The sequence below is a fragment of the Salvia splendens genome, chromosome 1, assembly GCF_004379255.2.
Source record: "Salvia splendens isolate huo1 chromosome 1, SspV2, whole genome shotgun sequence".
NCBI lineage: Eukaryota > Viridiplantae > Streptophyta > Magnoliopsida > Lamiales > Lamiaceae > Salvia > Salvia splendens.
This window is the reverse complement of record NC_056032.1, coordinates 4,216,895-4,346,563: the sequence shown is the minus strand read 5'-3', so window position 1 is coordinate 4,346,563 and position 129,669 is coordinate 4,216,895. Positions and strand designations below refer to the sequence as shown.

The window sequence follows — 129,669 nt, the reverse complement described above, 5'->3', positions numbered from 1 at the left end:
AACAAATCAAACTTTAATAACTAATTTAATACAATCACTATAACTTATTTTGTAACAAATCAAACTTTAATAACTAATTTAATGCAATCACCATAATTTGATAAACAACTATTTATAAAATTAACCCCAAATCTCCATGCATTCCTTAACCAATGATGCACACCACATTTTTATTTTATATTGATTTTCTATTACAATTCTAATTAATTTTAAAGGTGAATAGTTGTCTAGCAAGCTCTCGCGTGGTGGAGTGTTGCTAATCCACCCACAACGCATCCATTCAATACAACATTATGGCTAAACGGGTAGAATGACATTTGTTGCATACGTTCTTATAAATGTAAATTTGATTTTTGTATTTTAAATTAAAATATTTATACAAGCTATTTTGTAGGTAACTAGAAGTAAGGATACTTTATAACAAAAAATATTTAGAAATACATGGAATATAAAAGAAAAGAGTAGAATATTATAGAAAAAAGGAAATAGATTGGAAGTTCTATAACATCTACATATATGTGTGCTATAATGCGAATTAAATGGAAAACTAAAATTTAGTTGAAATCACCAATATTTTATCTTATAACATAGCCATATAAAAACTAGTAGTATTTAGTTTGAGCAATTAGAAATAAAATAGTTTAGTTTATTTCTGAAACAAAAATGCATAGTATCAAATTTAATTTTGTTCAAAAATACTGTATTGAATAATCATTGGCCTAAAAAAGTAACATTTCATTTTGCAAGGCGTCCGCACTCGAAGGCTTATGATGATAAATGATGATGGTAAACCTGGAATTGCATCTCAACAATGAGTTGGAGATGTTCCGTAGCATAACTTGTGTTTGCCGATGGCATTTTCGGAGTTGAAGATGCAGCCGTGAACCTTGGCCTTCCTCCTTGTCGCTTCACGAGCGATTACAGAGTTATCATTTGTCGGCTGGCGGCGAAACAACCTTTATCTTTTTGTGGCCGGTTGTGTAGTCACCCAATGCTTGGTGGGAATTATACAACATATTTTGTATTCAAACACGCCTCTAGCCCACGCTTTCTTTTCCTTGTTGGTGGAGGTGCATGACTCCTCCGGCTCTGGACCCACCACTACGTTCGCTAGCTGCATGAGGCACGTGGCGAGGAGGATCAACCAACCCCGCTTTCTCCCTCGATCAATCGTTGTTGTGCCTAAGGAAGGATTTCCATGGTAGAAACTCTTTGTCGTAGTTTATGTAGCTCTTGATGCGACTAAAGCAATTAGGGTTAGTTCTCATTTGATTCATTTTCTTGTAATTGTTGCTAGTGTTGTTCCGGTTGCTGCCAGTTTTCTTGTCACAATCATCGTCGCCGATGCCAATGATTATGGGAGAGAGTTAGTAGCTAGTTCTCAACTAATACTTGTTACCGTTGCTACACTTGTTTTTGAGTTCCAATGAGTTCCACAATATTTTTTTACTGCATTTCTTACTTAAGATACAATACAACAAACATATGTTAGTTTCATAAATGGTTATCAAGTCATGATATTTGAATCAAAGTATTTACTAAACTTTGATCTGTTCAAAATTAAATTCTACACTTTATATTATCTGTGGTTTTTTTATTCTACATAACCGCAAAAATGCTACATAACCTTTTGTATTTAAGTTATTTTCATAGAATATTTACAAAATCGTTTTTTATGCTCTCCCGATATATATGCTACTATTATAAGGCTGAAATAAAATTTGTTTAGATGTAAATATGATACTGGAGTACTATTATTATTGTTGGACTAGTTTTGTTATAAAATTTGATTGAACTCTATTATAACTTTTGTAATGGGCTTATCTCCAGGAATAAACGTCCATTAAAATCATGGGCTTGTGGTGTAGAATTAGGCTGAAGTTACAAGAAGTCCTCAATAACCAACACAAAAATGGTTGATTAATTGCTAGTTCATCTAAATTCAAGTTAGTTAACATGCTTTAAAAAATTGACAAAATTATCAACACATCACCCTATTTGTATATATTCCCTCCGTCCGCTATTAGGAGTCTCATTTCTTGGCGGCACGAGTTTTAAGAAATGTTAAGAAAAGTGAGTAGAAAAAAGTAGGGATGTCAATGTAGTCCGTAACCCGTGGGTTGGCCCAAATAGCCCGCCAAATTTATAGGGTTAGGGTTGAAAATTTCTAGCCCGATAAAATAAAACCCGATTAGCCCGCACTCGATTAACCCGCAACCCATTAGGGCCAGACCCGAAAACTCGATAAAATTTCTATTATTCTATTTTTTACTCCTAATTCGACATTTCATTGATTAATTTTAACTAAAAAAATAACTTTCAATTTTATATTAAATATACAAATTATATATTGAATTTTTATTAATATAATAATTGATAAATAAATTAAAAACTTCAAATTCACAAAAAAATATTTAAATTTCTAAAACATGCATTAAAATTCTACAAAATATCTCAAATATTAGTATTTGATCATGTTTATGATTGAGTTTAAGCATATATCTCAAATATATCATAATTAAATGTTTACATTGTATGAATATTAATAATTTTAATAATTATTTATTGGATTGATCGCATGGTAATATTATCGGTAGCAACCCGATTAACCCGCTGGGCTAGCCCGAAACCCGAGCTTTTAGGGTTAGGGCTGAGCTTTTATAACCCGAAAGAAATCATAACCCGATTAGCCCGCACCCGATTGACCCGCAACCCGAGTAGGGTTGGCCCGAAATCCGACGGCCCGGCCCGATTGACATCCCTAGACAAAAAATTTGTTGAATATGAGTCTCACTTGTATATATTAGTTTTAAGACTAAAGGCCCATTTTGGTCCTTAACATATTGCGATTTTACGATTTTGGTCCAAAACATTAACTTTTGAATTATTCGGTCTCTCACAAATAAAAATGGGTCACATTTGGTCCGAATTTGACGAAACTGTTAAATATTAACAGTCAACGAATTTTAATTACATTTTGACCGGATTAAGTTAATAAATATGTTATATTAATGTCTAATATTTAATTAACCCAACCTCACTCACCACCTCCGCCACGGCGTCCACCTTCCATGTGTTGGAGAAAAGCAAATTGAAGGGATCGTCGGCGAACGACGAGAACCTGCGTTCCGGCGTCGCAGAGGAAGGCCCTTGCTAATAGTCTGACCTATTAACTATCGGAGCACCATCTATCGTCGTCTTCCGGTGGAGCCACACCCAAACGTGGGGCTGGACATGGTCATTCTTGTTCTTCCTGCTGCTTCTGCCGCCACCGCTCTTGTAGCTGAGCCAGCGAATCGTAGTCCAGCGACAGCGTTGCGGCCTCCTTTGTTTTTCCTCCTTCCATCTACATCACCACCGTCCGAAACCTCAAAATCGGAGACGAAAAAGAAATCACGAAATCTAAAACCCATCAATGCGGAAGAGAATGAAAAAGCACAAAATTGGTTCCGCCCCGTCACCCTCGCTCTCCACTCCCTCTCTATGGTGCTCCTCTCCGCCACCATCTTCGTTGGGATCCTCTCTCCTCCGCCGGCGAGATCCGCAACAAGCGTCGGTGCTCCCGCTCCCTTACCACCCCCTTTGAGTGGCTCTTCTACTTCACCCTCGCCACGCACCCCTCTGGCCGCGTCCTCTGGTCCTATATCTACTACCTCTCGCGTTTCCTCCACGCGCTCCGCACCTTTATCACCATCTTCCAATACCGTCGCCCTCTCCTTCTCTGGCTTGAATTCTTCCAGAGATCTTCCAATACCGTCGTCACCGTCTCATCCCTCAGCCTCACCCCCTCCTTACATCATCTCCCTCACCACCTCCGCCACGACGTCCACCTTCTTCGCCTCGCTCAAATCAGCAATCAATCCCTCGTAGCTGTCGCAATCGGGGACGCATCCCGCCCTCCCCATCCCTTTCAACACCTCCACCGCTTCCCCAAATTGACCGATTTCGAAAGAGTCAGAAATAGGTAATTGAAGGTGCCGCAAATGGGGGTGTATCAGATCGATTTCATCTCCGACAAAATTAGCGACAACGACGCCTTCCGGTGTTGCCGCAACCACAATTTGAGAGGAGGAGGTAGAACTGCGGCGGGGAGAGGCAGGCGTAGCGGAGGGTATCTGGACGACGGCGAGGGCGAGGGGGAGGTGGTCGAGGGTGAGGGAGAGGGAGAGGAGGCGAGACGACGAGAGAAGGACATGAGATAGAGATAGAAAGAGGGAGGAGGAGGACTAAAGGGATGGTACGGCGGAGCTTGGCGGCGGAGATGCATAATATAAAAGTTTTTTATTTATAATTATTATTATCATTTTTGAATTAATTAAAAATACTAATCGGGTCAAAATCGAGTAAATCCACGTTGACTGTTAATATTTAACAGTTCCGTCAAATTCGGACCAAATGTGACCCGTTTTTATTTGTGAGAGACCGAATAATTCAAAAGATAATGTTTTGGACCAAAATCGTAAAATCACAATATGTTAAGGACCAAAATGGACCTTTAGTCTAGTTTTAAATGAAATATGAGTTAAATGAGTTAGTGAAATGTGAGCCGCTATAAGTATATATATGCATAATGTATGTGATTTTTTTTATTCAAGCGTTGGTGAATGTTTCCTACATGACAACAATATGTTTTCAAACATGAAAGAAGACAAAAGTTTGGAAGTTTACACTAATTTTAGGTGAATATATTGTTTATTCCTACATTGTACTCAAAGTGTGACAAGCTGAGATGTCCGATGATTAAACAAAGAATGTAATTATTAAGAGTGCTTAAACATTGAATAATATGATGCCATGATGGGATGGAGACAGAGTTGAGGGTGACAATTGATTTCCTTGTTATAAGCAAATCTTAATTATTTTACCTACATCTCAATAATTGGATTTGTTGTTAAGAATTCGAAAAGCAATATAAAAACAAAATTTCCTCAATCACATAATAATGCACTCCTATTATTTTGTTTTATTAAAGATATACTTGTAATCTATTTTTCGGCTCGATTTGTCTTCTATCGTTCAGGGATATGTTTTCTCTAATTAGTTATGCTTTACCATAATTAAACTTTCCAATCTCAACAATTATTGAAAGGCTCTAGCTTGATTAGAAATTAGTAGCAAAACAAACACTTGCACATCTAATCTGTGTCATGAGCAAGTACATTACCCAAAAAGTATAGTAATTGCAACTTATACATTTTAAATTTGTAAAAAATAACAAATTTAAATAAAAATAGGAGTAGTATTATCATTTTCTCAGGAAGTAACATATTGAATGTGCGTCCAAATAGATGTCAGATTGCAAGTTGTCAAAGAAAAGATAAATGTAGAAAGGCAATGAGACAAATTACTAAAAGGAATCAAGTAAATATTCCCTTAGTCTAAAGGTGAATATTTTTTTGACACAAGATATCGTGTAGTGCTATTATTGTGCATTCTAATAATTTATGAGTAGAGAGTATATTATTTTTATTTTTAAAAATATGCCACATTAAGTGCAAATCTTAGATATTCAAAAAGAAAAAAAAATTTATTAATTTAAGTGTGGAAAGGTATAATCATCCATGTCACGGAAATCACCTTTAATCACACTATTATTTGTCACTACAAAAGGCAATGATAATTTGCTTTTTAGTTTTTACGCCGCAATTATTTTACAAACCAATGAGTTGTATGGATTCGCCTGAAATCCAATTTATTCTTGTGAATTAAAATTCTACGCTCATTTATTTAGGTGTGAGCATTAGAATGTATTTTTGCTAGATTAGAATCGATTCGAAATTTAAACTTTTTAGACGGATATTTATAAATTCGAACTCTAGATAATCTAAATGCCCCACTCTCATTTTCTCAAGAATTAACATATTGATTGTGCATCCATAAAAAATAAAAGTGATCCTCAAAATATTACTAATTTACTTAACATGCAATTGAAATAGTTTCAATATTATTTGTAAAATTTCTTTAGCTCATTCTTTTTTTTTCCTGCTTTCTTCCATAATTATTGAGGTCACCTTTCAATTAACTAATGCCCCAATCAATGTCTCATTTTGGTTTAACACTGAATTCAAAAATTGTATATAAAAAAAGGAAACTGTGAAATGAATGTGAATATTACTCGTATGTAGGAAAATTTCACGAGTATGCAACTAAAAAAATGGCCAATTATATTACTCCACAATTATAAGTAGAACACATTTTTTTGATACCAGTACAATTAAATAGAGAGAAAATAAAATAACTTGAGTATGTGAGTGGATTAACTATATATACTCATTCATGTCACGAAAATCACCTTTTATTATTATTTTTCGGTATAAAGAGCATAATATTTGTTTTTTTTTCCGCTGCAATTATTTTACAAACCAATAGATTTCTATAGATTTGCCTAAAGTCCACGTTATTTTTGTGAATTAAAATTCCACACTCATTTACTTAGGTGTAAGCATTCTAACTTTGGAATATAACTTTTAGACAACAAATTCAAAATTCTGGATAATAAAATTTTTATAACTAGATTGGAACCGATCCAAAATCCAAAAAATCATAGTTATACAATAAATTAAATAAAATTCAATTTTCATAGTACAAGAAAACCCATCGGATCCGAAAATCAAAGCCATATTTTATATGCAATTTGGTCAGATATGAAACATTATAACTAATCAAGACCCAGGAAAAAAAATTGATTTTCCATTATATATATAAATTTCTATACATTTTGGCATCGAGAAAAAAATGAAAATCAGAGGAAAAGACGATGATCATTATCACTATTATTATTATTAATATTATTATTAAATCTCTGCTTAGATTTAATCTCAATCGCACACCTCAAAGTTCTCTCAATCTGATAGCCTCCTCCGCTGCTCACTTCTCTCTCTAGATGGCTGCAATAGCTCTCATAAACACTCACATTCACGTGCAGTTTGAACTTCATCATAAACAGAAATTCAACCTCCAATTTATTCATTTGCTCCGTTGTTAATCCACCAACCCTAGCAAAGTATGAATTTCTATAATTCCTGCACAAACATTTATTAGTTAATTAGAAAAAAAAATCACAAAAAAATGTGGTTAATTTGATGAAGATTGATTGACTTACTTATCCTCGACGTATTTGGATGCGAGCATGACGGTGGTGATGAGGAGGCGGTGCACATTGGCGGGGCCGAGGCGGAAGTCTGGGTGGAGGTGGCAGAATCGGTCGATGTAGATGTAGGCCACCACGTAAACGGAGGGGCCCGCCTTGGTGTAACGGAATATTCTCTCGAGATAGGATTGCACGGTCATGTCTGGCGCTTCAATGCAATCGAAAACAATGGTTTTGGTTTTGGTTTTGGTTTTGGTTTTGACTCTGGCGTTCCTGGCTAGGGTTCTCTCGATTAACGAGGTGAGGACGGAGATGACTGATGGGGTTTTTGAGTCTTCTTGGTAGGAGTATGAGTAGAGATCGTGTCTCAATGTTCTTGGTGATATGAGGGCCATGGTTTTAAGTGGTGGAATGAATGTGTGAGGTTTTGGTTAAGAGGGGTTTATTTATATGTACATTTGATAGGGAAAGGGACAAGTAGTTTCTTGTTTTTGTGAATTAAACAGTGATTTAATTGGGAGATGGGGTTATTTTGGAAGGTGGGAGGAAAGGGAGGGGAATATCAAATTGTAAGATATTTTGCCTCCTAATTGTGCAGACACAACAGCTGTGCTTCTTGATTTAAATAAATGCTCCATCATTTTATAGTATGATAGAAATTATTTAATTGATTTATGTAATATCTAGATGCATCCAGGGACGGTACAGTGAATTAATTAGCACTGTGCAGGGGTGAAGGCGGGAATTGATGTGAGAAGAGGCAAAAATATATTATTAACAAAATTTGAAATATTGAGAAGGGGCATTTAAGAGAAAAAAATCATAAGTAAATTGGTAAATTTAAAAAAATTAGCATTGATATATATTTTTTGAGGAGGGGCAATTGCCCCACTAATACACTACATAGATCCGCCGCTGGTGCTGTGTCCGTGTTGTGGGGATTTGTAAATTGTTGTATTCATTTATGATAGATTTTCTCTTTCGAGCTAGAATATTACCACTTTGGATCTTCACATTATTACGTTTGTTATGTTAAATGAAAATAATTATGCGGATTGACATTCTTAAATTAGTGAAAATTTCAAAAATGATAGTATGTGTTAATTAATTATGAAATTTGATGGCATTTCTTTATGTTTAATAAAAGAGTGAGAGGATAGCATGATCCACATTCTCTTGCACCAAGTCAAAAGAAAATCAATTATTTCAGAATAAAATAAAAAATGTACTTTTCCCACTTTATGAATTCACAATACCCTTTATAAGTGACAAACTCGTTTTAGAACACATAAACCTCGTGAGTCTTCTGACTTACAAGTGAATGAAAAAAATAATATTTCCTCTGTCCCATAAAAGATATTTCACTTTCCTTTTTAGTTTGTCTAACTAAAGATATCACATTTTCATTTTTAGAAAAAGTCCCCCCTCACAATAATATAAATATTTTAATAAAATTATGTACCAACAATTGATGTAGTTAAGTTGACTCTCACATGGGAGAATATAATTAGTAGGCTTAATTAATTAAGCACTAGTTTCCCTAATAAGAAAGTATAGTTAATGGCCGCCGACAGTGGGCAGAAGGTAAGAGTTTGTGCAAAAAAATTGAAAATGATAGTATAGTACTTATACTGTTATAATAAGTGAGAGAGTTAGGTCATAGATTGGGTCTACGGAACATCTAAAATAAAGTAGACTTATGTCTTGAGATTCGTGTCAAATTTAATTTCAACAGGTGCAGTACAATATTACACGTGCAATAGCTTACCCAAATTTTCACCCATCAATATTTGATGCATTGTCAATTTAGATGAAAAATGAGCTTCGCAAAAGATATTAGCAATTTAAATTATATACTCCATCCGTTTTTTTAAAATAGCAACTATTTCCATTTTAGATCGTTCCTTAAAAATAAAAACTTTAAAATCTTTCTATTTTAGGACATTGACCCCACAATCCACTAACTCTACTTTCACTACTTTTTTCTTCTTCTATCTTATTTTACTCATTTTTCATTTCATCTCTCTTACTTTACCAATTCTTCTAATTTATTTTAATAATTGTGCATTAAAACTTATACGGTTTCAAATGTTTCTATTTTTTGAATACGGAGGGAGTAGTAATTAATAAACCTTACTATTTGTTATTGATGCATTGTAAATTTACATGTAAACAAAAGTTTGCTTCTAAAAATTAGTGAGCTTACGACTAATTTTGTAGATTTTTGAATCATTACTATAGTAATTTTGTGATGCTCTTATCTACATTATTTAATTCGTGCACAACTGATTACTATGCTAATCATGATAAATGAATGGTGGTAACAATTAGAAATGATAATATTATAATTAACATTTCACTCAAATAAAATCAGAAATGGTAATGGTACATGAGAATCGACAACTATATAATAGAAATGAATAATTTAAGATCTGATATTCAATCAAGTACGATTTTGTACAATATCATGAGCACCAGCACAATGTAGACATGAAACTATAGGCCCCATATACATATTATATAATAGTATAATCATCAATATATATAAAGCCTGTGTCTGTGTGTGTTTACTTTTAATTTTGGCCCCTACATTTAATTTCATTTCCCAGTCAACAAATTTTATTCAATAGGAACCCTTACACAATTATTGAATTTGAGAGAGATTTGAAACAAATAGTTTTACATATTATATTTTCATCCAACATTCATTGCACTTGCACGTACGCACACTCTAGAGTGTCGGTTATGGATTATTCTTTCCAAATTGATAGTAATATTGTGTCCTTTGATATAAATATAATCGTCATGGATGATATGAGAGTTGTCTCTACAAACATTTATCCTCGAGGAATCTACGATGGATATTTATAAAAATATTTATCATGTTGTTTATTTATACATATTAATATTTACTATTATGGCATTGGCAACTGTAATTATAAAAATATCCTATAGTACTATATGTAATTTTACACATATATATTTGTGATGTTGTTTATTTATATATATCATACTATGATAAAAAAAATTTAACTAAATCCTAATGCATAATCAATTATACAGAGATTATTTTTTTATAACACGGATGTTATTTTTAGAGCGTTTTAGTTCATACGAATATGAAGGTCATTTAAAAATGGTTTTAGTTCATGGGATCTTAAGCCTCTTGTGTGAATTATAACTAACTAAAAATAACTAGTGTGATATCTAAAAATGGCCTCAATATGATTTAGTAATGCATAATATTTATATTTTTGGCAAATATCTAGTGGGTACAAAACATTTTACATCAGTGAATAAATAATTTTTAAGTGTTACTCCATTTTATTAGTATTAGACTTTTTGGGGAAGTGCTTACAAACAAAATTACGAAGGCTTAATTCAGAGTGATGATATCATATTAATGTGGAGTTCGAGTAAGCATCAATGAACCGATAGTATTTAGAGCAAGTATTGATCCATTGTTAGAGCATCCATAATGGTCGCCCTAGTGGGCGGACTAGTGGTTGCCACATCAGCATTTCTTAGTCCGACCCTTCCTTCTGCAGTGGTTCCGCTCTTGTGTCCGTCCTATTAATTATCCATTTTTTATTTAATTTTTAATATTATTATTTTTTATGTTTTCACATATTATAAATAGCAAAATTAAATATTACAGTAAATTAAAGAACAAGCAAAACATTTTGGAAGAGTGAGTGAGTGAGAGAGATTTGGGAGATGTTGTGTGAGAGTTGTGTGAGAAATGAGTGAAAATGAGGTGTATTTATAGATTGAAAAATTTTTAAATAACAAAAAAAATGAAAACGTGTAGCTCGTCATCATCCGTGTTGGCGGACGACGCGACGGGCGCCGTGCCGTCCGCGACCGAAATTTCGGTCGTGTCGCTCGTCCGGACGACTGCAATGGTAGGACGAGGACAAGCGAGACGCCTCGTACGGACGAAATCCGCACCATTGCAGATGCTCTTATGCACATTCCCCCATTGATTCTGTATGGCCAGTCTTGTGGTCTTGGTTTGATGAATAAGTATTATCCCAATTCCAAAGCCTTTTGGGGAAAGTACCCAAAAAAATGTGAGGATTTGATCCAAAATAATGTATAAAAACGATAACATTGGAGTTTGATTTGATTAGCTAGTTAATGAGATGAATAAAAAAAATGACTATAATTGGGCCGTAATAATGTATAAAAATGACTATAGTTCAAAATGAATAAAAAAAAAGTATATTTGTCAACAAAATAGTTGTTCTCAGAATATCTATAATTAAAATCAATCGATACTGGGTCATCTTTTTGGGCCGTAATAAAATCGGGTTAGGCCCACTTGACTTTCAATCCAGTGAAGTTGCCCGGTTGTCGTTACACGTCTCTATATGAATGTTACATTATAAATTGTTAAATGCTGAATGAGTCATTCTGTGTTAGAAAGGAAAATATGTAAGTAAGGAAAATAGGTAAGCAAGGAAAAAAAATTAATTAGGGAATGAGTATTATGGCAAATCTTTCTAATTTTATGTAACCCTTGGGCTATTTAAAGGAGGCATACCTATTGTAATTCTCTGAACAAGTTGAATGAATAATACTCATATCTTTCAACATGGTATCAGAGCAAAGGCTCATAACAAAATCATCATAGCCTAATACCTTTCCCGACCAAGAAGGCGGTTATTTTCAACCTGCAACATGTCAGACGATGAAGAGAAACTAAATATGGAGGAGACACGATTAAAGATGAGTAAGAATGTTACTCTAGCCGTTAAACTCAACGGGATGAATTATCCCCTATGGAAACGACTGATAAGAGTAGCCATCGTGGGAAGACGAGCAAACAGGTATATCACCGGTACACCGCAGCCGCCGGAACCTGGAATGAAGGGGTACACAGAATGGGAGGAAGCCGATATGACAGTGTTCTCATGGATAATTGACAACGTCGAAACAGAAATTGTTGTCGACTTTGCACATCACCAAACCGCGCAAGCTCTGTGGGAGAGCCTACAAACTACATTCGAAAGTACTGCAGATCCATATCTGTTGTACGATCTAGAGGAAAAGGCAGGCCGAATCGTGCAAGGGGAACATGGGCTAGAAACATATTGGCGACATCTCCACGGAATCTGGGTCGAAATTGACCGATGCCAACATCAACCTGTGGATTGCTGCGACAAGGGGATTAGCCAACTTCGAACGTATGTAGCAACAAGACGGCTGTTCAAATTCCTAACAGGCTTGAATGCAAGATATGACGGGATCCGAAGGGATATTCTCAAGGAAACCCCGTTGCCCTCAGCCGAGACCGCATACGGTCTGGTAAAACGATAAGCTACGCGGTTGAAAATCATACCGGCAGCAGACATCGATCTCCAGACCGGCGCAATCAACGATGGATCATCATCGGGCCAAGTCGGACACGGGTTCGCTGTCAGAAAACAGCCACCACCGCGACCAAAACAGCCACCACCACGAACCGCCGCGCAACAGCCCAATCGCCAAGGCGGTTTCAAACCCGACAAATCAAAATTTTGGTGCTCTCATTGCGGAAAACAAAGACATACTCGAGATACATGTTTCCTCCTCGTTGGATTTCCGGAATGGTGGGATGAAAATCAAAAGGCTAAAGCTCGATTAGCCATCGGAGTCGAAGATGGAGGCGGATTATTTCTGCAAGGAGCAGGGAATAGGGAGATGACTAACACCCGTGGGAGAGCAGGAGATACCGGTCCTCAACCGGGTGGAGGCGGCAGGCCCGGCGAGGCAGCCTTCGCGGAGAAGAAAGGAGGCGGGTCATATGGAGGTAACGGATTAGGGTTGAGAAACCCCGATCCCCAATTTGATTTTCAGAATAAACCCCAAAGCATGAGTAATTTAATTTCTGGTCCTTATAGTTCAGAATATATGCAATATGACCCGGGAAAATTACAGTTAGGACCCCAGAAAAACTATATTCCACGTTTGACCCCAAAACTGTCTGAAAGTTCCGTCTTAAGCCCAAATCGTTTTGCACCCTTGGAAAATATACCTATTGCATGCATTGCCCAAAGTAAAATTGACCTAAGGAGAGTGAGTGGATTTTTGATTGTGGGGCAACTGATACTATGACCTACGATCTAAAAGATTTTTGTGAATTTAATGGGGCAACTAAAAGCCAAATTCAAACTGCCGATGGAGAGTTGACCACTGTGAGTGGGAGTGGAACCATTGAAATATCCCCAACCCTGAAGCTTACAAATTGCCTCTATGTGCCCAAATTATCTCATAAACTTATGTCTATCAGCCACGTGACGAAAGAATTAAACTGTACGTTACTAATGCATCCAAATTTCTGTGTATTACAGGATATCAGGACGAGGAGGATAATTGGGCGTGGCACTGAGCGTCAAGGTCTTTATTATGTGGATGAGATTACTCAACAAGGTGGCACCGCGATGCTTGCTCACGGATCTGCAAATCGGGAAGCTTGGTTGTGGCACCGCAGATTGGGGCATCCATCCTCGGGGTATTTAAAATTGCTTTTTCCAAAGTTTTCCCATTTTAAGGATATTACTTGCGAATCTTGTGTTTTGGCAAAAAACCACAGACAATCCTTTAGATCAAGTGATACTCGTGTTAAGACTATTTTTTCTCTAGTGCATGCCGATGTTTGGGGTCCAGCTCCTATTGTTGGTGATCATGGTTTTAAATATTTTCTCATTTTTGTGGATGACTACACTAGATTGACTTGGGTATATTTTTTGAAGCATAAATCTGACGTTTTTGAAAAATTTACCCGTTTCTTTACAATGATCCAGACACAATTCCAAACCACGATCAAAATTTTTAGATCCGATAATGGTAGGGAATTTGTTAACAAAGACATGACTGATTTTTTTAAAGAAAAGGGGTTAGTTCATCAAACTACTTGTCCTTACACTCCTGAACAAAATGGTGTAGCTGAACGAAAGAATAGGATAATCCTAGAGGTCACGAGAGCCCTATTTTTTGACTCAAATGTTCCTAAATTTTTATGGCCCGAAGCTGTTGCCACTGCTGTCTACCTGATTAATCGTTTGCCTACAAAAATTTTGGGTATGAAAACTCCTTTGCAGACTCTCGCATCCCTTACTGATATTCCCCCACCTCTCATACTTCCGCTCAAAATCTTTGGTTGTTCCGTTTATGTGCATGTACCGAAACACGAAAGAGGAAAATTTTCTGCATGTGCAATAAAATGTGTTTTTTTGGGGTATGGGGTAAATCAGAAGGGCTATCGATGCTATCACCCGGGGTCTAGGAAGGTTATAACAACCATGAATTGTAATTTTCTAGAAAGTGAATACTTCTATCACACCCAACCTCGGGGTCGGGGGGGAGTGCTGTTCAGGGGGAGTGTGATAAAATTGGACCCCTCAGTTTTCCGATGCCACATCTATGTATCTCGAACGTGGAACCAACAGAACAAGCTAGTGTCACTGCCGAGTCAGTCACATCTGCTGTAGAGCCTCCTCAACCGCCTACGCCTGAATCGAGTCCTCCTCCAGTGATATCCGAGGTAATTTCTGAAACTAGCTCAGATAATACAGTTATTACTCCTGACACTTTTGGTGTAGACGATAATGAGAATGCAGCAATTGATGGTGATACCGGCCGCTATATACTCCCCAACAGAACTACTCGTGGGGTCCCGGCTAAGAGATACAATCCTGAGAGGATTATAGAAGCCGATATTCTATGGCGAATCTGGCTAAAGCAAATCTAACAGAGATGGCTAGGGCGTTTGAAGCAGCACTTTACGAAGAAGAAGAAATCCCATATACGGCCGAGGAGGCTATGAAAATTGCTCACTGGCTAGAAGCAATGCTAGTAGAAATGCGGGCTCTGATAAAGAACAATACATGGGAAGTATGTCTTAAACCTGATGGAGTTCGAACTGTGGGATGCAGATGGGTCTTCACTATCAAACGGAGGCCAGATGGGTCGATTAAAAGGTATAAGGCGAGACTTGTGGCCAAAGGATACACTCAGACTTATGGAGTTGATTATGCTGAAACATTCTCACCGGTAGCAAAAATGAGTACTATTCGAATGCTCTTCTCAATAGCGGCAGTCAGGGAATGGCCACTACATCAGTTCAACGTGACAAATGCATTCTTACATGGGGAACTGAAGAAGCCCATTTACATGGAGCCACCACCTGGATTTGTTGGAGATTTCGAAGGAGGAAAGATTTGCAAACTAAAACGAACACTATATGGGCTAAAGCAGTCACCTAGAGCTTGGTTTGGGAGATTCTCTGAGGCAATGAAGAAGTATGGGTATGAACAAAGCAACTCTGATCATACATTATTCTTGAAGAAAAGAGAAGGAAAGATTACATGCCTCATCATCTATGTAGATGACATGATTCTCATGGGAGATGATGAAGAGGAAATAAGCAAGCTAAGGAAGAATTTGTTTGCAGAGTTTGAAATGAAGGACTTGGGATCACTAAAGTACTTTCTGGGTATAGAAGTGCTAAGGTCAAAGAAGGGGATCTTCATCAGTCAGAGGAAATATGTACTTGACTTGTTAACCGAGACAGGACTACTGGACTGTAAGCCAGCAGATACTCCTATGGTTCAGAATCATGGTCTGCGGATAGTTGAAGGAGCTGAAGCCACTCACCGCACGAGATATCAACGTTTAGTTGGGAAATTGATATACCTATCCCACACTAGACCCGACATAGCTTATGCAGTTGGAGTAGTTAGTCAGTTTATTCATGCACCTCAAGTAGCTCACTGGGAAGCAACACTGAGGATTGTTCGATATCTGAAAGGGACAGCGAACCATGGGATTCTATTCGAGAATCATGGACATTTAGAGATTCATGGTTTCACGGATGCTGATTGGGCAGGGAACCCAAATGACAGAAAATCAACTGCTGGATATTTTACCTTTGTGGGAGGAAATCTTGTCACGTGGAGAAGCAAAAAACAGAAAGTGGTAGCCTTGTTAAGTGCAGCAGCTGAATTTCGAGGGATTAAGAGTGGGTTGACTGAGATTCTGTGGCTGAGGAAATTGATGACTGAGTTGAACTTAAACTCACAGAAGTCATGTAAGTTGTTCTGTGATAATAAGGCGGCAATCAGTATATCTGAAAATCCAGTTCAGCATGATCGGACAAAACATGTCGAGGTGGATCGACATTTCATCAAGGACAATATAGAGGCCAAGACGGTAGAACTTCCTTTTGTGAGATCTGAAGATCAGTTAGCGGATATACTCACGAAAGCGTTCGATGCAAGAAGCTTCCATGAGGTATTGGGCAAGTTAAGTATCGGTAATCCCATTACTTAACTTGAGGGGGAGTGTTAGAAAGGAAAATATGTAAGTAAGGAAAATAGGTAAGCAAGGAAAAAAAAATTAATTAGGGAATGAGTATTATGGCAAATCTTGCCAATTTTATGTAACCCTTGGCCTATTTAAAGGAGGCGTACCTATTGTAATTCTCTGAACAAGTTGAATGAATAATACTCATATCTTTCAACAAACGCTAAACACAACTTTGTTTTTGCTCTGTTTTAAAATGAATTCTCTCCATAAAGTGCTCGTTATAAATATGTGAGAATAAACTTCTAATCAATTTTATTTTGTTCAGGGAAGATCCTTGATATTTTTGTTTTACCACGTTTAATGTTTTTCAATTATATAATACTAGGAAAATATATTTGTTTTGGAAAATTAAAGTAATGTAAATATTGCGATGCACTCGTAATAGCATCGGTTACAGACTTACAGCATTATCATTAACAACAAATTTATTTGACGGAATACAATAATTAATAGGCATTAATATGTTATGTATTCTTTTCAAAATAAGTCAAGATTACATTTTATATTTAGAAATTTAAAGCATACTACCTCCGTCCACCTAAAATAGACATAATTGTGTATGACATGGATTTTAATATGCAATTGGTCAAGTAAGTGAGATCATGAAAAAATAAGGAAGAAGTAGTATTAGTGGATTGTGAGGTCAATATTATAGGTACTTTAATATTTTAATATTAAAACTTTCAATATTTAGAAATTGGTCTAATTTCGGTGGATGACTCAAAATGGTAAAATTATTCTATTTTTTTTGGAAGGGTTAGTAAAACTAAATCGTAGTCTATAATTCAAAATTTTAAGTTAATAAAAAAGATTTAATTACATGGAAATACTTATGGAAATAGGATATTGACTCCTATAAAGTACTGATGCATGTATTACAAATTTATCAAACAACATTACAAATCAACAAAGAAACATGTCAAATGTATACGTGTGGTGTTGCTTCTTGTGGGCTCTTGGCTCTTACCACTACCTCTTCCTTCTTTCGTGACATAGAAGGTAACGAGCTTAAATTTTAACACTGTTAATTATAAAACGCTTCAATTTTTTTCATTGCAACATCTAGGGTTGGAACGGTACGGTATACTGCGCCGAAATGGTCATACCGCATACCGTAACATACCGTGCGGTATGACAAAAAACCATACATTTACCGTACCGCTTTTATCGGTATACCGCAATTGCGATATACCGAAAAGTCGGTATACCAAAATTTAGATATCGTTACAGTACCGCTTTTATCGGTATACCGTACCGTGATTTCGGTATATCGCGGTATACCGTGATTTCCGGTATATACCGCAATTCGTATTTGCGGTATACCATGTTATTTGCGGTATATACCGCAATTGCGGTATGGTGCGGTATAACGCGGTATACCGCGGTATATACAAAATTCATACCTTTACCGTACCTAAAACTGTCGGTACGGTATCATACCGTACCGAAAAGTACGGTATACAGAAAATTCGGTATTTTCGGTATTTTTTCGGTACGGTAAGTGCGGTATTTCGGTATATTTTCCCAGCCCTAGCAACATCACCATTTACTCTATATTTGCAATTACAACATTTTCTAAATTAATGGAGTCATTTTGATACTCCACATTTTATGGTAGTAGAGTCGTTTTCATTTTTAGTAAAAGTCTACACATTTAATTTCTTCTCATTTACTTTACTTTATTCTCTCTTTATCTCTCTACCTTTTTCATTTCCTACTTTATTCTTCATTTACTTAACTCACTTAACACATTTTTTTCTTAAATAATGTGCCGAACCACTACCGTGGAACGTAGGGGGTATGAAATTTATAACTAAAGCGGTGTCATTTTAGTAATGCAAAATTGAAATGCTATAATTATAAAGATTCAAAGATGCTAGGAATGTCTTTATAATTTTTTTAAAAAAAACGTGCACATTTACAAACGCAATAAAAATATTCTTTCCTGGTTTGTTTTTTTGGAGTTGATACCATAATAATTAATATTTGCATATACCCCAAAAAGGATGATACCGATTTGATGGTACAAGTTGCAATAGCAGCCAAATAAATTATTGGAAAATGAAGGAAACGCTTGGTTTTGTATACTACCACATATTTCTATTGAAAATGTAACCTCTATGTTCATTTTCGGATTTCTTTTTTCATCTAGATCCTTTTTCTCAGATGGATTCTTTCACTTAGAATATTTATTCATGAGATATTCGATTTTAATTAAATCTGAAATTACATCAAAGTTAATCAGTCAGTGGTTGGGAACAGAACAACTGTTGAGCGACTAACTGATTTGGGAACAATTTCTTTTTTTTCTGCCAAAATTAAGCATATTTATTTCCCATGATATATTTTGAGAAAATAAAAATTGGCAATCAAAATAAAGTTTGAAACACCATCACTTCACAATATAATATAATAATGAGATATTTTGGAAACAAAACTAAACAAACAAATATATATATATTAAAAAAGGCACCATCACAGTAAAATATAATAGTAGTACTATTAATTAAATCATGAGATCTTACGGAATTACATAATTCTAATCACTTGTGTCCCAATTTCATTGATACCTTAGAAATTTAGGGTGGTCGCGAGAATGAGATGGTGAATTGGCGATGAAATAGATTAGGCATTAGTTTACTTTTTTTAATAAAATAATTAAACTAGTTTTTTTTGTTGAAAAACTTAATCTCGTGGAGAATGATAAATAACAATAGTAATACTATATAAATAATAATAGTAATAGAGTAATAAGTAGTAGTAATAATAATAATAATACTCCCTCCGTCACAGATAATTTGTCTCACTTTGACCGGGCACGGGTTTTAAGAAATGTAATAAAAAGTGAGTTGAAAAAGTTAGTGGAATGTGGATCATACTTTTATATACTCCCTATGTCCCATTAAATATGAAACGTTTGCTTTTTCACTCATGTTTTGAAAAATGATAATAAATAATTAAAGTGGATAAAAAATAAAGTAAAAAAGAAAACAATGTAAAGATGACTCTCCTTTACATTATTCTCTCTCTTACTTTATTTTTTCACCACTTTAATTATTTATTATAATTTTTTCCAAAATAAGTGCGCAACAACAAATGTTGCATATTTAATGGGACAGAGGAAGTATTAGTTTTATAATAAAATGTGAGTATGAACGAGTTAGTGGAATACGAGGTCTACTACCAAAAATAGTAAAAAGTTAAATGAGACAAATTATATGGGACGGACCAAAATGAGACAAATTATCTGGGGACGGGTGAGAAATATACTAGTAGAAATTATTATTTATTGCATAAGAGATACTGACAATAATATCAAGAGAAAGTTGTCATGTCAGAGTATATGTGAAACAAATCATACTCCGTCCATCATAAAATGTATTACATATTTTGCCAAAAATGGGTATCCACATTTATTTCATTTTTTGTATTTTCATAAGTGACTCACACATTCATTTAACTTATTTCTATTTTTTATAATAAACTAAAATATAAAAATAAAAATTTGCATTCTGTAACGATCAGGACTCTAATATACATAGAATAAAAGAAGTAAATAAGTATTATTATATTAAATGGACATTGAAATTGAGTCACATTCGCTGAATTCCAGGTCTAGAAAAAAGAATAAAAGAACTATTCTACTATATAATATACATAGTGGAGTAACACGAAAAAGCTCCAATTAATGGAGAACGTAAAATTATGCAGTAATCAGAGGACAAATTAATCCCTGAAACGCATACATGAAATTATCAAAACTATATATAGTTCTCTTTAATAAAACCCAAGTTTTTAATTTTTTGAACCAGGTAACTGTTGCTGCAATTGCTGGTACATAGCTGCCACCCTACTATAAGCATCCATAGTCATTGGCTGCATACAAAATAAAATCAAACATTACACATACATTCATAATAATAATAATAATAATAATAATAATAATAATTTCCAAAACTGTTCGAATAATGGATGTTGTGAAAGCGCAATTATTTGTTCGAAGTAAATATACAAAACTGTTCTAATCAAGATATGTGTCTATATTATTTAAATTTTCAACTTATTTAATTTTACATTTGTAATAGTCTAATATAGTGTTATTGTATGGAGTACATTTTTTTTATATTTAAAGTCCACGTAATAATATTATTTTCATTATTTCTCATTTGTGTTTGAGTTAGTGATAATATGTAATCAGCACAGGAAAATTATTTGATTTGTGCATCGCAAGGGTGATAACGCTAGTTTATTATAAAACCCAAATAATACTCACTTGATTTTGGCATGCAAGAAGTGCTGCTAAAGGATCCGGCATGACGGAGGAGGCGGCCGCGGTCGGCTGAGGCGGTGCCGAACAATCCCCTCCATTGTCCCATGGCACCGGGGGGCGGGGGATGGTATTCATGTCCATGACCCCCATGCCCATGCATCCCATCATCGACATTTGAAGCTGCTGCTGCTGCAAAGCTAGTGGCAACATCATGGAAGGCATGTTCATGTTCATCCTACTCATCATGTGCACTTGAGCTTGCAATTGCTTCAAGTACTCTATCACCTCATCCAACATTGATGCTTTGTCATTCTGAAACAAATGAATTAATTTATTTAATTGAAAATTTAATTAAATTGATTGGCATCCACATGAGTGATCGACAGCAGCAGACAGGCATATGAATGTGGGTAGATATGTGTTGGAAGTAATTTTCCAGAAGTCCCTACATAGACAGAGTCTGTCAAGTTGTCTGAGGATGAAGATTTGTTTGTGGACTATATTCTTCTCATAGTTATTGTAAAATTGACATTCCTGTCAAATTATTGGACCACTTTTAATTATTGATTGATTTCACCATTTAGTATATCATCTAATCATTGATTGGTTTCTCACACACTTATATTTCTAATTACATTTCATATGACACAGATTGAGAAACGAAATATCAAAACACATTAAATATACTAAGAATTGTGGTAATTAGCTGTACTATTAAAATTGCAGGAAGATATCAAATATTTTTACATATATTAGTATTAGTATTAGTATAAATGCATGTATGGTTGTATTTCTGCTTTAATTAAGTGGTACAAGCAGATGGGGCCTATTGGGTCAAATATATTTATTGTATGTTGGGCAAAATTAATTCAATAATTGTTTACTTTAGGGTTTTAAATGCGCGTTATTGCGACTAGTATTCAATCAATGCCCTCATTTCTCATCTAAGGATTTCTTCCATTTATTTATTATTATTATTATTATTATTATTATTATTATTATTCAACAATGGTCACACTGAATAAATACTGAATGCGTTCCTTCGGGGTATCATTCATAAAAAAAATACCCAAAATGCACCAATTCTTAGTACCGGTCAAACTACACAAAATCCTTATTCATAAAGAAATACACAAAATGTACCAATTCGTAATACCGGTCAAACTACAGAAAATCAAAAGATAATTTTTAATGTTCAAAATGAACCAATTCTTAATACTCACTTCGTTATATAATAAGAGTCTCATTTGACTTGTTACGACTTTTAAGAAATATAATATAAAAGAGGATTGAAAATATTAGCAAAATATAAGCCTCACTTTTATATAGGTGTAAAAATTTATAATAAAATATAAATAAATTAAATTAATAAAATATGGTACTCTATACTACCTAATTATCATTTACAACAAAAATGAAAAAAAAAAGTTATTCATTATGGGACGAGCCAAAATAAAAGGAAATACTTACTATTATAAAACAAAGAAAGTATGAATTTTCCCCAATAATTGCATGTACTGATAATTTAAATGATTGATCGTCCCTTTTTTAGTCATGTGAATGACATGAATAGTCATATTCTTTATACCAACAACATTAATTAATGAATTTGAATATCAGCATACCTTGCTGGAATGTGGGACCATTTTTTGCAACGTCTTCATTTTTTGGTTGATTTTGTCTCTTCGTTTCTGAGGTGCCAAAAAGATTGATAAAATAAATCTTATATGGAGAAATGAAGGCTAAGTTTTGAATGTCGCGTGCCGATATAATAATCTATAACTCAACCATACTTGTGTAGTTGTGTTGATTCAGTATATCAACTTTTCATCTTCTTTTGTAAATAAAGGGTTATAGGAAAATTGTTTTGTGTGAGAAGGGAAACGTACCCGTTCGGATTGGTTATGAATTGCGGCCGCCCTATTCCTTTTTGTGCAAACTGAAGAAGACTTTCCACTGTCTCTTCTTCTGCCCTCTTCCTCATTTCTCTGCACAAAATATATATATATGTATGCTTTTCACTTAGTACCAATTCTTGGTTATTACAAACAATAACATTCTTGCGTACACTATCATTAGTCTTAATTAATAGTGAAGAAACGAGCTTTATTGCAATATTAAAATTATAGAGACAAACAGGAAATATGGTTGTAGACTTGTAGTATAGTTAGTGGAGAATGTGATCCACCTATTAAATAGAAAAATTTACTATAAATGGAATGAAACTAATTTTGCAAAATGGAAAAATATGAAAACATAACTTGAACATCAAGGTTTTTAGTGTGATGCAAAACAAGATTGATTATATATGTAGTCTAAACATGTCCATTTTCTTTGTTGGGAAAAAGGAAATGTTTATTGCAAGTGAGGTGTTTTCCTTTTTTCGGATGTTCCCAAGGAAAACTAGTCAGCTCCTCTTTTAGCAAAAATCAGTTTTAATTTAATTAGAAGTAATTTCCAAGAAAAAAGGAAAGAGAGAGAAAAGTATTCTGACCTGAGAGCTGCTGTGAAGGGGAACGCAGCCGCGGTCATCGCCGGATGTCTTCATGTACTCTCCGCCGGAGATAGTGTTTCCCGGCGAAATCATCGGCGCCGTCGGTGACGTGAACCCGGGCCCACCGAATTCCCTCTCCCATGTGTCAATCGACATCCCGCCGCACGTGGCACTCTTGCCCACGCGCACAACGCGGCGGGAGCCCGTGGACGAGCACCCGGCCCTGCTGGCATCCCCACGGACGCCGTTGGGGCACGGCACCATTGCGTCTGTGGTTCTGGCTCCAGGGTTGGGCTGGCGCTCGGACCACGGCGCCGGGTCCTTGGCGTCGGCTGTGGGATTTGGCGGCGGCGGGTAGAAGCTGGCTTGGCTGACGATGGACTCGAGCGTGCCGCCCGCGCGCGGCACGCCGAGGCCATGCATGGCTAGTTGCCCATTTTCCCATGTTAGCTCCGCCACTTCATAATCTAATCTGCAATAATTAATTGATTATTTTTTATATTATATTTGTTGTTGTCGTTGTTATTCATTGATTAAAAAAATATACGAAGCTTACGAAGGGACGCCTTGAGATGCATTGATCTTGGTACTATCATCGAGATCCCAACCCGGAACACATTGGTTCATTGCTAAGATGAGTTTTCTTGAAAAATAATAATTTAAATAGTGTTGTGGTGAGGTGAGTTGGAGGAAAATATAAGAAAGGGAGAGAAGGGGAGTGATGCTATAGAGAAAAAAGGCAAAAGCTTTTTTTTGGGGTTGCAATATATGTGGGTGAGGGCTATTTGAGAAGGGATCTAAATACTATTCATAAAGATAAGAACAAAGCGCAACTTGAGAGGGAAAGAGTGTGTGAATGGTCCTTGATCAATGGGATGAAAATTATGGTATAAATTGAAATGTGAAAGAAATCTTTTGTGGCTACTTCAAAGGTAGCTAGTTGAAGTTATTCTGGGGATAAAAGGTGAGAATGGGATGAATACATAAGCAATCATTTGCATTGTACATGAACACGGTTACACGGTGATAGATATTTATGGACTAACTACATGCACCTAAATGGCTCTAGTGATTTTGGCTGCTGAATATAGAAAGAAGCAGTTTCATTCTCATTTCATCAACTAATTTGTTTGTATCATATAGCATACGCAGCGGTGCTCTTAACTAAGAGCATTCGCCGTGCCGTCGGCGCGGCAAGTACCCTGCTCGCCGCTGTGCTCTTGCCGATGGCACGGCCCTGTTCGTTAGCAAGAGCACCGCCGTACCGAAGAGCACGCATATGTGGCTCCTCCTGATTCGCCAACGGAATTCGTTGGAATTTCAAATTTTTTTAAATCGAAAATAATCCCAAAAATTAAAAAATATTTTCGGATTCCCAAAAATATAGCCGTTTTATTATCATTTTATTGAAATTTTTATTTTTAAAAATTTTTTAAATCCCAAAATCATCTATAAATACACACATTTATCATCAATTTTTACATCAAATTATCTCTCAATCATACTTCTCTCATATTTTTTCATACAATTCACCTACATCTTCCTCTTTCTCACTCAAACATTCTCTAAATTCCAAAATGGATCCAAACGAGATCATTGCGGAAGCGGAGCGCGAAGAACAAGAATATTATCAACAATATTATGCTGCCTATGTGGCCACTGCTGCCCCCGCCCCTCCTCTTCGACCAACGAGATCAAATCGCCGCTATATCCCTCGTGACTGGGAGGGAGCACACGAAAGGCTTGTTCGCGGCTATTTTTCCGACGAGCTGTGATTTCCAGCAGATTACTTCCGGCGCCGTTTCCGCATGTAAAAACGCTTGTTTTTTAGTATTGTCAACACATTGTACGCTCATGTTGAATTAAGTTTTTTCAATTACAACGTATGCACACATCCATGATAATTGGAACTTCTTTTTAATTACAAGTCATGTACTATATCTTATATTCTCTGCTGATGATTAAAAACCTCTAATCGTACTAGTTACTACTACTAATTTGTGTTTAGCTAAGTCTCTTTTCTTGTTTCTGTGCGCGAGTTAAGGATGTGTTTGTTTGATTGATGACATGGGGACATGTTATGAGAGATATGAATAATTATGCGGGTGTGTTGTGTGGGCAAAAGATAAATATAGTAGTTTATTTTTTATATTAAATGATTTATTAATTTATAAATAAATATAAATTTATAGAAGTGCTTCTAGATATTTTTATAAAATTTACAACTTATAATTTTTTCGAGTTTAATCGAACAAATATTCTAAAACAATACACGTTATAAATATATAACAAGATCGTTATACATTCATAACATGTGTTGTATATATATTGGTTAAGATTTGTACAGACGCAACCGGTCGGCAAAGTCTCTCGGAGTTGTAGAAGTGTACTTGTGTCCTCCGACAACTTGCTATCGGGCAAACGGCTGATATGTTGGACGAGTATTTACACGGGGGAGTCAACTGGAATCCTATGCCTAAAAATTTTTTGCGCCGGCGTTAGTTTTGCTTTCGCTAAGGAATTCCTTCGGGCACCCACCACCGAATATTGTCAACAGCCGCTTCATCTTCACGAAACAGTCCACGGATTTCCTGGTATGCTTGGCAGTATTGATTGCATGCATTGGAGGTGGAAGAATTGTCCAAATGCTTGGAGGGGGCAACACTTAAGCCGCCACAAAGGCGGTGGCCCAACGTTCATCCTTGAAGCGGTCGCCGACTACCGCCTATGGATTTTGCATGCAAATTTCGGTGCGGCCAGATCCAACAGCGACTTGAACGTGCTCTATTCTTCACCCCTCTTCAGTGATCTTTTGAATGGTGTAGCACTAGTGATCGACTTCACCATCAACGAAAATCCATACCACATGGGGCACTATCTCGCTGATGGCATCTACCCAAGGTGGCCGACTTTCATGAAGACGCTCAACATGCCGCAAGACCCGAAACAGGTTCTTTATGCGCAGCGTCAAGAGGCTGCTCGGAGAGACGTCGAAAGAGCTTTTGGGGTCCTTCAAGCCCGATTCAACATTGTGAAGACCCTGTCTCGGCTGTGATACACGAAAAATATTGCCGACATCATGTACACGTGTATTATCTTGCACAACATGATTATAGCTGATGAAGGACCGAGGGTGGCTAACTTTTCCGACGAGAATGAAGCCGGAAGCTGATCCGCAAGGTCTCCCTCATGCCGAGGTGTGAATACGACGGTGCGCGAGAGGACCGAAAGAAGATTGACAATGCGCGATACCAAAGCCCACATTGAGCTACAAGAAGATCTAATCAAACACATTTGAGCGAAATTCGGCCACGAGTAGTGGTTTTTTAAATTTTATGAATTTAATTATGTAATTTTTAATTTTAGGATTTTGATTATGTAATTTTAAATTTTTAGGATTTTAATTATGTAGTAATTTTTAATTTTTTAGTAATTTGTAATAGTATTTCATGTATTTTTAATGCATTTTAATATTGTGGAAATGTTTTTAGTAATTGAAGTATTTAAATTGAATAATAGAATGGTGAGATCCTTGAGCATGCTCTTGCGGAAGAACATGGATGTATGTGTTGTGCTCTTGCGGAAGAGCATGGAGTAAAAAATGAATAAAAGTGAGCATGGATGATGCTCTTAGTAATAGTATTTTATTTTAATTTTACAAATCTTAACCAATATATATACAACACATGTTATGAATGTATAACGATCTTGTTATATATTTATAATGTGTATTGTTTTAGAACATTTGTTCGATTAAACTCGAAAAAATTATAAGTTGTAAATTTTATAAAAATATCTAGAAGCACTTCTATAAATTTAGATTTATTTATAAATTAATAAATATTTTAATATAAAAATAAATAAACTATTATATTTATCTTTTGCCCACACAACACATCCACATAACTATTCATATCTCTCATAACATGTCCCCATGTCATCAATCAAACAAACACATCCTTAACTCGCGCACAGAAACAAGAAAAGAGACTTAGCTAAACACAAATTAGTAGTAGTAACCAGTACGATTAGAGGTTTTTAATCATCAGCAAAGAATATAAGATATAGTACATGACTTGTAATTAAAAAGAAGTTCCAGTTATCATGGATGTTTAAAGGGTGCATAAGGTGTAATTGAAAAAACTCAATTATCATATTAAGGTTGCTCAAAGCACATATTGTCATATATTTATTGGGAATTTAACTAAAAGGAGTAATATTAAGATCAATGGATTTATAATCCCATATATTCAAGTTGGTCATAGAGGTCGATTGAGCTCATAGTCCACTTACAAAAGTCAAAAATATTCATCAGATCGATATATAAATTTTTAAGCTGTTGTCAGTTCTATTGTGCAACAGATCTGCCACAATTCTTCAGGATTTGTGTTCATTTTTGTTCTTCTTTCATTGTCATCCATTATCTGCAACGACGGTTGAGTGTATGCAATATGACCTTTCTAGATGTAAGAAGTTAAATGACCTTGGCATAATTATGTCATGCATGGCGTAATCCGCGAGAAACGGACAAAATTGGAAGAATCAGCATTTAACTTTTTTTCGGAGTAATAGGTAATTACGATAAAAGAAAATAAGTAAAATAATCAATCAATAACTGCTTACAAAATCAATCCCACTGAGACACGTGAATTCGAGATTATGGTAGCACGTGCCAGCGGTTGAGTCGGATTGCGCGTCGGGAATCCAAACTTTGTACAGGAGCACGTGGTGCAACCACGGCGACACGCGTCGAGGCGCTCGAGCCGCTGTAGACACGGATATGGTGGGAGGTCCGCTGAAGCAGTTTAGTCACGCTCAGGAATATTTGGTGCATTTTATTGGATTTTAATCTTTATAAGTGCTTCATCTTATCTCCATAAAATATTAGTTGTACTCCATCCATCACAAGAAAGTTGAGACAAAACTTTTACGCACGGAGATTAAGAATTTATATTAATAAATAGAAGAGATGAAAAAAAGTAGGAAAGATAAAAGAGTAAAGTAAATGATGAAATAAATTAACAATGATTAGATGTTTTGTCTTTTGTTAAAAAGGGAAATGACTCAACTTTGTTGGGATGGACTAAAAAGAAATACGACTCAACTTTTTTAAAACGGAGGGAATAATACATTTGGAATTCCACATCTTACACTTTGATTTAATGATTTACGAAATTTTTATCTTATCTGATCTTGGTGACTTGGTTCAGTGGTTTGTGCCAATAATGTGCTGATTACCATTTTGACGAAATTTGTAGAGACGTTAAGATATGGGTGACTAAGAAATCTCCTTCGTCCCTTAGACTATCCATAAGGCGGACGTTCCCAATAGCCCGTCCTCTTTTTTATCCACAGCCTCAATTTTTTTGTCCGCTCCAAAAAAAAGGTTTCCACACCACTATAGGCGGACACTGCCAATAGCCCTGAAATTTTATAACCAATTTTCATTTTAATTTTTTCCTTTAGTTTTAAAATCATCGGAATTTAAATAATTATAAAACGAGGTAATTGAGACCGAATATTCGCTGTATTGACAACGGTAAAATTATACAACGAACATTTAAAACAAAATACAAATAAAAACACCGCCACCGTCTAATCGGTGGCGGAGTCGGATTCATCCTCTGCTTCTCCATCTTCCTCGCTGCCGCCGGCCGCCGCTGCCCCAGGAGCCTCATCAGCAAAGCGTAGACGGCGCTGGATCCAACGTATGAGGTTCAAGTATATATCCTTGATGACGGAGATTACAGACCCAACTCCATGGCTGGGACGGAGAGCCGCCATATCCCGACGGCTGGGAAGGATTGCCGCCATATCCCGATTCGTGCGAGCCGAGTGATTCGTCGTCTCCACCGTGCATTTTTAGATAGTGAAAGTGTAGATAGTGAATGAATGGAGAGTGTGTGAAAATGGTGTAAATGGGTGGTGGAGAAGTGGTATTTATAGGGTTAATTTTTGGAATTTTTTTTTGAAGGGGGCGACCGGTGCGCTGATCGCCGGAGCACTATAGGCCGGCGTGCCTATAGGCGCGACGATGGGCGACCGCCGCGTCCTCGCACATATCTCGCCGCTCGCCCTTCCGCCCCGTTTTTTTTTTCCGCTTCGGGGCGGATGTCGCCCCCACAATAAGCCTCCCCGCGATCGCATCCTCCGGGGCTATAGCCGCGGCTATACTATAGTGGATACCCTTAACATAGGTCCTATTTTGACTCGACATACATTTATTAAAAAAATTTAAAAAGTTAGCTTAGCTTATATTTTTATATATTAATTTATAAAGAGAGAATTAAGTTAGTGGAAATGCATACTAAAAATAATAGTTGTAAAATTGAAATAAGACAATTAACAAGATCAAAATAGAAAACCACAACATGTAATGGAAGACGGAGGAGTAAGAAGTGAGAACCATGTATGCGCAAAAAATTGATTAAAAATATATTGTTCAAATATATTGTTATGTGATGTATTTAGGCAATTATAATTATGCAAACTGAAAGAAATTGGAGATTTAAAAGCCATAGAGAAGTTAAGTACTTAAATTTAGTGATCCATCTAGAAAGGATACTTTTACAATTAAAATTGACTAGGAAAAACATGTAGCGACGAATATTTGAACCATCATTTTTTTTTGTTATGTTTTACGTTTCTTTCCAATTTTAGTATTTTGTGTTTTTTTCATTCTATTTGTGGATATTTCATTCATTAATTATCACACACAAAATTATCTAAGTTGTCGTTCGATTGTCATGACTAATTATCATACTATAATTATCCATTAGGAGTGAGATAAAATTATTTTAGTTGAAGAAAAGTGATTATAAATAATTATCATATGATTATTTAACTAAAATTAAATTATGAAATTTAATCTCACAACACATGGGCAGTGTTATATTGCTAACTCAATACTTAATTGCTAACTACAACTAAATAATAGCCATCAGATATTCAAATTAAGAGTCTAGATCATCAGGCTCGGAATATCAATACTATAAAAAAAGGCAATAAGGGTATTAAGGTCAATTTACAACAAATTAGTTGTAACTAACTTTTAAAAAATGTTCCATAACTTTAAAACGCAAATAATTCTCTATTTGAATTATTTTTTCGCACAACATATATCAAATTAATGATAATTTCATAAGGATTCTAACGAGATCTCACTTGCATATGTACCGATGTCAAAATTTAAAAAAAAATTAAAAATTTTTCAATTTTTTCGTACAACAACAAATGTCTACATGATATATAAAATATGTCAGTATAATACATGTAGAATATCAATATAAGCAATGTGTTAATATTCTCAAAGCATTGTGTTGACATTCTCAAAGCATTGTGTTGATATTTTTGAAACGCTATATTGACATTTTCATCCAAAACCCTAATTTGGTAGTTTTTTTTATCTTTTTTATTTAATTAATAAAAATAAAAATTATACGTGGCAAATTGTAGACCACAAGTTTTCTAAAATCCTATGGTCTTATATTAGTTGTAGTTAGCAATTCAGTATCGAAGCCTCTGTCTGTGAAGTTGGGAAGACGATTTTATGGTCCTTTTACAATTACAGAGAAGATCGGGCAGGTGGCCTATAGATTGGAGCTTCCGTCGGAGGCACGCATCCACGATGTTTTCCATGTGAGCTTGCTTCGCCCTTTTGTTGAGGGTGCGAGTCCGGGGGTAGTGGCGGAGTTACCTAAGGAATTCGTAGGGGTTGAATCCGTCGTGAAACCCGTTGGTATATTAGATCAACGGATGGCTCTACATGAAGGGAAGGCCGTTGAGCAGGCTTTGGTGCAGTAGTCGACGGATGGGAGCTATCAGCTTACTTGGGAACCCATTTCGGTGATCGCCCAGCATTTTCCTTCCCTCCTTGAGGACAAGGAGTCTGTTATGGGAGAAGGAGTTGATACGGAGACAGTGCTAACGCCTCCAACACCGGTAGCCGAGAGGGATGAACCGATAGAGACGCTGAGGACAGGGGATGAAGAGAAGGAAGAAGAAGCAAGAGTAAACAGAGAAGTAACGAAGAAGGATAAACCGAAGAAGCAATCAAAGAAGCCCATGAAGTTTATGGACTATGTGTCTCATTAGTTATTAATTTGAGCATTTTATTAGTATTTTATTTATATTTTTGCTTAGAACTAATTATTCGAATTATTTGGGTGTGGCATACTATAAGCTCCGTTTCGGGTTTTCTTGTTGGTTCTTTTCCGGAATGATCAAGTCGAACCAAACCTAGGGTCCTTAGATAATATAAATAGGCATTCTGGGAATTGAGAAAATCAATGAATAATATTAGAATTTTCCTACTTCTCGTATCTTTCCTTTCTGCAATTTTATTCTCCTCCGCCAAACCCTAGTTGGCGGCGTTTATCTTGGTTGCTCGACGGAGTTTCTCCGCGAACGGACCGACTACTTCACGTCGAGCACTCGCTGAACTACCCGATACGGAGTATCTCCTTATCATCTGGTGCTTTCTGGTGTCTCATCCTCCTATACTGGTTTTCCATGTTGACTTCTGGGTCCGGCGTTGGCCGCACAGAACCCATTGGTGCGACGTTGGCAGAGACGCAATCTATGTCCTCTCTCGCCCCTTCGGTTTCGACCTTATCTTCCCAACTGGTTCACCTCACAGCAATGGTGAGCGATTTGCAATCTCGTTTGGATGTTCCGGAACGTCGCCCAATCGAGACGTTTGCTGCAGTTGGCCGCCACCAGTGCCGCCTTTTAGTGTTCCTCTCATTGTCCCATCCACCGTGACCATGCCATATTTCACTTACACTCCGACGACGACTGTGTGTTCTCCGTTTCGGTCACAGTTTGTTTCCCAACCCCTAGTCACTCAACAAAATGGTGCGTTCCAAAATGTGGGACCATTATCAACTACCACCACTCCATATTTCCTTCCACCATTTGGATTCTTGGATACTTCGACTGTGGTCACTTCAGTTGGCAGAGCACAGCAGCTACTTCATCAGTCATGGCAGCAGGAGCACACAAATCCCAGATCGGGCATACCTTTGCAGCGCCCACATTTGGTGAGTCTTTCGTCTTGCTAGGGCGCGCCGCATCAACGCCCTACCTTTGGGGCGCAAATTCCAGGATGAAGTGGAAGGCGCCACGATTTGACGGCACTGAGGTAAACAACTGGATCCGAGGCATTCAGTTTTTTTCGATCATATGGGCATCCCAGAGGCACAGCGCCTCCACTATGTTATTGTGCTCTTCGAACCGGCAGTTGCTGAATGGATTTGGAATTATTGTTTGAGCCACAAATATGTGACGTGGTTTAAATTTTTGGATGACGTACGGAGGCGCTTTGACCCTCAATGTTACACCAGCCACGTGGGACTTCTCAAGAAAATGCAAAAAACAGGTACCGTTTCTTATTATCAATTGGCTTTTGAAAATTACAAACTAAAGCCGTAGGTGTTCCTGACCACGTTTCACTTGATTTGTATGAGGTGGGGCTAAAACAACCAATCCAAGATGAGGTCCTCCTACACCGTCCAGCCACTCTGGCCGCTGCCTTTGCCGTGGCAATCCAGATTGCTTCATGTCGCCCAGAACTGAATCTGCCACCCTCTGGGTTTCAGCGCCGTGCGTGGCAGCCTAGGGACAACAGGTCTTCCACACCAGCGGTGCACCAGAGTTCGGCCAGCCAGGCATCGCCAGCTGCCGGCCCAAAGTCTATTCAGGCACCCACACGCGGTCCGGACACCTCAAAGACGCCTATAATCCACCTTTCAGCAGCGAAGAAAGCGGAGCGAGCTAGATAGGGCCTTTGTTACTACTGCCCCGAGAAGTGGGTAATGGGCCATGTATGTAAGCATCGTTTCCTAGCTTATATGGGGGCCATTTCAGCTGACCTTTCTCACTTGCATGCCATGGATGGCCGCCGCCACTCTAAATCTTTAATGCTAGATGGTACGATAGAGTCGGAACCTGTTTCCGTGTTGGTTGACTCGGGAAGCTCCCATGATTTCTTACACCCTCGGATAGCAGAGAACCTTCACCTTCCTTTGACAGCAGTGAAGCCTTTCAGAGTCTATGTTGGCAACGGAGCGTCCCTCATCTACTCCCATATTAGCAAGGGGACACGGTTGATTACGCAAGGCACGCTATTTTCTATCGACCTATATATATTACTGGTCCACGGTCCTGACATTGTATTGGGGATGGATTGGTTGGAGTCTCTGGGTCGGGTCACCATCGATTTTGTCGAGAAATCTATGGACTTTGTTCGGGGCAATGATTTGATTATCCTCACTGGAGAGAACCAGCCTCCCAGACGTATCTCGTTGTAGTCCCTAGCTTCGTTAGTCTCGCATAGCTCTTTATTTGAGCTATACGAGTTACTGCCCACTGTGCCGGACTCGATTACAACCGCGGCAGAGGTCACCTTTCCGCTATATCTGCCTCCCGTAATCGTCGCGGCACTTCAGGCACATTCTGCCATTTTTCAACTCCCGGTTGGTCTTCCACCAGTGAAGCAGTTCGACCACCGCATCCACCTCCTCCCTAATTTGAAGCCGGTGAATGTTCGTCCCTACAGATACCCTTATTTCCAAAAGAACGAAATTGAGAAGCAAGTAAGGGAAATGTTGGAACAAGGAGTGATTCAGCGCAGCCACAGTCCTTTTTCGTCGCCTGTACTCCTAGTCATTAAGAAAGATGGTACATTCAGATTTTGTATTGATTACCGTGCACTGAACAAGGCCACGATCCTGGACAACTTTCCAATTCCTACAACGGACGAGTTGTTCGATGATATGGGTGCTGCTCGTTTTTTCACTAAGCTTGACCTCCGTTCGGGTTACCACCAGATCCGAATGCATGAACAAGACACCTTTAAGACGACCTTCTGCACTCGTGATGGCCACTATGAGTTTTTGATGATGCCATTTGGGTTAACAAACGCACCGTCCATCTTCCAATCGACCATGAATTGTATTTTCCAGCCATTGTCGGTTATTGTTTTTTTTATGATATATTAATCTACAGTCCTTCCTTGGAAACACATGGGACCCATCTGGCTCAAGTTCTCGCGATATTGGAGAAGAATTCTTTTTTTGTTAAGTTGCCTAAGTGCTCTTTCTGTAGCACAACGGTCGACTACTTGGGTCATTTGATCACAGAGGGTCAACTTAAGGCGGATCCTGGTAGGATCGAAGCAATGGTAGCGTGGCCTATTCCGACGACCATCAAACAGCTACGAAATTTTCCCGGCCTCATGGGTTATTATCGTCGATTTATAGTTCGCTATGCAGTTATTGCCGCTCCTCTTACAGACCTTCTAAAAAAGAACTCCTTCTTGTGGTCAGCAGCAGCGAGAGAGAGCTTTGAGGCTCTGAAAAGGCAATGACAGCAACGGCCGCACTTCGCCTGCTGGACTTCTCGCATACATTCTATTTGGAGACAGACGCTTGTGATTTTGGCGTCGGTGCAGTTCTCATGCAAGAGGGGCATCCAGTGGCCTTTTTCAGTAAGAAGTTGGGCCCGAGGCGCAGGAGCGCGTCCACATACCATAAGGAACTCTACGCGATTGTTGAAGCGGTGCAGAAATGACGGCAGTATTTGCGGGGTCGCGAGTTTGTTATCCAGACCGACCAGAAAAGCCTGCGGGAACTGCTACAGCAAGTGATTCAGACGCCTGAACAACACCTTTATGTCAGGAAACTGATGAGCTATGAATTCACCATCGAATATAAGGCGGGAGCCGCGAATAGAGTGGTTAATGCTCTATCGAGGCGTGATGAGGACGTTTCTGCCGACGCCAAGTTATTCACCACGGTGCCGCAGTCGATTCTAGACATAATGGCGATGTTACGGGAGGAAGTGGACAGCGCGTCTAATCTTCGTGAGCTTCGTCGCCAGATTGAAGCAGGGAAAGCAGATCCGAAGTTCTCATATTGTGATGGGTTAATTTACTGTGGTCGTCGCATATTAGTAGGCAAGGATTCCCCTCTGCGAGAGGCATTTTTATATGAGCACCATAGCACTCCTCAAGCGGGCCACCCGGGGTTCGAAAGGACGGTGCGGCGTATCACTGCTCACTTTTACTGGCCACATATGCGCCGTGACGTGAAGAGGTTTATTGCTTCGTGCGTAGTGTGCCAAACGACGAAGTACTCTACTCAGAAGCCTGCAGGATTGCTGTAGCCCCTACCCATTCCGTCCCAAGTTTGGGAGGATGTCTCCATGGATTTCGTGCTAGGATTGCCGCTGTCTAGGGGGTACACGACCATCATGGTCGCGGTAGATCGTTTGTCCAAATATACACATTTTGCTCCTTTGTCGGCGCGTTTTGATGCGATGCGTGTAGGACGATTGTTCATTGACATAGTGGTTAAACATCATGGGTTCCCTAAGACATTGGTGTCGGACCGTGATCCTATTTTCCTTAGCGACGTGTGGGATGATATGCTGACTCTTAGTGGTACGAAACTACATTATTCCACAGCCTATCATCCGCAATCGGATGGCCAATCGGAGGTCCGCAATCGGGGACTTGAACAATATCTGCGCCCCTTTGTCGCGGACCGCCCCACCAAATGAGCGAACTTCCTTCCGTGGGCGGAGCTAGCGCTCAACTGTTTCCACCATGAGGGTCTAGGGACGTCACCTTTCCGTGCACTTTATGGTCGTGATCCACCTCCACTTGTTGCGACGCAGCCTTTGGCTGGGAGGATCAGGCATGAGCCTACTGTGGCTGCATTAATTGAGCAGCGAGGCATCTTGTTAGTGGAATTAAGGTGGAATATGGAGCGCGCACAACAGTGGATGCGGAGTACGGCAAACAAGCACAGGCGGGACGTGCATTTTGAGGTAGGTGACAAGGTTCTGTTGAAATTGCAGCAATATAGACAACATTCAGTATTGAAGCCTCTATCTGTGAAGTTGGGAAGACGATTTTATGGTCCTTTTACAATTACAGAGAAGATCGGACAGGTGGCCTATAGATTGGAGCTTCCGTCGGAGGCACGCATCCACGATGTTTTCCATGTGAGCTTGCTTCGCCCTTTTGTTGAGGGTGCGAGTCCGGGGGTAGTGACGAAGTTACCTAAGGAATTCGTAGGGGTTCGATCCGTCGTGAAACCCGTTGGTATATTAGATCAGCGGATGGCTCTACATGAAGGGAAGGTCGTTGAGCAGGCTTTGGTGCAGTGGTCGACGGATGGGAGCTATCAGCCTACTTGGGACCCATTTCGGTAATCGCCCAACGTTTTCCTTCCCTCCTTGAGGACAAGGAGCCTATTGTGGGAGAGGGAGTTGATACAGAGATAGTGCTAACGCCTCCAACACCGGTAGGTGAGAGGGATGAACCGATAGAGACGCTAAGGGCAAGGGATGAAGAGAAGGAAAAAGAAGCAAGAGTGAACAGAAAAGTAATGAAGAAGGATAAACCGAAGAGGCAATCAAAGAAGCCCATGAAGTTTATGGACAATGTGTCTCGTTAGTTATTAATTTGAGCATTTTATTAGTATTTTATTTATATTTTTGCTTAGAACTAATTATTCGAATTATTTGGATCGAGCATACTAAAAGCTCCGTTTCAGGTTTTCTTGTTATTCTTTCTCGGAATGAGAACCAAACCTGAGGTGTTTAGATAATATAAATAGTGATCTTGTGAATTGAGAAAATCAATCAATAATATCAGAATTTTCCTAACTTCTCGTATCTTTCCTTGGGAGAGGATCCCCTGCTGTGGAGGAATCACAGCCGGGTCCTGCTGCCCCTCACATTCAATTTTTTTATTAAATTTTTTTATATTATTTGTTATCATTAAAAAGTTGGCATGTGAATGGCAGCAGGGCCTGCTGTGATTCCTCAGAGCAGGGATCCTCTCCCTCTTTCCTTTCTGCAATTTTATTCTCCTCCGCCAAACCCTACTTGGCGGCGTTTATCTTGGTTGCTCGACGGAGTTTCTCCGCGAACTGACCGACTACTTTTCGGCGAGCACTAGCTGAACTACCCGATACGGACCTCCGTATCAGTAACCCTAACCGTCGCAAATGTCGTCTCTGCCCGATCACAACGCGGTGTTTGACCCAAACAATCCGGGCAGGAAGCGGCATTACAGCTGGCCCGAGCAATTATCCGGCTAGAGGTTCGACCAGAACGACGTATTGAAGCACGTGATCCTTAAACTGCACCTCCGCTCTGTCTCCCACTCCGGCTCCACCACGCCTCAACCCGAGTCGGAGCCTGACTCCGAATCGCTGAATTCGAGCCCGCTCTCCGCCGCGCCGGATTGCTCCAGAGCCTTGTCTGATGAGCTGTTGCTGAATGTTCTTAGTAGAATTACGGACAGGAAACATCACTTGTCGAATTCGCTAGTGTGCAAGGCGTGGTGCGTGATTTCTGGAAGGATTATTCAGTCGATTAAGGTATTGGACTGGGAGTTTTTGGAGTCCGGGAGGTTGAGTTTACGGTTTCCGAATTTGTTTGATGTTAATATTGTGCCTGCTAGTATTAATTTCGAGACGAATTCGGCGATTTTGTTGAGTTGTAAATTGTTGGATGTTTACCTGAATTCGGATGTGTTGGGAAATAATGGTCTTTTTGTTAGGAGAGATGATATTTTGGATAGTGAGAGGATTGATAGATTTGTGAAAACGTTGGCTAAGAGTTGTAGAAACTTGAGAAGAATAGTTTTGATGAATGCTAGTGAGGAGGGGTTAGGCTGCTTGGCCAATGAGTGTGAATTACTTCAGGAAATGGAGTTGCATTACTGTGGTGATTTATCACTTAAGGGGGTTTGTAAGTTCAGAAATTTGCAGATATTGAAATTGATTGGGAGAATGGGGGGATTTATGATTCAGTGGTTTCAGATATTGGAATGACCATATTGGCACAGGGGTGTGGTCGATTGGTGAAGCTCGAATTGGTAGGATGTGAGGGTAGTTATGATGGGATCAAAGCTAGGAATGTGCTGTCAGATGTTAGAGGAGTTGACACTCTGCAACCATAGGATGGAATGAGGGTGGATAGCGGCCTTGTCGTATTGTGGGAACTTGAAAACCTTGAGTATCCAGTCGTGTAAGTATATTGATGAAAGTCCAGGACCGGATGAGCATTTAGGGTCGTGCCCAATTCTCGAGGAGTTACATTTGAGGCGATGTCATACGAGGGACAAACATGGTGTTAGGGCGTTGTTTCTGGTGTGTCGGAATATCAGGGTCCTAGAAATAGAAGACTGTTGGGGATTGGATGACAGCACATTTGCTGCTGCAACAAATTTTAGGTATAAACTGTAGTTTCTTTTTGTTCCATAAGGTTGTGCAATGCTGTAGGACCTATAGATTATAGTATTGCTTGATTTGCATGGTGAGGTTTTAATGAGTGTTGAGCTGGTGTTTATTCATGTCATTTCTACTTCCGCGGGAAGAGTTAAAACCCATATTTAGATGCATGAGATAAGGAGATAGTTGTGAAATTAACTGTTCACATAAGGTCTAATCTTTGTGCATAGTTTAGTTGAATGCTGTTTTTCATTTATGAACTATCATAGACATACTAGTTTGCTAAATCTCCCCTGAAGTATACTTTCTTAGGCGAATATTGGGTAATCTCTTTTGCACAAATTAAGACAAATGATAGAATTGGTGAACCTTTTGTTGCGATGATCCTACATCAAAGATTGCTTGTCAGTAAGAAATTGGTTTTCAAGACATTTAAAGTTGCATCAAGGTTTATATAGTAGCAACAAAATCTCCATGGTCTCTGTTGTTGATCAAGACTTATTGATTGCTTATTTTGCTTGTAGGTCCATAAGATCTCTCTCACTAGAAGGTTGCTCATTACTGACGACTGAAGGATTAGAATCAGTAGTTCTTTCTTGGATAGAAACTGATAGGCTTAAAGTAATTTCATGTAGCAATGTGAAGGACAGTGAAATAACTCCAGAGTTAGCGACCTTATTTTCTGATCTCAAAGAATTGAAATGGAGGCCTGATTCCCGGTCGCTACTATCAGCAAGCCTCACAGGGACAGGTGTCGGAGAAAAAGGTGGTAAATCTTTGAGTAGCAAGTGAGGCAGGGATCAGAATTGATATTGTATGAAGCAGTTCGAGATAGCAGTTGTGCCGGAGAGTAGCAAGGTACTAATCTTGCTCGGAAATGCGCACAGGAATAATTTTAGCTTATCAAAACCCTTTCATTCTGTATAAATGTGATTATCCATTTTCCTTTGGTAGAGTTGGCTTGGCTGCTGTATTTTACAGGTGCAGTAGTTTACCTTGTCTGTTTAGGATAGATAATGCATGAGAAGTGTAGTAGGAGTATTTACTATTTTAGGAATAAAAGTTGATATATGGAGTATCTTAATATATCTATCATTCCAGTGTAATTGACTAGAGGATTTCGCAATTTATGAGCTACATATTGATGGATTTTAGTGTGGCATCTGTCAATATGAAACTTGAAAGTTGTTCATAATTTTCACAGGCATATAATGTTTTGATTAGATGTAAGAGTTAAAAGTAAAGTAGTTTAACCATAGTATAGAGTATTTTTAGTGAGTTTTTGATTGTTGGCTTTTGAGACCTGAGTTTTTGGCAAATGTACATCAGAGCGAAAATTAGTGTTTCTTCTAAAGTGAGTGAGAAGTTTTTTGGTGTTTGATACGTGGCAGAATATGATTGGTTGTGCGTATGTGTATGCCAATTTACGTTCTTTTGCATTAAGAGCATCTCCAATGGCGGCGAGCGGACAGGCTAGCTGATTCCCGGCGCTGGCCGGTCCGCTCGCCTAACCATTGGAACCGGTGAGCGCCATTTCGAAGGGGGTACCTCACGATGAAGTCGGACGCCTCAAGACACATGCCGACATGCGCCAAGTGGATGCTCATATTCGACTCCAAAATGATTTAATTGAAGAGTTGTGGTCGCGGATGACTGCACGTCGCTAGATTTTTTTTAATTAATGTACTTTTTTTTAAATTTAAATATTATTATTGAATTTTCTCGTATCTGTGTCGTAAATTTAATTTCATAATTTGTGTGATTGTTAATTATTTATTTTTTATAATTTTGTTTATTGTGGCTAGCCTATTGCTTGTCCAGTTGCTTGTCCTGATGAAGCGGCAGGAGGAGTTTTTAGTGGTGGTGATGTGGTAGGAGGAGTTTGTGGCTAGCCTATGGCTGACCTATTACCATTGAAGATGCTCTAAATATCAAATTAATTTTAACTATCTAAATCAAACTCAAACTAAAAAACACATTTTAACCATTTTTTATACTTTTAAATTATATCTATATATTTTATCTAAATTATAAGTACATTAATCTCATAAACACTGACTATTATAACGATATTTTTTATTATTATATTTACATTATTAAATATTTTTCAATATTATTATAAAAAAATCAATACTAATACAATGATATTCAGCACGGAACAGTAATCAATAATGATGTATATAAAATCAAAAGTAAATGTCAAAATTGGTCCTGAACATATGACAATTTTACGATTTTAGTCCTAAACTTTATCTTTTGAATTTTTGCATCTTGAATATTTCAAATAGGATCACAATTGGTCCTCCGTTTATAATTCTGTTAAAAACTAACGGTCAACGGGTTTAATCCCGATTTTGACCAAATTAGACTTTTAATTCTGATTTTTTACTCCCTAATTAATTCCCTAATTATTTTAGTAAATATTCACTTAAAATCAAAAATATATAATAGATTAGGGTTCTTATTTCATCTTCCTCACATCGCGTTTACTGTTTTTCTTTCATCTTCTTCCTTCCTCTCATCTTTCATCTTCTTCCTTCCTCTTCCTCTCAAACCCTAGTTATGGAGCGTTTAACTTTCAGCAAAGGGTCCGGCGAGAGTGGCGGTGGTCGATTTGACCTGCGATTCCGGTACGAGTCTTGCAATTGCAAGAAACTTGCTTCACTTCGTATCGTCAAAAGCCATGACAAACCTACAAGGGGAAGTTCTACTTTGTTTGTGAGAAAAAAATAGTACACTTTTTTCAAGTGGTGCTCACCAATCGAACCAATTGAAGAAGACGATGGTGTGGAATCATTGCCGAAGGGTTAGTCAAGTACAAGGCTTCGTTGAGAACTACTCTAATCCCTCGTCTAGGAATGGGATTTGCCGGCGATCGAAGTGAGCGAGAGGGAGATGGAGGGTTAAACGTCGCGGGGAGGCAGAAGGGAGAGGGAGAACAGATTCATTTTCTGGCAAAGTGTTAGAGAAAGAATTTATTTTAATTTCAATTTGTTATTTTAATTTCAATTTGTTTGAAGACGATTCATTTTTAAAATATATTTGTTTTGTTTTATTATATTTCAGTTAGAAGACGATTCAGTTTCAAAATATATTTCAATTTGTTGTGTTAGAGAAATTGTATATTTATTGTTAATATATTTATTTTGTTTTATTAGGAGTAATAAATAGAATAATAATTAAGGATATAATTAGTGACTTAAAAATCATAATTAAGAGTTTTAATCGGAGGACCAATTGTGATCTGATTTAAAATGTTCAGGATGCAAAAATTCAAAAGATAAAATTTAGGACCAAAATCATAAAATGATCATATGTTCAGGATCAGTTTTGGACTCTAAAATCAATTTACATCATTTTGTCTAGGGGTGTCGAAACGGGTAGCGGGTAACGGGTAATCCCGAACCCGACCCGTTACCTGCCGGGTATCGGGTACCCGTTACCCAACGGAATCGGGAAACGGGGCGGGGTCGGGTATAATAATTTTGGGTTTTGCAGGTATCGGGTATCCCGATACCCGACCGGGTAATCCCGATAGTCCCGAAAATACCCGATATACATATTAATATTTTATAATTTTTTGTTTTTTATTTTAATACTTGCTCTTCATGATGTAATTTTTTTAAGATTTTAATATTTTAAAAATCATAATATAATTTTTTATTAGTAATATATTATAAAATGTATTTTTTAAGTTTTGAAGAATGATTGGTGAAACCGTGTGAAACTTTTATTACTTTAGACTTTTGGTTGAAGTTATTTACTTATTTTATATTTAGACTTTTGATTAAAGTAAGACATTGTTGCTTACTTTGTTAATTGTTTTCATATTTAGATTTTTGAATGGTAATTTGGAGTTTGGATTTTTGGCATTGTAATTGAATTTGGATTACATATTTACTTTGCAGGTGGTATTTGTGCAGCTCATATGATTATTTAAAGTAGATATTTCAAAGATTACATGGCTTGATCTCAATTCTCAACAAAATTAAATAATAATAAAAAGTTTCAAGTGAGACTATTACATTCATCAAGTAGTATTTTTTAAAAAAGCATCTAAAATATACAAATAATATTTTTAAAAAGAAGATTTCAAAAAAAAAATGTTTCGGGTCGGGTACCCGCGGTGTCGGGTGCGGGATACCCGACTCGGGTATCGGGTAATACCCGACTAAATGCGGGACGGGTATTGGGACTAACTTTTCGGCCAAAATCGGGTGCGGGTACCCGCGAGTACCCGTTTCGACACCCCTATTTCTGTCTTCTCCTCAATTAAGCCCAAGCCCAAAAAAATATTATAAAGAAATAAACAACATGCAAACACAGTACTAAATCAGTCTTGCGCCGCGGTTTTTCTCCTTCAGCTCTGCTGTTCTTCTTCTTCTCTTCCGGTATGTTTATTTCTTTCCTTCCGCTTCTCTATTTTGGCTAATTTACAATGATTTGGAACTTGAATTCAATGATATAAAGTTAATCTCGATTATAGATCTATAGTATTTCTAAGAGGAATGAGATTTCAATCGGTACTCGGCGATATTGTTTCTTTTAGTTGTTTCTTTGACCTTTTGGTCTATAAACGATATTGTTTTGATTGGACGCACTGTATCCGACAATTTATCTCTCAGATGATCTATTTTTTCCGTTTGTTATGCATAAAATTTACCTGATTATTGCTTATAACGTTTTGTAAGATTCAATTTTTCCGTTTTGTAAGATTGGAACTTGGAATCTTCCTCTTTGTTAAGTTGTGCTTCGAGTAATTTAGGGGATTTTAGGGCAGCGATGCTTGAAAACATTTGATTTACTCTGCCTACTATGACTATTTATTAAACTGCAATGCGCTTGAGATGAGTAAATGTGTTGATAAGGTTGTAGAATAATCTGTGAATCGATGTTGATAGAAAATATAGAGTGATGTGCCGATTTGAGCATGGAGTGACATATATATTGGCCTAAAAGACATGATCTGTGCTCCTCAGTCATCTATGCTCAGTCTTGATGCCGTAGAGATTAGTCTGATATTGGTTTGCAATTTTGTATATAGATGTCTCAAGTAGATATATTATCCTAAAAGACATGATCTGTGCTTGTTTCCTCAATCATCTATGTTTTACTTGCTCATTTTTGTGCTGTAGAGATTAGTCTGTCACTGCATCAGCACCTTATTTGTGATATTGGTTTGTAATTTTATACATAGATTTCTTCAAGTAGGCTTTTGATGTGCTCGTATTAGGTCTTTTGACGTAAAGCTCATACTCTTATCCTCTCCCCATGAAATGGCTAGTTGTAGATTTAATATTCCGTATAAAATATAGTTGGCATAGCTGATCAAGATATAGAGTACCTCTATTGAAGCAGAAATGGCAACCGGTGGAGCCCCTCCCCAGAGGGGAACTGCAGCAGCTGCAGCAGCTAACCTCCGTCGGAGGAAAACAGCTGGTGGAGGGGCCGGTGGTGGAGCAGGTGGAACTATGCTACAATTCTACACGGATGATGCTCCTGGACTTAAGATCTCCCCAAATGTTGTGCTTGTAATGAGCATCGGTTTCATAGCTTTTGTTGCAGTCCTTCATGTCATGGGCAAACTTTACTTTGTTCGCAAGGAGTAGAAACACACTGCCCTCTTGTTTCAGTTGTACTAGAATTCTGGGAAGTTTCGGTTCCACAAACGAACTTCTTGTTTTAATTTTATGAGTGAACTAAAATAATCTCACTTTTGCCTTACTTTTTATTGATCAATTCTTGCTAGTCTTTTTCCCCTTGATTCATTTTATTCGCTCAACTGGAGTGATGAAGCAGTTAAATTTTAATGATCAATTTTGTTTTAATTCCTTTTGCGAAAGTCGCCACAGCCATACAGCTATAATCCTGCAGGAAAAATATGAAGACTAACAAGGTAGATTAAGGTTGCTTTATTTCAATAACAAGATTAAAAGCATTCGATTCTCAGTTAAAAGACCGAACTAAAAATCGTTCGATTTCTAGTTAACCAATAATCATTCAACCTCAACCATTTATAAAGTTAAATTTTATCGACCATTAAAATTTTAATAGCTTATCATTTTCTTGATCTTAAATTGATTAAATGGTAATGTCAAGAATCAGAAACTACCAAATACTAACATACTGTAATATTTTTGAACCAAAACCATAAAACAATAATATATATATTGGCATAAGAGTATTTTAGACAATTACATCCTAGTGACAATTACTAAACCACGATTTAAATAGACGAATTCTCAACTCTCGATGCATATTACTCCTAAAGAAGGAACATTTACTAGTACATTTGTAGAGAGTTACATATAAATAAAGAATCCATACTCTAACAAGAGGTTGGTTTAATGAAGATTGTCGGGTATCCCGGCGGATACAAGACTGTCATCAACAGGTTTGGGGCCTCCAAATGACCTCGATACTGATTCGAACAACTTTTCGATCTCAGAGGCACACCTCGTAAACGACCTACTCCAGAAGCTGTACCTCGGATTCTGCAAAGCACCAAAGGGCTTAGGAAACCATCCAAAACCCCTCCCTAAGAAAATTTTAATCACGCTTTTACCTTTATCAGCTCAATAAAGGTAATCAGAAGACCCCATGGATGAGGCCTATTAACAATCAAACGTTCTAATAATACTCTGGTAATCTGCTCCTGGATCGTTTCCTGCATCAAATGATAACCATATAGACAACAAATGTTGAGATTTTGATTGAGGGGAATTTCTCCGAAGCTAAGGGGAGAGCATTGCGCACCTGGTTTGATTCATGAAACAGATAAAGAAGAATGAAGGAGAAGTAATGGGTGTGGTTGTTTGGATAACGCAATTGGTTGGCAACAGCATTAAGGAAGAGGTATCGGCCCTCTGTATCAAGATCCATTATCAACGTCTGAAAAATATCCAGAGCAGCACTCACTAAGAATGCACTTATATTAGCCATGGTTTGAGCATGACCCGCTTGCAGTTGCTGAGCCTGAACAAAATTTCGGAATGATATTTGACTTAGATCAGAGTAAAAGGAGTAAATTTTCAAAAAAGAGTAGCTGATTGAGTTAATACGAATTAGGAACAGAAACTTGGAAAGACGGACCTGCATCCCAACATAAAGAACAAGGGAATTAATTAGAGGAACATTGTAATGAGTCCCAGCGCGTTCAACATCATTTGGAGAGAGAAGAAGCTTCTGTTTCAACTCAGTGAGAAATGCAGATCCTTGTTGCCTAGTCTGCATAGGAAATTGCTTATAACATGAGATCCACAGAATAAAGCTTTAAAACTACAGATTAATCGTTATATTAACTTTCTTGTCTTTACCTTAAGATACTCATCCACTTCGTTCTTGATCTGCTTTGCTTTAAGGGCGGCATCAACCTCCGAAAGAATTCTCGGTGATTGAGTAATCTCAGGCAGAAGGTCAATCTACAGCATCACATAATGTGATATTCAGAAACAATCTTCCAGTCCAAGCAATAGATAATATTAATTTCAGATATGGACCTTTAAGTTAGGAGTAGAAGGATCAGGAAGCCTCATATTGCGAGGAAATGCACTAAGGATTATATTCCGCATTTGTATGCAGCTGGGGGGTATGACATCACAAAAGCTGAAATGATAATCACAAAGGAACTCTGGAAAATCATGGAGTAGCACCAACAACACTCGGAGTGTCCCTTTGTATAGAAAATGCACCTGGAGATATACAGGATTAAGTTGCGTCAGCATCAACACACAACAGCGGTCGAGAACATGGAAATAGTCTAAGAATTGTATACAAACCGGTTCCCCAAGTTGAACTTTCCTCAGGAATGGCTCCATGAACTGGAACAAGTCCACCAGTAATCTCTGGAAATATGGCCATCCTTTTTGTGCATTTGCAGTGAGCAACTTTGGCATAAAACTTCTATGACTTACCAACTCAAGCCATGCAAAGCTGAAAGCAGCTAGACAAGTTAGTCTCATACAAAATTGAGCAGCTTCAATGTAAACAATATGAATATCGATATCATCCCTCAAAATTGGTGAGCCAACCATAATTTCAATATGATACGCACAAACAAAAAAAATTCAGACCATATCATATCAACTATTGGTTTGTCAGGCAAATTCATGGAAAAATAATAAAGAATTAGGACCGATGAAGATGACCCCTTCCTTGGGTGGCACGGGTTTTTTTTGCAGTTTTACTTTGTGTGTTAGGTGGAGAGAATAAAGTAAGATAGAGGAAATAAAGTAAAAATAAAGAAGTTTCTATTTTTAGTAATGGTTCATCTTGGAGGGGACAAACTAAAAGGGAAAGCGGGTCATCTTCGGTGGGACGGAGGGAGTAATATAATAATACTGGATATCCTGGCTCAACCATAATCAAATCATTGAAGCTAAGGAAAGCTACTCAATCAATATGCAGATCGTATTTGCAAACAATTAAAGCTGAACTCTTATAAATAAAGCAGACAATAATTTAAATTCATCCTATTAGCTTGTGGATGTACAGTATTTCTGTGAACAAAATATGTCTGGGATGGTTCACTTTGTATATTGATACTCTCCCTTAGATTAATAGGTGAGCATTAGACAAGTATAAGCACAAACCTGAACCCTGGGACCTTTAGAGGCTGAATTGCATGGAAGGCATTTGCCAGACCAGTCAATACCTGAAAAGGTTTGATGACAATTTATATTTAAAAAGTAGTAGCTGTACGATTCGAAAAGCCTACTTGAAAAGAAACCTGGACCAGAAACTAAATCTTGGAATATAGTCATTATCTTTTATGGGAGAAAGGTAACAATCTTATGAACCCATAGCTGAACTAAATGCCAAAATATGGTACCTGAAAATTTGCACCATCAAATACTGGATCCAAGGAACACAAATCAAGCAGCCAATTAACAAACAACCTAAAGTAGGGCCTTGGATTAAATGACGCCTTTCTCTCCTCAGCATCTTTTAGAATAAATTTAACCGTAACAGCAAGAACCTAAAGCAACCATAGTAGAGTACATTAGAAACCCAGACACATCATCACAAAAAACAATCAATCTCTATTCTGAAACTCATACCTTGGGCAGAAGTGAAAGTTTACTGGAACCCTGATCCGCAGGGAAAAACTGGAAGGATTGAAAGAGTTAATGCAGACAGTATGGAGGACTGAGATTATAGAGATTGTAAATACATTTAATTGCCAAAAGTACTTATGAGATGCCCACCTTCAGAACCGAGAAAACCAACTTCGCATACATATCGATAGCGAGAAATGAAAGTGACTCCGATGATAAACAATGTGAAACAGAGAGTTCCTGGTTTTGAACCATAATTAACATAAAATATCCATTATAACTGAACTATATTGTTAATTATAATAAGATTGGGATAGGACCCTCACCATAATCCTGCGGAAAAACCGGTCCGTCATCTCATCTCCTTTAAGAAGCCCTCTCTGTTGCAAGAGTGAAACATGGCGAGCACAAGCTGCATCATTTGCTCCGGGCAGTTCGCATATTTGGTACCATTCAGCAAATAACGCGGATACCTGTGTCGGTATCAAATTCAAAGGTCAGAACATATGATTATAAAACATGGAATCCATGCCTACAAAAAGTAAGATCTAATTTCTATTTAAGAAAAAAAGATGTTCCGACATCCTTTAACAGATAATTACAAGAGAACTATATGACAAATTGCTGGTACTGCAGTGCAAGCTAAGGCAGTGAAAAGTTTCAAAGCATTCATTTGGATCCAGATGACAAAATTGAGAAAAAGCACGAATCACATCCTACTTCTATGAATAACAAAAACGTTAGTTATACAGTGCAATAGAAAAAATAATCACAAAAACGTGGAAAAGGAAGAGGAGTTGGAGATTTCAATCCAAACCTAGTATTTTATTAAACAAGATGTCAGACCATATGTGTAGCCTTAAGGAGAGTATAAGCATGCATAAAACCATCAAACATCTTCCAAACCATCATTGTACTACTACATACAGATTTATAAAATGATAAGCAGATCCAATATTTAGTACCTGTTCAGAGAAACCAGCAGGATCAAAATCCACCAATTCTGTCACATTGAATTCTTCCCTGCTTGTTCCAGGAACAGTGGTCTGTTCCAGCAACTAAAAAAAATCAGATGTTGAGTAAATTATCAAGAGATCAAAGACTAAAAGTGTGTAAGAGAAGAAATATCTGAGGACCTTTTTATCCCTAGGGGTTCGTGCAATTTCTTCTTTGCCAACAGCCAAAGGAGACAAATTTCCAGCATTAGCTGGGTTCTTAGCTATTTCAATCAGCTGTTGTAATGACTCCGGGGATCCAGGTCTTGCAGCAAGCTGAAAATTAGGAAAATAGTTAGGAACTCCAGAAATAATACATAACATCGCAGGCATCAATGAAAGCAAACATGCCTTTGCCAGAGCATCTACAAGATTGTGAAGCTCCGATATCACTTTAGAATCGTTCATAACCAAAGTTTGTATGAGAGAAATGGCAAATTCAGTTGCAGCCTCTGCACAATGGACACAGTAATCTCTATTAATATCTCCAATTCATCATGGTAGACATACAATTTTCTATACATACTGTTTCTCCCAGCATCAAGAAGCTTTGCCATGTGAACATTATACTCCCCAAGGTTTAACAACTCGCTGCGAATAAGACCTATGGTGATATCTCTATTGAACTTCCTATCCTCCTCAGAGTATAAAACCTGTCATAATTGAGATTTGAGACAATAAACAGTTATATGTTAATAAATGCAATAAACACACTCCCAGCCGGACTTGAAAAGAATAATATTGAATTGGACATACCCAGCTAGTGAGCTCCTTAACCACAAGCTTGCTGACATCACGTATAGCCGCCAGGATTGCCAGGTGAGCATCAACATGAGCACAATTTGATGCATTTTCATACAAGCCCTTGAAAGCCTAAAGGAACAAAGTAATCCTAAGTAAGATGATTTCCAGGACAGCAGTAAATATGAACCAGAATAATGGCCAACCTTCTGGGCGACAGCCAAGGCTGCCTCATCTCGGCTGATGCACCTAAGGATGACTGCAGGAACTTCGGCAATAACTGCCTGTAAAGACCATACTGACAGTCAGATATACACGTAACAGAAATCTAAGATATAGGTAGAAATGGAAAGCACGTAATGAGATGAATGTGATATCGCCTTTTTTTACCTGAATCTCAACCTCTTTCGCTTCATTAGCCAACTGATTTTCTAGCTGAAATGGGTTTTGATGAGTATGTTAAAAGCCAAAACAAAGTAAACCAAACTCAAGATGCTGATTCCAAGGACTAAACTCTCAACAAATTAGTTAAATCCATATAATAAGAAGGGCATATAGTACGTATACCTTCTCTGAGATAGTCTGGTACTTTTCCAATGCATCCCCAGTGGTCATCAAAGGCTCTGTGACATTAGTTCCAGGACGCTCGGAAGACAGAGTTGCATTAGTAGGCTGTGCAGCATTTCCAAGTTCCTGCATTAATGAATTCATAAGGTAAAAAAGTGCACACAAAAAAAGACGGATATTTACACCGAATGTACTTACTTTTGCAGAGTTAGAAGGTTCCACCACTTGCACATCAGTAGTCGAGGTAGGAGGCAATGAAGGAATGGTGTCATTTTCAGGAGTTTGAGGACCATCACCAACTGAAATATGTGTTGAAGGAAGACTGCAATATAATCGCCACAATCATATATACTTGGTTCCTTTTTGTTTTTGTTTGGGTTTACTCATAGTAAAAAAAATTAATGAATGACAGTACTATAAAATCAAAACAAAACCCTAAACTAAACAAACCTTGTAGGAACCTGGGATCCAAAAGGTTCTATCTCATCAGAGCCCATTTCCAATGTCTGGGGTACAGCACCTATTCCAGTGCTAATAAGGCCGGGCGAGTATATGCTGCCACTGATTTGGCCAGATGTAGATGCAAATTGCCTGGACAAACCACCACCTCCTGATGAAGCAGAGAGGCCAACTGGAGCAGTATTTGAGCTCTGGGTGGACCGATTCTGTCCAGGAAACCGAGCAAAATCCTGCAAACAAAATGAGAGAAAGTGAAATCAGAAACAAAATTATCACAGACAGGTGTCCTGGTTTAAAACGAAGAGGTTTCCAAGAATTTGTCAAACAATCACCTCATAAACTCGCTGCTGTGAGTGTGACAGCTGGCCTGGTTTAGGACGAAGGGCTTCCGGTAAAATGCTCATTTGACCCGGTGCATAAAGACTAGCATCAAAAAAACTGGCACCAACACTATCTCTATGCTTCCTCCTGATAGAAAGTTGTTGAGCTATGTCCCCATCAATGCTCTGAACAGCCTGTATTGAAAATGAGGTTAAAACTGGAAATAAGGACAAAATACAAAAAATTTGATTATAAACCCAAAGTTAGTAAATAAAAATAACACAAGACTTTACCAAAATTTTTATTTCAGTTCTTTGCTAATAGTAGTACTGTTCTATTCAGTAAAGCCCCACGATCACAAAAAAGAAATACTCCCTCCACTAATGAAACAATGACTCATTTTGCCAATTTGGGACATCCACGATTTAAAGGCCCATTTACTTTTTTCCATTTTTTGTAAGTGGACCTCATACTCCACTAAATCATTACACTCGCATTCCATCAAAAATTAATACTCCTATATAAAAGCGGGAACCACATTCCACTAACTCTTTCAACCCACTTCCTTCCCTCCACGGCGCCAAACAATTTCTTAAAACTTGAGGGAGTATCAACAGACCCTCAAGTTCACAAATTGTAACTCTCTGCACACCCACACACACTAGCTCACAGGATACCACCATTACGATTTAGGATCCATTTCATATACAGTAAACGGGGCTTTATCATCCACTTGAGTTAACATCAAGTATGTTTTTCAGACATGATATGCATCAACGCTTACATGAGATGGAAACATGCATGACTTGAGTGTAACATAGCTGTATAAGGAAACATGACAGAGTACTTCAATCTTTAAAATGAAACATGAGCATTACCAGAAAAATAGAAGTCACAAAACACCTTAAATTAACTTTTTGTCGATAAACAGACCAGAGGGGGTGGCCAATATAAAGAAATACACTTCAGAAAAAAACCAATGTTTAGTTCTTATTGCTAGCACTTGTTCAGAAGGACCGTGTCACTTTCACATGTTATTAAAATATTTTTAAAATAGGCATTCAAAGAAAGAGAATATGAAAAGTGGAGAACCCTCCTTCGACAGCTCAACAAGAAATGTCAAGAATGTTTTAACAATATAGCATTACATCTCATAACACACAAAATATAGCTACATACCACAGGTATTTACAATTTGAATATTACAGATACTACTTGCTTTCTCAACTCCACTCAATTTTAAATACTCCCTCTGTCCCGTGCTACTTGCAAATTTCATAGTCGACGGTCCCAAACGATTTGCACAATTTCTATTTTAAGTAAAAATTATGGTATTTAATCAAGATATTAGAGTTAATTAAGTGTTCCCTTATTAAGTGTTGACTTATTACACTTCAAATTCTAATCTATTTACGCTGTCAAAATGAAAAGTGCTAGTAGCATGGGACGGAGGGAGTATTTATCAGTACTGGTTTTCAAGACCCAATTGTCATAATCAGTATGAAGCAACAGATAATTTATAATAATTTCAATTTACCTTATCAGTTGCAGCTTGTTCAATCAACACACAGCCTAGGTCAAGATTATCATTAGTCACCAGTTGAACTGCTTGTTCTGATAGATCAGTTGATATGTTAAAGCCCTGAAGTGAGTTTCTGAGCTGGGTTGATATTGAACCACGTAAAGGTTCCTAAAAATGATGACAAAGCCTCTTTAATCACATGAGTATTAAAGTCATATTCTGACAATTCAGAAGATCGTCAACATTTACCACTAGCAAGTAATAAAACAAAGGTTCATCTGTACCTTGCAGGTTACATGAGCAAGACTTCCCGCCAACCTTGCCACCATCAAATGTGCCGCATTTCGTGTAAGGGTCTCATCGGGCTCCATGGCATAATCCTGCCATTAAAAAAATACAAATTCTTTAGGAAACAATTTGTTTGCCTTGTAACATGCACTACTAATACAAAGACCCTTCAAAATCAACGAATTGGAATTAAATATACCTTCAAGACAAGTTCCTTAGTTGTCTGAGTCGCAATAGAAACACTACGTTGCACGATACTGGACACTATTTCTTTAACAGCTCTATCCATGGCAATTGGAAGTACACTGAAGGAAATGAAACACTGATATAGCTGAAACGATTGATGGATATAATTGTTAAATAAAATTGAACAGTTACAGTTACTAACTCAGACCTCTGGAAATGCAAGTGTAAGCCATAAGCCTGAAGCTTTTTATTGACAACAACTTGTTGTTCAATATTAGCTGCTGGTACAGGAACCTGCAACATAACAAAAAATAACAGATCATCAGTCGGTATTTAAATAAAACATCATCGGAAGCAAATATAATTGGAACTCTGGAAAGACCTGATTAACTGCATATTGTGTCTGTCCTTGTAGAAGGCCTTGAGCAGAAGGCAGCTGGTCAGAAAACCCCAAGCTAACTAGCTTCTCATCCTCCGTTAAAGTTCCAGATGAATGATGGAGCGGAGCAGCATACTGCTATTGTGATCACAAAATCAACCTCCAATCATGCTAATAGATCAAAGAGAACAATTGAAGCACTAACCTGAGACATTATACGAGAGTGTCCACCAGGAAGGGGAGAGGCAGCAACATCAAGGGGCATCTCAACATGGTTTAATGTCGAAATTATTCCAGGTTTCGCCTCATTCATTATTGGTGGTTGTGAATATCCGACATCCTTATTAGAGAAATCAGGATTACCTTCAACTTCTCGGACTTTTTCCTTCAGAAGAGAAGTAGGTGTAACATCCTTAAGGTCGACACTTAAATGCTTAAACAGGACCTGAAACCAAAGAGATCTCAATTAAGAAAATCCTCTCAAATCCAAGTGATCCCCTCGAGCAAAGAATAGCCAGAATTACCTCAATCTCAAATTTAAGATTCATCTTCAAATTTGGCATTGCATAAATCTCAGCAAGCAATCCAAGAATCGCCATTGTCCAAGGGTTGGGAGGCTGATATGCAATACTGTTCGAACAGGGTTCCAGAATCTAAAACAAGCACATTAAGTCAATAAACTTGGATTTGCAAGTACATATAAAATAAACCAGAGATCATACCTTTGAGGTAAAAGGAATAACAGCTATCATGAGTCCCTTTTCATATGCCTGCAAAAGCACACAACAAATAATACATTTCCACATGTCGGAAAAACCAAATCAACAAGATGGGATCATCATGCTACATGAAGCTCTCAGACAATCCAACTCCAACTTTATTAAGTCAACTCAACAACAAAATAGAAGAAAAGAAACCTCTATAATCAAAGATTTTGGATCTATCTCCCGTGCCCTTAGAACTTGATTTTTGCCGATTGTAATCTTCCCAAGCCAGCTTCCTAAATTTTTCAGCAGTGATCGTTCTTCCACACTAGACTTTATAAGGTCTGATCCGACAAGAACCTGAACATACAAATATCAAGAATAAACACCACTTTTTTTAAAGGAAATCAATTAAATAGACGAAATCAGACCTTGCAGTTTTCATAAGTGGCCTGTACAATCTCTCTGAACAAAGGTTTCAAATTTACTTTATCAAGAAACTTCAAGTACAAATCATGAAAATTTGTTTCAATGCTTGCCCTGCCCAAAAAAATGACAAAAGGGTCAAGATGTCATTTTATATTATTTAAAATCAAGACAGTAAGAATAACCCCAAAGTAATACATCCATAGAACTGTTTCAGATAAGGTATGCATTGGGAAGCAACATTTACCTCTTCATAACCATATACTGTGCGAACCACGGATAGAATTGAGGATTTAGAATTTCACTAAACTCTTTAGCTTTAGCCTCAACATTTGCAGCAGACAAGTTATTTATAATAAAAGATATCTTGTCCTGAGCTTCTGATGCTGGAACCTGTTCCATAGATCAATGAAACAGTCAGATACTGATAGAGATTAAACAATAACAGCAGATTAGACAAACATCACAGGTGATGGACTAGAAGGCCAGAATATACACCGCACATAATTCATATACAACCAAGACATAGTCTGATAATCTCTTAGCAGAACATACAGAAAATAAAACTCCGCATTATCTGAGAAAATGCTATATAAATCAGCTTTACAGTCCAGCCAGGGTCGAAGACTGTAACTAATTCTCAAGCATATAAACAGTTTTTACCATTGTAGATATATGCATAATTCTTTAATCACCATATGATACCAGAAAGCACAGAAGCCTGGAGTGCTACCATGTACCAGCATTTATGCAAGCACCTGCCGTGCTGTGCTAGATATTTGAAGTACCGGTACACGATAGGGATGGCAGAATAAACATAGCATCAAAGATAATATGTCGAGAAAATTGGTCTAACTTGAGTTTTATACTCTGCAGATCATCGTAATATTCAATTGGCACAGTCTTCAAATGAGTTCTAACTTCTAAGGAATGTCTCAGTTACACAATAAACCATTGACTAGTTGAAAATCTATTAAGTACATCTTTAGATACTTCATTTTAAGAATGTATGTAGGATCTACATGTCTGATTTCGCATTTAGACCTTTCTTTGCAGTTCCAAACAATAAGGTTACATGTACATGGTGCGTCATCTCTAAGTCATCAAAACTGTACAAGTATCTTGATGAACATGGATAATGATTGATAAGTCAAGTAGCAGATTTATTTGACAATATAAACATTTCTGGTATCTATGCTTGAGAATGCTAAGTTAGCAAAGAGGTAACCAAAAAGACTGATCGAAACTACAAGTCATTCAAGAAAGGAGTCCATAAACAATGAATAAAAGTCAAAATCACAGGAAAAAAAACAAAAAGGATCAGGATCAAGAATAAACAGAGACCAAAAAAGTATAAAAAAACTATAACCAAACACCTCTACGGGAGTTTCTCTTCTCTCAGCAGCAGCAACGAGGGTCTCAATGTTTAAAGCAGAGCCAAATCCTGAAACGACAGTCCCCAATGTTAATGTAATCCACAACCCATAAGCACACTGAGAGGAAGTAGCAAAGAGTATTTTTTTGTTGGGGGAAGGGTGCTAGGAAAATACAGAGAGCAGTTATAAAACCATTAAAAATGAGAATTACTTGCTGAGGTTGATCTAGAAGACCGTGGAAAGCCCGGTGAAGCAGATTGTACTGACAGAACAGCACCGCTGTGTGACTGTATTGTGGGTTTGCGTAGATTAGCTCTCGTAATATACAGGCAAAATAAGGTAAAAAAAGAAAATATATCAAGTGAATTACATCAAAGTTGATTAAGTATTTATTACTTGCCTTCTGAACGGTAGGCATTTCGCTTGAAGGAGCAGTAACAGGTTGCGCAGAAGACGATTGTGATTGCTTCATGTGATTAAAGATAGTCGTAGAGGGTTTCCTTTCATCAAGAGAACTCGGTGGTCTCTGTGGTAGTGGGATTGAAGGTGAAACAGGCAATACAGACTGTGTGCTGCCTGGTCCAATTAGAGAAAATGGCGAGCCTGCAGCCTGAAAACAAAACGACACAATTTCAGTGAACACAAATTCACGTAAATCACCTGGAGTATAAGTATTATCCACAACAACAAACAGGGAAAAATCCAATAATCATGAGGCACTTTAACATTGTAATTTTTTCTATGAAATCATTCAACTGTTTCTTTTATGTAGGTTCAGCTACTTAACAGTTAACAAGAAGATAACATTTCGAGGTCTAATACCTCCATAGTTGGAGCAGAAGATGGAACGAGACCATGATGGTGATCATTAGTTGTACTATGGCCAACATCAGGTTCACTATGAGCAGCTGAGATCCTGTTAAGTGCCCTCTCTATGAATTCTACAAGGTCTGAATGAGCAGCCCGCAAATGAGATATTTGCAGGATATGATTGCAGTACTGTGGCCACTCAATGAGACGGTCCACAAACTGCTCCAATGCCCTGGTCCCAAAGGAGAACATCTGATTATCAAAAGGTCAAGGTCAAGGTCAAGGTCAAGGTCAGGCTGAGATTCAAAATAATGACATTAATTGACAACATGGGAAGGAACAAACTTTTGAATCTGCAGGCTTCCTTAAAGCATCTAAAACAGCTCGTAAAGCAATGCCCAGCGTAAGGTGAGTCACTAGTTGATGCTTGATGAGTGATCCTGAAGCAGAAGCATTCACAAAGATTAAACTACCAAGCTGAGTAAATTAGAAGTAAAATAGGAAGGTTCAGAATATTTAACAATGCTAATTATCTGTGTTCATGTTCACCCAGTGACCACCAAGAATTTGTTGTATCAACATAATCATCAATGGACTAGTTAGCAGGTAACCAACTCAAATGCAGTAGATTATGCATAATAGTAATACTACTTAAATATATACGGAGTACTAAAAGAGATGTCAAGAGTGAAATTAAATTGTTGAGAACTTGACCAAACAGACCAATTCAACACAATAACTCTTGTCGTCAAGTATGCAGAAATCTGATAGTGTAGATTCCGGGCATTGTAATTTAGATTATTTACTATAAGAACACTTTGCAAAATAAAAGGTCACTCATGAAACTTCTCCACACGAGCAACCTAAGCCCCAATATGTGTGTCCAATCATTAATTACATATTCCTACGTGAATCTACATGATTCTTGCAGTCACCCTGATATAGAAGTGGCAAAACACAGCAGTTCAATTGCCAGCTTTGCAAAAATATTAAAATCATTAGAAAGATGAGGAAGTGGAGAAAAGGGGGCGGTGGAATATAATGGAACTTCCAAAAAGAATTAACTGTCTTATTTAATAGTTTAGTCATATATAAAACTGTAGTTGAAATAATGTACTCCCGCCCATCCGCGAATAGGAGTCTCATTTCTGTGCGGCATGGGTTTTAGAAATGTTAGGAAAGATGAGTGGAAAACAGTTAGTGGTGTATGGGTTTTAAATGAAATGTGAGTGGAATGAGTTAGTTGAATGCGAGGCAAATTACTATTTATAGTAAAAAGTGAACCGGGACTCTTATTTGCGGACGGACTGACTGAAATGGAAAATCAGGACTCCTATTCATGGACAGAGGAAGCACTTAATAAATACAAAATCAACATTCACCTGAGATAATGTTACAGGCTTCTGAAAGTGCTCACATATGACACATCTTATATAATATCCCTTTGTCCCTAAAATTAGTCTATTTTGCCATTTTGGTCGGTCCCAGAAAATTGGTCCACTTCAATTTTTGGAAAAACTTTCACCACACATTACACTATTAATGATGCGAGTCTCACTATCCACCAATACTACTTCAATTATTTTTCTCTCTCTCTCCTACTTCACTAATTTCGCATTAAAACATGTGCCATCCCCAAAGTCTATATTTTTAGAGGTCAGAGGGAGTAGCATAATCCAACAGTTATCATTTCAATACAAGGAAAGTGACTTCAAAATACAAACCAGCTACTTGGTAACTAAATCAATCCAACAACATGAATAAAATAATATGACAAACTAAGAGGTAAAAGGTGTCACAGTATATAAAATTTTGGCTGAACATCCTGACATATCCAGCAATCAAATTAGCCTGTGGGTTCAATAATTTCATGCACAGATCATACGACAAAACACCTCCCACCATTTCAAACAGCAAAAATAGTTTGTGTATATTAGAACAGTCAGTATAAGATCTCACCAAAAAGTACTGCTGCAATCCTCAGCTGCCTTTCAGGGTACTTCGAGAAAAAATTGTATTCCTCAAATAGATTAGCAATCATGCACCCGTATATCGACTTTTTCCTGTTAAAAATTGTATTCTCAAATAGATTAGCAATCACGCATTTACTAATGATAGCAGTACTCTCCATTTCAGCATCAACGAATGAAGCAGCAAAATTTATGTGACCATAAAATTCACCATGTAGAAGTCATGCTATTTGATTGAAATAGCGACCACTTAAAAGGAAGAATTTTCAAGGATCTGCTAATAAATAATCCTAACAAGATACTATATTTTTAGATATATGAATTTGATCAAAATAAAACTTGGCAAGGTAGAGTAATAGATCCCAATATCCCAATAATTTACTTAGAATAATAACTCGAGAGGAACAATATGATTAACAAAGTGAATGCCTGCCTTAGTGGTATCAGCATATGCATAAATAATAACATCACTTAGGAGTCTATAATCGGAAGTTGCATGAACCTTTTCAAACAACATACCAAAGGAATCATCTTGTAATTTGAAGGGGAGAAAATACCTTTCTTCTGGAGATTCCTTGAAGCGGGTAAGCATTTGAATCATAGCATCGATAGATAGATTACCAGAGAACATTTGATGGAAGTATGCATTTGCTTCTGTTTCAATGTCATCAGCATAACTATCAGCAGCAGCATCAGAACCCCCAGCACTTCTCATTCTTGAATTAGAACGCATATGAGAGACATCCAATTTTTCAATTTCCTCAGACAAGTGATTAGATGAAAGCACACCAGAATGAGACTGAAGTGCCTGTATAACAATTTTCGGAAAGGTCACGTACTAGTAATCTCAAGCTGGCTGAGATAAAATGTATGTCAGAATATTACCTTTAAGACAGTGGGGCAAGCTTCCAAGTACATATTCAAAAGAGAACCAGAAGGGTGCAAGTGATTGGGAGAGATGTCCTGATCTCCAATCTGAACATCCTTCAGAAACTTGATGCATTCCTGGAGGAGAGTATTTAATTTTTTAACATAGCAATATATTTATTACAGTTAAAACGCAATTATTATTTTGTAATGCTACAAAAAGATTTTTCGAGTTTTGATTCTTCCAAATAAAACATGGTAGTATCAATATATCGTCCAAATTAAATGGTAAGATAACTAATTAAGTCAAAAAGGAAAAAAAAAAGTAAAGTAATATTTTGCTTCTACGTATTTGAATATAAATGGAATGTAATGAGCTGTCTATGTAGAAGGAGGATTTTTGGTATATGTCCATTACCAATAATGTCAATTTCAGAATCAATTATTTCAATGAAAAAAAGCAAAGAGAATTTGATGTTACAAGACAAACACAATAACACATGTCAGAAGGAACTCATAAATCAGATTTTGGAATTACAATCATTAGAGACCACGAGATGGCAGATACCAGTTCTAAAATTAGTCATGGCAAATATTGTCTTGGTGAATGATTTCAATTCGCAATAAACGATGGCTTTTTTTTCTTTACATCCCTAAGATCTTAATAGAAAGGGATCAAGAAGAGAGAAAACACAAACCTCATAGAAAGCATCTTTACTGGACACTAATCGAGCACTCAACCAGCTATCAAGGTCCATGATTTCTCTATTAGATGCAAGTACAGCCAAGTGAATGCCAAGGTAAAAAGGAAACATATCTAGTACTTGTGGAAGAACCTGTAAACACATTTAGCACATATGTTCAGATGCCAAGATTTGCCTCTCAATGGGGTATATATAAAAAAACAAACATAGCATATTTATGATTTTTAATAAGTCAAGACCTTTATTTCCTGGCAAGCATCAAAAATCCTATTGACACTGTCTGGATCAACATTCACGGAATCTATAAGTCCACGTAGCAACAAGTTTCGATTAACATGCCACAGAGTGTACAATAAACCACTTGCAGAAGCCTTTTTAAGAGCCATTGGGAGCACAGCGGATGCGACCTCATTTTGGATAAGATTATACGCAGTCTGCCAGACATAGTTCACTTAATAAGCAATAAACCATATAAAAAGCAGAACACAAAATCAAGATGATTTCTGATATCACCTACATTAACATGGGCCATTCCAAGAAGCAGTACTTCTGGGAAGTTATTAAGAGGAGATTCAAGGACATATCTCACTAAACTTGCATGACCCATCTCAGATAGCTGACACAGAACCACCAGCAGGTCATGACATGACCAAGCACAATTAGGCCCAGACTGCAATGTATGTCCAGGCACAGCATCATCATAGGACTGCAAAAAGCATTATAAACACATTTCAGATGGCATAGGTTAATTGGAAACAACTTAACAATCATAGCAAGCATACCAGCTGCCTTTCGGAATGAGCAAACGTAAAGACTTCAGGTGGTGCAGAGACTGCATATTTTAGAAAAGATAGCTGACCCTCAACATTCTTCCAAACAGATCCACAAATAGCATGGAGAGGGAATGGTTCCTGAAAAATTAAATGTGCAAAAGACAAAATGAGAGTAACAGATTAGGTATATTGCTTGACTCTTTACATTCCGAAACTAATAGATGAAGGACAGATAGATTATATATCAAGTTCTACCTGGCATGCATGCTTGTAGACAGACATGAAAAATGAAAAAGCAGCCTCATTGGGGATATAAAATCCCTCATGATCCAGATTCTCCATGACATTAATCCAGTTAGTTCCCAGAGCCTGAAACCAAAAAAATCAAAAATCTAAATAATGGGGCACTTTTATTATTGGAAAGGTAGATATCATGTTACAAAATAAATTCATAAACTACATGCATGGAACTTACAAGTTGCTTGATTGAATCCACAAGGACGTCAACATTCCAAGAATTCAAAGATGGCATATCTAGGACACTGTTACCACCAAGGGCAGAGCGGAATGTAGCAAAGACATTTTGGCTGTCATCAAGACCTACATAAGTTCTGGCAACCATTCCAAGAATCTTTGCAACTGTGGCATCAGTGAGCGGTAAGAAAAGCGACAACATTTCTTTGCACAGAGCCACATTGGCAGTACACCCATATCCTAGCTCACACATTACATCAGCCATGCTAATTTCTTTCTCCATTTCTGCTAGAATGGCATCAAAATCCTCTTCACCCCCCTCATTCAACAACTCTGAGTTTCTGCAGCATATGCACAAGCATAAAGGTAATAATGGTTTCCAGAATGTATACTAGTCTATTTATGCACTAGAAACTGACAGGGAAAGCACCTGAAGAAGTTATCTTCAAGTAGTTCATCATGAAGAAAAGGTATGATGACAAACTGGGCCACGTCCTTCGGTTGCACAAGAAATAACATTTGCATGAATGAATCTACGTGCTTAGAGAGGCCATCAGACCGACTGAGAAACACAAGAATATGGTGAATTAACTTAGAAGACTCAAATGCAACAGGATTTGCACACAACTCTGTGATCTGACTCATGCAGAAATTCTTTCCTGCATACAACCAAGAAAAGGGCTACAATTTTAGTGGAACAAGTAGAAGAACTCCACAAAGATAAAACAATAAACTGCTGTATGTATTCAACCTCCTACATAATAAATATATATACATGTGTGTGTGCGTAATTGTGTGTATAAGGATGAGAATAACTAACCGCACATCCTGGTATCATGATCTTCAGAATTAGACAAAGCAAGCCCTACTCCAATTTTCTCAGGTACCGACAAGTGTAAAGCATCAGAAAGATTCAGAAGTAGTTCTTCATTGATGGCTTTAGACCGCAGTGACTCACTTAATATTGAACTAAAGTTAGGTTTATCCAATAAATATTTGAATATTGAAGCAAATATCGGTTGCAGCTTCATATCCTTCAAATCCCTGGAATAAATATCGATGTGGTCGAAACAGGCTTGCAGAAGTAATATGCTCGCCTCCATTCCATGCATTGCATACTGTCAGAGAAACAAAATACAAACAAAAACATTATTTAAGTAATAACAGAAAATCTATTCCAATGTCAGAAACAGGAATTAACAAACACAAATGCAACAAATTTCGCATAATTCTGAGTTTCATCAATTAGTAATTTTCAAAATGCACTGCAGATAAACCAATTGATTGTTCTAGGCATTCCTTTCATTCGTCATCTAAAAACATATTGTGTTTAACCCTTTTTTGCAACACTAAAATATCAAAAGAATTTACACTAATTGTTTTGCACTACTAGTAAACAAGGTGAGGGAGGTCAAAAGTTTTCACAAAAATCTAAACACTAAGTATAGTTCAGCCAATGGCTACTTTGGGTCCAAAATCAAGACAAAATAGGATGCCAAAGCAGAAAACATCTCATATTTTTCATGGGGAAAGAAAAAACCTAGAGTTGTTGCCCCAGTAACATTTCAATTAAAAACGAGCAAGGTTTTATGAAGTTATTAACACCACTCATCAAATTGCTTTTCAAATTAAACATGGATGTTACAAGATAAAACTCAGAAAATGCATACAGATCAACCAGCTAGGATTAAGACTGCAGTCAAGACTTCATGATAATAAACACATTCTTATCAATACTGCAATTTTTATGAGTTCTATAAATTCTCAAAACAAAACTAAATCAGGTCCATCTCGAAAAGGTAAAACCATGTACACAAAAATATATGGTAACTCCACCAAAAATAAAAATAAAGGAAAACATGAATCCACTGTCTTGGCAATAAAAAACACCCACTATTAATTGATGCCAAATGCAGATAAATAAGTGTTAGGCTACATATTAAAGGAGCAAAATCATAGAAGCCCCTCCCTGGCCACCCCCACACCCCTACTAAAATGTTCCAAACGAAGTAATTTAAGATTATTAGGGTGTGAATACCACAAACAAAACAGTACATTCTTGAAATAAACAATAGACACCTGATAAATAATAATTTGCAATGCATTGGCCATTAAAGATTAAATATTTCCGATAAGCTGGATCAGTGAGGTGCGTTATGAGCCATTAAAGTAAGGTTCATGCTATCTTTTCACTAAAACATACACCCATATCGTAATTTCTCACATTAGACTTGGCTCCATTGTAACGCAAACCAAACAATTATAAAACAGCTAGGCTCGCTCACAAAGCCCAGTCCTCGTAGTTAGAGGCTAAGGGTTTTACAGTATAAACACAGGATCATCAGTCAAACCAATAAAAGCAGAGAAACAAAACAAGTGAAATCCACGCATTTGAATTGAGTTTAATAATGCAGAAAACATCAAAATTCAATGAGCGTAACGTACGTTGCATAGTTCTTGGAAAACCGAATCGGAGTTGGAATCGTTAACGTCCTGCAGCAGAAACCTAATCTGGCCCGAAAGCTTGGAGGAGAACGTAACCATGATCGGGAAATTGAAGATTGCTATTTCGTTGGTAAAATTTGGGAGATTCCACGAACAGAAATTGGTAGGGTTTGCCGATGGAAATGATTGCTGAAATTAGAGGAGACGAAGATCTAATAGCGATTGAGTCGAATGAATTAAGCAGTGGATGGGCTCTTGATTTTATATGGATGGGTCGGGAGTGTCGGGGCTCCGACCCGGGAAATGTTTTCGAGAGTCGGTTTTTCTTTTCTTTTTTCTTTTTCTTTTTCTTTATTTGTGAAAATTTGGTAATGCGGACATTACATAACAAAGTAATTTATTTTTAGATTATTTTAGTTATTTTTTTTATAATTAACCAAAACAATTTAGAAATAAATTTATTATAAAATGAATTAAAAATGAACTTAGTAGTACGATGTTCTAAAATGAATTCAAAATCAAGAGTTTGATTTCTGCAATAAAAATTAATTCAGCATAGTATTTTATATTATACTGAGTACCAAATTAGGATATATAGTATCAAAAAAAAATATTGAGTTACCTAAAAATTATAGTCAAGTGATATTCTTCCCCGTTAATTAAAAGGTGATATAACTTAAATACATGAGCTTAAGATTTTGAGTTAATTTCTCCACCAGACTCGAGCTAAATTGAAACATGTGTAGTGCACTAATTATTTATATGAACGTGTAATAGCGTTATTTTTTAAGAATTTAAAGAAATAATATAATATGTAAATCTACATTCAAACAGAAACTAAAATTAAAATTGAATGGCAGTTGACAAATCTTTTTTCGTGCAAAATTAGAAAAGTAGTTACATGGTGGTACGGAAAACGGTGGAAGCTTAACGACGAATAAGATCAACCTAACCTTATTATTTTTTGCCAGCAAAAGCTTGGCCTTTGTTGGAGTTTGAGGTTTTTATGGAGTATGCTTAAACTAACGACAATTTTAAAGTGTTTACTTTTACTTATATTGATCTTGTGGTAATTTATCACAATGCTGAACTGAAAATAATGACAAATAAAAATACCTGCAATTTGTTGGTATTTATTTTGGACTAAAGGCTCATTTTAGTCCGTAACATATTGCGATTTTTTTATTTTGATTCAAAACATTATCTTTTGAATTATTCGGTCCCTCGCAAATAAAAAGGGTCACATTTGGTCCATTTTGGACGGTCAGCGCCAATTAACTTAATTTTGACTAGATTAACAATTTTAACACAATAATGTATTCTACCTATTTGGTCCTAAACATATTATCTTTGTTCATCCATCATCTCATCCCCTCCATCCTCGAAAAAGGCCCCAATCCACAGTGACGTCCGACAGCAAGACAGGGGAAATGGGTGGCGGAGATCCGCGAGCCGCAAAAGCAAACGCGGCGCTGGCTCAACACCTTTTCCACTGCCGAGTATGCAGCCCGCCCCTACAACCTCGTCGCCTACATTCTCGTCGTCGCGGAGCAGACGAATTTGACGTGGTGGCTGCATTTGTGGAACGAATTGATGGAATTCGGCGACGGCTTGGGTTTGTTGGAGATTAGGGAAGAAGTCTGCGTCAGAGGTGGCGGCTGTGAGGGCGAGGTCAGCGGCGACAGGTATGGCGGAGGGGGTAAAGGGGAAAGATGATGTTGGCCTCTGGGGCTCGCTGCCTCCCTCCCTCGGAAAGCTCACATCTCTCCAAACTTTTGAGGTCCAAAACAACCAGCTCTCCGGCGCCCTCCCGAGTCTCGCCGGGTTGAACTCGCTGAAAACGCTCTCCGTCAACAACAACAAGTTCACATCCGTCCCTCCCGACTTCTTCGACAGTATTAGATATTAGACATTAATAAAATATATTTATTAACTTAATCCGGTCAAATGTAATTCAAATTCGTTGACCGTCAAATTTTTGACGGAGCCGTCCAAAATGGACCAAATGTGACCCATTTTTATTTGTGAGGGGCCGAATAATTCGAAAGATAATGTTTTGGAACAAAATCAAAAAATTGCAATATGTTAAGGACCAAAATGAGCCTTTAGTCTTTATTTTGTTATTGAGATAATTGTCAAAAATGTTTTTATCCTGATTTGTCTATAATTTGAATAAATTATTTAATTCAATTCGCATTATACAAGGAAAACACAAGTACACATCCAAGTACAAAAAAATAAGGAAAACACAAGTACACATACATCTAAGGACAAAAAATTCAAATAATTGTGTGAATAATAGTAAGCATCAAATATAACACTATACACGTCCACGTACATAAAATTCAAAATCAATAAAAAAGGAAGACAAACTCTATTTTTTTCAATAGTTGTTATGCTCAAGCTGGGCGAAAGCACTTTATTTCCGATTGTGGCATGGCGATTCTCCGACGGCATATCTCGTTGGAGATTGAAGAAAAGGTGGCTGAAAATTCACATATTATGACATGTATAAATGCAATTAGAAAACTATTATCTTGACACTTTAGGTGTAATGACACTTATTGCACGTGTGAAGAAAAAAAGTGTTATAACAAGTAAAGTGTGAAGATAAATCCTTCTTTATTACACTCCAAAGGTGCCATGAAACATAATGTGTAATGTCACTTGAAAATGCCACAATATAATTTCTTAAACTACACTAACTTTTGGACTAAAATTACAAAATACCCCATAAATTTTTATTATTACAATTTACCCTACATTTTATTTATTTTTTTCACCTACATATTTGTAGAATTTATATTATTGTCCTTCAAATATTCATAAATTATGTTTTAATCCTTCAATTACATTTTAGTTTCAATGTACAAAATTCAGTATATTATTATTAATCATTCAACAAAATTTAATAAATAATTAATTCAAATAAAATGGTAATTTTCAATAATACCCAAAGTATCAAATGATGTTATCTAATGTGTTTAAACACAATGATTAAACATAAGCGTTGGTCATCTTTACTTAAACTACAAACAAAATTAGTACTAAAAAAGTAAAATTTATAAAGTCCTAATCTATTCGAAAAGTGCTTGTAGGGACATTGCTTGTTTCTTTAAAATGTGAGCCTCTTATGCCTGTCAAAAGAGCAAAGTACCACTCTAACGCCATGTGACCTAAAATAATTAAGTACAAAATTCCAAGTTAATACCATAAATAACAACAATATACATGTACTTTGAGAAAATAACAAAGGTTGGAGATACTCATATATATTACACAAAGCTCAAATTGTGAATGAAAGTTCAGGATGAAAGTGACTTTGGCAATGATTCAACTATATAATAATAAGAAAAAGCATCTATGTTGGTTCCTACTCATAACTTTATGTACATAAGTTTCCTCAAGATTTAGACAATGACCAATGTCCAATGAATTTCATAGCTATATCCGAAAGTTGAAATATGGAGAAGGAGAATGTCATATCCAAGATAATAAAATGAGAACAAGGCTACAAGTACTTGTAAAAAGACTAAAACTAGCTTGCAGTTACAAGTAGGTCTCTCCAAAAAGTAGCTACAGTGAATGCACAAAGTATAGATCACATTGGTTTTTTAATAAAGAACAAAGAAAATTATAGCGTAGATAATAAAAGATCCATCAGGTGAATAACATAAGGCAAAGAATCAGAATTATCAAAGTTTCATAGATGTGACTAAATCGAAGATTTAAATAGGGTTATTAGACCAAATAAACAGTGCATTTGTTCTCACTTTTTCACTGTTGTGTCACCATCCATTAGAACACGTATTTTAACAACTTAAAACTAATCATACATTAATGCAAATCTATAAAATAAATACAGAAAATAGTATACTGTAATATCCGCATATAAAGGCCAGACAAAAACAATACATGTAGAGCTCTATCTAGTGAATTAAAATACAAATGTCCAACTGAAATTGAATGCAATAATAGTAAGTCCACACACAAAGAGAATACAAATGTCCACTAAAAAGTAGTAGTATAAATCAAGACAAGTAGTTCAAACAGTATAATTAGTAATCAAATTTAGAGTACATGTCATCTAAATGTGGATCGAGAAATTATAAACATCCAATGGATGTCACTCAGTGGGTGTCACCTGCATGTATAGGACGTGTGTAAATTACGAATTAAACTGGAATGCATTGTTAATTATAAGTTATAAATGATAGAATATACCAAAGCTATAGGTCAAGCAATTATATGACCAAGTACTTGGGAAAGCTCTTGAAAGTTATCACAGGGCCTGATCAATTGCTCCTTGGGTTCAATCACGGCTACGACACATATCTCACACCAATTCAATCCTAACATTTGTCCGCCAACTCTTGTAGTTGGATCGAGGCTATAAATAAATCCCTTAGCAACAACTTTTTGGGTGAGAAAACTCCTTAGAGAAACGTATGTCCCAACCTCCAAGAAAACAAATAGATTAATAACCGTTTTTAATATGTAATATATTTCAAAATTATAGAAAAAAAATAAAGATACCAGATCAGCTTGAGTTGTAGCCTGTGATGAGAGAGACTCAGAATTTGTCACATCTGGCCTTATGTCTGCTTGCGAAGCTTGAGGTCTTTGTTTTGCGGCAAGCATTGCTTCTAGTCGTGCAATTTTATCTTTGTACTCTATTAGCAAACAGTCCGATGTGCTTCTTGGTGTTCCACTCCACACGTCTGTGAGACACACTCCCTTACCCATCATTCTTACGTTACCTGGTTTGTCCTTTCCCATGATTTTGGGCAAATATGCCATTTGGAGCAATTTGATCTTCGACACCTTCGGGAAGTTGGCTACTATGTTCAACCATTGATGTCTGTTCACAAAATTATAAAAATTAATGTACATAATGAAATTGCATAATATATTCCATACAATGGGAAAATGTAATGAAACATACAATTTTAGTTGATATGTCATCACTCGCGTTTCCACTCGAAGGAACAAAACAAGAACTAAAAAGTTGATCACGGGTTGGGCAATGTCCGTGTTCCTTTATCTATGAATATGTATATTGCTAGGATACTAATATGTCATAAAAACAATGATGAAATTAAACATAGAAAGAATAAAACATTACCAATTTTTCTTTAACTTGTGCAAATGGCGTCTTTCCTGTTCTTTGATTCATTAATTTCTTTGCTCGAGCTTTTTGGTTTCTCTTACTTATATTCTAATAGCAGGTCAAAAATCAAAATGATTAGATTCATAGCTTAAATGAAATATCATTACATAGAGAAAAACTAGAATAAACCTTTGCTTTTTCTGTTATCCAGTAAGTAAGACAATTGATCCATTGATCTTCCAAAACTCTGTCATCCCTTTCATGAATTAAATGCTCGATAGGTACGTCAGCCCAATACCTTGTTTTCAAATAATGCTTCCAACTTCTCCATTTAACTCCGATGGAGGCCACAACCCATTTCTCAGCAATGATAGGGATAGTGAATCGTGCCTTAGACAAAGACATATGTTGTTATAACTATGTATATATAATTGCCAATGGTCTGGAATGAAAAATAGATCACATTAATTTCTAAGAGTTAAAGTAAAATAAAACTTAAATAACAATTTAGAATTGAGAATAATGTAGTGTGATAATCCAGAGTGTTCTGAACTTATGTTCAAAAAAGTACACTTAGCAAAACTAGATCCAATGATTTAAACTACATGCAATAACACATATATTTGTCAGCTTCACAACAAGTATTGAGTACTAAATATATGTGATAATAGGATTACCATGAAAAGTGAGCATTAAAAAGTCAGGTCAATGCATGTCAAAACATAAGCCACATGTTAAATAACATAATAAATGCTTAACAAATGTAGTAAACGAGAAAGCTAACTTAGTCCAAAAGCATAGAACGATTAAAGAACATGATAAATTAAATATGCTACACTCTTTTGAAATGTTTTTACCTTTACGAATTCGAGCATGTCATCTTTTTTCCCCTTCGGCATGGCACGCCAATTATTAACATCTATTGGACAATACCTACCATTTCTTGCAATTGAACCTAAGAAATGGCAAAGCTTGCTCTTTTCACCACCTATAGGCTGACCAAACTCATTATACTCTACAGAAATGAGTGGTAGGTTTGGAGGGCGACCCCAAATATCTGACATATAGGTAGGGCCTCTGCTTTCCTTTCCAATAGTTTCATGTCCCGATGCACTACCTTTAAGCACAAAAAATAGTGCCATATTGTAAATGCCATGAAACATTGATGTGATTATTGGATATATATGTTGACATCTTTTATGAAGTGCCATATTGTAAGTGTAAGAACAACTCATTTTTCTAATACTATAGTATGCACAAAAGCGACTGAATCGAGAGGAAAACGTGGATGATATCGAAATGGAAAGATAAAGTGGAGTTTCTATTTATTTTTATTTAAAATTTTAAACAATGTCTCTAAAGCACTTTATTTTCCGATGTGACGTGACGATTCTTCAGCAACAAATTTCGCTAGAGGGAGAAAAGAGAACGAGGGATAGGTGGGTGAAAATGTAAGATATATTCACCAATTGTATTGGTCATGGAGAAAACTAATTACTAATAGTTCATTGTGTTTTTTTACTCTAAAAGTGAATTGAAACTTTTATTAGTGGACGAACTAAAATGAAAAACAACTCTTAATCCGAACAGAGGGAACAATTTATAAGAGTAAAGTTATTAGATAAACATTCATATTGGCTAGCGTTTAAGCACTATTAGTTTTTCTAATCGTGGTGGTGCATGGTAGTGAAGCAAAGCGCCGAAACTAGGGGTTCAAGCCAACCAAAAATCGTTTATTCTACCAAAGCACTACGATGGACCGAAATGATTGGGTTATGATTTCACACCCTTAACTCGGTCTCAAATGTATATATATTTGTACACGTCCCAAATCCAATTAACAGTGATTCTTATACTAATACTTATATTAGTACTCATTCTCGTCTAAACTCAAACTACTCGTACCTGTTTTGATTTGAAGAGACGTAAGTTGATATAATTATTGGTTTTCATCGCAATAGAAACTTGAATAATATTCCCTCCGTCCCATCTAGTCTTCTCTACACTATTCCCTCTCTTACATTTCTCTCCCACCACTTTAACTATTAAATACGTATACTTTTCCTAAAATGAGTGCTTATGTAGCGTATAGCGAGATTGAGTGAATACGAGTATAAAGTAAACTTAAATAAATGCTCAATGGTGTAAATGCAGAACATATATAGTATGGTAGCCTATTTATATAGGTTTTGTAAGAACTATCGGCCCAATTATTTAATGGTAGCCAATTATCTGAATCCAACTCTGATGCCCTATAAACCATAACAAAATACTCCATTTGTCATCATAAAATAGATTAAATTTATCATTTTGGATCGTCCTCCAAAATTATACCAGGTTTAAATATAAATTTTTTTTAAAAAGTAATAATCCCACACATCATTTATAATGCGTGACCCATAATCCACTAACACTCATTCCATTACCTTTTCCTACTCTCTCATTTATATTTCTTTAGGACATAGGGAGTATAAAGAATAGAAGTCTCATTTTATATGTGTTATTCACTGAATGGAATGTCATAAAAAATTAACATGTGATTAAATAACATAAATAAATAAAAAATACTTGGAGAATTACGATAAATAATTAAGAAAAAAATAGTGATTTCCATATGTTGTAAATATACCATAATTTTATGTTTATCGTAATAACACATGTGTAGGATGTGTTATTATGAATATTACATTTTTTAAGAATGTGATAATATTCATAAATGTTTATCTACATTTATAACGAATTTAGCTGAAGTGGAAAAAAATGTATTTTCACATCTCATTCAAATAAATATGTCTAACATATATTTTCATGACATATCTACATATAATAGAAAAATGTTCAAACAAAAATAATTTTCACCAAGAATTTCACGTTCCTGCGTGATGTTAGCGACACATAACAATACAGCATTGCCCCAAAGCCCAAACCTTTATTTCATATCTGGAATGGAGATAAATGGGCTCAATTTTATTGGGCTTGGACGAGTGGGTTTACATAAACAATTTATTTGCATTGACTTTTTTAAAACTTATTTGGCAATTATTAGCTGAGAGTCATTGAAGTAGTGTACTAAAATCTTGTTCACTATATTAAAGTAATTACTGTATAAAAGTTAATATCAAAATTTATGAGTTGTGGTACTTGTATATTGATCAATTCAGACTCTCTCCATAAATGTCCCAGAGCCTCATTACTGGGTAATTCAGAGTGGGAACTCTTTTTCTGTATATCTGAACTTGATCCATAATAATTTCCTTCCATATACATCTGACAGAACCAGCTTTGAAGTGTTTCAGTTGGCCTTGTCTGTATTTTTTCACGATTCTACGCTTTGTCTCACTTTTTTTTATGAGCATTTTGCAAACTAAATCACCGTGTTTTCGACCGACCCTAATGAAAAATTAGACCCTCCCGGTAATTCGGGGCTTTGCATGAGTGGAAGATCCAACACATACAAATCAGTTAATTTTTCATTTTGGACTTTAAACCTAGCTGTGCAAATAGAATGCTACTACTATAAGATCTGCTTATTTTTATACGTTTCAGTAATAAAGTAAAGTCACACATTTTATTTATTTAATATATCATGCATGTTGTTGATGCACGCATACTATATGTATGACATAATAAAATAAAAAAAAGAGAGGAAATTCAATGGAGATGCCAATCTCACTCACAACTCATCTCATCCTCAACATTTTTCTGCGAAAATAATTATCCATCCATATCCAAAACTAAATGAGTTGATGCAATTAATAAAAATTGATTGATTGATTGATTGATTTATACTCCTCATAGGATGAAAGGCAATAAAGTCCAAAACTCTAATAACTCTCTTAAATTCATTCATCGTTGAAAATCAACATCAATAAATGAGATCGGCGACGTCAGCATACCCTGAAATGGCGTCCATACGCCTCCTCCTGCTGCTGCTGCTGCTGGAGGAGCAGATCCTTCTGCCGCCGCAGCTCCAGAACCTTCCGGTGAGAGTTCGAGTGCTGAGTCAGCACGAACGTCGGGCTCGCCGCCGGCCTGTACTCCGGCACCAGCCTCCCCGACTTGTACCTCACGCCGCAGGCGTTGCACAGCGTCTTCGGCCCCATCGGTCCCGTCCTCCACTGTGGCGTCTTCTCCGACGCGCAGTGCGTGCACCTACGCGCCACCTCCGCACTCTCCCCCTGATTCACGCCGTTCGCCGCCCGCGATCGCTTGCTCCGACCGCGGCCGTGGAAGTCGACGGATGCGGTCGCGATCTCACTCGCCGGAAAATCGGTGAAGGAATCGTCCATGTATGTCGACAGCCACTCCAGCTCCGCCGCCTCCTCCGTCTACACGAAAAAATCAAAATTAATTCCTAATTTGAGAAGGTACAACTGTTACAGCATGCAGTACCACACAATTAAACCCTAGGTGGGTAGAGAACTTACAGGAACGCGGAAAATGTCGGTGAAATCGGTGGAGTAGTTAGTAGGAATATTGGATGAGTCCTCAAATTCCGCGGCGGAGGAGGATGAAGGATGGTGGAGGAGGAAATCGGCCGTGGCGGCGGAGGAGGAAGAGAGAAACTCATCGTTTGGTAAGTCGAGGAGATCGTCTACGGAGAGTGCAGCGTAGGCATCCATGCGGCCTTGAGAGTAGAGAGAGAAAGGATGAGAGATGTGTGAAGAAGCAGAAAGCAAGGTATAAATGATGGCAAGTAAGGGGGCAACGGAACGTGGGCAAAGTCAATCGTTCCATGTTATGAGGATTGGGGCAAAACTGCACAATCAGTTCAGTTCGGTTACCAATATACTGTTCGGCGATTAGGGACCGATATGCTGTTCAGTGATCTGACGAACTGCAATCATGCTCGGTGATTGGTCGAGTTTGTAGTCGTGCTCAGGGATTAACCGAGCTCAATGTTCGGTGTTGAGCTCGGTGCTCAGTGCTCGGTGTTGGTGCTCGGTGTTGGCCGAACTTAATCGGTGTTGGTGCTCGGTGTTGGCCGAACTTAAACGAGTTCGGAGTTGACAGTTGTTATTAACTGATGCACGTCGTCGGATGCGACTAGTTAGTTAGCTTTAAATGAAAGCCGTTAGGTTTGAACTAGTTGTTAGATAAGTGTTAGTTAAATAGAGCCGAGCTGTGGAAAAAGAAGAAGAATTTTTCATCCAAGAGTTTTGTAATCTTCCACACAAATAAAACACAAGATTTCCATTGACTCTCCAAGAATTGTTTTTTTGCTTATTCATTTTCATATCAAGTATTCGTTCTTCTCGTTCCGGAATCGATCTCGTTGTGATAACAAGATTGAGTCGCGTATCTGATAGCATCACAAATTGGCGCCGTCTGTGGGAATCGAAGAAGGACGACGAATTCAACAATGTCTACCGCAAAGTTCGACGTTGAGAAATTCACCGGCGAAAATGATTTCGGCCTGTGGAGATTGAAGATGAGAGCTGTTCTGATGCAGCAAGGCGTCTGGGATTATGTGAAATCCAAGACGGACAAGAAAGAGATTCAAGGGATGGATGCGGCGAAATGTCAAGAACTGGAATACAAGGCGTATAGCTCGATTGTCTTGTGCCTCAGCGATAGAGTCTTGAGGGAGGTTCAGAAAGAGGATGATGCCGCGGGAGTGTGGGAGAAATTGGAGAAAATATATATGGAGAAGTCAATCTCCAATAGGTTGCATCTCAAGCAAAGATTGTTCAACTTTAGATTTTCTGACTCCAAGAATCTGGCGGATCAGCTGGAAGATTTTCGAAAGTATATAGATGATCTTGAGGGTGTGGATGATCCCATGAAAGATGAGGATAAAGCTTTGATGTTATTGAATGCTCTGCCTCAGAGTTTTGAGCAATTCAAAGACTCAATACTTCTTGGAAGGGATTCGAAAGTGACTTTGGAGGAGGTATTTTCTGCATTAAAGCTGAAGGCAATGCAGAAATGTGTCAGCAAGCCAATCGATCAAGCTGCTGAAAGCCTCAATGTGAAGGCAACTTCAAAGAAACAATTCAAATTCAAGAAACCCCCATCTGACAAGTGGAAGCCAAGATCATCTAAGGAAGGAGATCAAAAGGAATCTAGAAGCTGCTTCTGGTGTAAGAAACCAGGACACATCAAGCAAAATTGTTTTGCTTGGAAGAAAAAGCAATCTGAAAATCACAAAGGAGATGGTACAGCAGCTATCACTGAGGAAATTGAAGAGGCAAGAGCTCTCAATGTGGTGGAGGATAGCCCATTATCAAGGCTATGGATCATGGACTCAGGCTGCAGTTTCCATATGTCCTCCAATCTCGACTGGTTCCAAGATTTAAAGGAATCTGAAGGCTCGGTGTTGCTGGGAGATGACCATGTGTGTGATGTAAGGGGTGTTGGGAGCATATGTTTGAGGATGGACAATGGAATTTTCAGAACTCTCACTGATGTGAGATACATCCCATCCATTAAAAGGAATCTTATATCCTTGGGTCTTCTTGAGAAGAATGGCTACGAATTGACTCTCTTTGGTGGAGAGATGCTTGTCAAAAAGGATGGCCAAATGATCATGAAGGCTGTCAGAAACAATGTGCTCTATTATCTGAAAGCTGAGGCAGTTGCTGGAACAGCTAACAACACACAAAAGACCATCAATTGGCATGCTAGGCTGGGCCATGTGGGGGACACTGGGCTGATGCAGCTGGTAAAGCAAGGCATTATTCAGATGGCTGATTCAGAGATACAAAGAGCCATTGGATCGTGTGAAGAATGCATTCTTGGCAAAAACAAGAAGCTGCCATATGGAGTGGGCAAACATAACTCAACACAACCTCTCCAATATGTTCACAGTGACATATGGGGCCCTGCACCAGTAAATAGCATTGGAGGAGGCAGGTATTTCTTATCATTTGTTGATGATTTTTCAAGAAAGGTTTGGATAATGATCATGAAAGAAAAGTCGGAGACCTTCAAGAAATTTCAGGAGTGGTGTACTGCAGTTGAGCTAGAAAAGGGGAAGCCTTTGAGATGCCTAAGAACTGACAATGGGCTGGAATTTTTGTCCCATGAGTTTGATGAGTTTTGCAAGAGAAAAGGAATTAAAAGGCATAGAACGGTGCCTCACAACCCACAACAAAATGGGGTCGCCGAGAGAATAAATAGAACCATTCTTGAAAGGGTAAGATGCATGTTGATAGCATCTGGGATGTCAAAACCATTTTGGGCAGAAGCAGCCTCCACAGCTGTTGTTTTAATCAACAAATGCCCCTCTGCTGCCATTGAAAATCAGACTCCGGATAGTAGATGGTATGGATCTTATGGAGACTATTCAAAATTAAGACCATTTGGGTGTAGAGCATATGCTCACATCAAACAAGGAAAGCTGGAACCAAGGGCTCTCAGATGTGTGATGATAGGCTATCAGGTTGGAGTTAAAGGTTACAGATTATGGTGCTGTGAGGAAGGGAATAAGAAGGTTGTCATCAGTAGGGATGTTATTTTCAGGGAATCTGAAATGCCTTTCTTCATGAAGCAAGTTCAGACTGTTGAGTTTGAGGTGGAGGGTCAGAGGGAATCCTCATCTGATGCTGTAAGAAGTCCACCAGATACTGTGAGAAATTCACAAGAAACCAGTGTTGGTGGATCCTCTGAACATGAAAGTAACATCAAGACTCCACAGAGACTGGTTGCAAGAGACAGAACCAGAAGAAGGATCAAGCTCCCTTCCAGATTTCAGGATTTTGATATGATGCACTATGCACTGGCCATAGCTGAGGAGATGGACTATCATGAGCCTTCAAATTACAAGGAAGCAATAAGGAGTCCGGAGAAGGATCAGTGGCTATTAGCCATGCAGGAGGAGATTGATAGCTTGTACAAAAATCACACATGGATTTTGGTGTTGAGGCCAACTGATCAGAAAACAGTTGGTTGTAAATGGATTTTTAAGAAGAAAATTGAGGCCTTCAACAACAATCAAATCAGATTTAAAGCCAGGTTGGTGGCCAAAGGCTTTACACAAAAGGAGGGAGTAGATTATAATGAAATATTCTCCCCTGTGGTAAAGCATAGCTCCATCAGGATTCTACTTGCCATTGTTGCTCAGAGAAATTGGGAATTGCAGCAACTCGATGTCAAAACAGCCTTTCTTCATGGAGAGCTCGAAGAGAAAATTTACATGGAGCAGCCTCCTGGTTTTGTCCAACCAGGAAATGAAGGAAAGGTGTGTTTGCTGAAAAGAAGCTTGTATGGTCTAAAACAAAGTTCAAGACAGTGGTATCTCAGGTTCAATGAGTTCATGCATAAGATCGGTTTTGAGAAGTCTTTGTATGATCATTGTGTCTTCATCAAGAGAAGAGGTGGAGTTGCTGTGGCATATCTACTATTGTATGTAGATGATATGCTGATCTCTGCAGAGCATAAGGAAGAGGTGGAGTTAGTGAAAGGTGATCTGAAATCTGAATTTGATATGAAGGATCTTGGAGATGCAAAGAAGATCCTTGGAATGGAGATCATAAGGGATAGAGACAAGAAAAGGATATGGCTAACTCAGAAAGATTACATCAGGAATGTGATCAAGAAATTTCAGATGGATAAAAGCAAACCAGTGAGTGTGCCCCTGAGCCAGCAGTTTAAGCTCAGTGTAAATCAGTGCCCTAAAGATGATAGTCAGAGAAGAGAGATGGATAAAATCCCATATGCAAACATAGTGGGAAGCATCATGTACACCATGGTGTGTACAAGGCCAGACATCAGCCAAGCCATAAGTATTGTGAGCAGATACATGGCAGATCCAGGTATGGAGCATTGGCATGCTTTAAAATGGATACTAAGGTATCTGAATGGTACTCAGGATTATGGCATACTGTTTGATGGAAGTAAGAATTTTGATGCACAGCCTCTATTGGGATATTGTGATTCTGATTTTGCTACTAACATTGACACAAGGAAGTCCCAATCCGGCTATGTTTTCTGCATGTATGGAGCTGCTGTAAGTTGGAAGTCGAGTTTGCAATCTGTGGTGGCACTCTCAACAACTGAGGCAGAATATATTTCCATGGCTGAGGCCGTAAAGGAGAGCATGTGGCTGAAAGGAATCTGCTCGGATTTTGGAGTTGATCAAGGAGCTGTGACTGTATTATGTGATTCAAATAGTGCCATATGTTTGTCAAAACATCAGACATTCCATGAGAGGAGCAAGCATGTGGATGTTAAGCTTCATTTTGTGAGGGATGAAGTTGAAATGGGCTCAGTGAAGATTGAAAAGGTAGCTACTGAGCACAATGCAGCTGATATGCTAACAAAGGTGTTGCCCGGACTTAAGTTGAAGTATTGCATGGATTTGGTGAATCTGATTCAGCTGGAGTGATTGTGGAAGATGGATGAAATCTATGGATTGTCCAGTTATGTCCCAAGGTGGAGATTTGTTATGAGGATTGGGGCAAAACTGCACAATCAGTTCAGTTCGGTTACCAATATACTGTTCGGCGATTAGGGACCGATATGCTGTTCAGTGATCTGACGAACTGCAATCATGCTCGGTGATTGGTCGAGTTTGTAGTCGTGCTCAGGGATTAACCGAGCTCAATGTTCGGTGTTGAGCTCGGTGCTCAGTGCTCGGTGTTGGTGTTCGGTGTTGGCCGAACTTAAACGTGTTCGGTGTTGGCCGAACTTAAACGAGTTCGGAGTTGACAGTTGTTATTAACTGATGCACGTCGTCGGATGCGACTAGTTAGTTAGCTTTAAATGAAAGCCGTTAGGTTTGAACTAGTTGTTAGATAAGTGTTAGTTAAATAGAGCCGAGCTGTGGAAAAAGAAGAAGAATTTTTCATCCAAGAGTTTTGTAATCTTCCACACAAATAAAACACAAGATTTCCATTGACTCTCCAAGAATTGTTTTTTTGCTTATTCATTTTCATATCAAGTATTCGTTCTTCTCGTTCCGGAATCGATCTCGTTGTGATAACAAGATTGAGTCGCGTATCTGATAGCATCACATTCCATGCACTCTCTCTCATTTCCTATATCTATATTACTATAATAATTATTATCACTGATTATTATATTTGGTATTGCTAGGATACATATATATGCTAATTATAGATGTTGGTAGGTAGTAAATGTGAGAATTCTGCATGCTACATATATTCATCATAATTACCAAAAAACATATTTCAAAATGAGCGATATTCATATAAGCATATGCTATCAAGTGTAAACTCTTAATATGCCTATACATAAAAAAAATAAAAACTGAAAATCCTACTTTGAATGCTGTTTGTTTAATTACCAGGCTCATTCCCCATTAATGGGATTGCATATTAAATTTGTAATGGTTGTATTTATTTCATTATACTTTACTAGGAGTAATATATACTCCTATATAGTGAAATTATTAGCGGTACACCATGGAACACAAACCCATCCTTAGACAAATGTGAGTATTTGAGTGTTGTAAATAGTACTCTTGAAAAGAATATTTTTCTCAAGAAATTAGAGATCATATATGTGTGATTTTTCACAAAATTTAAGTACTATTCAATACATATTATCTCTGAGATATAGGTCATGAACTGATGACTAATTATAAGAATAATGTATGTCAATCCATCATATATTCTGATTGAAAAGGTCTTATACGTGTGATTTTTCACAAAATATTACAGTACTATTTAGTAAATATTATCTTCAGATATAGGTTATGAATTGATATTTAATTATATAAGAATAATACTATATGTCGCACTCCATCATCCATATATGATTGATGGAAATATATATGGAGAATAGCTTCGAGCTTATTGAATTATATTGTCCTTCAAATACTTATTGCAATTGCAATAACCCAAAACCAATTATGGCTAGTATGGTTTTGAGTCATACATATATATATATATAGTAGTAATATAGTATATACTCCTACTAGATGGTATTCATTAAAACAGTTACTACTATTCAATGTATATGCTGAGTCTCATATTGGATATTTACAGAAAACACTTTATTGGATCTAGCATGTCATCGAACGAAGTGTCAACAGTCTCGACATTTGGCTAATTAAGTGTGTAATGTATGAACAATACAAGATTGGATTTATGAAGTAAAGTAAGTATATTTGGAAAAACCGATCGACAATACAAAAATCTGATTTACCACATCCGCATGGGAAAAGTGCTACGTACAAATGCAAGATTGCAATGTCTCGACAAAATTTATGGTTTGAAAATTGGAGGAAAAGATGGATAAAATAGTTGCATAAAATATAAAATAAAAAAAGGTAGGAAATTCATAAGGATGCAAGAGGTCACGTGGCGACAGCTGGAAGGGGCTGTAATTCAGTGGAATTAAAGAGGGGGCTAACCGCCCACACCGTACCATCCGCCCGCGCACACACGCACATGTTATATACATGGAGAAATTAATGATCTCACTAATAAAATTGTAGTAGTAAGGTTTTAGTAGTATTATAGTATTAAATATTAAACAAAATTAATAAAGTTTGTATAGACCAATGAGAGTGACGCTCACCGCTCACGTGTTGTAATCATGGCTGATCCCGGATTCAAAAATGAATGGAGCGGACATGACTATTTTTTGGGTTTTTGGGGCGACGTCAGAGACAAACATGGAAATTTTACATTCGGATAAGGAAAAACTAGTTGCATGAGGGGAGAGGTCGCCTGCACGTATGTAGCACAACATTTTTATACAACGATAAATCTATGAAACGGAACTCATGGGACCATCGACGAAGTAAGAAGGCAAATACAGTGCGGTGTCTATAACTAGCAGTATAATGAGCGTAAGAACGAAAGTGGAACACAAATAGGTGCATACACATGAGGTTGATGAAAACTCGAATTTAATGAAGTTTTCAGGTCCTAATGGTGCAACGCAGGGTTGGCCAATCCCACATGGATCAGCCTTATGTTAGTTTATAATATGTGCGTGCGTGTGTATGTGAGGTGCTTGTCAATGCTGGGTGACATGGAAGGAGAGATGTGGCGCCGGTGGTGGGGAGATAGATTTTTAAGTAGGAATCAGTACGGTCCGTACAATTACTTTTGAGCATATTGGTGATTGGATGGCTTCCAATTTTCCATTTACCTCCACCAACATTCAACCTCAAATGAACCTACATTTTCCAATCCTACTTTTTCATTCAATATTTTTGATAAGACAGATAGAGAAATGCATCCCTACATTTTTTTTATGCCCTTGAAGTAGAGTCACAAAAAAACAAAACAGAAAAAGATGGGTGTTAGTGAAGTGGAGTGGAAAAAGAGTACAAGTATTTATTGAAGCATGTGAGGGGATAGTGGAGTTTCTGATCCCCAAACACAATACACAGCACGTGCATGTGCGTCTTCACGTGCTCCTCATTAACTACGTACTTAATCCTCTCTACCGGTTTCATGGGGATTGTTATTTTAACCTAAAATCTCTTCTCTATTTCTTTTAAACAATCAGTCCTTATCCATGTAGCTGTAAAAATAATGTACGATCTATATTCTAGTTTATTTACCTCAACTACGATGAGTTGTTCTTCTTAATACCAACGGAAACAACCATCAATTATACTATTCTCATTCCATATTTTCTTGTGGTATAGCAAGATCCTTTTTATTGCTAATACTCACATGTCAACTTGAATCAGATCACCTCCTAAATAATTTTACCAAGGATTCTCCTCTTATCTGCTACTTCGTATGGACATTGGTTTTATCAACTAAAATTCATCAAGTTTAAAAACAATACAAGTAAAAGTTGTACTAGTAATTAAAAACATTCAACACCAACCTACCGACAATCCCGGTGTACGATGGCACAACTAAATAAGAATCACAAAATACAAGAATAGCGCTCTAAAATAATTCGACACTAGTTGAAGTACGAAGGCACAATTGTTCCACAAGCCACAAAATTTCACCCAGGCTTTAGGCGAGGGGGAGGTTCAAAATCATCAAACAAATAGCAGCAGACCAAGTAACAAAAAAAACACAACCTTCCGCTGGACTAATGATAGTTGTCAATCAAAACACCATACCGACGTCATCTTGTACCCAACTCAATCCTCGCCATTCTGACTTTCATCTTTGAAAAGTTTGATCATGTCATCAATCCGAAGGATAGTAATAGCAGCTTCAGTAGCAAACTGACCAAAAGTGGAGTTGTTTCAGTATAAATTTATGGGAGTAACAATTTAATGACGCCAAATATAGTTTGAGTTAAACATCAACGCCCTAATAGGTTGGTTGATTTAAGCTCGTGTTTGCCTCTTTACCTGAATTATTTTCACTTTGCTCATAGCAGGTTCGATGACTCCTGCCTCCAAATTGTTGCGGACGACACCCTTCACCAAGTCTAGACCCATGCTGCAGCAATCAGATACAAAACCAATCAGAGATTCACAACTAGTAGCATACACTGATAATAAAGAAGGGAAAAGTTCTTTTTAACCCATCAGAGACTGCATTACTATATCCAAAAAGGTTTGATATAGTAATGCAGAATAACAAGGTTTTAGTACCTTGATAAATGTTTCTTATCTGATTTGGTTTGCGCAGTGTGGTGGTAAGCTCGTAGTTTAGCAACTAACTCAGTTGCATCTTTAGCAGCATTTACGGCGAGAACCTGAACAGGAAGAAGTAAGCCAATAGTCAGTTCAGGAGCAAAATAAAATAAATACTAGAGTACTATCTAGTATTGGACAATGCATGTATATTAGTGAACCTTTGGTATAACCAGTAAGGATTCAGCAAACTCTGCAATCGCCAACTGCTCCCTGGATCCCAAGGTGGTAGCCAGATTCTCTAAATATACAGATAGGGCGGCCTCAACAGCACCTCCACCAGCAACTACCTACATTTTACAATCACAAGGATACCATCAAACATACTACATAATAGCAGGAACTTTTCTGTCAGATCATAACTGTTAACATGTCTAGCGAAGATGACAATCTGACAAACTTGTGTAGAAAGAAGTAGAGAAGTAATAACAATATACACCCTGGGCAAGTTAACGAGATCTCAAGGAAAGAATTACATAAAAAGAAGCCAGATTCTTGCACCTACCTCACATCTTCATGGTGTTACATCCAATCTAATATGATTTAATAAAAATCTAGTTCCTTGCATCTATCCAAATGAACTTAGATAAAACTAAGAAATTATTGCACATTGATCTTGTTATAAACAGAGTAAACTTAATATGATGGTAGTCAGATAAAAAATCAGGCTCAATCTTCTGCCACATAAAAGTACTTACTGTATTAGATTCCAGTGTTCTCTTCACAATGCATATAGCATCATGTAACGCCCTGTCCATCTCATCGAGCATGAAGTCGTTGGCACCTCTAAGTATCAAGGAAACCTGAATAGAGTAAATATTGAAGAAAGTTTATGTGTTAGCTCCTTGGGAACTACAATGGTTGTAATAAGTCTTCATCTTTAAAAAAAACCATTGTTCATTTGAAATAGGAAAAGGGAAAAAAAGAAACAAAAACAAATGCAGTAGTACTTTAATAAGAAAAAAGAGTGAAACATGTTGGTAAGGCTTGCATAACAGATCCCGGGGACATGCTTAAGCCTTAAGGACCATAATAAACAGAGCATTAAGCAAATGAAAAAAAAACATTAGACATCATGGAGCTGGCTAATCATACCGCACTTGATGTTTTGGTCCCTTTTATCATAATTACATCATCATCAGCGATACGTTCCTCCACTACTTCATCTGCATAGCCTAGAAGTGAAGAATCAAATGTTTCTTCCCCTTCCATATCAGCGAAAGTTGAGACCTGAATAGAATCAGTGGTTAGAACTGGAGTAATCTCCTCCAATGAAGACAGTCATCTTTCTGTTACATACTACAGACTGTAGTGACAATCCTTAACTTCATTTATTTTGTCTAAAACAGTTTATTGATCTTTTCACACATCCTGAAAATGATAAAATCTATATACTCCATTATGTAAAGGTTCCGCAGAACAGAGTTTGAAATTCTATTCACCTCTGCAATGAATATACATCATTTCAGTTTATTTTACAGCTAACAATGATTACCAGTCTTTTCACACAATTGTCAATTAGCAGATGACTGAAAGCTGAAAAAGGAATAATATATTTCATTATGTAAAGCTTCCCAATGTGTTTGGAAACAAATTTCTCAATTTCTGGAAATAGCTTTGGCATATGCAGCAGGAACAAGTTAGTCGTTACTTTAGTAAATACTTTACATAAGAGAGCAACAGATAAGACCTAGAGACATTAAGATATGACAAGTATTCACAACTTGAGCACACACGTATAATTAGATTTAGAAGCAAAGATGGCTGTCCTTGGAAAAAAGGAGAGTAATATGCGTGAAACTACTTTGATCAAACCAAATTATTCTCTATGTGCCCACAAGTAACCACTACTTGATTGGTTATCTTTCCCTAGTCCTTTGAGTGGCTGTACTTATTTAGTATCTATACTGATCATTTCCATCATTATCTGCAAGCTCTAATGCAACTATGCAAGTAGGAAGGCATGAGTCACATTAGAAGAGAAAAGAATATACCGCAGTAGCCCCAGTTGCCTTAGCAACATGGCGCAGGTCTTCCTTGCGAACACGTCTGACAGCTATGGCACCAGCCTCCACAAAGTACTGAAATAGCAGTGAGATAGTAATGTTTACAGGATCAATAATTAGCACACATTTATTAAAGATCAATTCGAAAGTGTAACACTATTTTCCAGTCTGCTTAACAAATCTCATTGTATTGGATTACTAATAATGAAGTGACATTGACCACCAATTATTAATACTAGTAGCCAATGTTATCAATCTCGTATGGCGGCTTATGGTGGTTTGCCTAAAAACCGCCACAGGGATATGGCGTATTAGTATGGCGGATATGGCAGCCAATAATTAAATAACTAAAATAATACTCATATATTTATATATAAATCAAAATTTAGAAAATAATAAAAATATAACATCTAAAACTCTTAAAACAATTAATAAAGCATAAAATACAACCCTAACCTACATCTTTCTTGCATAATGCCCCATTCCTAAATGCAGTACACACGCAATGTTGTCATATGGCGGTGCTATGGCGTTTCCACCACCGAACGCCATGCCATAGCGCCATGGCACCGCCATATCCGTTATTCGATAACATTGCTAGTAGCTAGCATATTGCAGATTCTTGAGAAAGCATGAGTAACAAGGAATGTAAAACATTCACAGAGAGATAAATTAAGCTACTGATTAGTAAGTCCTTCACTTTAGGCAGGTTTAAATAAATCCAAATCAACTTTCAGGGAAATGCTTGCCTTAAGTGCCATGTCATCGATTCCTTTGGTAGTCAAAATAACATTTGCTCCTGCGTTAAGAAGCTTCTCAATACGTTCTTTTGTCATGTCAGCTTCTCTGCAAGACAAAAGTTGCATTCATAAACTCTGTTGTATGGCAGAGCTCAATAAGATTGCTACTTGGATGATTGTACATCAAACCGAGATGCAGCCTCAAAAAGTACAAACTTTAAGTAAACACAGAAGCAATCCTGTTCAATTTCTAAAAGTTCTAAGAAACCATCTGTTTACGCAGCATAACAGATTCTGTTTTACTTAAAGATGTCCACATGCATGTTTAAAAAGCAATCCAATATACGAAACACAATCCACCATTCTAAGAGCTGATAGGTACTGAAAATTTACTCACCTCTGACGAATCTTTTCCAATTCCCGGGGGTCAGTGACCAAAACTTGGACTCCCATTTGCATTTTTGTTTTTTGAAGATTAAGATCAAGGCAAGCAATTTTGGCAGGGGCTACTCTCAGGGGCATACCCTGTGCAGCACGGCCAGTGTTGAGAGCATATCCTTTCAATAGATAGCTATCTCTGGCACTTTTCCCATGGGCTTTAAGAATATTGATTCCCTGATTAACATAGAGATCATTAGAACTCCCATTGTCTAGATGAAAGGTGAAGGTTACTGGAGAATCTTTCTTTTCAGCTTATCTTAGTGAAGATAGTACTGAAAAATGAACTATAGCCAACCAATTCCCAGAACAAAAAATGCTCACATCCAAGATCAAAATTCTATGGGAACAGGCATAATAAGATAATTAATAAGCTATCTATAGGAGAGAATGACACGAACAAAAAACAATGAATGCTAAACTATACACAACCAACCTTGATTGGGTATCTAACTTCACCTCTTGCATTTGTCATCTTTACTGATTGTACAGCATCAACAACCTACACATCAATAGTGATAATTTAAGATAAAGTATGACTAGAGACGAGGGAAAGAAGAAATTCATATAAAAAAGTAAACAAGTATGAAGTATAGACATAGATGTCAAGGCAATCAGGAGAATAAAATGAATACACTCGTGGGACAACATACTAATAAGGTGAAATCAACTTCCACAAGGAGACAGAGAAATATTATGCAAAGAAATGGGAGGGGAGCAGCCCCTATGGTTACAGTGAGAGAACAACCAAGTTTTTACAAAAAACTAGCAAGTAAAGATATGCAGTATGCAGGCGGCAATGGTATGAAGCAACATTAAATTCAGTCATCTGCTTACCAGACTTGCAAAGAAGTCACTATCACCACCAATCAACTTTGAGGACATGCAGGTCTTGGCACTGTTTATAAGAGAATCTTTACCAAGTTTTTCAACCTATACATTTTACAAAAGTATCAGTTCAAAGCATCAATAGATTACATCCCATTAACAACATGCAATAGGACTATAGCAGCACATCATAATATTACCAAAACTATATAGATTCCAACATCAGTTGAAAGTTGAAACAGGTCATAACTTTGCATCGAAGAACAAAAGCTTTTGTGCATCTACCCACAAAGATACTAGGGGACAATACTAATGAAATGTGTACCATCCCAAGATCAAAGCAAAATCATATCTTAATAAGCTCCGGTAGGATAGACATTTTCATAGTTATTCATGCACAAAAACAAATAACATAAAATGACAAGAATTATACCTTTACAGCCAGTTTATCGTCCACATATTTGCATGCTTCCCTCATAGCCAGCTGACAATATATAGTACATATAAACATAAAAAGGACTTTACAATAAGTTTATAAAAAGAAAATCCAGGGGAAAAATAAGAAAGATAAGATGTAGAATTGAGAAGCGCACCCTGTAACCACTAATTATTGATGTTGGGTGGATCTTATTTCTCACTAAATCATTGGCTTTCTGTGGAAAGAAATTTCAGATAAGTATAATCCCAGAGAAAAAGTAACTCTAAAAAGCAAAATACTCTCTTCAATACTACCTTAAGCAATTCTGCAGCTATGATGACTACGGAAGTTGTCCCATCTCCAACTTCTCTGTCTTGTAATTCTGCCAACTCAACAAGCACCTACGATTATGAAGGCATGGCATGTATGACCTAATTAGTAAAATAAAAATAGTGAAAATACAGAGAAAAGAAATAAAAAAGTTTGGTATTCACCTTGGCAGCAGGATGCTCAACTTCAAGCATCTTTAGTATTGTGGCACCATCATTAGTGATTGTTACGTCGCCGATATCATCTACAAGCATCTGGAAACCAAATAGCGAGGAGGGTAGAAAAACCATCAGATTCCAAAGATCAACTCAGTAGTAAATCATCATTATGACCTACATACTAAGAGTAAGAGGTAAACAAAAATAATCTAAAATCAAACAAGGGGCTATGAGAAGCAGAGTATAGTATATCTCAGCATTCCCACTACAGAGTACAGACACGCACAAACAAAATCACAGCATTGGAGCAAGAAGAATAACATATAACGTATAGCGGTTACTTTTCTTATAAGCTACTACTGAGTTTCCACTTCTCCCATTCATGGTCAAAGAAAATAAAACAGGAAATAGAAAGGAAATTTTATTGGCATAAAAGAGAAGTACATCTTATAGAAACACATCTCTCCAGTACGATGAAATCACCTGGATACTAGAGAAAGTTCAAGTTATTTTTTCCGGGTGGTCTGTATATACTTCAAACTCCATATAAGGTTTAGTATGTTTTAGAAGTAAGACATTTTCGCGCACAATGTACCCACAGTTTTAGCCCATATATGTTATGATATGGAGCTAATTTGTTATGGCTACATACAAGCAGTAACCTTACTTTGCTTTAAAATACAAGGAATTTGCTACATAATACTCCATCCATCTCATTTCAATAGGTCATCTTAGCTTATCTGGACATTCATTTCAATTGGCCAAGGATAGGCACACTTGTTATACAAACATGCTTAGAATGAGAACATGCACCTCCATTTGGTACAAACCAAAAAACCTTGCCAAACACTTGAAATAAGATTCGTTGTTACTTGGTAACATCCCACAACAAATAAATTCTTGACAATCTTACTCTGCATGACATTCTGAAATAACAAACTAACTGTGGTAGCCAAATAAAGTAACTATAGTGCTAACTGCTAATTCCAAGATGCAGAGCATTTAATGACTAATATGCTCGGAGAAAGTATCTAGGAACTGAGAATAATATCTACAGAGAGTAACACCTTCTGAACCTCAAAATAATGATGACTACTGATACATGTATGATGTATACTCTCAAGCTGATGTTAATTTTGGAAAAGCTGAAACACAAATTTTCAGCAGCTTTACATGATTTTAATGAGAATATTACAGGAGCTAGGTAGCATAGTTTTCAAAGATGGATCATGCCTCATGAAACAGCTAGTTGGATAGACAAGGTGATGAAAGTCTGCAAGACCTAAAACTGTCTCTCCGTAAATTAGATCTTTATTTGTTTGCAGTGGAATATTGCTCACAGTACCCATATAGAGTGAAGACGCAACACCACAGATATAATATGTAGATTTCAGCAGGAAAATAGGCTTAAATATGTGGATTTAGTTTAGGTTCAGCATATACCACTAGAGCCCCATACAGAATTGCAGAATACTCAACTAGATGGATTTTACTATAGAAACTAATCGATGAAAATCCTCATGTTTTGAATATACAGAACAACAGTTCCCTAAGCTAGAAGAATTACTTGGTGTATGTATTACTACATGCTAACTGAATTTTGGAATGAAAAAAAGGCAATTCCCACATGAAATCATCTGTGTGCCAGTGTGCCTTCTCCCTAGTTTAAATGCAATCTACTTATTGGAACATATAGGACACCGCCATTAATATATAGTGCAGCTTTAAGCTACAAATCCGTCGTAGCAGTACAGATCCAAGCCTAATCCTAATTAATCTCCATAGTGGAGCTGTATATTCTCATGAAACTAATTTCACACCAAAACGAATCCACTTCAAATACGAGAAACACCACGTACCTTGTCGAGGCCAACGGGACCAAGCGACGACTTGACAATATTCGCAATTGCTTGACACGCCATAACTGCTCATATTTCCAACAAAATAAAAAAGGGACGGAAATGAAGATGTTACCACCCGCGCGCTATTTTCAAATGAAAATACACAAGTACAAAAAAAATGCAAAACTATAGTTGAATGAAGCGCTCCTTACCATTTTGGGTTCGAACGTCCTGGCCAGATTGCCGGTCGCCGGAAATATCAGGAGTCGACGACGAAATAGCCATTAAAAATAATTAACACAAACAATGAGAAAACCCTAGATCGGATCGGGTGAGGAGAGAGAGCTGGAAGAGCGGGAGTAAGGCTGAGCTGCTCTAGCTTCTCTCTGGAGAGTTCGAGTGTGGAGTGACCTCAGTTCGTTTGGGAGGGTTTCGGAGAATGTTTTTCAAAGAATACGACGTCGTGTACGACTTGGGCGGCGGTTTAGGTAATGGGTAACTTGGGCTGGGCTTTGATTCTTTTTTAACCCAACCTACACAAAGCCCATATCAGATCTTACATTTGTTTTTACTACTCCTTAGAATGTTCATTAAAGAATTTTTTTTTATTTAAAAACTTTTTTTATTTTACTTTACGTTTTTTCTTTCTGTAATGTTTGATTTGCGATTATAATCTTATAAAACAAAATAATATTTTGTATTCGAAATTAACAAGATTAACTTATAAGTTATTTTTTTTAATTACTACTCCTATGTGCAAATTTTTAAAGAACGATGTAGTTTTTTACTTGTTCAATATTTACCGATATAAAAGGGGAGCACTACACTCCCTATACACTTATATAGTTATAACATCCTAGTGATATGAACCGTTAGATATACAGATATGGGGTTGTGATTTCATCAACTGGGATTGCATTTTTATAGGATTTTCATTGCATTAAAGGGTAAATTAGTCAATTCGTGTATTTAACCCACTCTTCTAATTTGAGGCGCGAGATTTCAGGGATCATTCAATTACACGATCCATTGCTCATTCAACTTATTTCAAACCTTTCCACTCTCTTTCCAATTAATTCAACTTCTCAATTCCGCCACGTTCACTTCCAAAAACCTCCAAAAACACAGTCTCAATTCAAAACCCTAACCCAATCCCGCCGCTCACCACAGTTCCGGCGACAACAAAGTCCAGCAATTTCATCAAATAGCGTAAACCGCTTCCATCAACCGATCACCAATTCGATAAATGTCTAAAAGACGAAAAATTTCAAACACCACAGAGCCTGACTTAAAGAATCTTCACGAATTGGTAATTTCATGCGTGTCCCGGTTCTTGTTTTGTGAAGTTCTGTTTGCTGATTCAATTGCTTAATCTGTTTAATTTCTTTTTTTTGTGTATTTAGATGTTCTTCATTATGTCAATTTGGTGTGGTGTATTTGCTTAGCGTTGTATTCCTTTTGCTTATTGCGACTGATTTGTTGCTTAATTCTTTTTTTGTTTGCTTAATTTCATGATAAATATGCTTTCTGTTAGATGATATTTGTGTGTTGAAACGTTTTGCTTAAGCTATTCGAAATGTTGCTTTTTTCCTGTAAAAAAAATTGCTTGCTTTGTGTTTAACTATGCTTAAATTTGTGTTTTGAAACGTTTTGCTCAAGCTATTTGAAATGTTGCTTTTTCTGTAAAAAATTGCTTACTTTGTGTTTAACTATGCTTAAATGTGATTATTTTTTTTTGTTTGCTTAATTTCGTGATAAATGTGCTTATTGTTGTGTGTATAAAAAATTTCTTATGATATTCGAAATCTAGCTTTTTTTGTACAAAAGATTGCTTATTTGCGCTAAACTGTGCTTATTTTGGATACGATAATTAGCCTTTTCCTCACTATGTACAGTATTTAATTTGTTGGACATTTTGCTTATTTTGTTCGGGAACATGCTTAATTTCATGTTAAATATGCTTATGTTTGTTTGATATTTTGTATATTGAAAATTTTTGATTGTGCAATTCGAAATGTTGTTTTTTCTGGACAAAAGATTGCTTACTTTGTGCTTACCTATGCTTAATTTGGCTACAAAAAGTTTTGCTTAAGCTATTCGAAATGTTGCTTACTTATTGAGATACTTTGCTTACTATCCTGGTCTGAATCGAGTTTTTTGTACACCTTTAGTTCACAAGCGACGGAAATGAAAGAATCCAGCTGATGGCGACGTTGAATAGTGCAATGAGGAAGGGAAGAAGAAAATGCTAATTGATGTTAAGAAAATGATAGCAACGTACTCTAAATAGTGACGCACGAGAGTTTATGATTTTCAAGCACTTGCTGTTTTCTGTTGGATACAATGTTGTGAAACAACTTTTTACCTGATGCAATTGATACTTGTTGAACGTGCAATTATGTTTAGATTATAAGTTTGTGATGGAAACAATGGTTTATGACTAACTAGTTTTTGGGACTGGTAGTTGATCCTTATTTTTTGACTTGGAGATGTCCTACTGTAGTTGATATGTGAATCAATTTTTTGACAGCAATGCGAATGTCTGTTAATGATGATGCAATTATTTGTCTTTTAATGGTAATGCAATTATATATGTTTAGGATGCAATTATTTTGTGTAGGTTTTATGTTGTCAAATTTTAAATTTTTAAAATTTTCATAATGCAACTTTGTCTCCACGGTAATGCAACTTCATCTCCACTGCAATGCAACTTCGCATGGAAAGTAATGCAAATATTGACTTATGGATTTGATCGCTGAAATAAAAATTTTAACCTATCCTAATTCAAATGGAATTGCACTGTAAAAACTGTAAAGAGACTGTGTTCGAAAATGCATAATTAAATCAGCGTATGTAATGTTAATATAATACTAAAACATAACTGTTCTTCAAACTTTATAGTTTCAGCAAGTAAAACAAAAATGTTCTTCAAACTTTCTCCTTCCCTTTGCCCTTTCTCTGCCTACCACAATTTCTCGAGTCGTAGTAACTCAGTTCATTGCATTATGCACATCTTCGTTGTGGTTTACTAGCCTTCAGGATGGCCGCCTCTTTTTGAACAACCACCGTCAAAAACAAATTTCAAAGTTATTTTCGCTAAACAATCACACCTCTTTGACAAACGACGCCGCTTATGTACGAAATCCTCCATTGCATTTATTTGGTCTGTGTAGTCCACCTTTCTCACTCCTTGTTGGTTGCATACTAAATACTGCCAAGTAACATGTTCGCGAACAACCTTATTCCCTTGCTTACACGTATCAAAACCAGCCACACGCGCGTAAGCATCGTAAAATGAAATCCCATCATCTAAAGTTCTGAATTTCTTTCCTACAACGGGGTTCATCCCATCCGGACACTCAGGTATGCACCGCACTGAAACAACAACATAATTCGCAATACATAATATCTACATGGTATCAAAAGCATAACATATACCAAAAATTGCATCAAAAGTCGTGTATGATGCATTGTAATAGATTGCGGTTCTCTGGAATGTGTGTTTATTTCGAAAGTTGTATTGCATAAACTTATGTATGCGCAACTCTGATTACAGACATAGGCCATCTTCTAGCATAAAATCGTAAATTTATTGGGATTCACATTCATAAACGCGTTCTTCTTGAATTTATATTCAATGAAAATAAGTCAAATGAACAAAAGTAACAAACTGAAATTTAAATTCAATCACAGAATACAAAAAACGAAGAGCGAATTAAAACATCAACTGAACGTGAATCAACCAAAACAAAAAAAAAACTGACCTTCGCATGAACTATCTAATTCCATTGATGCCATTCTTTGGTGATTATAGATTTCGGCAGTGTAAAGATGGTATATTATGTATTGTATAATTCGACTATGCAGACTGTATAAATCTTCTTCAACCGTGGAAAAGATGAAATCTTGGTGAGTAATGATTAATTTAACCGTAAACAAAGTAAAGATTGTAACTTCTCATTTTCCCCCATAAATTACGTCGGTTTAGTGATTTAACATAACTGATCAATATGCACATTCAAAGCTTACCCTTCGTAAATGCAAATATGAATATTAAATCAAATTCCAATCAAGTGACGTGGCACAATCATGTGCGTCCATAACTGAAATCGAATGGCCTATATTGGTGGGACGTTGTGAACTTAGAATGTGATATTTTTGAAGTGTATCCCTATAAAGGGAAACATCTTTATCCATTTCCAGAGTTAAGTGTGAATATAATCAAGAGATATTTATACCCAAAACCATAATTATATCAAAAAGTCTCCGAAACTGAATCTCAACTAATTTTTACATTGTTGGGTTTGAGTTAAAGAGACATAGCAACACATAAAATATATACTCCCTCCGTTACATAGTAGTGGAGTCATTTATTTATAGCACAGAGATTAAGAAAAAATATGTTAAGTGAGTTAAGTAAAAGAAGAATAAAGTAGGAAATGAAAAAGGTAAAGAGATGAAGATAGAATAAAGTAAGAGAAAGTAAATAAGTGAAAAGAAATGTGTTGACTTTTACTAGAAATGAAAATGACTCTACTACTATGGAACATACCGAAATGACAAAATTACATGGATTACTAATGTACAATATAATTGTAGTCCAATATACAACACATGATGGGTATCATTCAAATTTCATACTCTCTTAAGTTCGTGGTACTACCAAATTTTGCATAAAGTTCAAATTTTATTGGACGTTAAATAGGTGTCGAATTGTTTTAATTATATGCGAAGAAAAATTATATGGCTAATTCACTATAATATGGATAAACAGAGACAACGAAGGAAGTCCACATGGCGGCCACCTGCATTTTCCTTCCCGCCACTCCCAACTTCTCTCACTCAAGCAGGAGGAGAAGCTCCGCTGCAGCGTTCGCGATCCACTCGTCCCTCACAGGCCAGTCTCAGTCCCCCGCTGCCGCCGCCAAGCGCAACCTCCTCACCCTCATCGCCGGCCAAGAGCGCGGCCTCAAGACCCAATCCAATCCCCAGGCGCTTTCCCAAATAATCGACGCCATCGACTCCCTGGCCGCCGCCGGCCGCGGCACCGTCAACACAGACGAATAGTTGTCGGACACGTGGCGCATGATCTGGACCACCGAGAAGGAGCAGCTATTCATTATTAAAAACGCACAGATTTTCGGCACCGCCGCCGGCGACGTGTTGCAGGTGATCGATGTGGAGAAGAAGACTCTCAAAAACGTCATCACGTTTCCTCCCGACGGAGTCTTCTTCGTTCGGTCCGATATTCAGGTTGCTTCCGCTCAAAGAGTCAATTTCCAGTAAGTAATTCAATCAGAACGTAGAATGTTTAGATCGCATTGATTTTGCCTTCCATTGATTGATTATGAAGTGGTCATGTTTGTGATACGAGTATATCTTCGGAAATATCTCTCATATCTTTATTATTATATTATCATATCGTTTCCATATAATTGTTATCTTATTCACCAAGTTAGGTTATCCATAGGAGTATTATAAATAAGACTATTGTTATTCTCATTATTCAATCAATGAAATCATTATTATTGTCTTTTATATTTATTTAGTTTTTTCGTTTATAATTTTCGATTGTCGACAGAGCACGATTTCTCTGCGACTTTCTTTATCTTTTTCACTTGATAAGGGTCTTTCCCTTATCAACTGGTGCTTTCATTGCGATCTCACCATGACTTCCAACGATGAAATCTATCTATCTTACCTATGTGACCAGATAATGGCTGCCTGCAACAGAATACACAAGAAGTTGGACGAGATTGATGAACAGCAGCACGCATACCACGAACAATCCTCCGATTGGCCGGTTGCATCTGCTGTCCCACAACCACCATACGGCCACCAGCCATTAGTCGACGCAGGGTTTCACCCACCGCACACTCAACCGCCCCACCCCCCGGATTGGCAGCAGCCATACCAGCCTTACAATTGGAGCGCAATTGATCAGACCTTCTGGAATCCCCGCCCACAACAACAACCCAATCCTGATCCACCAGATTGGCATTGTCACTCACCGACCAACAATCAGCCCACATATACGGCGCCACCATACGACCAATCGTCATTAGTTGATGCGGGATTTCACCCACCGCTCACTAAACCGCCTGACCGGAGGATGGAGGTGTTTGTCGAGATGGAGTCTCATCTTGCTGTCACCGACCGTCGCGTGGACAGCCTCCATCCGCCTGATTTTCCTGGGCCGGAACCACCGAATGCTCACTCGGATTGGCAGCAGCCCACCTCAGGACTGTTGTCGGGGTTCAACCTACCGCCACAGGGCCAACCGATTTACCCTCCGGTGGTTTCCCCGCCGCCACCACGAGCCCCGATGATTCCTCCGTGCAGCCTCGAAGACCAACAAGTTTCATCTTGTGAAGTAATCTCTCCACCGAGTCGACAACGCTCACCGACGGCGCCGCTGCCGGCCGCTGAGGCCCCGCCTAACGCTGACGACACCCAACACCCATCGCGTCTACATCTCTCGTGTTCAATGAAAAAGGAATGGGGAAGGGGATCGCATGACAGTGATGGTGAATGGAGATTTTTTCTGAAGAGACATTGTAATGAGAAAGATGATAAGTTGGTCGAGCAGAAAGAGAGTGTCTGTGAAGTTGAACAGAAGAGGACTGAGTTGTTTTCTTTAAACCTAGAGAACAGAGAAGATAAAAAGGATTTTGATGTAAAGTTCAAGGGGGTAAAGGAAGCATACAAGGCCTTGAAATTGGAGGTGAGGTATCTAACCTCACTTAAACGAGCAGGGTTAGTGTATGAATTGACTAATGCGTCAAAACCCGGCTTGACTCGCATCCAACATGGTCCTTCTTTAGTAATTTTTGCTGGAAATGGTGAATGGAGGTGTTCAACTATTCGGTGTATGTTTGACCCAGGAGGCTTCCTTGAAGCTCATGGTTTCCACCTTGAGGACAAGGTGGATTTCAACCGTGGGGGAGTTGATACGAGTATATCTTCGGAAATATCTCTCATATCTTTATTATTATATTATCATATCGTTTCCATATAATTGTTATCTTATTCACCAAGTTAGGTTATCCATAGGAGTATTATAAATAGGACTATTGTTATTCTCATTATTCAATCAATGAAATCATAATTATTGTCTTTTATATTTATTTAGTTTTTTCGTTTATAATTTTCGATTGTCGACAGAGCACGATTTCTCTGCGACTTTCTTTATCTTTTTCACTTGATAAGGGTCCTTCCCTTATCAGTTTGATGTTTTCTACATCTGCTTAATTGATCATTGCTCTTTGTCAGACTATGAATTGAGTATCTCAATTGTAAATTAAACTGCTAAGCTAGTGGAGCCGAGGTCTGAGTTCATTAGATGTTTTCAATTTCTATTATCGCGTAAGATCAATTGTTGATTTTTTTGCGTCTATGTGTGATATAGTCTATGGGTAATGTATTCCTATTGAGGCAGCTGCGTTCTGTGATGTTTCTGTTCACACATTAGGTTCATTGGCAATATGATCGTGTAGTGTTTGAGTTTTGTGAAGTAATCGTGTCAATGGACTACTAAATGCTTCAATCGTCCCTATTGGTAATAAACAATTATAACTAACTGTGACTAGTTGCTTTTCTTGCATTCTTTGAGCAATGAACATATGCTAGATTAAGGAAAACATTTGCGTTTTGTGGTGTGATCGTGTGAATGGGCTACTTCAAATGTCTCGATTGGTAATAAGCAATTGTATTAACTAACTGTGCCTCATAGCTTTTCATGTAACTAGTTGCTTTTCTTGCATTCTTGAGCAAATATGTTACTAGATTAAGGAAAACTTTTGACTTACTAAAGATAACTCATGTCGTTTTTGCTTGAATAATTGAAACAATGAATCCATTATTGTTTTGTGTTGTGTAGATTTACAAGTGCAGTTCTGCAGGGTAAGGGTTGGGAGTTTCCTCTGCCTCCGTTTGGTCAGGGTTGGTAAGTGTGTCTATCCTCTTTCTAAATTGTAAGAATTTAATTAGCTGAACTTGGTATGCCCATACTAATAGAGATGATGTGCTCCTGAGAAGTGTTTTAAATTATTTTCATTCATATTTTCCACACAACATTTCAATGCATTAACAAATGATAACACTCTCCAGAATATACTCAATCAGCTCAGTTTTGCATGAAGCTTTTAGGGGATTTAAACAATATTTAGTAGTTTGGGCCTGAAATTATATGTTGTTTATTCTTTTAGCTTATAGTACAACCTATATGATTTTGCTGTGTGTGAGAAAACGTAAGTCCTCTTAGTTAACTATAGTGGAGATATACCTGGCGTAAATAGTCAAATGATTTACATAGAAAAACTTAAAATTATTGACGGTTTCATAAAGCAACTAAAATATTTCTCTTCTTGTTACTCTGTTTCAGATAATTTGCTCACCATTTTCTGTTTTAAATCTTTGTTATATACCCAAGTTTCTCAAAATAGGGAATAATATGCTATTCCTGATATGTTGGTGATATTCCTTTTTTACTCTTTATGTATTTAATAAAAAATTGAGATGATATATATTTCACATGTAGGTTTGAGACAGTATACATTGATGATGAAATCCGGGTGGTGAAAGACATCAGAAAAGATTATTTGGTTGTTGAGCGTGCGCCTTATTCTTGGAAAGAATGATCACGATTCATGAGAGAATGCTACATCTCTGTCCGGTTCCAAAATCAGTGAGTTCTACAACTTCTTTAATTATTGAGACTGAATTTAGCCGAGTGTAATGCGATTCTCTTAGATGTTGAAGTATGCTTCTATCCATGGTGTGATATCTTTATTGTAAGTTCTACTTTCCAGCTTCCATATCTTACGCATGATATCTCTTTCTGCAACTTATTCTACTTGAGATTCTTCCGATCCAATTGACACTGCATGTTGGTTTATCAGGATTTCTTGAAAGGTATAAACCTGTCACGCAGTAGCTCTATAATTCTGGGTGTTAAAAACTTAAGACAGTTAAGAACATGTTTAATTGTCGTATCATGCATGCATTGTCAACTTTCAAAAACTGAAACCTAGCCTTTGAGAATCAGGGAGCTGTTTCATTAGCTTTACTGACTCCCATAGCATGCCTTTCCTGCACCAACTGGGACAGGAATGGATAAATAGTCCATGAATTGCTGCTAACATATAACAAACACCAATTACTTTCATCATTTTGGATGGTTTATGGGCTAATGAACTCCTGGATTTCATAGCATGCTGGAGCAAATTAAACTTTTAACTGTGGGAACTAAGGGTTATGCATTTGTTTGAGTGTTTTTATGCATGGTGAGGTCAATGTGCTTGACCCTTCAAGTGGGAAATATGATCTCAAACTGGGGCACACAATGTCCATTTTTCAGCAGGATTTGTCTTGGCTTGGAGCCTTTATGTTTGCAACAGCTGTTAGGGATTGTTAAAGATTGGATTTTATATTCTCAAGGAGCTTGGTTATAGAGTATTACAAATATTTATATCCTATTGATTCTCATGGTTCCACTATCCTTGGATGTGGAACTAAGCTTTAGAATCTAGCCATCCCTTGTAAATCTTTATATTCCTTTGCTTTCTACTTGCCTATGATTCTCTCATTTTTTTCTTGTACTGTTTGTGTAAAAGTTAGGGCAGGTTTTCTGGTAACACAGTTTATAATACCATTATGTGCGATCTTTTCTCCGATAAAGGTAGAAATTACAGTGAAGATGCACAAATTATTTTAAGATGGAAAAGAAGGAAGGTCTCCCAGAATTTCGCTTTATCGCTGGACCTACATCTCTGTTTCCCAGGCTCAAACATGGTTTGAATTTTGAAACTTGCCTTTCTAAGATCTTATATGCGATATATGGTCTATGATCGCATGTCTGGTCTGTTACAGAAGCTCCCACTAAATATAACATTTAAACTTTTGGTGAAGCTCACATGGTTTAGTTAAGTGAAGATACAGTACATTTCTAGATCAAAAGTAGCTGCAGCACTATGTGAACATGCAGATCTATTCCCAATTTTAACTCTTTGACATAACAGTAAAAAAAGATGGAAGAAACAACTAACATAGAAGATGAAAGCATTACTTAGCAATAGTACTATAAGTTGCATTCATGAACCTTATCAGTTACATGCATTACTGTGTCTGGTTTAGTCATCGACCTATATAAGGCGGTGGAGGATGTGAGCCAAAGCGATCCATCTACGAGCATATGTCAATGCACCAGCAGATTTTTGAGTTTGTTTCCTCAGCTGCAGTATCTCTTTAGTGCAATCCTGCTGTCTGCTTATTTAAGTGGTGTTGGCTGTCACTTGTGAGAGATTGGAGTTGCTTCTTGTTTTAATTGTTTATCTTCCAGAATGCATTCATTTTTCCTAGGCCCCAATCTTGCAAGTTGCATTGAATTTAAAGCTGTTTGAGTCAATTGTTTGACAGATTAAAGAAGCTGTCAGCTTTTATGCCCTTTTGCTTCTAGCCATAAAATTAATTCTGTTTTATTTCATGGTAAATATTTGATTTATCCCATCATCCATTTTATAAAAATATTATAGTCTTAGGATAATTGCAAAAAGAACCTACACATTTTAATTTTTGCTTCAAAATTTTCTGCCAATGGAGTATGTAAAAACTTCCCTAATTTTGGTACCAAATTACCCCTATTGAAACCTTTGTGGTAATTTTTGCAGTTACCCTGGGTATGAGATATTATTGCATAGTAAAAGTCTCAAACGATGGAACAAAATTGAATATTTACCTTTTATTTATTATTAGTTTAAGGATCTAGAATATCAAAGATATCATTCAAAGGATTATATACTGGATTTATCCAACATTCTTTTTCAATGCTAAAGGAGATCAACATCGAGAGAGAAGCTATGTTCATCATCGTACGTGTCAAAATCTTTGAACTAAATAGGAAAAATGATTGCAATTGTATTAGAATTAAAAAACAATGCACAAGTTGCAGGCCAAGTATGGTTTTGGTAGCACAAATACCAATCTAGCAATTAGTGAGCCCCCCATTCACATGCATTGTAGGGAACCCTATTGATTGTGAAGATTCACATTATGGAATTTTGGTGGGTACATGCCTTTATCAACAATTACTTTTTGTTTGTTGAATATTTATTTTGTTTATTTTCACAAATCAATTTGGTCCACTATTTTCTTGATAGTGTGATGCTTCTTTTCCATAAATTCATTTGATGCAAAAGACTATAAAGAAAAACTGAACCGACAGGTTATTAAAAAAACAAAACCCTAATTCCTTAAAATGAAAATAATAGGAGTATTATAAAATCTAAATCGCAGTCAAAATAAAGACATTAGCTATTTATAAGCGTTTAGAAAAGCCTAGAAGCTAAAAAGAAAATAAAACGAAAACTAGGATTTCTAAGCTCGAGTCGCAAGTACCGTGTGAATTTCAAGTCATTCTGACACAGAACGTGTTTGGCACATTTTCGGCATCGCCGACATGGAATTGCATCACCATTTATCTCGGAATTCACTAATCACCCCTTGTTGCCCAATTTCTTCTAGGAATACGGTCATGTTATATTTTCTTAGTTCGTTAGCCTCGACAAACCGTCATCATGCATCCCTTTGTGCCCCTTAGACTGAAGAAAGAAGAAATAATGAGAAAGTGAAATCCAAAACGTCATCATGCATCCCATCATGTGAAATGCATGTAGAGATGTATGAAATCATTACCAAATATACCTAATAAGTCGGGTTTGATATGACCAGATATAAGCAAGCTTTTCGAGTGATCAATTATTAAGGAATCAGGGGCATAAAATTGGCGTCGGCAATATTTCAAAAGAAATGTAAATAAATGAAACGATTGTGTTTTGTATTCTATTTGTCGGTACAAGTATACAAATATCTTGAATAGTACAATTTTGGGGCACAAGTTGGCGAGCAAAAAAAGTAATTTGCAGACTTAGGAAAAAAAGAAATTAATAATTGTACTATAGAGTCAGTGGGGCTTGAGATCTAAAGTGGTCCCTACGAATTAAAATGGCACATGTGGAAAGGAAAATAAAAATAGTAGATGAATTTAATGAATAACTATAAAATAGAATTGAGTGTGGGGAGTGCACTTCTTTAAGGAAACAGCCCTCCAACCTAAACATAAAGTTGATTTGTACTCTTCCCTTTTCCTATGTTATGGACACAATATCTTGTGCTAGGTAGGCAGCTAGCTAGTCAATTACTCTATTTTTCACATAAAAAACGAAAACTTAAATTTTCAATTGTAAAATTGCACCTATTCAATTTCAAGTGATACATCAAACTCTAGATAAGATGATTCCCAAAAATTCAACGTGCAAAATTCAAGTGATACATCAAACTCTAAATGTTGACATGATTTTATTGCAGCAAAAAGGCGATTCCGTCGCCTTGGCGGCCCCCACACTCCGGCCCGACATCATGTGAGGGGATTCAATCAGGGTACGCAGTAGCCCGTTAAGGGGAGGCCTTAACCCACTGGCTGTCAGAAGCCCGTCTCCCAAGGCCTCACACTTGTGCCTGAGAGATGGAAGCAACTACACGACAACAGTGAGATTCGAACTCAGACTCATTGTAGTAAGATCTGCTCCTCCATTGCCAACTGCGCTACGCCCCTGCGGGCATTGACATGATTTTATAAACGTATATGTAGGTCTTCTACTAATAGAATACTAGTACTCCACTATCTAATTGGTAATGCATTAATAATAATGTGTATATGCTTAAAAGGTCTAATGTGTCCTTTGGTGGTGCTTTTTCCCTAAATTATAATAAAGAATAGATGCAATGTTGATTTATGCAGTAATTAAAGAATTAAATTTCATTGGAAGTTCATCAGCCATTCTTTACAATTTAAGAATAATTAGCTATCACAAATACTTTTCCAAGTAATTAACAGAATATATTTATGTGAATAAAATCTGATTCTCTATATATAATGTGGTTAACATTATGCCCAATTATTACATATCCTGATTGGAACTTCGTGGAATAATAATACTATCATTGAAATAGTACAGATGTTACTACGGAGTACTATATTATATTGTATATAAAAGCTAAGCATTTTGAAAATGGTGTTTTATTTTTTTCCGTTGAACACCATCGCATTCTTGTCCCACATCAATTTGATAATAGTCATGTTTTATTTATATATTATTGCATAATCATTTTTGTGTGACATTTTAAGGAAATGAGTAATCCAATTTTACATGATATGCTCAAGTTGACGTAAATCTCTATGTCTGCACCTGTCAAAGAACGATGTAATATGCCAATTTATTTGATCTTATTACTTATTGTCAATAAATAAACATGAACATAGATTACAATCTTACAACACTTTATTTTAGTTAAAAACTGAAAATAGTAGTAGTATACTCTTTTTGGGCCCGTTAGCTAAAGAGGTGATATTCGTATCTTCTAATAGAATATCTAAAATGGTAATGCATTATTAATTTCTGATCTCACAAGTTGAGGTGACTTGGTTAACATGGATTTGCCAATAAAGTTGACATTATGGTTTAAAAAGTCGGAAATGAAATTGTAGGTTACTCGCACGTTGTAAAATAAAATATAGTATATGTGTAACGAATTAGGGAAATTGGTCAGAAAAACTATGAACTTTTATAAAAATTTAGTATTTTCCAAAACCGTTAAAAGTGGCCTTATAAATCATCAATTTTTTTGAATCGTGCAGATCCCACACTAAAGTTTTCGGTAGGGATGTCAATCGGGTCAACCCAGCGGGTTTCAGGCCAATCCTATCGGGTTACGGGTCAATCAGGTTCGGGTTGGCTGGGTTGTATTTTTCGGGTTATAAGAGTTCGACCCTAACCCTAAAAGCTCGGGTTTCGGTCCCAACGGGTTAATCGGGTTACTACCGATAAAATTAACATGCGATCAATCCAATAAATAATGATAAAAAATAGTTATACTTATAAAATGTAAAACATTTAATTATGATAAATTTGATAATTTGAGATATATGCTTAAACTAAAACATAAACATGATCAAATATTAATATTTGAGATTAGTGCAAAATGAAATATAAACATATTTCGAGAAAATTTAAAGCATGTTTTAAGAATTTAAATATTTTTAGTGAATTTGCACTTTTTAATTTATTTATCTATTATTATATTAATAAAAAAATAATATATAATTTGTATATTTAATATAAAATTGAAAGTTATTTTGTAGTTATCTATATTATAAAAATAATCAATGAACTGACGAATTAGGAGTAAAATAAATAAATTGAACAATAGAAATTTATCGAGTTTTCGGGCCAGCCCATCGGGTTTGGCCATAACGGGTTGCGGGTTAATCGGTTGCGGGCTAATTTGGTTGTAATTTTATCAGGCTATAAATTTTCAACCCTAACCCTATAAATTTGGCGGGCTAATCGGGCCAGCCCACGGGTTGCGGGTTGCACTTGCATCCCTAGTTTTCGGCATAAATTTGTCTATGTAGAATGCTGACACTAATTTTAGAGCATCCATATCATCACCAGTCTCATCTTCTCCACAAGATGGGATGTAGCTTCAACTATTATACGTAGGTTTTTTGATATTCCATGTAGGCAAAATAAATGCTGAAAATTTTAGCGTGAAAATCCACACAAATTGAAAATTTGATGATTTTTAAAATTAATTTAAAAAATTGTGAGAAATATTAAATTTTTATGAAAGTTCATGGTCTTTCTGACCAATTTTCCATTGAACTATTCATCATAGTACTACTTAGCGACGAAGTACTACGACTGATAGAAAATTTTAATGTAGTAAACCATGTTATAAATTATTACTACTACTAATAAGGAGATAATAGTTTGTACTAAAAGCTGTTCTGGATTAAAATAATTAAAAGTTTATAATTTATACTCAATTACTAAATCTGTAGATTTTATGGAGCATTAACTTGAATTTCATTTCCTATCATGTTTCTGTCACTAATGTATTTACGGGGCCTAACAAGTATGAAACCTTGGATTATATTATTCTTATAAAGAAGAAAACAAAAAAAACTAAGACGAATTAAATTTAATAAAGTACTAACATAATATATAGGAGAGTATGATATGCAGATAGAGGTGAGAATTCAATTTTCAGTTCTGTTATTTGCCAATATTGAACTAAACTGAAATATGAGTAAAAGCGAATTTGAAAAATAAAAAAATCAAACAATAAAAACTTAACCGAAAAAACCAATTTATGTTATTTTACACTTTGTTAAAATTGAACTTTTAGCTTGTAGGTAAATAAAAAACAATCAAATGAATTATATTTAATTTATTGTGTTCTTCTAATTGTTTCAATGGGTAAATTTTCAACGATGTTAATAGTTTGAAAAACATATGCTGATATACTATATGCAAAAATGTGATTACGATCTTCGCGTGGTAGCGTTTGGTTTGACGTATATTTAGTCTCATAATAATAATTAGTCTTGGATTTATTTTTATAAAAAAATTAACCTTAAATAATCCTGAACCAATTTAATATCAGAATATAAAAATTAATTGCGAGCAACTGAATTTTTACCTAGACTGATTTTAATGTAGCAACAACTTTTCTTTAACCTATGGACAGATTCAATTTGCACTATTTTTCATGTCTAGACATCATGCTTACTTTTATATTTTATTCGGTTGTCCTTTTTTTTTCTAAAAATTTGGCATGTAACAATGTATTTCGACCCGTTTCTATTTTAGTTTATCTTTTATTGCATATCAGTATTATTTTATCTAATATACAATGTCACTTATATGTTTACATTTTTCTAGTTTTGACATTCCAATCATAAAAAAATAAAACGTGAATAAGGGTGGGTCAGTATAATATATCGAACAGAAAGTTCATATGGTATACCATACAACAGATTATACCGTTATATACTTATCTTACTATATATAATACTACCTTTTGGTATGCCGGAATTTAATAGGAGTACCAAATTTCGGTAACGTATTATTTTACAAATATATTTATAGTCTATACTCCACATATAAATATATCTGGTATTCACAATATATACGGTATATATTGAAGTCAGTATATACACGGCAGTGGCGGATCCAGAACTTATATTGAAGTCAATATATACATGGCAGTGGCAGATCCAGAACTTTTGATTTTGAGGTGCGATAAATTTTTACATGAAATAATATCGTTACTCAGAAATCATCTTTTACATTATTTTGGGAAAGTATTATTAAAAATATTTCCAATGGTCCAAATAGAATCGAACACGTGATCTATTTACATTATTTTGGGAAAGTATTATTAAAAATATTTCCAATGGTCCAAATAGAATCGAATACGTGATCTAAGCAATGAGAAAGGAGTTAACACCATTGGACCATTGTGATAGCTTTGACATTGGTTACTCTCAAATAACAATAATTACAGAATTTTGGGGGTACCACCGCCCCTCCTTGTCCTTAATTGGCTCCGCCAGTGATACACGGTATACCGTAAATTACGGTATGTACCGTGATTTATGGTACTATATACCAAATATTTGGTATGCTACGGCATATGAATGTTCATATCCTTATGACACTAAAATCTTTCGGTATGGTATACCTCGTACCGAAAATCACAATATACCAATAAAAATTGGCATTTTTAATATTTTTTGATATGGTAAGTTTGACACATCGACATTTTGGTACGATTACCACCTCTAAATGTAAGTAGGACTCCTATTAATATTATGCATCCTTATTAAACAAAAAAAATTTGATGCAAGCAAACACAACACATGGAGGCCCACAAAATTCTGTGCCCCACTGGTTTCTATGCGATTAATCCTTACAAGTAGACAAACAGAACATATCCCATAAACTCCAAAATTATACTCCACTCCTCAGCAATTAGTAATATCAAACCTTAATTAATTTTCTGCAGAAAGTGGCTGTATCATTGCAACTTGCATCCCTTTGAGTGACTTCCAAGGCTAAGGAAAAGTGGTTCATCAATTAAACATTAATGTGGAAGAAAAGTGCAAAGTCAATCCTACATATGAGATGTCACAACCATGTTATTTTTTCCCCATTGTCTCTTCATTCTTCACCACTCATATATAGTTTTTATCTTATCAGTGCATGTTGCATGTATAAAGATTTTTTAGTATCATAACATTCACAATTGAGACTAAGTCTCTTCTTTTTCCTTGAATTATTCATGAACCATATCAATTTAAACAACCATAAAAGATGGCATTGACAATTGCCTTTCTCCTACCACTATTCAGAATCCCATCTCCTTTTCGTTCATATAATTTGTAATTATACATGTATATTTTATATTTATATATTCTGACAAGATTGATACATGAATGATTTGAAAAGTAAAAAGCATATAAAAATTGTTCAAAGAGGAAAAAAAATTGGTGGTAGGAACCATGGTTATAAAAGTGGAAATGTGCCTCTTTTGTCACTAGATCAATGCATCTTTTAGGTATTAAAACAATACAAAAACTTGCATAAAAATGCAAAAGAAATCTTGAAAAAATGAAAAAGAATTTGTGTCCTTCATCATATTAAGGTCAGTAAAAGTATTTATAGATGGTGTGTAAACAACTCGGAATTATAAGTTAACTTGTAACAATCGAATAATTTTAGCTAGCTAGATAGGAATGGAATTTGATAAATTAAGAAAAATAATTTATTCATTTATTTGAAATTATAGTGAAAATGAACCAATCGAGTTTTAATTATTTATGAAAATTGTAAAACTAAAATATTAATAAGAATGTTTAATAGTAGTATATTAAAATAAAAATATATGTATAAAATAACATAGTGCATTGACTCAACTTATGTAAAGTAGCATATTGCTTATTAAGATTTCCAATTAAACATGGATTGATTTGAGGAAGAAATATAGGCTTGCCCACGAATTTTTATTTTAGATCTTCAATTAAAAAAAAGAAGATCTCCAAGTTGGAAAACAATTACTACTTATTTTCAAAAGGTTAATAAGGAGCTCTTCCACATAGAGGTGCCCACGGTTCCGGAATCAGCGGTTACGGTTCGGAACAGTCGGTTCCGATTTTGAAAATTGTCGAACCGGAACTGAACCGCGAGTGTGTTTCGCGGTTACGGTTCCGGTTCCCAAACTGCCGGTTTCAGTTCCGAACCGGCGGTTTTTCGGCAGTTTTTTACGGTTTTTCACGGTTCCAAACCGTCGGTTTTTTGCAGTTCCGACTTGATTTCACGGTTTTCCGGCGGTTTTGGTTAGAAAATTTTTGAACCTGAACTGAACCACGGTTCAAAAATCGACGGTTTCGGTTTGGGTAAATTCTTACGATTTCGGTTCGAAACCGTAACCGGCGTTTATGGTTTCGGTTTTAACCGCCGGTTCGGTAAACCTTGGGCATGTCTACTTACACATACGTTACAAAGATGCGTATCTACATATGTCGTATCAAATCTTTCATGATTTTCATTACCATATTTATAGTGTGAAATTATTCTTAATTTCAAATCATGTCGCATAATCATGTCATTATCAAAATCTCTCAATAAGATGGCAACATCAATAAATATTTGTTCACTATTAATTAAACCGAAAATTAAGGAGAAGAAAAATAAATAAATAAATTTCTTCTCTATTCTCTAATGGAAGTACTCGAAAATGCCTAATTTCTTGTCATAATGATGGTGTTGTCGACCACCATACTTATAAAAAAATTATAGTGAAGTGAGTATTTTCATAAAATAATGATTATATCATTATGCTATCTCCCTCTCTTACCGATAATTATGTGTTTCTATTTTAATTCATTTTTATTTATTTAAAATTTACACTGTCATAAAATGATATACGGAATAGTATAAATTTTCGTTACAAATAATCTTACCATTAAATATCTGACAAAATGACAAAATGACAAACACATTCCAACTATGTGATGGGACTGAAGTCGACGGGTTTTATCCATTTGAGGATAAATCGCAGTTTACCTTTAATCTCCATACCTCTTGCTTTATGAAAACGTACTTTCACGTTCAGCGCGTTTAGCACACCATATTCACAAAACCACGATTTTTTTCCATTTTGAGAGCATCTCCAATGGTCGGCGTCACCACCGGAGCGCCGATTTTTCGCCCACGCCGGTTTGACGCCGAACCATTGGAACCGGCGTGGGCGAAATCGGCGTCAAAATCGGCGTCGCCATGCCGATTCCCGCGCTGACGCCGGTTCCCACGCCGATCCTCACGGGCGCCATTGTGGCTCCCGGATCGGCGCCAAACCGGCGTCGGATTTAAATATTTTTTTTTTTTCGCAAAACACAATATATACGCGCGTTGAACCTCATTTTCATTCGCACCACTTGTTTTAACGAGTACTCTCTCTCTACCTTACTTTCTGTACAAGATCAATAACGAGCAATGGAGAACAACTACGAAGGTACTCCAGTTAATCCCGGGGGATGGTCTCAGACTCCCCCGGCTCCCGGTGTAGGGTCTCAGACGCCCCCGACTCCCGGGGCAGGGTCCCATACTTCCCCGGCTCCTGGGGGAGGTGGTTGGCCTCCAATAAGCGGGTACTACAACGTGTACCCGTGGCAGCAGATGATTCCGGGGTGGGCACCCGGCATGCAGCCCCCTATGCAGATGATGCCGGGGTGGGCACCCGGCATGCAGCCACCGGCGCAGCAGATGATGCCACCGGCGCAACATATGATTCCACAGTCGCAGGCGACGCACGGGGGGGACAACGCCTATCGGCCGACTTTTGATTTTTCCACCGGTTCTTCGCACACATCGACCCCAACGGATGCACAGTATTCGGAGACCTTCTCCTTAGCGGACTTGGGTTTTGATATTAACGACGTTTCTGAAACTCTCATTCAAAGCCAGGGAGTAGGGCGGGGTAAGAAGAAGGGCAAGGCGAAGAAGGTCGGCGAGTCGTCGCAGCCCCGCGCCGAAATCCGGGGCCGGAGGAAGTGGACGGACGCGGAGAACGTTGCGGTTGCCAAGGCGTGGGTGAGTGTTTGCGACGATCCTCTCGTTTCAAACAACCAGAGGATCGTCAACTTGTGGGCGAAGATAGCTGCAGCCTACAGGGCATTTTGCCCTGAAGGGAGACCGTGCATCGGGGAGGAGGTCCGGAAGTGCTGGGACCGAATCAGGGCTGGCGTCTCTCGATTTTCGGGTTTGTACGCCAACGCCCTCCGCATGCAGACCAGTGGCCAAACAGAGGAAGACTGCAGGAGGATTGCGGAAAGAGCCTACCCCGATCCGGATAAGAAGTACTATGAGTTCACCTACTGGAACTGCTACGTTGTGCTCAACGAGTCGGAGAAATTCCGGGCAGGCGTCGACGCTGGCTGGCCGAAGAGGCAGAGACTGAACTATACCGGAGATTATAGCGGCAGCAGCGGTGGTTCGTCAGACCTCCCCGAGACGGCCCAGGAGGTCCCGACTCCTCGGTCGTTCGGTCGCCGACCTCGCCCGGTTGGGCAAAGGCGGGCGCAGCAGGTTGCGAGGGGGGGCACACCGAGTTCCCAGGATGTCCATTCGGCATCCCCCCTCGGCAGGTCTACCGAGGAGCTCAAATTCTTCGCGCGCCAACAAACGCGCGCTCAAATGGTGAAGACCTTAGCCGACTTCCAAGCGGCGGTGGACCCCGAGGTGAAGGATTTTCTTCGCGTATTGCTCCAGAGCCAGCGTGAAGAACTGGAGGCGATGAGGAGGGACACCGGCGGGAATAGCCGCGGCGTAGGTGGCGACGGAGGCGGCGGCGACGGCAGTGAAGAAGCGTTGGGCGACGACGGAGACGAGGACGGCGGCGATGAGTGATTTTGTTTTACTTTTTAAATTAATGTACTTTTTATTTTTGTAATTTTTTTAAATTGTTGTACTTTTTTTTAAAAGTAATGTACTTTTTAAATTTTAATATTATTATTCGAATTTTCCGTATTTGTCTCGTAAATTAAATTATGTATGTTGATACAATTGTAAATTAAATTATATAATTGTTATTAGTGATGTGGATAGGTAGTGTGAAGGCTATTTGATGGCTATTTGATGTCCAGTTGATGTGGCAAGCTGATGTGGCAGGAGAATTGTAGTGCTGATGATGTGGCAGTGTGAAGGCTATTTGACGGCTATTTGACGTCCGCCAGCATTGGAGATGCTCTGAGGACAAATCATAGTGTATTAATTAACATAAATGCTGTTATCTATTCCATTCATAGTTTTTGAAGGCTCTGGGTCCGTTTTGATTGTAATTATGTGAATAATAAAATACATTAATGTAAGAGAAAAAGTTAGGCAGATTTTGTGTGTATTTATTTTTATTAAATCTTGACTTATCACTCAAATATTAGTTGCATGCTAAACATATTTATTTGAATATTAACGTTTTATATTATCTTGTGATAGTTATGAGAGTGAGGACCATTGAACATTAGGGAGTGATAAATCATGAATTTATCATTAAATAACATTTGTCGTAAACTCTGGCGCAAATTACATCACATGCATGTATATTGATGGTCATAATCATATGTTGCACCGCTTGTTTGTATTAACCTGATTTGATCCCCATTATTGCGATTATAACATCTATATCAACTAAAAATTTAAAATAGCTCAATTCAATTAATATAATATACAGTGTTAAGAGCATTCACAACGCGTCCTGCGTTCCGTCCCGGAGGGACGGTTCCGCCGCGGGACGCGTTGCAACGTTCGTCCCGTACCGAACCCGTCCCCAGCCCGTCCCGTAGCCCGTAGCCGCGAGACAAGGGAAGCGCCGTCCCGACACGCGCCCGATGCATGCGTGACGCCCACTCGCTGGCCCGCGAGTGGGCGTCGTCACGGATGACACAATAATTCGTTTTTTTTAAATCGAATTTTAATAATTTTTTTATTTTTCAAACGGTAATGTTACCGTTAATTTTTTGTTTTTTTGATTTATTTACTCTATAAATAATCCTATTTCATACTCATTTAACACACAAACACACATCTATTCCTCTCAAATCCTCTCTATAACCACTCCAATTTCATCTTAAATCAACTCAAACAAATGGATCCTTTTGAGCAAATGCATAAACTAATGGAACAATCACTTGAAGAAGATCAACGACGAGAGGCGGAGGAAGCTGCGCCGCCCCCACGACGCTCCCGGAAGTACATCCATCGGAATCGGGAGGAAGCCGCCGCACGGTTAGTACGTGACTACTTCTGCGATAACCCGATTTGGGGAGATACCTACTTCCGTCGCCGTTTCCGCATGAGTAAACCGCTATTTCTCCACATAGCGAATACTTTGGCGGCCCGGGAAGAGTTCTTCCGAGAAGGGTTCGACGCGGTCGGTCGTCCCAGCCACACGACGCTGCAGAAATGTACTGCAGCAATCGGTCAGCTTGCGACTGGACAAACGGACGACATGTTCGACGAATACCTCCACATCACAGACACCACTAGGCGCATGTGCTTGCTCAAATTCTGCAAAGGCGTCCGGGCAGCCTTTACCGACGAATTCTCCGGAGGGCAAGCATGACCGATTGTCAGTTCCTCCTCGACCTGCACGAACAAGTGCACGGATTCTCCGGGATGCTTGGCAGTGTCGATTGCATGCACTGGCAATGAAAGAATTGCCCGGTGGCTTGGAGGGGGTCCTACACGAGCGGCCACAAAGGCACCCACCCAACCGTTGTACTCGAGGCCTTTGCCGACTACCGGCTTTGGATCTGGCAGGCGTACTTCGGGGTCCCTGGCTCGAACAACGACATAAACGTGCTCCACCAGTCCAACCTCTTTACCGAAGTTTTGGATGGTAAAGCGCCGGCCATCAACTTCGTCGCCAACAACCGACTGTATAAAATGGGGTACTATCTCGCCGACGACATCTACCCGAAGTGGCCGACCTCCGTGAAGACGTGCAGCAGGCCTGCGAACCCAAAGCAGGCTCTTTTTGCTCAGAACAAAGAGGCTGCTCGCAAGGTTGTGGAGAGGACGTTTGGGGTTCTCCAAGCGCGCTTCAACATCATCAAAGCCCCGGCTCGTTCGTGGTTCATGGAGAGCATGGTCGACATCATGTATACGTGCATAATCTTGCACAACATGATTGCCTAAGACGAAGGACCCGAGGCGGGAAATTGGTTCGACCCCGAATCCACCGGAAGCTCAACCGCAAGTAGTCCGCCGCGAAGTGGAGCGCATCCGTCAATACAAGAACGGTTGTCTATTCGGGCAAGGACACGCGACTCTAGCGCCCACGGCCAACTCCAAGAGGATCTAATTGAGCACATTTGGGAAAACTTTGGCGGAGAAAATTAAATTATGTCATTTTTATTTTTTTAGGATTTTAATTATGTCTTTTTTCTATTTTTTTAAATTTTAATGTTGTTTTAATTTTAATGAAGTTTGTTTTTTAATAAAGTGTGTTTGTTTTAATTGAATTGGGTTGGAAAAAAAATAAAAAATGAAATTGAATGAATAGTAATTTAATGGACGGAATAAGGGACGGAGCGTTGCAGGTTTCGTCCCTTAGTTAAGGGATGGAGGAATAAAGTACAGTGAGACCCTTAAATAGTAGTTTAAGGGACGGTGGGGGTACAACGTTGTGGATGCTCTAATATTACGGATGGACTTAAAAAGATTTTTTGAATAGAAGATTATTATTATATCTAGAAAGTTGTGTTTCACGCGCCGGCGAGAAGTTTGGGGGAAAAAGGCAACAATAAAAAATGATGGCCGTAGAGATTGAAGTGGAGAGGCATCGGAGTAGGGATAAAGCTGTCATTTTCCACATTCATACAAATTTCTCTCTAACTGAAAACGACTGCAAGCAACCTGTGGTTTACCTGTATCTCTCTATGTATGTACGTATATATTTGTGTGCGTGTGCTGCACATATATATGAGAGAATAGATGACTTGAACACACAAACACACACCATTTATCTTTCCATTATTTCCTCTTCTTTCTTCTCCTCTCTGTGGCGGCCAGACTTTCTCGATTCTCGTTCCAATCCCATCGAAACCACAATAAAATGGTGGATCTCCAGATTGTGTGTTGTATGTGTGGCGATGTGGGGTTCCCGGACAAGCTCTTCCGCTGCTCCAAGTGCCGCAACCGCTCCCAGCACTCGTATACTCTCTCTCTAAACATTTCTTCATACACTTGGCATGCGATCATGATCAATTCATCATAAATTCATAATCATACCCAGATTTTTCTCGCGAAATTATAATTGAATCCAATCAATCCACAGGTACTGCAGCAACTACTACACCGAATTGGCGGAGGCGATCGAGATCTGCGATTGGTGCCAACACGAGCAAAGGAATCCGTCGTCGTCGTCATCATCGAGGCACGCGAATTCGACGCCTAGGAATACCAAGCATGCAAATGAAGCGAGGTCGGCCTACTCCGACGACAAAATCAAGCACCAAAGGACCGAGGAAGCGGCGGAGAAAGCAGCCGGAAAAGCCCCCTCGCCGCGCCCCTCCGCCCGCAGGTACAAGCTTCTCAAGGATGTAATGTGCTGAAAAAAAGTGGACCCCAAATTAGGATAAATACATCCTTGTCGTCTCTATATATCTCTATATATAACTATATAATAATAATAATAATTATTATTATTATTATAAGCTGGTATTAGTATGTTATTATGGTTGTAAGTTGTTTTCTAAAGTGTTATTTTGACTTTAAATGAGTTTTTCTATGGCTATATATTTTCTCATATTTCAATAATATTAGTGGTAATTACTACTCCATGTTATTATAAGTGGAAATGTAACATTATATCTTGTGTTAGAATGCTCTTATTTCTTTCAAGTTTCAACCTCAAATATATATGCCTCCTTGTAGTGGATATATATAGCCTTTATATTTCATGCACCATTTTGGGCACACCATTTAAATTCCATATGTTTTCAATGCATATCTTATTCTTTCTTAATATAATTGGAGTAATCAATGCACAATTCCAATAACAAAGAATAATGTAACTAAATTAGAAATGGAACGAACTAGCTAACCATAATATGATCAACTATAATTTTTTTCAATAAAATAAGTGCTCAAACCACAAATAAGTGAGCATGTCAAGATATAAACCAGTCAACTATGCAAAAAACCCTAAGAAAGTAAAAACCAACAAAAAGTATAAAGAAACCAAGACACGAGCAAAGCAGACACCCAAACCAACAAGATTGGACTAAACGCAACACCAAACTAAACAACAAGCGCAACACCGTAACTCCAACTTTGGTTACTTTGAGCAGCTCAATTATTACATATTCATAATTAAAGAGTGATTATATGAATAACAGATTTGAATTTAGGTAAACAATCTTATGTACATTCTCTTAAATTTTAAAAAAATACTCTGTGACTAATTATAATATAAATAAATAGCACTAGCTTTCACTAATAAGGATTAAGGAGTGGGGGAATTGAATGCGATTGGGATTTGAGTTCTTCTTCCCCAAAAACGAAATTCATAGTACCCTAAAGCTGCTGCCTTTATTAGAATTAGTTAAAGTATATTATGACTCTATGCTTTATGGTTCTACCTTTTTGAGAAATTATTAAAAACATTTATCCTCCATTTTTTAATTAACTACTATAAACTTATGCAGGAAGATAGTTTCGTTGCGTAGATGATCTGCCTTTAATTTAGTATGAACTCAATTATTTTATGACAAGTGTCATAGAAAATGTGCATAACATTGTGAAGGGACAAATTAAGTAAAATTTGTTTGTTTTCTTATGATTTAGAATTGTTTCGATTTTTACAAAAAAAATTATTCTAACGTAGCTTATACTAATTGAGAATTTGATTGACTCCTTAGATGACAATAGTTTCCTTGATTTGTAACTGTCATGACTATCCTATCTCGTTTTGTTTAGTCGCCCTAAAATACCAAAAAAAGGAAATTCAAATATTTAATACTAGTACTACTAAATTATAGTACTCCACTAGTAATTAAGCACCAATCCACCTTCCAATAAAATACCCTCCTTCCAATTTTGATAAGTTTGTACTATGACTCATTTTACACAGATTCTACTTTAACTACTAGTAGTATTTTTTTCACTAGTATTCTTAGGAGGGAAATATTCCTATAATTTATTTCTTTTTCCAAGTTTTATTTTGGATAAAAATATTGCAGCACCAATGTTTACTATCAGTATATATTTCAATGCTAACCATCACTGTCTTCAATTATGTAAACCATTCAAAGTCTCATTCATAATTTAGCTAAATAGTGGGATGTTATTAAAATAACGATGAATGAATCAAGACAACATTAATACTTTGTACTCACAAAATATTATAAAAGGAAAAACATGAGACAGAGCAGTCAGACTTTGTTGTAAGTTCGAACTCATTAATTTTAACTGTAATTCGTTCAATTTTGCTACTAAACAAAATTCCTAGAGATATGACTTCTGAGGCCATATGCAAAATTGTTTTTTTTATTTTTGCCTTTTTCCATGTTTGAAAGCAACAAGACATGTAGCTTTTAATTTACACGATTTTAACCAATGTATACTTTTAGTCACAAATGAAGGCTATCACATTATTTAATTTAGTCTTATCGATGTGTAGTCAATGCATGAAGTTGACATGTATCTGAATTAAGTACTACGTTGAAGGAGATGTTTAGTACTCCATCTTTAACGTATGTTTAACACACGAATATTATATACCCAATATGCCAAATGAACGGAAATTTGGTTAAAATATTTTCAATTTCATAACTTCAAATCAGATGAAAAAAAACAATGAAAATTTGATTTATTTGCAATTATTAGATGACCAATTAAAAGAATTGGTCGCATACATATAGTAATATTTTGTTGATGTTTTTCAACCAGATAACTCAGTTTTTTTGAGATATGAACGACGTCATTTGATCATCAGCGATGTCGTCCATATATGATATCACGAATGTCATATTTACAATTTTTTCAAAATTTTTTACCATAGAATAATTATAAATAAATTAAAATTTTCTAGATGATATTTGAAGTTACCGATGTAGATCGAAATGCGACTATGTACTCCCTCCAATCCCATAAAAATATGTGCATTTTCCATTTTTGTCCGTCCCACAGAATATGTGCATTCCATTTGGAAAGTTATATCAATTAAATAATATAGGTCCCACTACCCACTAACACTACTTTAACTACAATTTTCATTTTCTCTTTTACTTTACCATATCATTCTCCTATTCTCTCTTACTTTACCAATTTTGTCTTAATTCCCGTGTCATTCCCATTGCCCATATTTTTATGGGACAGAGGGAGTATAACATTAAACCAGTTTTCATTGATAGGGATTTTCTTTCAAGGTTTATGCAAATTAATGTAGATTGGGCAGAAAGTATATTCAAAATAACATTATAGCAATTTTGAAAATATATATAGACCCACAAGAGGACATTATAATCTAAAAAGCATTATCAAATATTGAAAATATATAAATATAGACGCACTAACACCACATATAAATGTGAAACCAGTACTGACCCCCATTTACTAGTATTTTCGATAGCGTGGGGACAATTTCGTATTATCACTCAATGCGCTGCTCTTCTGGATTAAGACGCATGACACGTGGCGCCGATGTCTTATAAACATGCGTCGGACTCCCTCCGTCCTACAAAGATTGTCTTAATTTGACCGGACACGAGTTTTAAGAAATGTAATGAAAAATGACTTGAAAAAAGTTAGTGGAATGTGGGTCCTAATTTTATATATTAGTTTTATAATAAAATGTGAGTAGGAATGGGAGGAATATAAGGTCCACTACCAAAAATGGTAAAAAGTGAAATGGGAAAAATTTTATTGGACGGACAGAAATGGAAAAATGGAACAGTCTTTGTGGGACGGAGGGAGTATAAATTATTTTGGAGGGAGAAGGAACTGTGAAAGGGACATGTTTGGAATTTTAATTTTCTAATGAGATACTCACTTCGTCCCACAAAGTTTGTCTCATTTTACTAATTTTATCCGTCCCACAAAATTTATTCAATTGAAATATTTCCAAAAGTAGACGTTAACTACATCCACCAATCTCCTTAATGTGAGACTCTTATTTCACGACTCAATTAATAATGAATTGAGGGAGTATGAGTTTTTGTCAAATTTTAGTCCCTCATATTATCTTTGAAATTGAAATATTAAATTACGAATGTTTCAGTTTTTTTAAATTATTTAATTCATTCACAAATCAACATCTTTTAATAATGTTAAAAACGATAATATTTCGATATAATAAAAAAAGAAATAAGAATATAAATGAATGAAAAATAAAAACCTCAATTTAATGAATTGCATCGTTTTAAACATCATTAAAAGATGACATTTTGTGCATGAATGAGAGAATTGTGAAAAATAGAAATTACATGAAATCTAACTGCGTGATTTAAATGGCTATCATCCGCTTTTTAATTTATTCGAATGCTTCTCATAAATAAGGGTTATGAAAGTTTGCAAGATTATATTTCATGATTAAATATATATTGTGTTTAGTTTATAGGTTGAATTCATAGATTAATCATAGTGAATAATCATATGATAAATAGTCATAGCCACCTCTCCTACTTAAATAATATAACAATTAAGCATAACTATATGATAATTAGTCATAATAATAGAACTGACACCTTATTGTATTCTTGTCATAGTTTTGATTTAAATTAAAACTTATTCTTTTTTTAAAAAAAACTGTAATAGTATTATTGTAAAAATTCCTGGTCAGCACTACAAGTCTATAACCGAGTACTTTTATTCTAAAATTCTGTATTTAATTGATTCTGGAATTATGTCAAATGTGTTATTGATTGAGAAGAAATACGAAATATATATAGATTTGAGTGAGAGAGAGTTTTAAAAAATAGGAGTACTTAGTAAATATACTTTTAAACTCATTTATTCTAATTAATAATTAATGACAAGATTTTGATCTATGCAAAACTAAATCTTAATACAAAAACGTAGAACAAAATCATACGGATGACATGTTTAGGTCATTGTTAGTGTATTTTTATGTCATTTTAATAATGAATGATCTAAAATGAACTAAAAATAACATCAAACCCAGATTTTGTAAAATGACCTAAAACTGATTAGTAATGATATTCCGTGTTTGATCAATTATTGACCATTAGATCACCTAATCCTAGTGCCAAGATTTGGGCTGCATTTCTGGATGTAGATGCATTCTTGTTTGGATAATCTCCCTAGCTATACCTTAATATACATATTACAATTATTGATAAGATAAATAATCAGTTATTTAATTTTATTACTAGTTATTATAAACTTTTGCTTAAGTAGATGATTATTTTTTTAAATCGAAAAATAGCATGCTGAACTTGGTTACTTGAGTTCGGCTAATATATGGCATTGGGTCAACCGAATTCCTAAATACAAATATAAATTATAAGCGTCTGCTAAGGCCCATTGTTATAGCTTCATACATATTGGATTCTTTTTTAGGTTCTTATTTTTGTTTCATATATCTGCACTTTTTCTTTCATATGTAGTTCTAATACACCAATTATATTTGTGTTCTTAATCATTCGTGTATTGAGATATGCACTTTTTTCCAAAGAGTTTTCTGCAAATTTTGATCTCCGAAGGATTACTGTAAATCAAATATGGGTCCTTTTTTTCCTTCTATCCCACGCCTTTAAAAATCAGTCGGAACGATAACATATACACATGATTTCTCGATTTTCATATCATACTAGATGTCACCAATAAAGTTTGCAATGAGAAAAATGAGAATAAATTCAAACTTTATTCATTTCAAAATAATTTTTTGAAAATACAAAATAGGCTAGAATTTAATAAAATATTGTGATTTTCTCAATAATTTATTCAAACAAAAAGTAAAGTAAACAACACCTTAAAAAAATGGCCACTGCATCGAGGCAGTGCAAAAGAAACAGTATTATATAATGCTTCAGAATCAGAATGGTCCCCTTACAATTTTGCAATATGATTCTCTCTCTCTCTCTTATAATAGTAAACAGCATGGTATTGTGTTTCATTAAAAGAAACAGTGTAGTTTACGGATGAACAAGATCCTCTAGGTGTGGGCTAATTACACGTGTCCTAACCCCAACTATTTCTTCCTTTTTGTTGTAGAGCTACTAGCTATACATTATACTAAAAAAATATAGTCATTTGCATGTTGCATGTGTTTTGTTACCAAAACACTGGTTGGATGAAATGTATGGAGATTTAATTAGTTTCGATTGCGCATAAATCATTAATGTTGTAGCTAGACAGATATTTACTAGTGACATGTAATGTAATAGCGGCCGGGATAGTCTATATGTTTACCGAAGTTTGACCGATCTTAGGAAATGCGAAATTATATGATTTTTATTATTTTGTTTTTATTTAATTTCAATTCTTGCTCTTTTCTAATATGTTTGTTTTTGAATTTATGTTTAATCTTTTTTTTTAATTAACTTTTCTATATGCCTCCACTCGTTTTTTCACCTTTTTAATTAACTTCTCTATATACTTTGTAGATTCCACCGGAAGTTGTTATTCTACTTCGTCTGAGGATGAGCTGATCATGATCATTGAGGCCACACTAAATTTAAGTTAATATATAAAATTAGAGAATAATTAAAAATTTGACTAAATGAAAAATTTTAGTTGTTGAAAAAATGAATTTGATCCCATTGCAGGAGTCATGGTTGATACGAGATTAGCTGATAAAATCACTATAAACTAGAAATGAGGAACCCAAAAAATGGAGTATTAGTTTGCCACTTATATGACTTGGAGAGAGAGAGAGAGAGAGAGAGAGAGAGAGAGAGAGAGAGAGAGAGAGAGAGAGAGAGAGAGAGAGAGAGAGAGAGAGAGAGAGAGAGAGAGAGAGAGAGAGAGAGAGAGAGAGAGAGGAAATTATAGGTACAGTTTTTAATTTTTTAAGACCAATAAATATATAGTCCTACTTAAAAGTTTTATACAAATAACAACCGAGATACTACATAATTACTCAAAGCAATAATTTAAAAAGCTTTAGTAAGAATCATAAATGTTGTGTATTGTTTGGGAGTATGTGATTGTCCCCCAACTTCCATCAAAATGAGGAAGTTGGCTCAAAATCCGAGCTACACTTTTTTCTGTGAAATGGCCAATTCACCTTTCCACTTTATATCACTCTGTTTTTTTTTATATAAATAATCATTCAATTTTAGATACATAATCATCAAGAAAACAGTGCACAATTTCTTGCCAAAATATTTTTAAAAGTTAAAACGAATCTTCAAGAATCCTAGTATTTCAGTTATAATATCCTGATGCTAATTGTAAAATAAGGAAATACTAGATAGATGACAATTTAAAACGAGTAGGAATTGCATTGATTAATAAAATAAAACGATAAATCTACAAGAAAAGAAAAGGCGGAAAGAAAAAGAAGGTTAAAGAGTGGTCACAATCAAGCAATATCGGTTGGTCCATGTGTGTTGAATTCATAAATTCATACTCCCTTTTACCATATGATTAAAGTCATAAATTCATACCCTCTTTTACCAAATCATTATCCGCGTGCATGATTTGTTTCTATTTTTTTAAAAATATAATTACTAGCTAGGAGTTATTTCGTTAATATCTTACGTTAGTGTACTTGCTAATAACTTAGATAGATCTAACACTTGTTTTATTTTGCTGCAATCTATTTTGCTGCTGCAACTTATAGTATCTAGCTACTTTGGTGCAATCCAATCCAATCCTCCTACATACCCTACGGCTACTATGTTACTTTTTGGAATTGTGAACCCTTTTTTAATCATGAATTGAACTTAGCATATATTCCTAACCAAAATTTTGTTATGCAACCTCTTATTTTGCCATTCTTAGAGTAACACATTGCAAGAAAATACGTTCCCACACACACTCACATGTACACACACTGCACTATACAGTGTATATGTGTTGGGTCATGTTTGTACAAACTATTTTCTCAAGTCCCATCATCATTCTTTTATGGGGTACTATTAGTATTTATTTCCCTCTGTTTATATGTCCAGCCCTTCTGACCCATTTTATCACAAATAATTTCACTTACAACTGCTTCCCTTATTTTCTTTCAATAATTGCACAGTATTATTATCACTGGTCGAACTCAATCGCCACTCCCATTATTACTTTATGTAATCCCTCATTTTGTAAATTTTATATTTATATATAAGAAAAATACTTTATCAAGTTGTGTTGATCAGTGATGTGTATGTTGATAAGACACAAATATAATTACCAGTATTTTATTAAAAAATGAATCAGATTGGATTGGATTGGATTGGATTGGATTGGATAGGATAGCAACAAATTAAGATAGTCTAAAATAAGTCACAATAAATCTTTTTATAAGGCAGTTGCAACTTGCAACCATACCCCTACTTGTAGTACTACACCATCATTCTTATCTCTCACTTCTTTTCTATATTTCCTTTTTTTTATGTTCCTACAGTAACAACAGAAGCAGACTCTTTCTCCCACATAGTAACATTCAGTTTCTGTTAGTAGTTTTAGAATCAAGTGTAAGGAAGGAAAAAAGGATGGATTATAACTGGCGAGGGCATAACGGTAATTTCTGCCTCAACCATGCATGGGAGGACTACTTGAAGCTTGGAAAGAGGCATTATTTGGGGGACGTGTCTCCTCCGCCTCCGACGAAGAGAGGTAAGGCCGGCGGAGGAGGAGTGGCGGCGCGGTGCCAGGTGGAGGGGTGCGAGGCGCCTTTGGCGAATGCCAAAGACTACCACAAGAGGCACAAGGTGTGCGAGATGCACGCCAAGGCCCCCAAAGTCGTGCTTCTTGGAATCGACCAACGCTTCTGCCAACAATGCAGCAGGTAAAAAGTTAGTAAAATATAAGTCTTAATTTTGATAAAAATTGAAATCAAATACATATGATGGGAAAAAGCATGTGCTCGGAAATTTGTCTGTCTTAGTATACTATTTTGATCGTGTTAGTTTGTCGAATATAAGTCTCAATTTTATATAGGGGACGGAGGGAGTGATAAAAATTGAAATTGGGAAATAGCAAATTTGTGAGTCCTAATATTTTGGTCATGTTATTTGTGGGCAGCGACAATGCTTAGAAATTTTGCGACGAGCCATATAAAGAGCATTTATATTAGTTACATTGTGGTCAGAAAGTGGTCGGTATTTTGTTTTTACCGGGCATTTTTGCGCATATACCGATTACTTTAGTGCTCGTCGGTTGCGTAGGTTTCATGCGATGGCGGAGTTCGATGAGGCGAAGAGGAGTTGCCGAAGGAGGCTGGCTGGCCACAATGAGAGAAGAAGAAAGAGCTCGCAAGAGCATACCTCTCTTGCTAGGAGACAATATCAAGGTACCTTAATCTTACACTTAAATTCTTTCCTACATCACTTCAAAGTACAACACACCTAAATTAAGCCATGTACTACCCATTTTCAGCCTTATATTTGGACCATACTTGCATTCAATTTTCTCAAACCAAATTTGGGTGCATTTAAGTCATCTAACATTCTCACCAGCCGACACACTTTTTCCATCTGCGTTTATTTGGTCAATTAACTATGCACTTTTTCAAAAGGTTGAAGTTAAAAAAGTTATGTATTTACATTTTACCATAGTTTTGGATTTATTAAACCTAATAATGTATTTATTACTAATAAAATTTAAATTAAATGAAAAAAATAGTTACTTGTTTACAGCGCTCCAAATTAAGTTTTAATTAATCTTATTATAATTAGTTATGAATTATGACTATAAGTTATTCACTTTCTTTTATAACCTGACCTAATGATTAAAGATGACATACTTCTATTTATTATGATTGCAAACATAAAGATGGTGGGTGCGGGCAGATACCCACATCCACACATAGTCAACAACACTGGGTGTGTTCTCTCTCTTCTGTCACCGGCTAGGTACGCCTCGCGGAGTGCCTTGCCGGCACCAGATCTCCCGGCGATGTGCAGCGCCGCACTGTGCGAGCTCATCGCCGAGAATCGGGCCTGCAGGCAGCTCGATGCCACCCAAGTTGGCAACGACTGCAAGACAGGGCCGGGATGGGTCGCACCAGAACACCGGGCCCATGTCACGTTGAATCTCATGCGTGGTCCGGACCCCGCTTTCGGGATAATTTCGGACCATGGTCACCGGGCAGCGGAAGATGGAGATTGCTCTGACCTGTGGAAGCTGCCTTTGGGGTACTAAGATGTGCAATGTTTGTTTTTTTGAAATCTCATTTTTTGTTATGATTTTGTTGTTTGTAAATGTTGGTTTATTAATGAATTTTTGTTATATGATTGGATTTATTATCACACCTTTAAGAATTTAGGATTAATGAACTTGGATGCTTGGTTTTGGGCCCACTTTAAACTCCAGGGGTTATATTTTATATCTGACTGAAAGGTAAGTTTGATTAAAGAATGTAGCCCAACACAAACATAACATCAAAATTCGTCAATTTAATGGATGATTTTATCAAAATTGGGCAAGTGATGCAATATAAGGAGGACAAATTTGTTAATTTGATTAGTCTTGAGATTAGTTTAATTTTGTATGTCTTGGTCAATTGAGCTGTGTAATTATAAGAAGTTAATTTATTTTATTTAAAAAAATAAGTTGACCTAATTGAAATGAAACGTAATTTTCTATCTAGATTCATCATCTATATATTTTTAAATTATAAATAAAATCTAAGCCCCATTAATTTTTTTCCCATAAACGTTTAAAAAATCGTAAGCAAATTGAGATCAATGCAATATGGAGTTCTATTTGTGTCCAAAATTTCTGAATATTTTTCCGAAGAATCATATATAGATCTTATCTATATGTGTGGTGCAGTTCTTATATTATATGCATATATTGTAACACATAATTCTATGTTAACTGCACAAAGTGAATTAATAAAAGAAACTTGATAGGCCTAGTAAAACATCAACAAGAAGGAACCCACTACAAATTTCTACTCCGAATTAGAGAAACAAACCAAAATGTATTCAATTAACTCCAATTATAAAAAAAGCATCAACAAGAATGTGCGTTGTTTAGGGCACGAGGCATGATGTTGTTCGAAGAAGGTACAAAGCTCTATGGCTAATTAGATATATGAGACATGGTTTTACTAATTACACTATAATAAGGATTGCATTATGCAGAGAAATTAATATATTCTTGAAAATATTTATACGTTATTCAAAATGACTTGAACTTAATTCGACTCCCTCTCAATTCGTCAATTGAACTTGTGGTGCATAAATTTCATTAAAAAACGCCTTTAATTCTTTTGAAGTTTTGATCTAAGGAACAACACGATTTATATGTTTTGTCGAATAGTATTGAATTTTTGTCGAATAGTATTGAATTTTAGAGATAGAGGTCCCTACTTAAAAAAAAGACTTTGGAAAATCAGGTCAATCACAAGCGTGGACACGTGGCAGCTCTGCACTGATCCTGTCCCGTCAAAGGTTGTTGTTGTTGGGTGGGGGCATGCCCACGTGAGAAGCACGTGATGGAGAAAAGTGGGGATATAATATGGCCATGATAGCCTGAACAAGGAGATTTTGTTGGATTTTTCTCATACTATCATAACACATTTTTTTGTATATATTTGATTTTGTCTACTACTGTATTTAATTTTGTTGGATTTTTTTACACTCGTTTTTTTTTCTTACACTAGTTCTTTTATACATCTTCACCTATATCTACAGAAGAGTACATGCTCAACTTTTTCTATTATTTTAACAAAAAAATTTCGAATTATATTTTTTCCCTACAAGCATAAGTGGATATATGATTGTTAAATGATTCGTGTTATTATTTCTTACAGTGATAGGACTATATTACATGTAGGAGCGACAAACAAAAATATAATATTTTGGCATGTATGTAGCCTGTATATAGGTGTGTACCTCGCAATTGTGTCTATAAATATTTTGCAGGACATTTAAAAGCGAAAATTGAACCTTGGGTTCCTTTTGTAATCACTGTAAGGTGGATAATTTTTGTCAAAAACACTGAAAATGATAGGATAAGATCAATATTTAATAATTTAATTATATAAAACAAATAAGTAGTTTCTTTAGTTTCTGCTTTTGTTCATAGTTCGTGGGCTGGGCCCCAAAACAAGCACTGGGCCAACTCAAATCTGATTTTCAAGATTCCCGAATCTCCTCATAAAGAAGCTATCTTCCCCCTCCTTGGAAACAGAAACAAGAAAAGGAAGAATTTTTTAAATTTTGTAGTGTGTTTTGTTGCATGATGTCATCATTGGGAAGCCAATTCTTACATTATTGGCTCATTTAAATTAATTCTTAATTCATCTGTCTATATACATTAAACACTACATTATGAGAAAGAATTGGGACTCTTATTTTTTTAAAATATTTTTAGGAATGAATTCTATTTTGAAGGTTTTCTACTAAATTAGTCAGGGGTCCCAATGTCCCATCATTTAAAAACCAAATAAATATGCAGTTATACTTGTATCATGCAATAGTCAGAATTAATTATGATTGCTGGTTGATATCATAGCAAGCATATATAAATATGATACGATGATATACCAAATTGCAAAAGGCAGTCCCCCACCCTCCTTAGCAACAAGAGTGGTTGCAGACAAGATTTTTGAACGTGGTGGAAACAAGATTCATTAATGTATAATTCAGCCACTCATAAATATTTTTTGTACCATCAGAGTCTAATCAAGTTTCAACTTTAATGGTAGGTGTGTGTGTGTGTGTTTATGCATATAGATACATCTATACATTTTAAATGAAAAATGAATGCAGCGCCAAACAAAAGGATGATATCAAGTTTGAATGTGAATTTGTACACTAGAGATAGATATCCAATAATGAATTGTCTTCTACTTTATTCATTTGTTGGCAACAACAATGGGTCAGAGAATTCGTAGACATTAATTAATAATTTCTCTTTTGGGAATGTCTTGATTTCAGAGAAGTTTAAAGTAGTATGAATGCACTTAATTTTTCGAGCTAACATATTTGATAAATCCAATTAAGTACACAATTCTGTCATCCTCCTCCTATAATGCATGCTTCTATTAGGGTTAGGGTTTTTTAAATTTGTCTTCTCTCCCTCTTAATACTTAATTCACTACAACAACAAAAAAAATTGGATAAGGACACTTTCTAATGCTATTAAGGATTCTAATTTTTGTGTCTAATTATACCACCAGTGCTTCATAAAATGTCCTTATTGTTGGTATCCCAGCTAAAATTAGGGGACACTAATAAAAGTGTCTTAAAAAACAGAAGATTAAGATATACTCCAATTTGCCTTCAATTTATAGATGCTTTCTTTTACGTTCTAAATTATGGTTATTTTTAAAAATTTCCAAACGCTAGTAATTGCGTCTAAATTTTTGTGTCCCTAAAAGATAAGTTTTTTGTAGTGATTATGATTGCATAAATACTTATTCATTAATTACTTATAAGTTATAAGCTTATAGTGTTACATAGTCGAAGAAAAAAAAGTTTGTATTCATTAATTCAACATATTTATTTAGGTTTTATTTACATGTATCATAACTGTGACAATAAATATATGAATAGTAAAATTGAGCTGGAGCTACAGTATACCTTAACATTTCTATAGAAACAATATCAACCAAAAATTGTGTAGATGCAAACAATCAAGCAAGTAAAGTTGGAGCCGAGCTTAAAAAGATTAAACTGAATTAAATAAACCCTCAATATATATTCTGTAAGCTACTAATTGAGAACATAAAAAATTTGTTGAAAATTATAAGTCAGGTGATCAAATATACGAATCCAATTTTATGTGTACAAATCTATTTATATAATCGTACGTAGGTAGTTTCTTGATATTTTTGTAGTAATTGATACGTTTTTGATGAATCTTCATACTATGTTGCAAGTGCACAAGTATATCTGTTTGTTGCAAGTGTACAAATAAATGTATCCCATTAATTAGGTGTGTTACTATGTACTCCCTCCATCCCATGTTACTTGAGGCGTTTCTTTTTGGCACGAGATTTAAGAAAATTGTGTTTAATGAGTTAAATAAAGTAGAAGAGAAAATAAAGTAAGAGAGATGAGAGAAAATAAAGTAAAACAAAGAATAAAATAAGTGTGATTAGATGTTTTGTTCTTATCCAAAAAGAGAAATGACTTAAATAACTTCGGACAACACAAAAAGGAATACGACTCAAGTAACTTGGGACGGGGGTATCAATAAATTTAGTTCTAACAAAAAAATATCAATTAGACCAAGAATTATACTCTCATTATTTATTGTTTACTAAATACGGATATTGAATTGCTACATAAAAGATATCAACATTAATTAGGTGCAGGTCAATAATTATTGAATTGAATTGAATTAATAATACAAAATTAGATTTAAGTATATAGAATTAATAATGGAAAATTACCATGCAAAACATTTTTTCTTTATCTTCTAATATTATGAAGATCAATTTTAGTACTAGTTTTTACATCAACCTTCATAATTTTCCTAATAAATCGAATTTCCGACCTATTAATTGAAGGAGAAGCGGAATTTTTGGTCTGATATATGATCAATTCTATAATTTTTAGACACTACAGATTACTCCATATCATACTCTACTACAATCCGCAATTTCTCAAGAAATAGTGATGTGAATCACGTTTGCATGTTTTCTTACCGTTCCATGCATTTTTATGTGTTACTATACTCCTATGTGGCATGTATTTAATAATAATAATAATAATAGTTGATAATATTATTGTGGTAATAGAAATGATGATATTTTTGGGGAATAACTTACCAAATTGTGTAAGATTTAATCCCGTGAATTATGGCATGTCATGATCAGAATTCAGACCGTCTAATTTGAAGAGTGATTGGACAAAAATACCCTCGTGGTTATGTATACTTATCTTTTCTCTAAAGGTTAAATCAGGTACATGATTTTCAAATCTAATAATTAATATTAATAGTTGATTATCTAGTGACAGAATAGTGCGACACGCTCTCTATATGTATAGATGGACTTTAATAAAAATAACATTTTAGAATATAAACTACTACTACTAGAAATCATATTTAGCCTTTAGCAAAAATTTTGTCCTATTGCTTTCATAAGAATTACTAAGATACAGCACATTAAAAGTCCAAAATAATTCCACCTGATGCCAACTTCCTTTTCTCTCTCCTACCTCTCTATCTTTTCTCTGTTTACAAAATATTGATAGTATTATATTGCTACAGAGAATATACCAACCTAACCTTAATTAAATTAGATCATAACTTGGGTAGGGTAAAATATCCTGTGTGTTTCTGTGGCCTTTTTATTCTCATTTATTTTGACATAAATATCTATTCAGCTTTTCACCGACAACGCTTTCATGATTATACATAATTAAATTATATATAGACCTAGCAATTAATACAATCAATTAGACCCTCTTCATTTTTAAAGTTCGAATTTAATATGTTTTCTCGAACTCACGTGAGTGTTTACTTGTCTTTGCGCACGACATCAGTCGTGTAATTAAATTATTTTTACTAAGTCCATTTTTTAGAGGTGTAATTTATGAGATGTAGTTTATCAGCTGTGAGATTATTATAGTTTATAATTATTTTTGGTTTGTTAGATAAAATAATTATGAGATGTAGTTTATGATTGAGTTGTGAGATTATTTTAGTTGGAGGATGGTGACTATGATTAATTATCATATGATTATTCATCTAGGATTGAGTTGTGAGATTCAATCTCATGAACTAAACAAACTAGCATCACGCCTGTGCTATGCACAGATTAATAGTATATTTTTTAAAGTTTAATTTTCAATTTTAAATTAATTAAATAAAATTAGAATCAATATTAACAATAAACAATATGAGTAACAATCTTAGGTTTTAATGCACAAAATCAAGTTTTGATTCCGAAAACAAATTGGTAGTATTGCAAGTTTTAAAATTGGACGATAGTTTTTCAAACCTCAAAAAGCTTTTACAATTGTATTTTGAATCATAAACGGCCAACGCAAAATAATATTGTCACAAAATTGTGTGCAATCTTTTTTGTATTCTATATCCATTTAAATCAGTACTATACTTTATCATAGTCGAGCTTCATTACATTGCAATATAGTGACCCTAATACACTAAAAACTCAAACCTTGAAACCTAAATCCTAAACCCTTAACGTTAAAATATAATCATCATGACCAACAAATGAGAAAAATATCAATAAAATTCTCCATCCGTTCCAGTTCAATTTTACTTTGTTAATCACTTTAAAACAAACTTTAATATTAGGAAAAAAATAAAAAGAAATAATTATAATAGCATTGACTGTAGAATGAAGATTGTAAAATTAAAACCGTTTGATTCCTTCTATTGTTAAATTTTTTTATGTTACTTTATTGTAATATTCATAATGGTCATGATGATGGGACTTATTTTTTGTCAATTAATACGCAATAATCATAAATATATAAAATAAAAATTTTATCAGCCTATTTCTATGGGACGGAAAGAGTATATCAAAACAATTTTCAAAATACAAAAAATATTAGCCAATATATTAATCGGTGAATTTGTAAAAAAAACGTACATATTGCTATTAATATGATGGTAGTCTAAATTAATATACTTATGTTTGTTTTATGAATAATAAACATTTACATATGAATACATTAATATAATTTAAATTTTACTATACAAAGTGTATTGATGTGCTAATGCAACTAATAGTTACATATACATTT

At 36.5% G+C, this 129,669-nt stretch overlaps 8 protein-coding genes and 2 pseudogenes across 13 annotated transcripts; 5 read left to right on the top strand and 5 right to left on the bottom strand.

Moving 5' to 3' along the window:
• Nucleotides 1-6,678: 6,678 nt before the first annotated feature.
• LOC121804083 (cyclin-U2-2-like) lies at nt 6,679-7,488 on the bottom strand. Its single transcript, XM_042203628.1, has 2 exons — nt 7,103-7,488; nt 6,679-7,022 (listed from the first exon to the last, which is right to left on the bottom strand). The coding sequence occupies exons 1-2, from the start codon at nt 7,483-7,485 to the stop codon at nt 6,743-6,745; spliced, it is 663 nt and encodes a 220-aa protein (XP_042059562.1). The 5' UTR covers nt 7,486-7,488; the 3' UTR covers nt 6,679-6,742.
• Nucleotides 7,489-19,980: 12,492 nt separating this feature from the next.
• On the bottom strand, nt 19,981-24,135 carry LOC121809148 (transcription factor UNE10-like). Of its 3 annotated transcripts, none has more exons than XM_042209695.1 (6): nt 23,762-24,133; nt 23,206-23,672; nt 22,601-22,699; nt 22,337-22,402; nt 20,715-21,023; nt 19,981-20,317 (listed from the first exon to the last, which is right to left on the bottom strand). In XM_042209695.1, the coding sequence occupies exons 1-6, from the start codon at nt 23,799-23,801 to the stop codon at nt 20,237-20,239; spliced, it is 1,062 nt and encodes a 353-aa protein (XP_042065629.1). In that variant the 5' UTR covers nt 23,802-24,133; the 3' UTR covers nt 19,981-20,236. The 3 variants fall into 3 exon arrangements, with proteins under 3 accessions (XP_042065629.1, XP_042065625.1, XP_042065634.1); XM_042209691.1 differs by having other exon boundaries at nt 23,206-23,677; nt 23,762-24,128; XM_042209700.1 differs by lacking the exon at nt 22,337-22,402 and having other exon boundaries at nt 23,206-23,677; nt 23,762-24,135.
• A 12,879-nt stretch (nt 24,136-37,014) lies between these two features.
• Nucleotides 37,015-39,607, top strand: LOC121794227 (annotated as a pseudogene).
• Nucleotides 39,608-42,774: 3,167 nt separating this feature from the next.
• On the top strand, nt 42,775-44,177 carry LOC121794219 (protein transport protein Sec61 subunit beta-like). Its single transcript, XM_042192296.1, has 2 exons — nt 42,775-42,844; nt 43,809-44,177. The coding sequence occupies exon 2, from the start codon at nt 43,814-43,816 to the stop codon at nt 44,060-44,062; it is 249 nt and encodes an 82-aa protein (XP_042048230.1). The 5' UTR covers nt 42,775-42,844; nt 43,809-43,813; the 3' UTR covers nt 44,063-44,177.
• Nucleotides 44,178-44,604: 427 nt separating this feature from the next.
• On the bottom strand, nt 44,605-63,731 carry LOC121809127 (CCR4-NOT transcription complex subunit 1-like). 4 transcript variants are annotated; one of them, XM_042209672.1, is made up of 51 exons: nt 63,517-63,731; nt 61,892-62,189; nt 61,502-61,730; nt 61,073-61,412; nt 60,853-60,966; nt 60,607-60,735; nt 60,342-60,530; nt 60,064-60,258; nt 59,819-59,956; nt 59,139-59,258; nt 58,811-59,061; nt 58,243-58,346; nt 56,629-56,723; nt 56,296-56,535; nt 55,874-56,083; nt 55,685-55,760; nt 55,474-55,541; nt 54,345-54,490; nt 54,103-54,211; nt 53,885-54,031; nt 53,690-53,737; nt 53,492-53,620; nt 53,173-53,412; nt 52,971-53,105; nt 52,797-52,882; nt 52,602-52,707; nt 52,399-52,494; nt 52,130-52,282; nt 50,604-50,786; nt 50,263-50,501; nt 50,011-50,134; nt 49,813-49,938; nt 49,636-49,680; nt 49,452-49,529; nt 49,261-49,377; nt 49,031-49,157; nt 48,856-48,956; nt 48,646-48,780; nt 48,475-48,567; nt 47,836-47,982; nt 47,660-47,749; nt 47,513-47,560; nt 47,284-47,430; nt 47,045-47,106; nt 46,232-46,385; nt 45,953-46,144; nt 45,770-45,874; nt 45,546-45,680; nt 45,210-45,428; nt 45,019-45,120; nt 44,605-44,947 (listed from the first exon to the last, which is right to left on the bottom strand). In XM_042209672.1, exons 1-51 carry the CDS (start codon nt 63,613-63,615, stop codon nt 44,798-44,800), a joined length of 7,209 nt encoding a protein of 2,402 aa, XP_042065606.1. In that variant the 5' UTR covers nt 63,616-63,731; the 3' UTR covers nt 44,605-44,797. The 4 variants fall into 4 exon arrangements, with proteins under 4 accessions (XP_042065606.1, XP_042065614.1, XP_042065610.1 ...); XM_042209680.1 differs by having other exon boundaries at nt 48,475-48,555; XM_042209676.1 differs by having other exon boundaries at nt 52,971-53,102.
• Nucleotides 63,732-72,378: 8,647 nt separating this feature from the next.
• On the bottom strand, nt 72,379-73,437 carry LOC121797898 (GATA transcription factor 4-like). The gene is made up of 2 exons (XM_042196668.1): nt 73,054-73,437; nt 72,379-72,954 (listed from the first exon to the last, which is right to left on the bottom strand). The coding sequence occupies exons 1-2, from the start codon at nt 73,246-73,248 to the stop codon at nt 72,514-72,516; spliced, it is 636 nt and encodes a 211-aa protein (XP_042052602.1). The 5' UTR covers nt 73,249-73,437; the 3' UTR covers nt 72,379-72,513.
• Nucleotides 73,438-81,305: 7,868 nt separating this feature from the next.
• LOC121794211 (T-complex protein 1 subunit alpha-like) lies at nt 81,306-89,355 on the bottom strand. Its single transcript, XM_042192285.1, has 17 exons — nt 89,129-89,355; nt 88,935-88,999; nt 87,082-87,171; nt 86,902-86,988; nt 86,763-86,822; nt 86,603-86,653; nt 86,179-86,274; nt 85,778-85,843; nt 85,301-85,518; nt 84,913-85,009; nt 84,152-84,238; nt 83,253-83,387; nt 82,856-82,960; nt 82,319-82,447; nt 82,116-82,219; nt 81,870-81,960; nt 81,306-81,740 (listed from the first exon to the last, which is right to left on the bottom strand). The coding sequence occupies exons 1-17, from the start codon at nt 89,199-89,201 to the stop codon at nt 81,654-81,656; spliced, it is 1,641 nt and encodes a 546-aa protein (XP_042048219.1). The 5' UTR covers nt 89,202-89,355; the 3' UTR covers nt 81,306-81,653.
• Nucleotides 89,356-93,668: 4,313 nt separating this feature from the next.
• Nucleotides 93,669-98,268, top strand: LOC121797015 (annotated as a pseudogene).
• A 14,527-nt stretch (nt 98,269-112,795) lies between these two features.
• Nucleotides 112,796-113,612, top strand: LOC121797514. The gene is made up of 2 exons (XM_042196248.1): nt 112,796-113,029; nt 113,154-113,612. Exons 1-2 carry the CDS (start codon nt 112,932-112,934, stop codon nt 113,428-113,430), a joined length of 375 nt encoding a protein of 124 aa, XP_042052182.1. The 5' UTR covers nt 112,796-112,931; the 3' UTR covers nt 113,431-113,612.
• Nucleotides 113,613-121,326: 7,714 nt separating this feature from the next.
• On the top strand, nt 121,327-123,240 carry LOC121794206 (squamosa promoter-binding protein 1-like). Its single transcript, XM_042192272.1, has 3 exons — nt 121,327-121,781; nt 122,161-122,285; nt 122,768-123,240. Exons 1-3 carry the CDS (start codon nt 121,486-121,488, stop codon nt 122,845-122,847), a joined length of 501 nt encoding a protein of 166 aa, XP_042048206.1. The 5' UTR covers nt 121,327-121,485; the 3' UTR covers nt 122,848-123,240.
• The last annotated feature ends 6,429 nt before the right edge of the window (nt 123,241-129,669 follow it).

Bases quoted from the DNA above. Each gene is read 5' to 3' on its own strand.
- LOC121794206 (XM_042192272.1), top strand. From the start codon at position 121,486: ATGGATTATAACTGGCGAGGGCATAACGGTAATTTCTGCCTCAACCAT. The intron at 121,782-122,160 runs GTAAAAAGTTAG...TCGGTTGCGTAG, and splicing joins TTCTGCCAACAATGCAGCAG to GTTTCATGCGATGGCGGAGT. The intron at 122,286-122,767 runs GTACCTTAATCT...GCAAACATAAAG, and splicing joins TGCTAGGAGACAATATCAAG to ATGGTGGGTGCGGGCAGATA.
- LOC121804083 (XM_042203628.1), bottom strand. From the start codon at position 7,485: ATGGCCCTCATATCACCAAGAACATTGAGACACGATCTCTACTCATAC. The intron at 7,023-7,102 runs GTAAGTCAATCA...ATGTTTGTGCAG, and splicing joins TCCAAATACGTCGAGGATAA to GAATTATAGAAATTCATACT.
- LOC121794211 (XM_042192285.1), bottom strand. From the start codon at position 89,201: ATGGCTATTTCGTCGTCGACTCCTGATATTTCCGGCGACCGGCAATCT. The intron at 85,010-85,300 runs GTGAGTAAATTT...TTTGTCTTGCAG, and splicing joins TTGGAAAAGATTCGTCAGAG to AGAAGCTGACATGACAAAAG. The intron at 81,961-82,115 runs GTACTAAAACCT...TGATTGCTGCAG, and splicing joins GATAAGAAACATTTATCAAG to CATGGGTCTAGACTTGGTGA.
- LOC121797514 (XM_042196248.1), top strand. From the start codon at position 112,932: ATGGTGGATCTCCAGATTGTGTGTTGTATGTGTGGCGATGTGGGGTTC. The intron at 113,030-113,153 runs GTATACTCTCTC...ATCAATCCACAG, and splicing joins CGCAACCGCTCCCAGCACTC to GTACTGCAGCAACTACTACA.
- LOC121809127 (XM_042209672.1), bottom strand. From the start codon at position 63,615: ATGGTTACGTTCTCCTCCAAGCTTTCGGGCCAGATTAGGTTTCTGCTG. The intron at 56,536-56,628 runs GTTTGTTCCTTC...TTTGATAATCAG, and splicing joins GGAAGCCTGCAGATTCAAAA to ATGTTCTCCTTTGGGACCAG. The intron at 47,983-48,474 runs GTACTAAATATT...ATACCGACACAG, and splicing joins CTGCTGGTTTCTCTGAACAG to GTATCCGCGTTATTTGCTGA.
- LOC121794219 (XM_042192296.1), top strand. From the start codon at position 43,814: ATGGCAACCGGTGGAGCCCCTCCCCAGAGGGGAACTGCAGCAGCTGCA.
- LOC121797898 (XM_042196668.1), bottom strand. From the start codon at position 73,248: ATGGATGCCTACGCTGCACTCTCCGTAGACGATCTCCTCGACTTACCA. The intron at 72,955-73,053 runs GTAAGTTCTCTA...TTTTTCGTGTAG, and splicing joins CCGACATTTTCCGCGTTCCT to ACGGAGGAGGCGGCGGAGCT.
- LOC121809148 (XM_042209691.1), bottom strand. From the start codon at position 23,832: ATGAACCAATGTGTTCCGGGTTGGGATCTCGATGATAGTACCAAGATC. The intron at 22,700-23,205 runs GTCAGAATACTT...TATTTTGTGCAG, and splicing joins CCCTTCACAGCAGCTCTCAG to AGAAATGAGGAAGAGGGCAG. The intron at 21,024-22,336 runs GTATGCTGATAT...CATTTGTTTCAG, and splicing joins TGGTCCCACATTCCAGCAAG to AATGACAAAGCATCAATGTT.